This window comes from Esox lucius, chromosome 11, assembly GCF_011004845.1.
Source record: "Esox lucius isolate fEsoLuc1 chromosome 11, fEsoLuc1.pri, whole genome shotgun sequence".
NCBI classification, from domain to species: Eukaryota; Metazoa; Chordata; class Actinopteri; order Esociformes; family Esocidae; genus Esox; species Esox lucius.
The window spans coordinates 18,965,637-19,080,671 of record NC_047579.1 but is presented as its reverse complement, the minus strand read 5'-3'; the positions used below and the strand labels follow the sequence as shown (position 1 = coordinate 19,080,671).

The window sequence follows — 115,035 nt, the reverse complement described above, 5'->3', positions numbered from 1 at the left end:
CTTCAGATTCTGAGGTCCACGCTTGTGGACTATTTTCAGCTCATCACACAGGTTTTCTATGGGGTTTAGGTCAGGGGACTGGGAGGCCATGGCAAAACCTTGACCCTGTGGTCAACAAACAATTTTTGTGTTGATTCTGAGGTGTGTTTGGATCATGGTCCTGCTGGAAGATTCAACTATGGTGCAATACTTCCTTGTAGAGGCAGTCAGGTTTTGATTAAATATCTGCTAGTACTTGGAGTCCATGTTAGGTATCCTAACAAGTTGTTCCAAAGTTGTGCCTTTGGAAGAAAGACAGCCCCAAAACATCAAAGATCCACCACCATACTTCAGGATGGACTGTAGCGGTTCTAGCCTGTTTGGCTCCCTGTTTGGAAAAACCTCAGTTTTTTAAAAAACATTTTCACCCTGTTACTATCAAAAAATACACAAAAAGTACATTTTACAAAGCCTAGATGGCTCCTCATCTTGGCCAGTGCCAGTTGGTGCTCCAAAATCTATCAGAAGTGCCCCTGAATTCACATTGAAATACAGTTTATGAGTCTGACAACCTAAATACATTTGTCGCACACTTAAATATAAATGTCATTATGCACAATTTATGACATTTTCAGAATAGGAACCAAATGAACCATACAGCCTCCTTGGCTAATTCTAGGCATAAGACTCAATATATCACAAAATATACAAAATATCTGCATAACATCTTCTAAGTTAGCCTACAGAATTGGACATTCCCCTTACTGAACTCAGGACCTAGTCAATACTATCACAGAAAACCTTTGTGATGTCACCTCGATGAAAGTTACCCAAGTTGTGCTAGTTAGGTTGTAATCGTTATGCAGTAGGCTATCATGATGAAAATGTGTGATATTAAATCCAATATATAAGCTAGTTGGACGAAAAACTGAATATAGTCGCCCTGTGTGTAATAACATAGCAAGCAACACAGGCTAACAAACATTTGGGTTATACTAGCCGATTTCATTACATGCATAATATTATACGCTTAAAGAGATGACATAGCTGCATACTGTTATCTTTTGCACATTTCTTCTCCTTTCCTTCTCCTAAACTGGTCACCTGATGGCTTAAATCTTTTCTTATCCATTTGTGTTAATTTGACACTCAAGCATCAATACATTACCCATCCACCAGCACGGTCAACCAAGAGTGAAGACTACACCAATTCACCTTGTTGGTGTGCAGACTGGTTTTTAAATATGTCTAACGATTTCGCACAAACTAGAAAAAATGCAACAATATGTTGGTGACACTATACACTAACCTAAAGGATTATTAGGAACACCAAACTAATACTGTGTTTGACCCCCTTTCGCCTTCAGAACTGCCTTCATTCTACGTGGCATTGATTCAACAAGGTGCTGAAAGCATTCTTTAGAAATTTTGGCCCATATTGATAGGAGAGCATCTTGCAGTTGATGGAGATAAGTGGGATGCACATCCAGGGTACGAAGCTCCCGTTCCACCACATCCCAAAGATGCTCTATTGGGTTGAGATCTGGTGACTATGGGGGCCATTTCAGTACAGTGAACTCATTGTCATGTTCAAGAAACCAATTTGAAATGATTCGAGCTTTGTGACATGGTGCATTATCCTGCTGGATAATTGTCAGAAACAATGCTCAGGTAGTCCGTGGCATTTAAACGTTGCCCAGTTGGCACTAAGGGGCCTAAAGTGTTCCAAGAAAACATCCCCCACACCATAACACCACCACCACCAGCCTGCACAGTGGTAACAAGGCATGGATCCATGTTCTCATTCTGTTTACGCCAAATTCTGACTCTACTATCTGAATGTCTCAACAGAAATCGAGACTCATCAGACCAGGCAACATTCTTCCAGTGTTCAACTGTCCAATTTTGGTGAGCTTGTGCAAATTGTAGCCTCTTTTTCCTATTTGTAGTGGAAATGAGTGGTACCCGGTGGGGTCTTCTGCTGTTGTAGCCCATCCGCCTCAAGGGCGGATGTTGTTGCTTCACAAAGGCTTTGCTGCATACCTAGGTTGTAACAAGTGGTTATTTCAGTCAAAGTTGCTCTTCTATCAGCTTTAATCAGTCGGCCCTGGATGTGTTTCCCTTTTCACACCATTCTTTGTAAACCCTAGAAATGGTTGTGCGTGAAAATCCCAGTAACTGAGCAGATTATGAAATACTCAGACCGGCCCGTCTGGCACCAACAACCATGCCACGCTCAAAATTGCTTAAATCACCTTTCTTTCCCATTCTGACATTCAGTTTGGAGTTAAGGAGATTGTCTTGACCAGGACCACACCCCTAAATGCATTGAAGCAACTGCCATGTGATTGGTTGATTAGATAATTGCATTAATGAGAAATTGAACAGGTGTTCCTAATAATCCTTTAGGTGAATGTATATTCACAGTATTATGAATTGATTATGAGTTGTAGTTTATTTGGTAGCATTTCATAGTGTGACTGATTTTACTAATTGCATTAGTACTGTACAATTTTATTTGATGGATTCCCCCATTCTCAAATTTAATTGACCCACAGTCCCACACAGTGACATGATATCATTTACATGGTGTGCAAACGAGCGACAGAAAACTGATCACAAAAATGTCACCATTACAACTTTTATTGTGCGGGTGCCTCATGCCACCCCAGCAAGATGCCGCCCTGGGTGGCTGCCCATGTTGCCCACAGCTAAAACCGTCGCTGAGTGTGGGTGGGTACTTTTCTCCATGGCTCTTTCTGTCTACACCAAACTCACCTTTGGTGTTTGTTTCCAAAAAGCTCTATATTGGACTCTGACATTGAACACAGTCCCATAGAAGGTTTCAGTAACGTTTGGCAGACTGTTGGCGCTTGAAGTCTATGAGTATTTGGCCTGTTTGTCACCTCATATTTACACCCCAGTGAAATAGGAAGTCAGGGATTACCACTTAAGTGTTCCACTTAAGTTGAAAATGCTAAATATGAATGGGAATATGGGAATACTCTGCCCTCATTCAGGGTGTTTGCGGTTGGTGGGTGTCCCTTTGGTTGATGATTGGTAATGTGGGTGGATTGATTTCCTGTCTGTTGGGCCCGATCCGGGCCCTCCCCTGTCCTTGTCCATCTGGTCATGCTTCTGACCTGGACTAGGTTTAAAAAGACACTGGACTCAGCCCACATGCATTTATTAATTATTACAATTTGTACTCTTAATATGTTCACCCAGCACAGCCAGAAAAGGACTGGCTCTGAGCCTGGTTCCTCTCTAGGTTTCTTCCAAAATTTCGGCCTTCTTAGGGGGTTTTTCCTAGCCACTGAAATTCAACACTACTGTTATTTGCTCCTTGGGGTTTAAGGCTGTGTGTTTTGTAAAAGCACTTTGTGACAAGTGCTGATGTAAAAAGGGCTTTATAAATACATTTGAATTTGATTAAATATACTTCAGTTACATTTAAGAATTTCTAGGGGTGCCAATAATTGTGGAACACATATTTGGGTGAAAAATAGGTTTATATCTTTTCCAAAATTTCACTTCAATTAAATGTTAGATTTTTGTGAATATTTTGAATGAAAGACAGAGAGGATAAAAAGCCAAAGCATTTTTTCCACACCCTGTTTCACTCATATATACCAGGGGTGCCAATATAAGTGAGAAAATCTGCATAATGTCTGCCAAGTTACAGCTCCACCGGCTTCCACTGCAAAGTGTCTGGACTTCCTCTCTCCATGGGGAAATGAAAATATATATCTGGCACCCTGGCTATCTGTGGCTGAGCTGTCTCAATACTCCACTTACTTTGGATAGTACTAGTACAGGCTATTACTTCTTCATTAAAACATGTTGCTTGTGATAATGTTAATACAGTATATTGATATCAAGTAATGTTACCTGGTAGCCAGTTAGAGAGTTGAAAATGTGAAATGGACAATTGTATTGTAATGGAAAGTTTATCAGAAAAAGGACACATTTGGAGCCACACATTGCAGCTAAAATCAAAAGATTTGATGAATATTTGGCTCCCATACATTTGATAATGTCTATATGAGCTGTGTTCAATATGATAGGTTTGATGTTACCTGGCAGTAAAACATTTTAGTGGCCATTGTGGTGATGGGGAAATCCTTTCTTTTTTAATGTAATTTCCTGTAATTCTCCAATCTTACTGTCTTAGTCAGAGGTGGGAAACTCTGTTTGTGGAAGTCCTAAACACTTGTTTATTAGTTTCTACCTGTTACCAGTTAATTACACTTAACTGGAGAAACCTACCACTTGTCTAAGCACTCCAGATCAACAATGACAGATAGGGTCTACAGTTCCGTCATCAGTGAGGTCCATCTAAATCTGCACAGACTTGTCCATCCTCACTGCCATCACCGTCTGATCATTATTGCTAAACGGTTTCTTTTCTTTGCTTTCCTTTTTTTTACCTGAAGCAGGCCCTAACAAACGACTGTGTCAAAACACATTATAATTAATTTGCAGATATATATGTGTAAAGATTAGGGTTTGTAATGAGGATATTATTCATTATTTTGATAAATATAAAAATTCACAAATGTGGTATTTGGGTACAGATTTTAAATATTAACCTCAGTTTTTGAAAAATGTACTGTATAGAAAAAATAGTTTGGAATGAAATCAGAAACTCTTGTTTCATTCCAGTAATAATGTCTTCTTTCAATGTAAATGTAAAATGTCTTATTAATGACATAATCAAAAAGTGTTATTCTATACATAATGACATACATAACAAGATACTTTTGGGTGTTTTTATTTTCATTGATAGATTTTTTTTTAATATTCATATTGTCTTTTTCATATTACTTCAGTCATTTCAAATGTCTGAGTCTAGACCAGTATAACATACGTGTTTTATAGGTCTATAAATTTTTTTTAATTCTGTGTCATGACCACATGTTAAGATCTTTCTAGCACACTGACAATCACATATAGCCACTACAAATATGGCCTCGGCTTCTATCCATTTACAGACAAGGTTTCCGCCTTATAGACCAATCATCATGTTCGTTGTGGAAACGTAATTTTACCGGGAAAACGGATATCCTGAACGCTTTCCCGCGGTGAAAGTTCAGAAATTAAACGTGCAAGTGGCGGGAGTTGTTGTCAAGTTGGTTAAAATTAAAGTGACCAAACAAAACAAAGGTAGATAAAACGTTTTATTGCCTAGCAATCTATATGTGTAACCTATTATCGACATGGAGATTATACTTAGTTAACTAACAACCCCAAATGTTTAATTGTATTGTTCATTGAAAGTGGCTTAGCTAGCTAAAGCGATAAAGCTATGGATATCTAGCTAACCTTTTTTACGTCAAATAAATTAAATACCGAAACAACGGATTGCCACCGTGAACAACTATTAATGTTGTTAATGTTAGGAGTTTCAACTTAATCGATTTTTGTACCATGCGTATTTGTTATTTAGTTTATCCTGCTAACCAACTCGTTTTGGATGGCAGATAGTTTTAGATAACAAACTACAGTTAGTTTCCAATGCAAGACATACAGTAGACCTGTCAGGAATTGATAATGCAATTACTTCACAATAATACCAAGTCTGTTAACTAACTTGAGTGCCTACAGCAGTCCTATGTTCTTTCAACTTTATAAATGGAGCATTTGCATGTAGTACAAATTAATCAACTGGAATATGCCTTTCATAAAACAGTTCATTCGTAGTCACAGTCGACATGAGATCACAATGAAACATTTGTTGAAACTAATATTGTTTACAACGCAAGTGAACAATCATGTTCCACTTTAATTCCTAGGAATAACCAACTCCAAATGTCTGCAGGCATGAATAGTTTGTTTTGGGTGAAAGTGTCTGGTTAATGGCATGTATTGGATATAATATCATTAACATACACAGATGTGAAACTATGAACCTATCAAAATCATACATGTTACCTACCATTCAACTGTGGCCACCCTTTTTGCTGACATGTAAGCTTTGGGTTTTAATATTATTCAACCGATGTTACATAATATGCTAGCAAGGCTGTTTGTCAGTTTGGATAAAAGAGTCGTTAATCACATTCATTCACATTATAATCATTCCATTTTGTTACCTGTAAGGTAGATGGAAGCCAAAAGACGGAATGGCCGCCCACCAATGGGTGGGGAATCCCAGGCAAAGCGGGGGAAAACCGGAGGGGATTGGGAAGACAGCCCGTCAGTCTTTGAGGAGGAACTTGCCCTGTTTGAAGAAGCAGATATGGAGGCAGAGGACCGGGAAGGAGAGGCAGGTCATGATGTCATCCCTGTAGGTGAGTGGCTGAGACCCACACACGCTGGAGAAGAGCTTTAGTGGCTGAGACCCACACACGCTGGTGAAGAGCTTTAGTGGCTGAGACCCACACACGCTGGTGAAGGGCTTTAGTGGCTGAGACCCACACACGCTCGTGAAGGGCTTTAGTGGCTGAGACCCACACACGCTGGTGAAGGGCTTTAGTGGCTGAGACCCACACACGCTGGTGAAGGGCTTTAGTGGCTGAGACCCACACACGCTGGTGAAGGGCTTTAGTGGCTGAGACCCACACACGCTGGAGAAGGGCTTTAGTGGCTGAGACCCACACACGCTGGAGAAGGGCTTTAGTGGCTGAGACCCACACACGCTCGTGAAGGGCTTTAGTGGCTGAGACCCACACACGCTCGTGAAGGGCTTTAGTGGCTGAGACCCACACACGCTGGTGAAGGGCTTTAGTGGCTGAGACCCACACACGCTGGAGAAGGGCTTTAGTGGCTGAGACCCACACACGCTCGTGAAGGGCTTTAGTGGCTGAGACCCACACACGCTGGTGAAGAGCTTTAGTGGCTGGGATCCTTTAGTGTGTTTTCACTTGTGGAGAACCGCTGCTCAGTGTAGCCAGTGTTTAGGCAGCTATATGCATTTTTCATAATACAAGATCTATTTTAGTCAGTCATTATAATGTCACTTGTCAGAATTCCATAACCCGCAGAATCACACTGACGGGTTTCCACACCAATGCTGATGCCTGCTCAAAATGCGCAACATTTTGGCCAGCCTGTTTACCAATCTGCCGTCAGGCAGAAGGTACAGGAGTATTCAGTCCAAAACTAACAGGCTACAGGACAGCTTCTTTCCACAGGTTGTAAGGCTGCTCAATACAGGGACCCCTCCTCCCTTCCATCCATAGTCCCATGCACACCTGTCACTTTATATCATATTCATCTGCCAATTATATCATGCACACCTGTCTCTTTTACATTGCACTACAGTTGTATAGTTATTATTATTGAGGTGTGTTTTTGTATAGTGTTATTATTGATTGTGTTATATTTATTTTTAAATTATAATTACTGTTACTTTTTAACTTTTAACTGCACTGTCAGGAGTAGGAAAACCAATAATTACATCTCCATAACTTGTTATAGCAAATAACAAATAAACCTTGGAACTTTGAGAATTTGAAATACTAATTTGAAAGGTAGACTACTGTCTATCAGTTGCTTATTGTAATTATATTATGTAAATTTTTTTCCAAAACTGTCTCCTGTTGGATAACAATTGGCAAGAGTTATTAGCTGACTGTTTTGCTACCCGCAGTGATTTAGTCCACTCTTACAGGTGTGAATCAAATGGGTGTTGCAGAAGTTAATTTATAAACTGCTGCACTATAATGTTTTTAATCCTTCCAACTTCATGAACAGAACATTTTTACGTGTTAATGGTATTTAAACGAAATTGTTTTCACAAGTCTAGATCTATTCTAAATTGTCTGTCTGTTGTTGGGAAACATGTTCATTCAGTACAAAGCGTTCATTACTAAGCAGTACTGCCGCTAACAGAAAGCACTTCTGTCTGTTATCTTTCTTCATGTGACCCTTAACCTTTGCCCTTGCTGCAGGTGATCTATTTTCAGCTGACCTCAATCCCCGATGGCGTCGGCCGCTTGCTGCCCCCCTGGAACCTGATCTGGACACACTCATCTTCCAGCAGATAGATCTTGACTACTACTTAGGTAAGCTCTGAAAGCCACCTGGCTTTCTGGTCAAAAGGTAGCTCCTCCACAGCCTGGGTACCAGTCTGTTCTGCTAGCATTTCTTTAATACTAAAATTCAATGCCACCAAGCACAAGGAGTAGAATGTGAGCTTAACACACTGGTGCCCGTTCGACACCCTTCTATAGCTGCAAGGCTCAAGGAAGTGGCCAAAGAAATGTTACCTCTCAACCATAGATACAGCCTTGAGCGCAAGGACTGGTGTTCCAAGACCCCACCATGATCATGAGATGCATATTCACGCCAGGATTCAATCCCATGCAGATTAAAGGCCTGTGTCTTTAATCCAGTGGGACTACGGAGCGTGGCAGCCATTTTGAATATGTCTGACTGTTTGTTCCACAGGGGCTGCTGTGGCCGGCATGCCCGGTCAGTCTCAGGGCAACGTCCCAATAATCCGCATGTTCGGCGTGACGGACAGCGGGAACAGCGTATGCTGTCACGTGCACGGCTTCGCCCCGTATTTCTATGTCCCGGCCCCAAATGGTGAGTACCAGCCTGGTCCCATCCGCATGTACAGCTTCAGATCCAGAAATATTATTGCGCACATTGTTTCCTCGTCCAGTATATCAGACCAAGCGTTGTATTGGAGGTTTTTCTGAGGGGTGAAGTTGCAGTGTCAGAAGCAGAGTGGAACTTGGTTTTATGCAGTATGTTGTTGGAACAGTCTTCTGTCTGAATATGGTCAGCATGGTGATTCATCTAGAGCTGGCGTGGTTTGTCCTACATATCACGGCTAAAGGCTCGCTATGCACGACCCATGGTGTAGTGCCTGCATAGGCCGTTATACCACAAGCTGCTGAGGTCCCTTGTTGTTATTATCAACGGGTTACCAATGTAATTACAACAGAAAAAAAAAAGGTCTTATATCCGATACGTTTAGCTGACCAGGACACAAGACTCAGGCGCAAAACCCAGAACTTTTCCCTTCTCTCTCTCTCTCTCAGGGTTCACCAGTGACCACTTGAGTGAGTTCAAGCGGGAGCTGAACTCTGTGGTGCTGAAGGACATGCGGTCCAACAAGGACAACATATCAGTCACGGTGCTGGCGGTGGACATCACCCGCAAAGAAAGTATGTCAAGTGTCTGGTTCTGTTGGGCCTCCTGAATGAATAATCTTAACGGTGCGTTCACATAACCCCTCGAGGCAAAGGGCAGTTTTAAATGGACCTTTAGGCGGCTAGTGAGGAAAATACTGTGGAAGTACCGTTCTGTCAGTCCTTGCAGTGGGTTGCCGTTTAGCCGGCCTATCGGGTAGTTGGTTACCTTCTCCCCATCGCTCCTCCAGGTATGTATGGTTACCATGGGAAACAGATTTCCGACTTCCTGCGTATCACCATGGCAATGCCTCGGCTAATCGCCCCGGCAAAGAGGCTCCTGGAATTGGGCTTCAGGTTTGGGACGTTCCCGATGCAGAACTACTCCACATATGAGGCCAACATCGACTTTGAGATCAGGTACGTGTCTGTCTGTCTCCTACGTACCTCGTCACCAGCCTTCCGAGCACCGGACACACAATTCAAAATGAGCCCTTAGAGTGGGACATTAACCATTCTGTTGGAATGTCAGGTCTTTGTCATCTTTTGAGATTGGCGACGCCAAGTGTGCCACCGAACAAGCCGCGTTTCATTTGAGCGAACAGTTTTTTGTTCCATCCAGTCTAGCCTGAGCTAACCACTTCACACGACCAGCTAATAGCCTACACCCCTTTCTCAGGTTTTAATGAGGCCTGTCCTGCCTTGGTACGTCACTGGTCGGTGTTAGTGAGACAGCTGAGCTGTATACTGTACTGTACTCACACGGCTGTACCATACCGGTCACAGCGTAGGGAATGGGGCTTGGCTATGCACAACTGGTGGACCAGTGGGCTGTGGGAGACAATTGGTCGGTAGACTAAGCTGATTGAGCCAATGCCAACCATTTTATTAGCCTAATGAAGGCCACTCTGTTAGCCACCAGACCTTTCTGTGGATCTGGGCTGAGGTGTACAGGAACAAGATTTTTTCTTTTAGATAAGGGGAACGGGTGTGACGCTGAATGACGGCCCTGTGTCCCGGGGCAGCCTATAGGTTAATGGTGGACAGGGATTTGGTGAGATGCTGAATGATGGCCCTGTGCCTCGGGGTGCCTGTATGTTCATGGTGGACAGTGATGTGGTGTGACGCTGAATGACGGCCCTGTGTCCTTGGTGCCTATAGGTTCATGGTGGTCAGTGATGTGGTGTGACGCTGAATGACGGCCCTGTGTCCTTGGTGCCTATAGGTTCATGGTGGTCAGTGATGTGATGCTAAATGACGGCCCTGTGTCCTTGGTGCCTATAGGTTCATGGTGGTCAGTGATGTGATGCTAAATGACGGCCCTGTGTCCTTGGTGCCTATAGGTTCATGGTGGTCAGTGATGTGATGCTAAATGACGGCCCTGTGTCCTTGGTGCCTATAGGTTCATGGTGGTCAGTGATGTGATGCTAAATGACGGCCCTGTGTCCTTGGTGCCTATAGGTTCATGGTGGTCAGTGATGTGATGATAAATGACGGCCCTGTGTCCTTGGTGCCTATAGGTTCATGGTGGTCAGTGATGTGATGATAAATGACGGCCCTGTGTCCTTGGTGCCTATAGGTTCATGGTGGTCAGTGATGTGATGATAAATGACGGCCCTGTGTCCTTGGTGCCTATAGGTTCATGGTGGTCAGTGATGTGATGATAAATGACGGCCCTGTGTCCTTGGTGCCTATAGGTTCATGGTGGTCAGTGATGTGATGCTGACGCTGAATGATTACCCTGTGTCCCGGGGTGTCTATAGATTAATGGTGGACAGTGATGTGGTGTGACGCTGAATGACGACCGTGTGTCCCGGGGTGTCTATAGATTAATGGTGGACAGTGATGTGGTGTGACGCTGAATGACGACCCTGTGTCCCGGGGTGCCTACAGGTTCATGGTGGACAGTGATGTGGTGTGACGCTGAATGACGGCCCTGTGTCCCGGGGTGCCTACAGGTTCATGGTGGACAGTGGTGTGGTGTGATGCTGAATGACGGCCCTGTGTCCTTGGTGCCTATAGGTTCATGGTGGTCAGTGATGTGATGATAAATGACGGCCCTGTGTCCTTGGTGCCTATAGGTTCATGGTGGTCAGTGATGTGATGATAAATGACGGCCCTGTGTCCTTGGTGCCTACAGGTTCATGGTGGACAGTGGTATGGTGTGATGCTGAATGACGGCCCTGTGTCCTTGGTGCCTATAGGTTCATGGTGGTCAGTGATGTGATGATAAATGACAGCCCTGTGTCCTTGGTGCCTATAGGTTCATGGTGGTCAGTGATGTGATGATAAATGACGGCCCTGTGTCCTTGGTGCCTATAGGTTCATGGTGGACAGTGGTGTGGTGGGCTGCTGCTGGATCGAGCTGCCCAAAGGGACGTACAGAGTGAGGGAGGAGAAGAGCCTCGGGGAGACAGACACCCGCTACCCTGGAAAGGTAATGATGATGAGAATTATTTTGGATAGAGTTTTCAATGAGCCACATCGCTTTACAACTTTAGCAAATAAAAAAAAAAAAAAGAGCCAAGATAGGTCAGCTTTCTTACAAAACAATGTGTGCAGCTAATATTATACAATTAAGCATAAAGTAATGACATGTATTGCCCAATGCTTAGGTATTAATGTCTTATTGCTTACATATGTAGCTTTATACCATCATATTAAACAAATGTAGCGTATGAAAGTTGGTTAAGCTGTAAGTGTGCCAACCTGTGTCCAAAATGTTGGAGGACAACGCCCCATCGAGGGTGGTAGTCTTCTGGCCAACCGGGCTAGAGCGTTACAACGTGAGCCTCAGAGGACTCAAAACAGGTGTTTAATATACTTTCCAATGTCCCTCCCACCCAGGTGTCTCTGTGTCAGTACGAGGTGGATGTGGGATGGACCCAGCTGATCAGTCACCCAGCGGAAGGAGAGTACCAGAGGATTGCTCCTCTCCGAGTTCTCAGCTTTGACATAGAATGTGCCGGAAGAAAAGGTCTGTGTTGACATCCGAATCGATGAATGTACCTCTGCCAATCAGAGCAGCTGTTCTGACGGCAGATTGCCCTCGGTCTATTGAAGTGTCGGCATTCTAACTTGTTTACACCACGACACGGTATTCAAGTAATGCTGTCTAACTGGCATCGGGAGACTCTAAAAGTTGTCCGATACGGGTGGGCCCTGCAGGGATATTCCCCGAGGCGGACAAAGACCCTGTGATCCAGATCGCCTCCATGGTTCAGCGTCAGGGTGAAAAGGAGCCCTTCATCCGCACCATTTTCACACTGCAGTCCTGTTCCAGCATCGTGGGGTCCCAGGTCCTGTGCTTCACTAAGGAGAATCAGCTACTACAGGTGAAGAACGCACACAAACGCACTCTACCCTACACAAGGTTTCTTCTTTTTGTCCCGTCAGGGCTGCCATGGTTCCTATATGGGTGGTTGACACAAGCCTGAAAAAAGCCTTTTTGTTGTTATACTGACTTAGATTTCCCAAAATATATGTGGTCTTTAAGATTTTGTATTGTAATCTGAATTTTACTAATGCAATGTGTTGTATTGGTGCCTAGAATTGTCATGGTCTGACGAAGGTTATTGTATATCAAATGAAAATGGGCTATACCTTTATTAAGAAAGGTATAGTATAATCATTGTTCTTTGTCATAACTTCTCTTGAGATCCAGCATTTCCTTGTGAAATTTCGTTACATTTTGTTATTTTTCTTAGTCATCACACTGTTTTCAATCGTTCAGTTGGGTTAATTCTGACTACTAGGAAAATGATGCTATTTTATCTGTTCCATTGAAGTTTATATGAGTTACAGTGAGGGGAAAGTCTTTGATCCCCTGCTGATTTGGACGTTTGCCCACTGACAAAGAAATGATCAGTCTATCATTTTAATGGTAGGTTTATTTGAACAGTGAGAGATGGAATAACAACAAAAAACCCAGGAAAACGCATGTTAAAATTTTTATAAATTGATTTGCATTTTAATGAGGGAAATAAGTATTTCATCCCCTCTCAATCAGAGATTTCTGGCTCCCAGGTGTCTTTTATACAGGTAACGAGCTGAGATTAGGGGCACACTCTTAACATTTTTGTTATAAGTCTGTACTTTATTGTGGAGAGTTGCATTCATTTTCTTTAATTTTATTCAAAACTAAATAAATAGTTAATTTATTTTCTGAACCACAAAAAGGCCATGTCACGCATTTTTGCTATATATGGCAGAAAATGTGAAAGCTGACACATACTGAACTCTGGGTGATTTAAAACCTTGCGGTGAAAAAGCTGTTGTATATAGCTTGTAAAATGTGGATTTTCAGTTTTCCGACATTATGCCGGTTTTAATTCCCCTTCAAGTCCTGGTTCCTTGCCACGATAGCAATCTGTGCAGTGGTACCACCACCGTTTTCGACCCGGTGTCTCACACCATTTCCGTTGCAGAGCTGGGCTGAGTTTCTGAGGACGGTGGATGCAGACATCGTCACGGGTTACAACATCCAGAACTTTGACCTTCCATACCTGTTGAACAGAGCAGCCACACTGAAGGTCAGTATTCAATCCAACCTGCTTTGTTGATGCAGTTTGTTCTATATTAACTTGTATGTGGGCCCGTGTCAGTCTAAAATCATAGATGCTGTTGTATAACATCTCACTAAAGTGTCGTGCTTTGACTGGGAGAAGTCATGCTTTTATAACCACATCCTGCAACATGCACGGATACACTCTGATACGATTAAAATACGTAATAGATACATACATTCAAAGTGCCGTCTTTAAAAACAAACGAATGCTTCAAGGTGGTCGACTGCAGAGCTTTTTGAAGATTATTCAACACTGAAGGTTAAAAAAATAAACTTGATTATCGCTACCTCTAGAAACCAAAGGTATCTGCAGAGTTGGATATTTCTACGACATTGAATGGAAAGTCATACATTCAAAGTAGTTGTTTTTGGAGAAAATATAATTCTATGAAAGGAGAGTGCTATGTATTGACCTACAAAATATTTTGATTAATATGGCTGTGTATGTCTGATTCCAGGTCAATATGTTCCCCTACCTGGGCCGAGTTCGGGGTATTAAGTCTGTTCTCAGGGATTCCAACTTCCAGAGCAAACAGATGGGCCGCAGAGAGAACAAAATTCTCAATATGGAGGGACGAGTTCAATTTGACCTGCTCCAGGTAACTGGCTGGCCACTGTGACCTCTGACCTGGTGTTTAGGATAATGTTTAATATTACAACCAAAAATGTAATATTTTTTTTGGGGAGCCTGTAAAATGTTACTGTTCCTTTTAAAAAAACGTCACATCATCTAACCTTAAAACTAACGCAGGACATGTAAAAAGTCAGTTTACAACACAGAAATGACACCTTAAATGAATGCTGTCCAGCTTAATGATTTGATTTTGGTAGAGGTTTTTAAATCTAGACCAACAGGCTTCTCTGCAGCGCTACTGACGGATCATGCTGAATATATCAGAATAGTGGGTTTGATTCCCGGGACGTCCTGCATATAAAATCTAGGCATGAGTGACTTAAAGTCAAATAAAAATCTGTTAAATTGAACATATTTCCTTTTTGTAAAAGTGGACCTGTCTCTGTGGGTACTGTAGGTGCTGCTGAGGGACTACAAACTGCGCTCATACACACTCAACGCCGTCAGCTTCCACTTCCTGCAGGAACAGAAGGAGGATGTACAGCATTCCATCATCACAGACCTGCAGGTATTTCTTCCTCTGCATCTCCCCCCCTTCCCCCAATAAATACCACTGGCCCTCTTAATTCAAAACAAAGGCCTTTGTTCCTGGGGCTGGCCATTGGAGGCCTTCACTTTTGACCCCCCCCCCCCCCCCCCCCCATCCCCATCCCACACACCTATAGTGACCAATGTGGTTCCCTCTCGTCTCTCTCTGTCTCCCAGAACGGCAATGAGCAGACCCGTAGGCGCCTGGCAGTGTACTGTCTGAAGGATGCCTACCTGCCGCTGCGTCTGCTCCAGAAGCTGATGTGCGTCATCAACTACATGGAGATGGCCCGTGTCACCGGCGTCCCCCTCACCTACCTGCTCTCCCGGGGCCAGCAGATCAAAGTGGTGTCTCAGCTTCTGCGACAGGTAGGATGGGGCGCGCGGGCGCTGATGGCGGGGTTAGGGAAATAGAACGGGAAGTAGCTTCTCCCCAGAACAGACATTCCAATGTGTGGGATGCAGGAAATGATGATGGTGTGTGTGTGTGTGTGTTAGGCAATGAAACAGGGACTGGTCATGCCAGTGGTGAAGATTGAGGGAGGGGAGGACTACACGGGAGCCACAGTCATTGAGCCTGAGAAAGGGTGAGTGGCTCACCGGTCTGGGTCTTTGGTGTGGGGGACTGTATGTATTTCTGGATCCATGACTGTTGTGTGTGAAACGGAAAGTGTGTGTGTGTGTGAGTTCTACACATAAATATAACCTCTACTTACCACGGAAGAGGAGGAAGTAAGGGTTCCTCAGAGAGCTAGAGGCCAGATTAGCATCTGTGCTGCGGCTTCGAGTGCCCGGTACGACCCACACAGAGCCTGGATACAGTCTGTGGTCACGGTGTATTGGCCGAATACCACAAACCCCCGATGCCGCCGCGTTACTTAGAAACTGTTTCCCAATGTAATCAGAAGAGTAAACATTTCTCTCATACCTTCGGTAACTGTCTGTTATAAACCGGGTGGTCTGACTGCTGTTTGGCTGAAAGCTGTGATATATCAGACTGTATCCCGCACGCCTTGGTATAGCTCATATGGTATTGGTTTATACAAGGAACAAGGCGTCCCGGGAGTTTTTGGCATCCTGCCAATGTACCATAGCTAAGCACTGTGTCCGGGCACTCTGTCAAGCGTCGGGGCTTAGAACAGCTCCTGGCTGTGGTATAATGGCCATATACCACATGTGCTGTATGTGCCTGATTGCTTACATATGTAAACCACTTGGTTTATAATTCACTTTGATTACTATGTGCTTAGGAACCCAAACGTTCTAATGTGGCCCTCTCTGCTGTATACAGATACTATAGCGTTCCCATTGCCACCCTGGACTTCCATATGTTCTAATGTGGCCCTCTCTGCTGTATACAGATACTATAGCGTTCCCATTGCCACCCTGGACTTCCATATGTTCTAATGTGGCCCTCTCTGCTGTATACAGATACTACAGCGTTCCCATTGCCACCCTGGACTTCCATATGTTCTAATGTGGCCCTCTCTGCTGTATACAGATACTACAGCGTTCCCATTGCCACCCTGGACTTCTCCTCCCTGTACCCCTCCATCATGATGGCCCACAATCTGTGCTACACCACTCTGCTACAGAAGGGCTCTGCAGTGAAGCTAGGGTAAGAGACCCTCGCTTGTTACTGTTGTTTCCCTAATGCACCACTCTTCAAACTTATTCCTGGAAAAATACCCTCCTGTAGGTTTGCAACCCTGTTGTAGCACACCTGATTTGAAGGATTCGCTGGTTGATGAGCTGAATAGGGTTGCAACGGTACACAGTATGTTATGGAACCGTTCGGGACGCCCCCTACGATCCAATACACACACGATCCGCGGAGTTACGATATGCCGGTCATTCTTCTATCATTTCCCAAACATACTTATTGCACTGCAGGCAGCGTGCATGTTGTAGATTCAGATCCACAGAACCAGACTCGTAGCTTGTGAACGGGTAAGGCAGGCTGCTGCTTTGGGCTCCAGGCCGTTAGGGGGCTCCTGAGGGCTGACAAACTTTACTCCACAACAGTGTCACAGAAATCACAGGGACCGCGACCCCCTCCCCCTTAAACAACAAATGGACAATCTCAGTAGGGAATCTCCATAAAGGTGTCCCACAGGGTATCTGCATGTGTCAGGAAGTTAAATGTTTGAAGAATTTTTATACCACTACGAATAAATTCAACTTAGCAACACCCCGTGCAAAAAATATGTAAGGACACCAATTCGAATGAAGTACCTGCTGTTGTTAGAGCAGCAAGCCTACTGTCGTCGGTGATGTGACCAAACCAAACTGAGAAATGCCGGGTGTTCGTTGGAGGCTTTTCGCAGCGTTTTTATGTTTCTCACGCTTCATATGGAATCCCACAGATTTTTCTTTCCCTTCAACAGATTTAAACCACAAAGCAAAGTTGCAGTTTTCCAACAACTTCTGATTGAATCTGCACTTTGCCATGGTACCTGCGGGATGTTGAACAGCCAATGACAACTATGTAGCTAAATGACCTAGTTTGGTACTAGCTAGCTATCTACCTCATGAACAACCATGTTGGGAGAAAAGCAGCCAAATAAAACATATTTTGCTTGATGGCATGTTACTGTGGATCTCTTAAGTAGACCAAGGTTGACGTCTTGTCTCATCCCGGCAGCCTGAGTCCAGAGGAATTCATCAAGACTCCCACAGGTGACCATTTCGTCAAGAGCTCAGTGAGGAAGGGACTTCTTCCTGATATCCTTGAGGACCTGCTCTCAGCCAGGAAGAGGTAAGCACTGACCTCCTAGGTCTCTCAATTTAATCTGAGGTAGATAGCACTGATTACTGACCTACTGTCAAAAAGGCTTTCTTTTTTATTTGGGAATGTTTTTCATTAAACATGGAACTTCTTTGTAATTATATTGAGTCATACGTTTACAATAAAATAGGGAAACCGGAGAAAATTAGAGTATCCTTTATACTGTCCGAATTCCCATAATACTGTTTGTCATACTTGTGGGTCCAGAACATTTGAAGGCTCTCTAATTTGAAAGTATTTACAATGGATTATTTAGTTTTTTCAGTGAACATGGATGTAGAATCTATTTTTATTTACTTCCTGAAAAGACAGCCCTCAATTCTAGTTGATGTCAACCCTGCTTCATGCAAATTATTACATTAATAAAACGATTGGTTAAAGAAATTAACATTTTGTTTACTGTTTGACATAGTGTGCTGTTAACCAGTAAATTGCTCTTGCAAGAAAGATGATCAAACTCATGTGTCATGGAATTACATCCTGAACCACGTTCTGTCCAAACACAGTCAGTGTAAATTCAAGTTGGTTTTGGGGGTGTAGTTTCTGACCCACATTCGGTATTTTCAGAGCCAAGGCGGAGCTGAAAAAGGAGACCGACCCTTTTAAGAAACAGGTCCTGGACGGCCGACAGCTCGCTCTCAAGATCAGCGCCAACTCTGTGTACGGCTTCACAGGGGCTCAGGTGGGCAAGTTGCCCTGCCTTGAGATCTCTCAGGTGAGCAGCTGGCCCAGTTTCCTCAGACACAGTGGTTTAAAGTGGAAACTGGGACTAGGTAGACGTTGTACATCTTAGGAATCCCAGTGTTTATAACCACTTTCTGTGGTTTCAGAGTGTCACTGGGTTTGGCAGGCAGATGATTGAGCAAACCAAACAGTTGGTGGAATCCAAATACACCCTTTCCAATGGCTACCCAGCCGATGCCAAGGTGAGATGAAAGCAAAGGGAAGATGTTACGCCATCCCGACTTTCTTTGGTGGCGTTTTTATTTCTGTCCACTTTCAGTTATTTTACGGTCAGCTCTCCTTGACTGTTAGAGCGTTTACGACTTGTCCGTGTGTCACAGGTCATCTACGGGGACACTGACTCTGTCATGGTCAAATTGGGCGTGGACACTGTGAGTAAGGCCATGGAGGTCGGGAGGGAGGCGGCAGAGTGGGTCTCCTCCCATTTCATCCCTCCAATCAAATTGGAGTTTGAGAAGGTACCGGTTCACTTTTAGTCCTGGGTAATGTTCAGTGGATAGGAAGGCTTTTGAAACTTTAGAAAGAAGGAGGTGCCACCTTTTCCCTAATCATTTACCATATCCTGACAAAAAATGCATTTCCATAACCAGAACTGCAGATTTTATTTCGGTTTCATATATTTTCTGTACGTTTTGCCCTAACTAACCTGACATAGGCAAGCAAGCTGGTTTCACCACTAATTTCCCCCCATTCTTTGGCATGTTTAGCCTCGACTAATGTAATGTGCTTCCTCTCTGTTTATGACATAACTTGCTCAACCACTACCTCTACATGCCCTATTGGGACGTATAAGGCCGCAATCCACTCATGGTCCAGTAAAAGACTGGTCAAACTCCCTCCGTCAGGTCTACTATCCCTATCTGCTGATCAACAAGAAACGCTACGCCGGGCTCTACTTCTCCTCCAGCGCCGAAACGCACGACAAGATGGACTGCAAGGGCATCGAGACTGTCCGCAGGGACAACTGCACGCTGGTGGCCAACCTGATCAACACCTGCCTGCAGACCATCCTCATAGACAGGTAGGTGGCGCTGTCCGCCCCCGCGCCTGACGGGAAACGCTCGGTTCGGGTGATTATCATTTTTTGTTCCCGGGTGTCGGACGTTTCCGGCGTGTTGGCGACCTGGTTATTTCACCCTTTTGCGTTCTCCCCAGGGACCCACAGGGGGCGGTGGCCCACGCCAAAGAGGTCATCTCTGACCTGCTGTGTAACCGCATCGACATCAGCCAGCTGGTCATCACCAAGGAGCTGACGCGCACAGCCCAGGAGTACGCTGGGAAACAGGCCCACGTGGAGCTGGCTGAGAGGTGAGTGAGTGAGGTGGGGTGGACGTTTGGGCTGGCCTGCCAACAGTTGATGACCTCTGACCCTTAATCCTGGCAGGATGAAGAAGAGAGACGCGGGTAGCGCCCCCCAGCTGGGAGACCGGGTTCCCTATGTCATCGTCAAAGCCACCAAGGGCGTAGCGGCGTACATGAAATCCGAGGTCTGAGACACGCCGCCTCGATACGCTTCTGCTGTTGCTGGTTTGCTTTCTCGTTCTGAAGCGTTGAGCGTTTCGTTTGTGTTTAGGATCCGATCTACGTGCTGGAGAACAACATTCCCATTGACACACAGTACTACCTGGAACAGCAGCTGTCCAAGCCACTGCTCAGGATCTTCGAGCCCATCCTGGGAGAGAGCAAGGCGGAGAGTGTCCTGCTGAGTGAGTGTACATGGCTGTCCCTCTTTATTGGCTTGAATGTTGCAATTTTTAAGTTTTGACATTTTACAGTGTAATAAGAAAAACATTCATACAATTATCATTACAATCATGTTTAAAATAAATAAAATTAGGAATGTAGTTATAGTGTGTGATTGTGTATTAATATGTGTATGTGTGTGTGGTTGTGTATGTTGTATTAGTATTATGTGTTTTGTGTGTGTAGGATTACTCACTGTTCTGCACAGATCTGGCTGAAATATTTGCTGAATTATTTTTCATTTAGTTTTGTCTTCCAAATCTTAAAGATTTCTCTCTTATGGAGGTGTATTTGTCACATTTCACATTTCTGTCTACCTCACCTGTCCTACAGTGACCACTGACAGCTGTCTCTCTCGCGCTCGCAGTCTCTGCTCGCTGTCTCTCTCGCGCTCGCTGTCTCTCTCGCGCTCGCTGTCTCTCTCGCGCTCGCTGTCTCTCTCGCGCTCGCTGTCTCTCTCGCGCTCGCTGTCTCTCTCGCGCTCGCTGTCTCTCTCGCGCTCGCTGTCTCTGCTCGCTGTCTCTCTCGCACTCGCTGTCTCTGCTCGCTGTCTCTCTCGCACTCGCTGTCTCTCTCGCGCTCGCTGTCTCTCTCGCGCTCGCTGTCCAACCTGTACTTGGATCGCTTCCCCTTCATTTGGGTATTACAGTTGTCAGAAGTTTGCATGTTTATTCTGCGGCACCAGACTCCGTCCCAGTGTTGTTTTAGTAATGAATAAGTCTGTTGAATGGAGCTGTTCGAAGTACTGGAGTCATTGTCATAACAAAGACTTAGACGTAAGCTGAGGATGACCAGGGAACTAATGATGTTTGTGTTCCAGAGGGCGATCACACGCGCTGTAAGACGGTGTTGACGTCCAGGGTGGGGGGGCTCATGGCTTTCGCCACCAAGAAGAGCACCTGTATCGGCTGCAGAGCAGTGCTGAAGAACGATGGTAGGTTTGTGTGGCAGGATACCGCGTGTGAGCGGGGATTTTGCTGCGTGTGCACGTGTTTTGGACAAGAACAAGAGGGCGGAAATGTTCCCAAGCTGTGGTTAAATCTGAGGGTGTCATTTGCCATGTTTGAAAATGTGTGTTTTGGGGTGTTGGGTTTAGGGAAAATGTTACAATTGGGTTTGTCTACGAATTAGAGTTACGGTAGAATTAGGTGAAGTTGAAGCATAAATATTATGTTACTGAGGTTAAGGTTAGGCTTAGGTTGGTGTTAGGATTTCTAAAAGTCAGAGTTCAGGCAAATCGACTTGGATGTTTCCCGATTTCTATATAAATGATATATAATAGCTGAGTAAATCCCTTCTTCCCCACAGCGGCTGTGTGTGACTACTGTAAGAAGAAGGAATCGGAACTGTACCAGAAGGAGGTAAAAACTCATAACCCCGATTTGTTTCTCTGGGTGCTGTGACATGGGCCATCTTACTGACAGATTCTCTCTGAATCCCAGATCTTCCATCTGAGTACGCTGGAGGAGCGTTTCTCCCGTCTGTGGACTCAATGCCAACGTTGTCAGGGCTCGCTACACGAGGATGTCCTCTGTACCAGGTGAATCGCTGTTTACAAAACGAGGAGGGGGAACCGTGTAGCACCAGTTCAAGTTCTGTAATAGTGTGCCTTTTGAAAAACCTTTTTAGAATCTACAAAGCCACCAAATAGCAGAATGTGGAACGACAAGCCACTCAAAGTTCAATGCTGTTTTTTAATTTTTTGTAATTTTTTTTATTGAAAACATATTTATTCTTTGTCTTGTCTTGTCTTGTGCAGTCGGGACTGTCCCATATTTTACATGAGGAAGAAGGTACAGAAAGACCTGGATGATCAGGAGAAGCTGGTGTCTCGCTTTGGATGGTGAGGCAGGAACGCTGGGAACCACATTACATATTCACACCGCTTCACTGCCCTCTACTGGGAATATGTACTGTCCTCTTCAGTGCTTGTAAAAATTATGAATGTTACACTGTTTTCTTGAAATATCCAAATAAATATCATCTTTTTGTAAAAATGTCTTGTTGTGGTCTTCAGTCTAGTCAAAGGCTGTTTTATATCTTGAAAACTACTAGTTCCACCATATTTTGGGATATTCGATGTGTTGGTTTTTGTCTGTGGCAAAGCAGAGCACACAGACAAACAATCTGAGGTCTCTGTACCTAAACTGTCAAACAACAAAATTCAGAATACTTACACGGTCCGATTGAACTGTTAAAATGTATTGTAATTCCATTTATGTTGTTAGGGTAGTTGTTTATTTACTTACTGGGCAGTCTCACTTTAGTTATGAGATCCACATTGCGAGTCATGCTAAAATTATTGTTCGGGCAAGTTCATAATTTCTTTGTGGAAAAATCAAGAAGTTTAGGGTTATTCAAAATATCTTTAATTTCAACCATTTTCTAGATTAAATGGTGTACTATTTACAGTGGGGAGAACAAGTATTTGATACGATTTTGCAGGTTTTCCTACTTACAAAGCATGTAGAGGTCTGTAAAAATCTGTCATTTTTATCAAAGGTACACTTCAACTGTGAGAGATGGAATCTAAAACAAAGATCCAGAAAATCACATTGTGATTTTTTTATAATTAATTTGCATTTTATTGAATGATATAAGTATTTGATCACCTACCAACCAGTAAGAATTCTGGCTCTCACAAACCTGTTAGTTTTTCTTTAAGAAGCCCTCCTGTTCTCCACTTATTACCTGTATTAACTGCACCTGTTTGAACTCGTTACCTGTATAAAAGACACCTGTCCACACACTCAATCAAACAGACTCCAGCCTCTCCACAATGGCCAAGACCAGAGAGCTGTGTAAGGACATCAGAGATAAAATTGTAGACCTGCACAAGGCTAGGATGGGCTACAGGACAATAGGCAAGCAGCTTGGTGAGAAGGCAACAACAATTGGTGCAATTATTAGAAATGGAAGAAGTTCAAGATGACGTCAGTCTCCCTCGGTCTGGGGCTCCATGCAAGATCTCACCTCGTGGGGCATCAATGATCATGAGGAAGGTGAGGGATCAGCCCAGAACTACACGGCCGGACCTGGTCAATGACCTGAAGAGAGCTGGGACCACAGTCTCAAAGAAAACCATTAGTAACACATTATGCTGTCATGGATTAAAATCCTGCAGCACAAGCAAGGTCCCCCTGCTCAAGCCAGCCCATGTGCAGGCCCGTCTGAAGTTTGCCAATGACTATCTGGATGATCCAGAGGAGGAATGGGAGAAGGGCATGTGGTCTGATGAGACAAAAATAGAGGTTTTTGGTCTAAACTCCACTCGCCGTGTTTGGAGGAAGAAGGATGAGTACAACCCCAAGAACACCATCCCAACCGTGAAGCATGGGGATGGAAACATTCTTTGGGGATGCTTTTCTGCAAAGGGGACAGGACGACTGCACCGTATTGAGGGGAGGATGGATGGGGCCATGTATCACGAGATCTTGGCCAACAACCTCCTTCCCTCAGTAAGAGCATTGAAGATGGGTCGTGGCTGGGTCTTCCAGCATGACAATGACCCGAAACACACAGCCAGGGCAACTAAGGAATGGCTCCGTAAGAAGCATCTCAAGGTCCTGGAGTGGCCTAGCCAGTCTCCAGACCTGAACCCAATAGAAAATCTTTGGATGGAGCTGAAAATCTGTAATTCCCAGCGACAGCCCAGAAACCTGAAGCATCTGGAGAAGGTCTATTGAGGAGTGGTCCAAAATCCCTGCTGCAGTGTGTGCAAACCTGGTCAAGAACTACAGGAAACGTATGATCTCTGTAATTGCAAACAAAGGTTTCTGTACCAAATATTATGTACTCCTTTTCTGATGTATCAAATACTTGTCATGCAATAAAATGCAAATGAGTTACTTAAAAATCATACAATGTGATTTTCTGGATTTTTGTTTTAGATTCCGTCACTCACAGTTGAAGAGTACCTATGATAAAAATTACAGACTTCTACATGCTTTGTAAGTGGGAAAATCGGTAGTGGATAAAATACTTGTTCTCCCCACTAGATACTTTTGGAAATGAGTTTATCTGTGATCATAGGATACAAGTGATAGAGATCCATAGGACAAAATAAAAACATGGTCTTAAACAGAATAGTGCCTTTTTCTTATTGTCATATCATCTTGAAGGTTGAGAAAATAATGTTCTGACTTAGGTCAAGGTAAGAACCCTTGTTGATTTCCAAATCTGCTTCTAATTGTAAATCTTACATGCAAAATATAATTACAATGTATTTGTTAAAGGGAGTTTGCATACAGAGATGGTGCACCTTATAAAGCTATTATTTGGTTTCATGTGTCCTAAAAGGATTGTCATGTATGGAGAATCACGTGCTTAAAATCAAGTTATAAAAAGGCGGTTAAGATTTATTAAATTATTCCAAATTTTTTTGGGGGGATTTTCAACAGTTTTCTTGAAAACATTTAATTGTTTGAAAAAGTGGAAGGTTGACCATATTTTTGGCCATGACAGTTAGATTTGAATTTGTTGATTTAAATGAAGGAATAATTTATTTTTATTGTACCTTTCCTTAGTATCTCAAAATGTAGATTTTTATATTAATTGATTGTGCAAAAGAGAATAAGGATGAGCTTTTAAATTGAGTTATTCTTTTTTGAAACTGATGTGTTGGTTGTCAACAAACATTAAAGTTAATTGTTTTTGTGTTTCTTAAATGTACACACTGGACACTCACATAGTACCCTGATTCACAACCAGGGGCAAGATGACAGCAAAAGACAAGTAGTTCTGTATACTGCAGTCATAGGATTACATTGCATGCCTTGTCAGAAATGCAATCAGACTCTGTATGAAAAAAAGAGAAGTCCCATCAGTGATTGAGTGACTGAGAAAGCTGTGACTGTTTCAACATGGTAAGTGTGCCTTCACTTTTTGTTCATGTAGTCATTGCCTTTCGCTGGTACAGAAAGTACAATTTCTTCAGTGGTAGTGGTCATATAGTATATATTTGATACAGGTTTGTCTAAGTTACAGTTTAATAAAAAAAAATAACTAGTATTTATTGAGAAGCTGTTGAAATTAGGTACTTCCTGAATTTCTATTGAATTAAACCCAAATCTAATAGATTTCTGGGCTTACAACTTAATTCTATTTACATATTTATTCTTAGAGAACATAACTAACAAATGCCTCATGAGAAAAAAAATGTAGAGGTAAAATCATAAATTGTTGTAAACTTCAAGGATATCATACATTTTTGTGAACTTCATTTAAACTTCCGGGATATCAATCTGTCCAGCTAGGAAGTGCAGTAGCCTTTTTCAATCAGACCTTTATTCCCAATTGCTACTAATGTTGTTTGAGCTGGATATAGCTTGACGCATGCAGTTGGTTGTAAAGATGAGTAGAAAGCAGTTGATTCAGTCGGTTGGCTGACCATTTATTGTTAACGATGAAGAATGTTAAATAGTCTTGAAGTAAATAAAATAAACAATTAAATTAAAGTTCATATGGTAGCAAACGGCTTGTCACGTCATGGCCCCATTGCGCACACCACCATACGGTCAAAAGACTGTCTGCCCTCTCAGCCACACCCCGATGCTGGGCTTCCTGTCTTTAAGGCCATTCCCCTTGGGCTCCACATTCAGCCTCCCAACCGTCCTTTAGGTGGCACTAGACAGACCTGTTGACATATATATATATAAGCACTCACACATTCATCCAGAACACACACGCATACACTATTATTCACAAGAAAGAAACATGAAATTATTCCAAAGCTCAATTTGGCTCCTACAGGAAGCAAAAGTGATTGTGAATCAATGTCACTTGTTATGGTGCAAATGAAGTTGACAACAGGTGCACTGGAGATGCAACAGCAAGATAACCCATGAAAAGGGAATGGCTTTACAGGAGATGGCCACAGACAACTGCTATCTCCTTATCCTTTCTGACTGATCTTTCTTTAGAGTCCTTGTCACTACTGGTAACTTGAGGCGGTCCCGGTAGCCCATTCAGGTTTCACATGTGGTCCAGCTCCTCCAGGATGGCACATCCATACGTGCCGTCACAAGAAGGTTTGCTTTGTTTCCCAGTACAGTCTGATGAGCATGGAAGAGATACCAGGAAACAGGCCGCCACACAAGGAGAGCTGGACAGGGCTGTAGAAGGGCATCAACCCAGTTGCAGGACCTCTATCTCCTTTGTCCAATGAGGAGCACTGCCAGAGCCCTACAAAATGAACTCCAGCGGGCTACTATTTCTGACCAAACTGTCAGAAACAGACTCCGTGAGGGTGGCATGAGGGATCAACATCCTCTAGTGGGACCTGTGCTCACAGCCCAGCACCATGCGGCCCAATTGGCAATCGTCAGAGAACTGGCAGGTTCCCCATTGGCGCCCCTTTCTTTTCACAGATGAGAGCAGGTTCACTCTGAGCACATGACAGACGTGAAAGAGTCTGGAGACACTGAGGTGAACGTTATGCTGCCTTCAACATCATCCAGCATGACCAGTTTGGCAGTGGGTCAGTGATGGTCTGGGGAGGCATATCCTTGGTGGGTCGCACAGACCTCCACTTGCTAGCCAACGGTACCCTGACTGCTTTTAGGTACTGGGATGAAATCCTCAGACCCATCGTCAGACCTTACGCTGGTGAAGTGGGTAATGGGTTCCTCCTGTTGCAGGCAGTTCCTGGATGACGAAGACATAGACATTGGCCCTCATGTTCCCCAGACCTGAATCCAATTCAGAACCTCTGGGATGTAATGTTTCAGTGCATCTGACACTGCCAATTAGCGCCGCAGACTGTCCAGGAGCTCACTGATGCCCTGATCCAGGTCTAGGAGGAGATCCCCCAGGATACCATCCGCCATCTCACCAGGAGCATGCCCAGACATTGTCAGGAGTGCATACAGGCATGTGGGGGGCAATACACACTGAATCACATTGAGTTGCCATGATGAAATTGATGGAAGTTTGAACAGCCTGTGATTTCAATGGTATACTTTGATTTTTGGTGTGTTTGAATCCAGCCCTCAATCGATTGATGATTTTTACTTCCATGGACTGTTGTTACGTCAATTTGTTCTCAATGAATTATACAATGTACAGTAAGGATTTTGATCTTTAATATATTTCCTTCATAGGGACCTGATGTGTGATTTAAGGGTTCCCTTAATTTTTTTAAGTAGTGTATAAGATCCCTGAAAACTTCCATACACGCAGATTATTTATTTTGATTATTAATCTTGTGCACCAATTTGTTTACATCCCTGTGGATGAGTATGTTTCCTTTGCCAATCCATACACTTGAATCTGATTAAACAGCATGATCATTGGACATTTGCACTTTGTGCTAGGGAAAATAAAAGGCCAGTCTACAGTTCAATGTGAAGTTTTCCTACACAAACCAATAGCACAGGTTTCTCAAGTTTAAGGGAGTGCAGTTGATGCTTTGTCTGCAGGAATTTCCATCAGAGCTGTTGCCAGCAAATTTGTGTTTCTCTATCATAATTTGCCTAAGTCCAACCGTCCTCACAAACGAAGACCAGGTGTAACCACGCCAGGCCAGGACCTCCACATCTAGCTACTTCACCTGTGGGATCATCTATTACCAGCCACCTGGACAGCTGATGAAACTGGGGGTTTCGGCAAAAAAATTCTGAAACAGAGAAATGTATCTGTGTGGTCGTCATCCTCAACAAGGGACTTGATCTGAACCCTTTTTAACTGACTTCAGTGGGCAAATGTTCCCCTTTGATGGCCACTGAGAAGCTGGAGAAGTGTGCCCTTCACTGAAAAGTCCCAGTTGTATATGTCCCGGTCAGATGGCCGACTCTGCATGGCATCGAGTGGCCAAGTAAGATGTCAATAATGTGAGCATTGCCCCATGTTTTGGCGGTGGGCTTATAATTGAGGCATAAATACTGCTGAACTTGTCTCCCTCGGCCTGCATACTCACCAGTATGTTAAGGATGCTCTGGATCGACGCATGACATTGTGTTCCCGTTCACTCCAATATCGAGCAACTTGGCACAGCCATTGAAGAGCGAGAATTGAAATGCTGTTGACATCAACCCTATCGAGCCCTTAGTGTAGTCTTCTCACACCTTCCTGTCAAAGTGGTATTTACATTTATCATGCAGCGTACAGGAAGTTCAGCCATCACAGTGTTGTTGTGTCATGTTTTCTCCTCATCTCTCTGACTTCCTTCTGTCTCTGCAGGGTGGTGGATCTATTCATGAAAAACGTGCCGGTCTTCCTTTGGGAATCATCCTGCTCATGATCACAGGTAAAGTAGCTAAGATTAAATATGATTTGTGTTTTATTTCTTTGTTTTCAACCTGAAATTAACAAGGTGAACTTCCCCAAGTCCCCAAAATATTGTCCACTTGGGACTGAGGCCAGGGACAACTAAACCAGTACTTCTTCATCTGTGGTTTCCCCCCAGTGCTGCTGAAAAACTAAGATCTTCAGTCAGTTTTACACTTCTCTTTTAGTTTGTCAACCGCAGTAAAGCCAGCAAATGCTGATGTAGGCTTTAGCAGATGCTGAACATTTACATTTAATTTAGTTAAACAAACAACCCTAGCCCTGTTAGCACCAAGTTCTGCCAATTAAGTTACACGGGACCCTATTGAAAATGTAAAAATACATTAATCAAATGATGTACATCCTGATGTGTGACATATGTTTCAGAATGTCTGTCCCAGGACAAGGGGAATGTGACTTACATCCCAAGAAAGTTCTGCTCCTTATTGGGATCTTCTGTAACCATGCGCTGCTCTTACACAATTCCCAAGGACCACAAACTCATCAATTCCTCCTGGTACAAATTGCCTGTTGTTGGGCCTCCTCTTGATCTAAGTTTGGACCCTGAGTATAAAGGCCGTGTGGAGTATGTTGGGGACAGTTACCATCTCTGCACGTTGAGAATCACAGACTTGAGAGAGAGCGATTCAGGCATCTACAGCTTCCACTTGAGAACTGATGTCACTCCTCAGATGTTGATGGAGGATTCAGGTGTCATATTAAACGTTACAGGTATGGCCATGTTATGAATTCTATTACTTGAATACCCTTACAGTTTTATTATCCACTCGTAACTGTCTACTTTTGTCAAATGTTAAACTCAACTGAGCTTTGTCAATTCACCTGATGCAAACCAAATGATCGACTTGTCGGTAGACCTCATACTTGCTGTTCTTTTCTAATCACCCTCTAACGATCAACAAACTGCTGCCGACACACTTTTATACCCACCCGTGATTTCCATTGGGGCTTGTTAAGAATTAGTGTGCATCAGAATCTCTGAAGAAGGACGAGGCTTCGGTCCGAATGAAAATTTAACACAAACATTTACGGACCAGAGCCGTTGAAAAAGAGAGTTGCGACACACTATGATCTCGCCGTCACGTGGTTTATGTAGCTCTCAATAGTTCCAAACAGAGCTGCGCTGTCAACCAGTTTGAATGAGTTTAAACGGGACAGACAGCAGCAGCTATATTTGCAGCAATTATAGGTAAATATTGACGCATAATGTACATTGATTATTATGTTTACGCTAACATTAAATGCATACAATATACTTTTTTGGGGGGGTGAGTGACGGAAACAGCATTAATACGTTTTTGTGTTTAATTTTGGAAGGAAATTGACTCCCATAACGTAGAATACATTTACAGCAACTACTATATTTGCAGCAATGTTCGGTAAATATTAACTTCATGAAATTAGATATAATTACTGAGTGAATTAACTATGTTCCTAAATACGACCCATAACTGTTAATGGGATTGATTTCAGTATGGCCAATGTACCCATTCATCCTTCCTTAATCATAGACTAAACCATGAATCAGAAAACACACACACAAAAAAAATGAATAATACATTTTATATGGTCACAGATCAACAGGTTCTTGCATACAGATGTGAAATCTTTACAAAGTTACAGTAATTTACATTCTATTGTCCTAACCTAGACTAGAACATCAGGGTGTGGGAGACAGAAGGTATCTTCCTGCTGTATAAGAGGCGGTTTCATTTGTATGTTAATGGTTGGGGTTTAATCCTGTCTCCCTCCAAGTTTCAGGGTAATAGTCTGAGTGTAAAACAAAAGGCGGACTTGACCTATTCTTCCCAGAGATAAGGTGTGAGAATTACAACAAAATGTATGGAGTTTTAAACTTTGATGGTTATTGAATTCAATCATATTTCCCTAACCTGGCTGCAGCATACAATTTAATAAAACAAAAACATAGAAATACATGGTTATTAAATCAGCATTATTTATACTTCATTTACCTCAACAGGCTTCGGTGGAAAGCGAGTCCCTATATCCGGAAAACATTTATCGCTTTCCACATGTTCTGAAATGTATCTGGTCTAGTTTGGTTTAACATTCTCAAATGCATTCTTGCAGTTAGCTACGTCGTTGCAGTACCTGGGTAGGAATCCTGGCATTTGGATTGTTCAGGGGTCCTGCATGTGACGCGGTTGGCACTGTCCGGGTTTGGCCGGGTTAGTGATCCTTATTGATGCGGTTGGCACTGTCCAGGTTTGGCCGGGTTAGTGATCCTTATTGATGCGGTTGGCACTGTCCGGGTTTGGCCGGGTTAGTGATCCTTATTGATGCGATTGGCACTGTCCGGGTTTGGCCGGGTTAGTGGTCCATTATTGATGCGGTTGACACTGTCCAGGTTTGGCCGGGTTAGTGGTCCATTATTGATGCGGTTGGCACTGTCCGGGTTTGGCCGGGTTAGTGGTCCATTATTGATGTGGTTGGCACTGTCTGGGTTTGGCCGGGTTAGTGGTCCATTATTGATGCGGTTGGCACTGTCCGGGTTTGGCCGGGTTAGTGGTCCATTATTGCTTGCTTTGCCTCGTCACGCTCTAGACTGTTAAGGACTCTGTGTAATGATGTGATGAAATCAACTCATTTAAAGGGACAGGATGGTATTAGACAGGTGATGAGAGTTTCTATGTTTTGGGCATATGTAGTGCTAGGCCTTCAAGCCAAATAGTTAGATCAGAAAATAATTTTTCATATGCTCTGAGTTCTTCAGGCAGCATGTCATAGTCTTCTCAGGAGTGTCTAAAGTATATTCTGTACTCTACCATTAAAGCTACATTGATGGAGTGCTGCAGAGATGGTTGTCCTTCTGCCAGGTTCTCATTGCCTCTGCAAAATAACTTTGAAGCTCTGTAAGAGTGGCTACTGGGCACTTGGTCACCTGCCTAACCAAGGCCTTTCTTGTCTGGATACTTTTTTGGCAGGACATCCAGCTATAGGAAGAGTATTGGTAGTCCAAAACGTCCTCCTTTCCCACAATAATGGAGCCCACTGGGATCTTGGAAACTTACATTTTAACATATTTTAAAACCTTCCCAGATCTGTCTTGACACAATACTATCCTACTGAGAGTACTTCAGACATGGATTGGTTTTTGCTCTGATATGCATTGTGAACTGTGAGTCATTATTGTCATTATTGGGTATTGTGTATACATTTATGGCAAAACATGCTGGCTTCTTTATTTGTCATTTATCTGTTGCGTGTATGTCTATCTAAAGAGAATGTATCTGTTGTGCCAATGTCATCTGTCTGGGGATAACTGACCTTGTTTGTACCCTAGAGGGCACTGTTGGGTAGGTCATTGATCACTGGTCACACAGGTTTAGCACAGGGAAAGAAGAGGGCAAACAGTGTACATTGTACCTCTGCAAATTTTACCCAGATGGAATCCTGTTAGGAAGGCAGTTTTTTTTTTGGACGTGTCATGAATGTCTCTGTCTAATGCAGTGGCCTTTTCATAGGTAATAACTACTACATCAATTATGTATTCAGTTTATAACCCAATACCCAAAGCCTATTTTATCAAATGTTATCAATATTGTTTTTTATCTTTTGTATTTGATGAAATTATTAGAAAGGAGTCCCTGTTTAAGGTAAGGACTCATCTGTAGTATTAATTCTGTCCCTTCAACCATATCTGATCAAAATCCACATGGTTAACTTTTGATTAACTGGATGCAGGACTTCATGTTGATTTGAACCCTGAGCGTGTTGTCAACGGCCAGTGGGCGGTCCTGCACTGCGGCTTGTGCATCTTGAGTAACAGCCCTACCTACATATGGTACAAGGACACAAAACCCTTGAATGACATAAAAACCAACAGCTACCTTGAACTAGACCCTGTGGGAATGGAGGATTCGGGCAACTACTCGTGTGCTGTCCGTGGTATCCAGGACTCAGCCGGTCCGCCGGTGAACCTTCAAGTGGAATGTAAGTAGACTGCTTAGAAATGTATGGACTTCAAGCCTGCCAGTTAGCATGGTCTAATAACATAAACAGTCCAGTGTCAAGTGAACATGAGCAGTGGGTCAGAATCTAGAGCTCACATGAACTCATCTTTGGCGTCTTTTCTCCAGGTGGCCCTAATAGCACCTCGGTGTCGGTCAGTCCTTCTAGTGAAATTGCTGAGGGAGTTTCAGTGACTCTGACCTGTTACAGTGATACCAACCCACCAGTGGACAAATACACCTGGTACAAGAAGAACGACAGCCAGACAGCATTCTCAGAAATAGGATCAGGGCAGAGGTACATCATCCTCAGTATCACCTCTGAGGACAGTGGGCAGTACTTCTGCAAGTTGGAGAATAAATACCAACCATGTGACTCTGCACCTGTGCATCTCCGTCTAGCAGGTAACAAGACCATTTTATTCGGGCACAAACAGACCATATCTGAAGGGGTGATTTTGCCCAGTGGGCCGGTCTAAAATACCAATGTTTGACTAATAACGACGGAAAATAATGTGTCTGTGTGTTAGAAATGACAGGGGTGATTGCTAGTCCCAGCAAGCACTAAGGACTTTAAACGTCTGTATAGGTGTTTAAAATGACTTAGTTGTTTTGTACGTTAATGAAACAAAAGGAAATGTCGTCCCTTAATACAGTATTCCTTTCCCCAGGAAAATCAGGGTTTCCCTGGGCTCCTGTTGTGGTTGTAGTGGCTTTGCTGGCTGTTGGAACTCTTCCAGTCATTATCTACTATACTGTAAATAAAAGGTGAGTCAATATAACATTAACATTTCACGCAAATGGACAGAAATAGGGCTGTGTGTTTCCCTTTTTTTCTTTAGTTACCACCCTGACCCTATTTGTTAATGACAGAGACATGGTTATTGAACACTTGCTATAATTTCAATTCCTTGACAAAAGTTATAAAATATTTAACTGAATACTTACTCATAACTCCTTATTTTGTAGTCTTACTAGCTCATGGGCTATTCATTTCAGATGTCCTCAAATACATTGTGGTGTCAGACTAAAATCCTAGACCAGTGGCCAAAAAGTCATGATGAACTTAAATTATTATTATTTATTTTTTTCAAATGATCAAACTGAAGCAGAGCATGCTGGGAACTTTTTGTTTTTAAACTTGTAAAAGTCAGTCTAACATAAACAAGTCATTAGAAACATTTCTCTGAGTTACACTTGAGTGTAACAGAAACATTTGAGTAAGAAGTACATTAGGATTTACAGTGTAGTGTCTAGACACTGGGTTCAGTCAAAGGTTGGTCTTACTGCAGGACAGTGACCCCAAACACACATCAAAAAGCGCTCAGAAATGGCCATGGTAAATGTACTGTAAATCGCTCTGAATAAAAACGTCATCTCAATTACTAAAATGAAACAACGTACAACCATATATTAAGTCTTGGTGTGAATAGTATTATCCAACCATTTATATTTCCATTCTAAATTAGTTAAAGCAAGACAAAATCATTCTGCAATTTGGACATGTCAATGATAATATGTGGAAACCAAAAAGTATTTTCAACATAAAGTGTAGCAACACTTCCCCTCATTTTTAATCTCTTGTACTTTTCCGTACCTCTTGGACTTTATTTGCAAGAGTATGAAGCGAATGAAGTGATTCTGATTCTCTCCAGCAGAAACACAAGGGTCTCGGGAGATGCAGATGTGTTTTCTTGCGGCAAACCACCACGCGTGGGGTCTCCTGATGACACCTACGCAACTCTAGACAGAAGCAACATGAGTCCCGAATATGACACACTGGCTGTAAGTCTCTCCCATGATAACTGCTTTGACTTAGGATTCTTTCTGACTGAACTGCATCCCAGTGTGTCCTTTGCCCTGGAGAGCGTACCTGTTCACCTCGTTTTTATGTGACATTTTGTTTTTTCTCCATTAATGCGACTTCTGCTAATATAGGGTTAGAACACCTACCCGTTTGAAAGTGTTCATTTTTAAACATATTCTTTTTAAAGGGAAAAAACAAACCCATGCCGCAGCGTCACATGATAACCGGACCATACCGTGGGACCATAAGCCCCGGGAAATGAGACCATCTTCATGCTGAAATCTTTTTTCATATATGTACAGTTTTGAGAATGATACAAATATACATTTTCACAAAGTCGGCTGCTTCAGTGTCTTTTGATATGTTTGTCAGATGTTACTATGGTATACTGAAGAATAATTACAAGCATTTCATAAGTGTCAAAGGTTTTCATTGACTATTACATTAAGTTTATGCAAAGAGTCAATATTTGCAGTGTTGACCCTTCTTTTTTAAGACCTCTGTAATCCGACCTGGCATGCTGTCAATTAACCTCTGGGCCACAACCTGACTGATGGCAGCCTATATTTGCATAATCAATGTGTAACCCTTACCTGCACCTGTCACATGAAGACTGGTGCTAAATATCAAATAGGAAAATGAGGGTTGACTTTAATTCTAGATTCGATGAGGAGACTGCTGAGCTTCACCTGCCTAATTGTTGATTTAGAACTGCGATATCTACTCCAAATAACACACCCAACAACAGACTGACAATTTTAAGGGAAGTATATTGAACCCAGTAAATCATAAATCCTTACCAACGCAGTATCTCAACAAGGTAAGTAAATTAAAGTGACTACCGCACTATAATACTTCAGTATTTCACAATCTGCTCAGTTACGGGGATTTTCACGCACAACCATTTCTAGGGTTTACAAAGAATGGTGTGAAAAGGGAAAAACATCCAGTATGCGGCAGTCCTGTGGGCGAAAATGCCTTGTTGATGCTAGAGGTCAGAGGAGAATGGGCCGACTGATTCAAGCTGATAGAAGAGCAACTTTGACTGAAATAACCACACGCTACAACCGAGGTATGCAGCAAAGCATTTGTGAAGCCACAACACGCACAACCTTGAGGCGGATGGGCTACAACAGCAGAAGACCCCACCGGGTACCACTCATTTCCACTACAAATAGGAAAAAGAGGCTAAAATTTGCACGAGCTCACCAAAATTGGACAGTTGAACACTGGAAGAATGGTGCCTGGTCTGATGAGTCTCGATTTCTGTTGAGACATTCAGATGGTAGAGTGAGGGAAAATATGAGTGCGCTCAAAGTCCTACCATCCTCTTCCACAGTGAATGTCCAAGGTGAGTATTGCAATGGTAAAGATATGGAGATGTGGACCTGAATATCTAACAGTCCTTTAGTGTGAAATTTAGAGATGTAGCCCAATCATATTAAAGTAGAAAGCAATGGTCCAAAGGCACTGTACAAAACCCATAAGGTAAAATGCTAATTCAGCTTTTGGCCAGCTATGTAAATGCTAACATTGATTGATCCTGCAAAATGTGTTCAGCTGGTTATAGGCTATTCCTATTTGTCTTCTAATGCATCTTAATATGAAAGTAATCAGATTACATTAATGAGTATGCGTAATCAAAAAGTTACATTACTGATTACAAAAGCGGGCAGGTAACTGGTAACTGTAAACGATTACATTTAAAAAGTAACCTACCCAACCCTGTTTATGCCATTGACTGGCCCTCATGTTCCCCAGACCTGAATCCAATTAAGAACCTTTGGGACGTTATGTATCGGCACATGTTACGCCTCCAAGTAGTGCCTCAGACTGTCCAGGAATTCATTGATGCCCTGATCCAGGTCTGGGAGGAGATCCCCCCCAGGACACCATCCACCGTCTCATCAGGAGTATGGCCAGATGTTTTGGGGAGTGCATACAGGCACGTGAGGGCCATACACACGACTGGGTCACAATATGAGGTGCCGTGATAAAATTCACACAAGTTGGAACAGCCTGTGATTTCAACAGTTTACTTAGATTTTCGGTGTGAGTTTGAATCTAGTCCTCAATCGGCTGGTAATTTTTGTTCTCATTTTGTTCTCAACACATCACACAATATACAGTAAAGATTTTGATTTAACATATTGTGTTAATCAAGACTCAATGTGCGATTTAGGTGTTCCCTTAATTTTTTTGAGCAGTGTATTTCCAAGGGGGACAAACAGTCAATGCCTGAACTGCAGGTGCATCTGTCACAAAAACTGCAACATTATTCAATGTGCCAAGATTAACTGTCTCAAAAATCATAACTGCATACGCCAAACATGGACAAATTACATCAGGCCCTCGGTGAATCTGTCTAACACCACTCCTTGTGGAGAGTCAGAGTCTGCTCTGCATGGTCGGCTAACAACCAAGGAACATGAGGCCATTTTACAGGACTAGGTTCCCCTATGATGCAAACGCTGTTCCCTCAGGATGACCAATATTCCAGGATGACCCAATATTATAAGATGATAATGCCCCCATTCACTCTGCTAAACCAATGCTAGAGCGGTTTTTTGAACACCTCAAAGACATCAATGGCCTTCCATATCTTTCCCAGTCACCAGACCTAAACATCATTAAAAATGTATAGGAATGTCCAGGTCACTGACTATGAAGTAGGTTTCCTCCTCCATCCCTCAGAACAGAAGGATTTATTTTCTTTAAGGACTTGTACGACAGCATTCCAAGAAGGATAGGAGCTTTTCTGAACGACCTTATTAGGTCTTTGATATGAATATAAGGTTAGGGTGTTTCGGTTACTTTGTCCACCCCAAAGATCAGACACACAAGCAAGAGTAGCCAAAAACCACTTTATTCATGAAACAATCTTCAAGTGACAAGACCAGGGGTGTGAGGGAGTGGTTTGTACAGTACACTGTATGCGGTCTGGTCTCTAAAAGTGCAATGTATTCCAGCAGTGCTGCTCAACTCCGGTCATGGGCCTTCCTACGGTTGCGCAGCGGTTTACGCTCACCCAGCACTAGCACGCCTGCTTTAACGCTCAACAAGCTCTTGAGCGGTTTCATCAAACGTCTTAATGCTGGGCTGAGACAAACAAGTGCAACAGCACGTACGGATGTGGTTAAATGCATAGAAATAGAATGACTACTGAACACAACAATCCCGTTTATTCACGCGAATGGATTTCGTCCTATCGTACAGACAAAATCCATGAAGTAATGGCCCTGGAGTTGAGTAACACTGAGAGCATTGGTTCTGCTGCACTGGCCTGGACAATCTAAAACTACAAGAAACACCTACGAGTTACTTTTAGTAACCACTGAATCAATCAATTCATCCATGAGGTTTATTTAGAGCATCTTGGCAAGACCAGGGACATGGTAGGTTCACTTCTTAGCCCACAGGTCATATAATACATTTGTTATTTGGGATGTGTCAAATGACCCATTTTGCATAATTTTAACCAAAAAAAACATGTCTGGGTCTGACACCTTTTCAGAATGTAAATGGCAGGTGTCTCCCAATTCCCTTTTAACTCAACAGTTAAAAGCTAGTGCTTTAACTAGCTAGTGGGACAACACATTCTAATGATGTAGTCTAGGGACCCCATGGTCCTACAATGGAAACTGTAGCTTTGAATTCTGTGTAACATTCCATTGGGCCATACAAACTCATTAAACTGCTTGACACACTGAGTGATTATTTTAATATTATATGCGTATGTATGAAGCTGGGCATCCGTTAAACAGTAAATAAACATGAATGGCCTCTGTAGTTTCCGAGCAAAGACATGTTTTGTATTGAACACTGTACATGATAGTAAAATCCCATTTCCCATCTCTGACATGATCTATTTGCTACCCTCAACATGTTGGGGGGAAAAAAAACAGTGCTGGCTTTAGCTTTGAAGATTGATTCTCACCCAATTACAAATAACTCATTTGCAACGGTTGATTTGGTACTGGGGGTTCTTTCCGCACTAGTTCTTAACCATTAAACTGGCATATCACTTAGTGTAAGGACTTTGACCATGCACTCTCAAGTTTATGCTAACCAGAATCTGTATCTAAATAATAAAACATAATGCTCATTAAAATGGCAATATGAGTCTTGGCAATAAGAATTTACATAGACTTTAGCATGTACACAAGTTTATAGTATAAATGGGACTGGTAGGAACCTGACCTGTAACTTAAATCAGGAGGGAGATAAAAGAACCCAAACCACATTTTCCCCAATTCTGAAAACATCCGATTATATGTGGCAACAGTAAATGACAAAAGGGAGCCTTCGACTCACGGTGATTAAATCGAGGAGACCGAGTGATTTGGTGTCCAATGACAACTGAAAAACCTTCACTCTCACAACAATGCAGGGGTGTTAGAAGACAGAAAGCCACATCTGTGTACAAATATCGAAGAGAAAATGACCTTGGATTGCATTAGTAACCTATAGTGACTTCTTCAATGCAAAATGTAGTTTAGCAACACTAAAATACCTTTTTCCATTTGGGGGAAGTAATAGGAAATATGTACCTACACAATCTGGGCCATTAATTAATGACAGAATTCTCTCCAAGTATCATTCACGACAAGGGTCAGTACATGACTGCTCGTTATTAAACCAACCTATACATCCCAAAGAGTATCCTACTCTCTTTAAACCCACTTTTTACAATACCACTTTAAAACGCTATAACTTCTAGTTTCTTGTTACACTTGTCAGAACACAACGTGGATCAACCAATGTCACAACACTAACAGATGCAGCCAATGCCAAGCAACAGGAAGTGATGCCTCCATTACTAAGGTGACGACACCAATGACAGGAAGTGAAACCTGAGTCATTATTCTGACTCCACTGTCACTATGAAATGTGACGTCTCCGGTGTCATAAAGGAAGTGCATGAGTGGGTTACTGGGATATGTGCGTGTGTGTGTGGTGCTATAGTATGGCGCAACGCCTCGGCGTGTTTTTCTTGCTCTTCTTGCTGCTGCGGTTGGTTTCCTTATACCTCCTGATTTCCCTGACTAAAGAGTAGAATGCCTCCTCCACTCCCTAAAAAACAGGAAGAAAGAAAGGGTTTCAATTGACATTGTAGCCATTCGGCAGAGGTTTTCATAAAGATTCACCACGCCTGGGTTACACACACTCTCAATATGGTTTTCACAAATTGCCATTTTCAGAGCGGATACTAATTAGTGGAGAGTGAATTGGGCTGTCTGTGTAAATGAAGTTTAGGTGTATTCTTCTTAAGGCAGCTAGATGAGACAACCACCTAATACAATGAAATAAAACTAAAACATTTCCTCAAAGTTTACAGTCAAATACAAAACCCATCTATTGGTAGACTCAAACAGGACAAACTACCCGAACAACCAGTCCTCCCATTTGTGCTCTGATTAATACTGGCGCATCTGTACAATAAAACCAGAGCCCGCATGGTGGAAAATGAGTAGTTCTGTCCATGAGCAAGACACACAACACATTCTCCGCTTGGTCGCTCTGGATGACAAGGTTCATTAATGACTGAAAAATAAAATGTACCAGTTGATGGTACTTTCCTCAAACCCCCCCCCCTCCCCCCAGAGGCGAAACACCCACCTGTCGGGTTTTGGCCGATGTCTCGACGAAGGGCACGCCGTAACCGCGGGCCAGCTCCTGGGCCTGTCTGCTCTCCACACTCCGGGTGCCCAGGTCACTCTTATTGCCCACCAGCACCATGGGCACACTGTCGCTGTCCTTCACCCTGTTGATCTGCTCCCTGAGGAGAAGTACAGAGAAACAAGAGGAAGAGAGTTATACAAACCAACACCAATGAAAAGAAGCCTTCTCATTCCACGTTTCGGGACAAAGCGCCATTCCTCCAGGTGACCGACCTCACGCCGTGAATCCACTACAGACATATGGCCGTTTCTTCAACAGGTCGCTAGTTTTTTTTGCACCTCCGCTTTTTGATGGTTAAATTATCCATATCTATTAAACATAGTTGCTGTTTCGCTAGACTACATATTAAAGAAAAATATATAGATTTCATGTGAAATTACGTGATATGAACTAACGTCTGTCGTCTGTCGCATTAAGACAAATGCTTTTGATCGCTAATGTAAAAGAACACGCCCAGGGTCGCTTCCAGTCTTACCGGGCCCACTAACCTGGGGGACAACGCTTCAACACAGGCCTTCAATCTCACCAGAGAGTGAACACACATTTCTACCGGCAAGGCCTCTGCCGCCCTGACCTGAAAACCGTCTCTGGGCGTGGTAAAAATTTTTTTAAAAACGGTCGCCGCCACCGACAGCCGGTTACCTGTACAGGTGGACGTCCTCGAAGGACTTGACGTTGTTGATGGCGAAGACACAGAGGAAGCCCTCTCCTGTCCTCATGTACTGGTCCCTCATGGCGCTGTACTCCTCCTGACCGGCAGTGTCCAGGATGTCCAGCAGACACGTCTCCCCGTCAATCACCACCTGCTTCCTGTACGAGTCCTGGTTGAAACACCGCAACGGTTAAGACCGCCGCCGGTCCAATATCGTGCAACTTTGCACAAGCGAGAAAGAGAGGGAAGGCTTATGGAGGGAATCATTTGGTTGTCCTAGCCGGGCGTTCGTCGCGAGGACGTCTCACGATGGCTGAATGGCTGAATGTCATGTATTATGAACATTTCAATTGGGGAAAGGCTCATATCATAATATGTGATGAGATTTATACTAGCCTAATCTAATTCAGTACGGACTATCCAGAATGGAACACAATACGGAGTGCAACCACAATGCCAAACCATTGTCAGAGGTCAACCGAACAACAATAACGTACCACAACACAGGCTGTTCAACCCCACCCCCACCCCCACCCCCACCCCCACCCCACCCCACAGTAGGCGAGAAAGAATGCACGTCCCGGTGAAATATGGTGTAACAACCTGGGCTGGTCTCAGACAATGGGGCTATCCTTAAAAAGACGGTCTACCTCACAAGACCACTTCAGCTAGTGCCTCCCAGAATCAGCCGACTGGCCCGTTTTAACATAGGGCTAAGTCCAGGGGACAGCCTTCTGGCCTCCCACAGATGTCTTCTACCGCTGAAGTCCCCAGGGTCAGGCCTGGTTGGGAGTGTGCGCTCCTTTGGTCTACCACCTCTCCTTCCTCTGGGACAGGGAGTCATTTTGCTTTTGGTTAAGCTAGTAAAGTTCAGCTATTTTTTTAAAGGCCAAAATCTTCTAGTTTTAACATTTTGATAACATCGCGGTTTTGCACCACCGTATCAACTAAAAAGGAACCTCTTCCCACCCAATAACACCTTATTTCAGAGAAGCTAGGCTCAGGGGCTTTCTCCATCTAATTGTTTTTATTTTGGTGAGGCCTATACATTGGCTTTACCCGTTTAGAAATGTCATTTTATTATGTTTAGTACTTGACTATTCCTTACAGGGATAGTTCCTGGATCTCTAAAACGTGTCATGTTATCTTGTCATGAAATGTGTGTGTTTCCTTTCAGCCTCATATCTACACTGGCCTATCTGATGACAATGCTGCAGTGTGCTAAGGCACTGTGAGAAAGAAGTTCATATCTTAAAACCTCTGAGCACTAAAACAGTTTATTTTGCATGGACAACAGATTTTCATATTTAGACCAAGTGCATGTGCAGCTCAAAATAAAATGAGTCATTTTAGTGGCATTGCTTATTACACAAGTGAAACGTTAGCTCCCTGGAACTAGACAGTTGACAACAGGATCTTGTGAAAAATTGGTGGAGACTACGCAACTACAGTTCAAATAATAAAAAGAATAGGCATCTGGTACCATCATCGTAACGCATTGTAATCAGAACTGAATAAACAAGGCCTGTGCCGAGTGCCAATTTCAAAATGACACCTATAAACTACCTCGAGCCAAGCTGGAATCCGACTGTAACATTCATGCTTAATATAGAAAGACCGAAGCTGAAAACACGAGTAACCAATACAACATTTCTGGTCACCCATTTTGTCTCCACGCTTGTGAATGGCACAGTCAAGGCTCAAACCTAGACTTAGGTGTATGTCTCAGTAGTGAGATGTAGAGCTTTAGACCGCCTCGCCTACTGGGAGCATGGTTAAATGTATGTATAGCCATGTTTCATACAGTGGGTTGCTAAGGTTGAACAAGACCATTTCAAGATTTACACACACATCAACAACTCACCTCAATGGTGGGGTCATATTCATCCACAAAGTGATTCTGGATGAGCTGGATTGTCAGCGCACTCTTCCCCACACCTCCTGCTCCGACAACAACAAGCTTATACTCAGTCATGCCTAGAGAGAGAAATATTTCAGTGTTTTTTTATTTATTGAATCCACAAACATTTAAAAGTTTAGGTCTTTGTTTATTATTTACTTTGGTTGATTCATTCTAGTTACTATATTTTAAGGAGTTACCTATAAAGATAAGTGTATTTTGTGTCTTATCCTTAGTTTTAGGCCAACGACATTGTTTTCACGTGTTCGGGGGAAATGTTCCTTAGGTAAATTCTGGATAATCTCTCTGTCGTTGTAAGGGAACCATTTTCATTAAAGAGAAACCCCAGAATCTTTTTCACTAAAGAGAAACATTATCAACATTCACCAGAGCATATTTCAGTTTTAAGCAGAGAAAGGTACTGGGATTTGAAATTGCCAACTAACTGTCAATATTAATTCGCGGTCATTACAAAACAAGTTCTGAAATAATCTGGATCTAAATTTGACCCAGATTGAATGAAAGCTAGCTAAGTAGTTAGCCAGCTAACATAGCGTAACTATAGACTGCGGTCAAATTAGCTTGTTAGATGGCACAAAACAGCGCTGCACTTCTACGATGATTACACAGGCCTATTATATGAGCAGAACACAATATCAAAAATCTTACCTTTTTGGTTAGATGCTTATTCGTTCCAAAATCAAAATGCAGCTTTGTAATGAGAAAATGAGATTAGTTGGCTACATAGCCTGAGACAATTTCCTGACTAAAGAAGGCACCTATGAAAAAAGACAGGGTTTGATAAGATTCAGTTAGTGTGCCAGTTGAGAAAACCTGCTCACAATGAACGAGAAATATAGGCTGAATGTAACCCAAATGAATTTAAAGGTAAGAATTACTAATAAGGGAGTAAATCTCTTTGGACTCCATTGTGGTTGAAAAAGGGAAGGACCTTCTCAGAAAATGCAATCAATCGTATTGATTTACCAGCCAACACAATTGTGGTAAAGTAGACAGACGTTAGACGTACCCAATCACAATGACTCTTGCTTCCTACTTCCGGTTAACATCTGCCTACAAATCATATTCCCACCAATCAGAAACCACCTAAAAGCCTCTTTAGGCGTGTGATCACCACGAATAGCTACCGATAGCCCCGCCCTAAAAGTCCCGCCTCTGTAAGAGGATTTACCTATCAAAAACATTTCTGTAGTGACGTAGTTTCTAAAGCGGACTGGAGTCTGATTGGCCAATGCATATCAGTTGGGGACCATAGTGGTATTTGAGTTTGGCCGCCAGATGGAACCACTGTACTTGGTGCACGTGAGCTACTGTCGGGATGGTAGGATGTCTGCATCACTCGTTATTGAGACACATTTAATTAGGTAAATATTGGTAGAAAAATAGCAAGATGTCGATTGGATTTCCTATGAGTCAACGCACTACATTAGTTGAGGCTGGAAACAGGATTTGGGGCTGTGCGGTCAGAAATTGAACACTTCATCCTGATGGATAAAACTGTGTTTGAGCCCAAGATCCACACAAACGTCCGTACGTACAAGGCTAGTGATGGGTCATTCATTTACGAACAGCTCTTTTTTTGAACGGTTCTTTTTGGGTGACGTTTGTTTGCGTTTCTTTCCAGTAAGGCAACATCACTTCAAAACAGTAATCATTAGGACAGGTGAAAATAATCTATGTGAACGTGCATTTCATGCTGTACTATACTTTCAAACTACTGTTTTGCCTTTACATGGGAGATTAGACTTTCATCATTGTTCTGGGGTTATTTTTAAATGAAGAGTCGTTCGGGAGCCAAATGAGCGGCTCACCAAAAAGACTCAGAATGCCAAACACTACAAGGGACTACCAGTCCTCTGCCCCTATGCTGTGGCCTGCCCCCCCCTTCTCTCTCTCATACTGAGTGCATCTGCTCTGCTCAGTAATCTTTGCCTGAAATCACAGAGATAATCTGGCATCCATCTGTCATGGAGAGAGAAGCGAGGAGTGGTGACAAAAGACAGAACCTCTCTGAATATGAATGTGAACATCAAGTAAAAACTAACAAATAAGTGATGTGATTACAGCAACACTTGGTGTGTTTATATACAACATTCAAGTGCTATATGGCAACTGTAATCAGTATTGCATTGTGTCGCTATTTCTGAATGGATTAAACCCCAATCACGGATAACTCATGAACAAGGATATAATAATGAGCGCATCAAGTTTATATATACACAATTTATTTTACACAATAATTTTTTCACATATACATCTTTTTTACATGTAATGTTTCTTTTCAGCCTTTTTGCATGTAAATATCAGTATTACATGTTGTACCCCCACAGGTAATCAAACATTTCATCAATGCGGAGAAGAACAATGGAACAAGAAACTAAGAAACCAAACTAAACCAACAAAAAACAAGGACAACACCAACTAACAAAACCAACAACATAACAGTATACTAAATGGTCCATGAGTGGTTGCTCAACTATCATATTCGTAAAAGTGTCTCTGTTGACACTGAGAGTATACAGTTCTCCCAAGCCTTGTTGATGTACACTGTCTGTATAGTCTTCTAAAAGGGTGGCATACTACACCCACCACTGAAGATGAGTTCACGTTGTTGAAGACCAGTATTAGACAAGCCATGCACGCTGTGGTGCGATGGCACATTATTAACACCGTCTGTCGACCATTCGTTAACAGGCAAACAAGTTTCAGAGTGAAGTTATCATTAATAAAGCAATATTTGCTTAAATGGTCATATATACCGGCAGATCCTAAATCATCATAACTTGTTGTCACACGTGTGTGTGTGATGTACTGTCTATGAGTATGCCTGTGTTTAATGGTTGTTGTTTGTTTGTGTGTGTGTGTGCGGGTGTGTATGTGTGTGATGTACTGTCAATGAGTGTGTCTGTGTTTAATGGTGGTTGTGTGTGTGTGTGATGTACTGTCTGAGTGTGTCTGTGTTTAATGGTGGTTGTTTGTGTGTGTGTGTGAGATGTACTGTCTATGAGTGTGTCTGTCTTTAATGGTGGTGTGTGTGTGTGTGTGTGTGTGTGTACGAGGTGTACTCATTGCACCCGTGGACTCATCATTAAGGTACGCTCACCACACACAATTTTTCAGCACATGAACCTGAGACACACACACCCACAAACAAATCCCTAACCTCTGACCTACAGCACCAACTCATACATCACTGACAATCAGGGATTAAAGAGAGAGATACAGAGAGAAAGACAGGTTAAAGCGGCATAAAGAAAGACACCTAGAAAAGAGCCGGATGTAGGAATGTTTAGATAGGATTATCATGTAGAGGTTACAGTCACTCACTGCTGTATCCATTCCACCCGTCTGTCTAGCTCTTCACTTCAAAAATTGAATCCAATCTAGCAAACCATTCATAACAGTACATATGCTTTTGCACATGCGCGCGCACACACACACACACACACACACACACTCTTCAGGACCAAAGACAGAGAAAGGTAAATATAAAGGAACAATGACCTACATACTGTTAATATCAGTCAACATTTTGAAGTTCATTCAGTGATTTTGGCAAAACGCCTAAAATACAGAGGATCATGTAACAACATTGGAGAGTGCCAACACAATTCTCAAGCATCACTGACCTCTGAGAGCATTCAGTTTAGTGACCAATGGCGTTTTCTCATTGTTATCAAGCACATTTTGTGGATGCTGGAAGATATAGGACTTCCTTGCACAGAATATACATAGTAGATAAAAAGCCATGGTCAAGTTGTAATCTTCCATATGTTCCATCCATGCTTAGAAGCTACAAGATCTGTTAAACATTATACCATTATTTTTTATTTCTGGATATCACAAAGCTGTCAGATTGTTCGTGGAGGCTTATTTCTTTAAATGTAAACTACATGCAAATGTCAATAAATTCTGAACTGAGCAACAGTGCCAAAATAACTTTCAGATTCCATGAAAGAATGCACACACACGCACACACACACACACACACACACACACAGAATGCTGAGCATTTTTGTAGTTAAAAAAACAACAACATTTACTTCCTGTCAGAATTTTACTCCTGACCTATCAAGGGCTCAGGAGCATTTGGGAATTCTGGGAAATCAGTTCAGGTTGTGGTACACTATATATAAACGTATTATCACACACTCACACACCACACATGCGCCCACGTGCACACACACACATTTTGTAACCCACATGTGCAAATGTACATACATACAAAAGCACGCCTATGCAAATCAGCTATACTTCTTTCTTGCCCTCCAATATATACTTCCCCAAAACGTCCATCCTTTCTCATTTCACACACTAATCTTTCTAGTTTCCCATCTCCTCTTTCTCTATTGGCCTGATTCGGACTTGAGAAAAATAAACCTAACATGGACTTAAGTCAATAATGCTTAGATTGTGTTTGTGGGGGACTTAAGTCTAAGTTAAGTCGACTTCCCTCCAGTCTGAATAGGGTTTTTATTTGAGCTCTCTCTCGGCCTCCATTCCAAAACGATACTGGTTGTATCCTGGAGGTTGAACATATTCTTCAGTCTTATCCCAGTCCTGGACCCAGCCTGTCCCCCCTCCAGCCCCTCCCCCTCCGTTGGGGCCTGCGGTTGGTTGGCTCAGGGCCCCGTAGTGCCCCCCTCCGCCAGTGCGGTACATCTCTTCTGTCTCATTGGCTAGTTCGTCCTCGTCGATGATGCCACACTTCTCATCACTTGTGTCCTCCTGGTCCGCCCACGGCTGCTTCTCCCCTGATGCAAAGATTCCTGGGAGAGATTCAGCAGAAGCATCTCAAGTCACACTCATACCTTGCCATAAGCTTGAAATGAAGCCGAATGGGACTACTTTCGCTTGTCAAATAAGGAATTACTTTTTTCAGAAGAGAAACATTTTGTTTTCAGTGTGTCACACTGAATATGACTGTGGTTGTGCAGGGGCGTACAGTCCATGGATTCAAACATAATTCATGTATTCATTTGATTTAGTCAGGGTTTTGGATTTCACATTAGGAGTCACGTGTGATTGATTCACTTTGGATGTTCATGCCATTTCGGGTAGAACCGGAGGGAAATACATACCATAAAAGATGACTCCACCATAATGCACCACTGAAGCTATGAGGAAGACACCTTGCCAATCTTGACGTGACTGTGAGAAAGACAAGAGGTTAAGATAGGAAATAATAGAAAATACAAAACCTTTATGGTCAGAATCCTTTTGGCAAATACAACAAACTATTCAAACAAGAAACCAGACAAGCCTAGTTCAGCCGGCCCGCAATAGAAAGTGTTGCTCTCTCAAGATTCAAACCCAGGTCGTCCACGTGAAAGGCTGTGTTGTTGAACACTATACCACAGAGCTGCATATTTGCCAGGTATCAGTCCAGCCTCTTGTGTCTATCCTGAACAAATCCTCTTTTGCCACTGGCGGTTTTAACAGTTATATTGCCATTCGTAAATGATATTGATATAGTTGAACTGACTAACGTTTCTTACTAAGTTTACCTCCACCACAACTAGTGTCTATGTATGGAATTTTGTCGGAAATTGCAGTTTTGACAGCATATTAGCCAGCAATAAGCTTTACCTGTATCAACTAACTTACTGGAATAGTCATAAGAATTGAGCAATTTCTAGTGAGTCTGCCAAAGCTATTTCAATTTATGGCATAAATTGTATTTTCTTCTTTCATGCCAAAACAACATATTTTTCCTTTCATTCGTGAATGACAATGATACAATAACTATCAATAAGGGTGACGATAACTAACTTTTTCATCAAGTGGTTTTGATGAGAGAATCGTAGAATCTACCAGAAATAATTAATAAATGTTGTTGCTCTCAATAGATTCGAACTCATGTCTTCCACATGAGAGGCACTGTCTTTAACCACTAAGCCATGGCATTACATGTTTCAGCAGTCGCTAGACTCCATTGAGGATTGTGTTAAACTAACTAACGTTTCTTATTAAGTTTACCTCCACCATAGCGTCTATGAACTGTATTGCTTTTGCCACTGGCCGTTTTAACAGCTTATTAGACAGTAATAGGCTTACTAGTATCTACTAACTTCCTAGGAATAATCAGAAGGATTGAGCATTTGCTAGCTAGCCTCAATTAAGGCTTACCATAACGTAACTACTGTATGTTGTAGCCACCAAATGTGTTTGTCTATCCTGATCCAAAACGCATGCACGGATGCTTCTTTCAAAAATCCAGCAGAAACAGTCGCAATATAACTGTAAACTGTTTTATTTCAGGCTTACGATAATGTAGTTACTGGAGGTTTTAGCCGGCAAGGTTTTCGCCTATACGGAACAATTCATAATGCATACTTGGCTTCGCCTGAGAGGAGATACGAACTAGGGAGGTTTGCAGGTCTGCTCCTCTAACCACTACGCTATTTAACAAGGTATAGCCAGCCAGCCACTCACTCAGTAAGAGACATTCGCACTTCTTGGCCGGCTCCACTTACGTGGTCAGGCAAAAACTTTGAATCGTTTAAAATCAGAGCAAGGTTAGACCCAATGCCAAGCCAATTCCTGCCTCAACAGGAAGATCAAATTAAGCTTCAGCAAATGTAATGTCATTTTGATTAAACAGTGTATTTGTACCTTGTGTTTGGTCATTGCGCCCACTATAAGTGGGCACACCATGCCCGACAGAGTGCCCACTCCATTGGAAATACCCATCAGAATGCTGGCATAGCGAGGAGCTATATCCAAATGATTTACGTTGAAACCTGAATAAAGGAGAGGGAGGAAGAGGACAGGAGAAATGCAGAGAAATATGTTGGTTTGGCACCCATGAACAAATCTCCCGCAATGTAACAGTCTGTTGTGAGAGAAAACATGGCATCTGAACAGGAAATGATGAGTAGGTCAAAATGTTGGGCATTTTACTTCCATTTACCCAGCAAGTAGTGAAGCTGAGCATTATCTCTTTGATCTACTTTTACTGAAGAATCCCCAACTAGTAGTAACTGGGCACGTTAAGAGTATCAAAGCCACAATTTATCAAGGGGAAACTGTGAGTGACTGAATGCTTTACAAATATGTAATGGTGTTTTGATCCTCTCAAACAGCCACTAATTGGTTGTTGTCTTTCTCCAAAGTGACTAGACAAATCAAAGTCGTAGAGGGCACCCATTCCTTGAAGTCAATAAGTATTCCCCACTACCAGTTTGACAGTCGGGATGGCTGTTTGTTAGCTAAACATACAAGAGAATAGAACATCAGGTAGAACATCCTTTGAGGAAAACAATGATGTGACTTAGTAACAAATCTCAGTTAATAACAGCAATTCTCACAGCTCTGTTGAAATGAAGTCTGACAGTGGGAGGAACAGTTTAAAAGGTTCTTACCTGAGATGGCAAACCCGCTGAAACCCACAGCTAGGACTAAAAAAGAAATGGCCATAACCTTGGTGTGAGAGTATCCCACCACAAGCAATAAAGTGGCCTCCATTCCGAACCCTGAAAAACATCAAATAAACCACAGTTTAAGGTGCTGACAGATACTATCATTGACCATTTCCCCTTCTATGACAATGGGAATACAGTAGCCATTAAAATTAACGTTCTGGGTTCAATACCCGCGGGTACTTGATACTGTAGCCTAATGTTTCCACTTGCTGCACTGTAAAGTCATTTCAAATGAAATAATCTACAATGGAATATACTGAATATTAGATTACATCCCATTGCTTTTTTTTTTTCTTCATTTACTACAAAACCAATCGGAGCATGGTCTTCGTTCCTTTTGCAGGATCGGAGAGTTCACTGACACGCATGGGGACGTTGAGCCGAGCCCGACGGTACACGGAGCGTTACCTGTCTCCTGTACTGTTCGGTGAGGCTGCCCTCGTTAGCCGGGGGCCAAGTGAGGCGTAAACATCGTGCTTGTGTTAGCGCAGTCCCAGCTGCAGCAGCGTCAACAGGGAGAAGAGTATCGCCCCACGATCACGGAGCAGCGGAACGGGACACTTCTGTCCTACAACAGGCTCTCTCATGCTCTCTCGTTCTCTTTGAACCACTTAACACACACATGCTGCCCTCATAAACAAGCTCGCGCAGCCGACACACTTTACGACGCACACACAAAACTCGCCTAGAAACAAACGCACCTAAATACTCCAAACGCTGGGCCACGCGCGCTTTCACTATTGCCTGGGATACAAGCCTATTGGATAAGGGGAGAACCGGGAGCAGTGACACGTTTTACTATTCAGTGTATTTCTCAGAGCCGGTATACAGTACATATCTACCAATAGTATTTTCAATATGAGGATGAAGGCCGAGGTATTGAGCTGGGAACACTTTTTGTGACCCTTTTTGTCCTGATATTTAATACTGATGTGAAGTTATAAGCCATCAAACACAGTCCTGTTTGTTGGAACTAGACCCACAGTGCAGAAGGTTATCACAACCTCAGCGGGTTGGCTGTCACAGTGTTTGTCAGCCAATTAGTTTTTCTGAAATAATAGAAAAAGTTTACAAATGCATTCTTGTTTTAAGGGTGGAGCTCATTAGGAAATTATCCAGTGTTTAGAATAATATGAAATATAAAATATATGCAGAATACACTGATCAGCCATAACATTATGACCACATGCCTAATATGCTGTTGGTCCCCTGAATGTGTGCTGTGGTATCTGGCACCAAGACATTAGCAGCAGATCTTTCAAGTCCCGGAAGTTGTGAGGTGGATTTGCCATGGATCAGACTTGTTGGTCCAGCAGATCCCACAGATGTTCAATCAGATTGAGATCGGGGGAATCTGGAGGCCAGGGCAACACCTTGAACTCTTCATCATGTTCCTCAAACCATTCCTGGACAATGTGTGCAGTGTGGCAGGGTGCATTATCCTGCTGAAAGTTTGTGTACGTTGGTGTACCTGGTCTGCAACGATGTTTAGGTAGGTGGCACATGTCAAATTGACGTCCACATGAATGCCTGGACCCAGGGTTTCCCAGCAGAACATGGCCCAGAGCATCACACTCCCTCCAGCTGCTTGTCATCTTCCCACCGTGCATCCTGGTGCCATCACTTCCCTATCACTTCCCCAAACTGGCCTTTGTCAAAGTCGCTGAGGTATTTACTTCTGCCCATTTCTCCTGCATCCAACACATTGTCTATGGGGAATAATTATTTATCTAATCTACCCAGACCTTGACATGTGCCCTTCTTATGAGATGATCAACATTATTCACTTCACCTGTGAGTGGTCATAATGTTTTGGCTCATCAGAGTACATTGCCATGAAAATAATCAAATACTGCATGTCTCCAGAATTGCACCAATACATTGTTAAGACGGGGATGGAAATCAAATCTTGACAAATCCCAAAAACGTCTAAACCATTCCAAATCCCCTCTCCATGACAGTTGGCTTCAGCTAACATCTCACAAATAGTCTTGAATTAAAACTGACCCTTTCCGTTTTTCAATAAATGTAAATGTAACAATTTGTATAGATATAGATACTTTATAGACATAGATACATCCTCAAAATATACATTCAAAGAAATTCACAGAATGTTCCTCTCACCCCCATGTTTTTTAAATTCTGACTTGAACTTATGACATTTAAAATTTTATTAATTTAGCAGACATTCTTATCCAGAGCCCACAATGACACGTTGTATCTTAAAATTATAACACAGTGCCCTCAGAATGTGACAACCAATCCCTGTAACAATCCCTGTGACAACCAACACCTGTGACAACCAATCCCTGTAACAATCCCTGTGATAACCAACACCTGTGACAACCAATCCCTGTAACAATCCCTGTGACAACCAACACCTGTGACAACCAATCCCTGTAACAATCCCTGTGATAACCAACACCTGTGACAACCAATCCCTGTAACAATCCCTGTGATAACCAACACCTGTGACAACCAATCCCTGTAACAATCCCTGTGACAACCAACACCTGTGACAACCAATCCCTGTAACAATCCCTGTGACAACCAACACCTGTGACAACCAATCCCTGTAACAATCCCTGTGACAACCAACACCTGTGACAACCAATCCCTGTAACAATCCCTGTGATAACCAACACCTGTGACAACCAATCCCTGTAACAATCCCTGTGATAACCAACACCTGTGACAACCAATCCCTGTAACAATCCCTGTGATAACCAACACCTGTGACAACCAATCCCTGTAACAATCCCTGTGACAACCAACACCTGTGACAACCAATCCCTGTCATCCATTCTTTGATGAACAACTACATACTTGTCAAGTTACTTTGTGGGCTGTATTTATACCCTTACTCAAGTAATTTGAAGGAAGTAATTAACTTTTTACTCTGTTACATTTGACCAAATAACTTCAGTTACATTAATTATGCTCTGCCTTTGGAACAATTTCATACCACTTACATTTCTCCACATTTTATTGTGTTATCATTTATTAATTATTAAATATATTTTTGCCCAGTCAGTCCACACATAAACCCCATATTGACAAAGCAAAAAAAATAAATTGAATTTATTTTTTAAATGAAAAGCTGAAATATCTAATTTACATACAGACGGGTGACATTTCATTAGGAAAAACCTGAATAAATGAGTGGAGGAACATAGAGAACACAGATGCTTCCATACAATTCAGCAAATTATGAACAAGATTTTGGAAAGATGGAAAACATCTAAGTGAATTTGAAAGAGGGTTCATTACTGGGCCTCTTCCAGGATGACACTGCCCCCATCCACAGGGCACAAGGGGTCACGTAATAGTTCAATGAGCAGGAAAACTATCACATGCGTCACAGTGACCAGATCTCAACCCAATTCAACACCAATGGGAGATTTTGGAGCGATGTCCACTAAGAGTACTCTCCACTACTACCATCAAACCACAAAATTAGGGAGTATCTTTAGGAGGAATAGTGTTTCATCCATCCAGTAGAGTTCCAGTGCCAAGATGCAGTGTAGCTGCTCTGGCATCTCAATTTAACTGATTGGACATGATTTAGAAAGGTAACTCTCAAGACAGAGATATAATTGAGGCCTAGATCTGGGAAAGGTTATAAAAAAAAATCTAAAGCATTAAAAGGATAACAGTTGTCTCAGTCTTTGAAATGGAATACAGTGAGGGAAAAAAGAATTTGATCCCCTGCTGATTCTTTACGTTTGCCCACTGACAAAGAAATTATCAGTCTATACTTTTAATGGTAGGTTTATTTGAACAGTGAGAGACAGAATAACGACAAAAAAATCCAGAAAAATACATCTAAAAAATGTTAACTAATTATTTGCATTTTAGTGAGTGAAATAAGAATTCGACCCATCTGCAAAACATGACTTAGTACTTGGTGGCAAAACCCTTGTTGGCAATCACAGAGGTCAGACGTTTCGTGTAGTTGGCCACCAGGTTTGCACACATCTCAGGAGGGATTATGTCCCACTCCTCTTTGCAGATCTTCACCAAATCATTAAGGTTTACAGGCTTACATTTGGCAACTCGAACATTCACCTCCCTCCACATATTTTCTATGGGATTAAGGTCTGGAGACTGGCTAGGCCACTCCAGGACCTTAATGTGCTTCTTCTTGAGCCACTCCTTAGTTGCCATGGCCGTGTGTTTTGGGTCATTGTTATCCTGGAATACCCATCCACGACCCATTGTCAATGCCCTGGCTGAGGGAAGGAGGTTCTCACCAAAGATTTGACGGTACATGGCCCCGTCCATCGTCCCTTTGATGCGATGAAGTTGTTCAACAGTTGTCCAAAGCATAATGTTTCCACCTCCATGTTTGACGGTGGGGATGGTGTTCTTGGGGTCATAGGCAACATTCCTCCTCCTACAAACACGGAAAGTTGAGTTGATGGCAAAGAGCTCGATTTTGGTCTCATCTGACCACAAGCTTACACCCAGTTCTCCTCTGAATCATTCAGATGTTCATTGGCACACGTCAGACGGGCCTGTACTGTGCTTTCTTGAGCAGGGGAACCTTGTGGGTGCTGCAGGATTTCAGTCCTTCACGGCTTAGAGTGTTACCAATAGTTTTTTTGGTGACTATGGTCCCAGCTGCATTTAGATCATTGACAAGATCCTCCTGTGTAGTTCTGGGCTGATTCCTCACCGTTTTCATGATCATTGCAATTCCACAAGGAGAGATCATGCATGGAGCCCCAGACCGAGGGAGATTAACAGTTCTTTTGTGTTTCTTCCATTTGCGAATAATCGCACCAACTGTTGTCACCTTCTCACCAAGCCTATTCCAGCCTTGTGTAGGTCTACAATCTTGTCCCAGACATCCTTGGACAGCTCTTTGGTCTTGGCCATGGTGGAGAGTTTGGAATCTGATTGATTGATTGCTTCTGTGGACTGGTGTCTTTTATACAGGTAACAAACTGAGATTAGGAGCACTCCTTTGAAGAGTGTGTTACCTGTATAAAACGTTCATGGGAGACAGAAATCTTTCTGATTGAGAGGGGATCAAATATGTATTTCAGTCATTAAAATGCAAATCAATTTATAACATTTTTGACATGTTTTTCTAGATTTTTGTTGTTGTTTTTCTGTCTCTCACAATTCAAATAAACCTACCATTCAAATTATATACTGATCATTTCTTTGTCAGTGAGCAAACATACAAAAGCAGCAGAGGATCAAATACTGTTTTCCCTCACTGTAAGTTTGGAACCACCAATATACTTCCTAGAGCTGGCCGTGACCAACCGCTATGACAACCAACTCCTGTGACCACCAACCACTGTGACAACCAACCACTGTGAGAAATAGCTTTTGTGACAACCAACCCTTTTTACAACTAGCTCCTGTGGCAATCAACCACTGTGACAACCAGCTCATGTAACAATCAACCACTGTGACAACCAGCTCATGTAACAATCAACCACTGTGACAACCAGCTCATGTAACAATCAACCACTGTGACAACCAGCTCATGTAACAATCAACCACTGTGACAACCAGCTCATGTAACAATCAACCACTGTGACAACCAGCTCATGTAATAATCAACCACTGTGACAACCAGTTCATGTAACAATCAACCACTGTGGCAACCAGCTCATGTAACAATCAACCACTGTGACAACCAGCTCATGTAACAATCAACCACTGTGGCAACCAGCTCATGTAACAACCAAGCACTGTGACAACCAGCTCCTGTGACCACCAGCCACTAAGACAACAAACCACTGTGACAACTAACATCTATGACAACCAACTACTGAACTAACAAACAAATGTGACAAACAACTACTACGACACGTAGCTTCTGTGAAAACAAATCCCTGTGATGACCCTAGCCTCCTTTACACTATAATCAGATAATGATGAATTCTGTGACTTTGTGTTTGAAAATTCCCCTAGGTACAGTTCAAGTCTCAACTTCCTCGGGCATAATCCTAACCTAAACCATTTCAAACCAACCCAAGCCCGGCAGCCAAATGCCACCCTCCACTCCCCCACCCGCCCATCCGGAGTTGCCTCTCACCTCCACAGTTCATGAGCTTCCTGACGTTGGTGGTGGTCATGATATTGTGTGTTCTAAGGTAATCGGCCAGCTGGCCCCCGATGGGCACGACAATGGTCATCACCAGATGTGGCAAGGCCGACACCATCCCCACCTGACAGGAAAGGCAAAAGGAAAGACAGGAAGTAAGAGAGAGAGGTTCTTTCTCCTCACAAAAATAAACCATTCTAACTGTAGTGGGCTACATGGAATTGCTTGCTGGCTGAACTGAACCCGTTGGCCGGCAGTTGTTTTTCTTAAGGCTATGAGATATAGGGGTTGGTTTCGAATATAAAACAGTCTCACCTTGCTGATCTCGAAGCCAAACACTTCCTCAAAGTAGGCTGGCTGGCTGATGAGAAGCAGGTAGAAAGTCCAGCTCCTGCAGAAGTTGGCCACAATGATGGCGTACACTGGCATGGATGTGAAAAATGCTCTCCATGGGGTTTTGAATTTCTGCAACAGGGAGAAATGCGAGATGGATGTGCTAAAAATCCGCACACAGCAAAAATAGTGGCAGGTGACATTTTAGAGGGTTATGGAAAATATCCAAATGGAAAGTATATATTTGACTTTTACAGTCCCCACGAAGATATTTCCAACATCAGGTTTAGGTTAATAGTCAAATTTACAGGGCAGATGTTAGGAGTTAGGGTTAAGGGTTAGGCAAAATAAGTTTTCGATTGGGATAATCCCCATACAGAGAGAGATTCAAATGTTTGCACACGTGTTTCTGTGTGCGCAAGAAACAAGGAGAAATCAAATCAGCTGAGTGTGTGATTATGATGGTTGACAGGCAGTGATGCTAATCTGGAAAAAACTGGTTTGCAACTTTTATTCTTACCTGTAGAGGATTGGCAAAGCCTGCTGACTCTCCGATTGCTTCCTCAATGTACTTCCTCTCCTCAGGAGTGATGGTGGGGTGGGCTGCCGGGCTCTCATAGGACACCAAGATCCAGAACAGATACCATGCTATCCCGAAACTACCTGGGAGAGGGCGGGAGAGAGAGGTCAATACATCAAATGGACACATTTCATGAACCCCTTATTACACCACATTCTACTGTCTTGCTGCTGATGCTCGTCTGTGGGAAACGAGCAGCTTGATATAAGTTACGACCAAGCACAGGTAAGCTTCCTTGGGTTACATTTCAGCCTAACTGCCATGCATTGCAATGAGACAGTGGAATTGAGCCTAATAGTGACTTTTATATTGAGACTGAGAATTGAGCCTAATAGTGACTTTTATATTGAGACTGAGAATTGAGCCTAATAGTGACTTACACTGTATATTGAGACTGAGAATTGAGCCTAATAGTGACTTACACTGTATATTGAGACTGAGAATTGAGCCTAATAGTGACTTACACTGTATATTGAGACTGAGAATTGAGCCTAATAGTGACTTACACTGTATATTGAGACTGAGAATTGAGCCTAATAGTGACTTACACTGTATATTGAGACTGAGAATTGAGCCTAATAGTGACTTACACTGTATATTGAGACTGAGAATTGAGCCTAATAGTGACATATATTGAGACTGAGAATTGAGCCTAATAGTGACTTATATATTGAGACTGAGAATTGCCATGGAGTTGAACAGTGACTGACTGATGTTTTACTAACCATAGACGTAGAAGACGGAAGGCCACCCAATGTACTGAACCAACACTCCAGCCAGAGGCATGGCCACCACGGCCCCAGCATAGGAACCTGTGACAGAAAGAGAAAAACCCTGAATATTGGTATGCTGTTGTTGTTGTTTATATTGTTGTTTCATATATACAAGTACATGAGCGCAAAGTTAACAAATGCAATTGTTTTGAGAGTCATTTTGCATTGGTCAGTTTATATTTTGATATGGAGTTGTGTGACCTACGTAGCTGTCCTAAAAAAATATGGGAAATTATTTGATATGAAAATGAAAGTGCCTTTAGTGTTGTTGTGCGTAAAAAAGCAGATTTCCATAACAAAGTATTGTATAATTATTTACTGCTTTGCTTGTATCCAAGACATGGGGAACATTATTATTTTTTTATTTCGTTTTAATTGTTTGGAAAACCTTTTTCTACCCTCAGTGTCCATTTTCCCACAGCATCATTCTTACTCTTACCATTGTAGATCAGCATATGGGTGTTTATATTGAACACATTTTTATCATTTTTTTATCATTTTTTTAGCTCCAACAGGTAATCTTTAAGTCATTTATTAATAAGTGCACCTGATGAGGGTGATTTTCCCCTGACTATTCAGCTTAGTTTTTGAGCCTTACATACAAATGCCACTGACGATTCCGGAAAGAGTTGGCTATATATAAGTCTCTCTGTATCTCAGCTGGAAATCTCCCCTTTTGATTGATGTACACCATACATTTCGGCCACAAACGGTTGGATATTTAAAGACATCTCAGTGAGCTGTCTCGGTAGGGCACCCCACCTAAAGTCAGACAGTTCAGACAGCAACACCTCAACCCCCGCAATAACAATGGGTAGAAGTAAAACGTCAGCCAGCTCATAAGGGATTCATAGACTGGGGAAAGTGGGGAGGGACACAGGTTTCCTGGTTATTATTTTGTTATTTGTTATTCCTTACTAATCTTATTCTATGTTTTCGTGTTTTTTCTTTCTTTGGTTTTTGTAAATGATAAAAATTACCTCCTTGCATTTATGTTTGTAAATTGTTCTGTGCTACGACAATGTATGTTTCATAAAAAACATTTGAAATTAAATGTTTGATAGCTCATGTAACATTCGATTAGAGAATGCAAGATTAGCTAAAAGCTAACTGACTTGCATAGCCAGCAAGAGTGGGAGAAACCATCCGTTGCTCATGTGAAAACGCATCATGGGAAAACGCATAGCTTTTAAGGGCTTATTGATGACAAAATCTTTCTGTTTGATCCCACATACAGGATAGTGTTTTTAAAGGGTTATCCTAGCTAACACCCCAGCTCATCGACAGAATGCATGTGTGGTAAAGTTTGGTTTAAAAGCACATCTGAGCCACTCTCTTGATAGTTATTTTGACTAAATGACAAATGACTAACTCTGTGATGATGAAATGGGTGGTTAAAGAGGTTAAGGAGAGTTAAAGGATGTTGTAATCTTTGTTTTAGTGTCTTACCGCAGAATGCTGTTGTGGCCAGTCGACTTCTCTCGAGAGGCGGAGCCCATTTTGCCCAGATCCCATGGCAGGCTGGATAAGATACGCCCTACAGGGACACACAATTGAGATACATTTCTAACACAATATCCTAAACCATGCATTCTCACAGTCACACACTCAGGCAGAGCACAGGCACTAGCACACGCACGCACACTCGCACGCATACACACACACACACACACACACACACACAGAGACATAGTACCTCGACGAGACCTTGGCATATCCTGACTAGTATGACACAGCTGTAGTGTGTACGGGCGGCAGATGGAATCAGCATATTGAGCGTAGATGTGGCCACTATAGCAAATCCAAACACTCTGAAATATAAAAAGACAGAAACAGTCAGAGGAACACACAACAAGTCTCCATTATCGACATTAACCAGGAGAGACCTGGATTCACAGTTAGAGTTCATTCAGGCAGTGATCTTTGCTTACTATAAAGATCCAGAGGATTTTTTAAATCATTGTCCTGATTCTCAATTCACTTCCTGTGTTGACTAATTTGAAAATGGAATTGATCCTGAAAGAAACATTATTAGACATGACTACCATCAATATGGTTCCCTGTTGTGTTATTGGTGAGATTTTCTCAAGCTTTGTCACAACATAAGATGTCTTAAAGAGAATTTGGAAAGCACTCATACCCCTCCACTTTCTGCACATTTTGTTGTTATTATAAAATGAAATTGTTTTTCCCCCTCATCAATCTACACACAATACCCCATAATAGCCAATTGTTTTGTAAAGTATTCAGACCTCCTCTTTCACTCTATTGTTGAAGCACCTTTAGCAGCGATTACGGCCTTCAATGTTCTTGGGTATGGCGCTACAAGGTAAGCACACCGGTATTTGACAAGTTTCTCCTGTTCTCCTTTGCAGATCCTCTAAAACTATATCAGTTTGATGGGGAATGTAACTGCACATTTATTTTCAGATCTTTCCAGAGCTGTTCCACGGGGTTCAAGTACAGGATCAGGCTGTGCCACTCAAGGACCTTCACAGACTTGTTCTGAAGCACCCCCTGTGTTGTCTTCGCTGTGTGCTTAGGGTTATTGTTGTGTTGGAAGGTCAACCCTCACTCTATTCTTAGGTCCCAAGTAGGTTTTCATCAAAGAACTAAACTTTGCTCCGTTCAACTTTCCCTGATTAGTCTCCTAGGCCCTGACGTTGAAAAACATCCCCAGAGCGTCATGCTGCCACCACCATGCTTCATAATAGGGAGGATATTGGTCAGGTGATGAGTGGCGCTTGGATTCCTCCAGACGTGACACATGGCATTCAGGTTTTATCAGACCAGAGAATCTTGTTTCCCATGGTCCAAGAATCCTTTCGATGCCTGCTGACAAACTCAAATTGGGCTGTCGTGACTTTTACTGAAGAATGGCTTCTGTCTTTGTAAAAGCACTTTGTGACAACGGCTGATGTAAAAAGGGCTTTATAATACATTTGATTGATTGATTGATTGACTGATTGTCAGGCCACTCTAACATAAAGGCCTGATTGGTAAAGAGCTGCAGAAATGTTTGTCCTTTTGGAAGTTTCTCACACGCAGGAACTCTGAAACTCTGTCAGAGTGACCATCAGGTTTTTGGTCTTCTCCCTGATCGCTCAGCTCTAGAAAGTGTGTTGATGGTACCTTCAATTTTGCAGATATTTTTTGTTACCTAATTCCTTCGATCCCATGGCTTTGTTTTTGCTCTGACAACAGTGGCACCTTAAATTGACAGGTGTGCCTTTCTAAATCATGTCCAATCACGGGTGGAGTCCAATCATCTCAAAGATGATCAATGGAAGCAGGATGCATGGGAGCTCCATTTTGAGTGTCACAGCAAAGGGTCTGAATACTTATGTAAACGTAATGCTTCTGTTTTTTATTTTGTAATAAATTATGAGTCATTATGGGGTATATTGTGTAGATTAATGAGGAAACAAACCAATTAACTCCATTTCAGAACTCAAAAATGAATTCAGGACTGTTTTCATGCAGGACCCATCCGCAGCTGTAGTTTAGAAGCCAAGTCATACTTTCCTGTTCATGAGTTTGTTCATAGGTTTACTCAGCAATAACACAACAATCTTCTTACAGGTAATGTTCGGAAAGAAGTGTTAAATATTATATTATAAACATAATTTAGTGTTAAATATTCTATAACATTAGCAAAATAATGACTAATAGTACAAATGTACCATCTGACAACACAGGGGAACGTTATTAGGATAAAATAAGGAACGCGTCCAATCACTAACACAGCACTAGTAATCTAAAGTGTGTCAAAACCTACTTGTTTGCTTTATATCGTTGACATATGAAACCTCCGGGAATCTGTGTGACGATGTATCCCCAGAAGAAGGAGCCGTGGATCATCCCAACTGTCTCTGGATCCCAGCTGAACTGTGCTGCCTAAGGGAAGGGGGAGAGGAGAGGAGAGGAGCCACAGAGCCTGGTTGACATCACCGGCCGAGTGGCACGGGGCTACTGTTCCATTTGACAAAGGTAATGCCAGTTTAGGCCTTCCTTTAGTGTTTTCTAGGAGCACTCACCACGAGGATCTCCTTGTTGCCCTTCCAGACAGTGTGGTCGTTGACCATGCTGACGATGGCCACGCCCAGGTTGCAGCGGATGCCGAAGGAGATGCAGAAGCCTAACCCTGACAGGATGGCGATGATGTAACGGCGCGGCATCCCGAAGCACGTACAGTCCACAACAGGCATCTCCTTCTCCTCCACGACCTCCGGGCGGCCCTCGGCCGACAGCTCGATGGTCTCGCCATTGGGCTGACGTTTTTCTAGGATTCTGGTGAAGAGCAGAGAGAGAGAGATGAGGGTTGTGGTCCTACGGCCCGGTTTGCCCAGAGCTTGGCACTTGCATTGCAAGGATTTAATTTTTTTAAATTCCTTGGTAAAAAGTGGCTGCTAAATGACGTTATGCTGTTATTCTGATTTAATCTCACTTACGAGATTGGAGGGGACGAGGCACCACCAACGCCAAGGTCGTGGGTTCAATTCCCAACGGAAACACATAGACAGTCAGTGACCATCTGGTTCTTGGTCCTGACCAAGGCCCTTGGCCTCGACTGCTCAGCTCTAGGAAGCGTTTGGGTGGCTCCGAGCGTCTTCCATTTAAGTATGATGGAGCTTGCGAGTGTCATAGCAAAGGGTCTGAATACTCGCATAAATGTAAAATTTCTGTTTTTCATTTTTTAATAAATGGTTTGTCATTATAGGGTCTTGTGTGAGGATTTTAAAGGATGTTTTAAGCCCATATACATGTATTTATTGTACCAACAAGAATTGTTTTCCTCAGGACCAGAGGGTAGCATGTCCAAGTCCTGGGTGGGCCCTCCATACATGTAATCTATACAGCAGTTAGTGTCAACTACTCTTCCTGGGGTCATGAGATGGCGTACAAATGGTTTTACAGATGAAGCATTTCATACATAGTGACACTCACTCACCCACATATGCACAGACATATGTTAAGGTCATCTCTGAATCATCAGTTCTCCCTGTGATGGAGCAGCTGTCATTGCTCCCTAGGTGGTGAGTACCCGCTATAGCAGAGTCCCTAAGTGTCCAGTCCATAGCAACTCCTTGTACCTGCTGCTTCCCTGGCACTGCCCACTGTCGCACACACACGGACACATACACTAACTGCCTGTCGAACCAACATGGTCATCATTAAGGCAGTCGTGCAGACACATGATTCACACATGATTCACACATGATTCACACATGATTCACACATGATTCACACATGATTCACACATGATTCACAAGGTTCACATTGTACCAGGTATATCTAGGATGCCAAAGACAAGGAAGATCAGAGTGTGCAAAGAGACGGTGAGGGATGGACACGTAATCTAAAGTTAATAACGATGGGACAGACGTATATAAACCAAAATAAAATAAGGAATTAGACAGAGAAGAGAAGTACAGACAGGAACATGGAGAAAGGAGGAGACAGAGGAGAACAGAGTAAAACGGAGGAGAGGAAAGAGGCAGAGGAGAGGGGAGCGGAGAGGGGAGCAGAGAGACAAGGAACAGAGGAAAGAGACCAATCAAAAAGAGGAGAGGAGAGAGGAGAGGGGAGCAGAGAGACATGTTTTAGTAATCTTAATTTCCCAGAAGTAAAATTATCTTGCAAAGGTTTGTTACCGTTAGTGTGACCCAGCAGTCCAGCAAGGAAATCAAGAGCCCAATTTTGCTGGTTCTCACTTTGCAAAAGGCTATTTTTGGTTTAGAGTTATGGGTAGAGTTGGGAGTTGAGGTTAGGCGTTAGGGGTTATGTTGAGGAGTAAGAGTTAGACTCTGGGGTTTGGCCGGTTAGGTTAGGGGTAAAGTTGGGGTTACCTTTGTCTTTAGGGAAAATATATATATAATTTTTATAGGTAAATGTCTGTTTTGGCTCACAATTATAGTAATTTGTGTGTTTGTGCATGCATGCATGGATGGCTGTGTTTTTTCGTGCCTGCATGTTAATGTGAGTAAGAGAGGCTTCCTGGATGTTTTCAGGAGTGTGTGTGTGTGTGTGTGTGTGTGTACACCACCGGGTCACACAGGAGCTCACAGGTTGTCTAGTTTCCATTGGCTGATCCAGTTACTCATTGAGGTGGAGAATTGTGTTGAGAGAAACAGACGGAATCACTGTTAGGAGTCTTTGGGTTCCAAAGAGGTGATTCATTGTGAATCCATCTGGTCTGAATAAAATAGAATGTGTAAATAATAAGAGCCCTCTTTTGTTTGAATAAAGGAATTCAGAGATTCCTTGCGATGATTCCTAACTTCCTCTTCTCTTACATAACTTCTCTCACTCTCTCGCAAATATGAATGCACATAATGCATGCACGCACATCAACAACTTCAGAGACTGATTAATTATTAATGGATTTTTGGGGGAAATTAATTATTGAGTTATCCTCATAATTTTCTTTTCCATATTTCAATCTATCCATCTCTCTATCTTTTTAATAAATAAGTTATTTGTTAGCACGATACAGTAGCTTTCCCGTTCACCAAAGCAAACATGTTGAAGCAACAATATTATTATAATATATATTATCTAAAAAAAAATATCTAAGCATTCTATTTCAATTCCATACGTTAATAAAGAAAAGAACAACATGTTTTAGTTGCTAATTCAGTGTTTCGAGAAGGGTGCCTATTTGTATTAATTAATGTATTAATTCTAGCACTGTACAGTCGGCAGTGTGCAGAGACACTATTCTATGAGCAAGGCCTGCCTGTGGCAGCCTCTCTTGTTAGCCAGGACATACTGATGCTGTTCATAGTCAAGGTTTCTCCTCATTTGGGGTCAGTCACAGTGTTCAGGTATTCTACCATTGCATTACCTCTATTTAGGGCAAGATAGCGATCTAATTCCCTTTGTTTTCTTAGTACTTCCCCTAGCAAGAGAATCATGAAAAGTGACCATCACCTCTGTTCTACATTAAAATTGACAAAAAATGTCTGATGTACTTCACGACCACATGCAGCATGTTTCTATAGTGACCTGGTGTACAGTATGTGGACAGATAAAGATATTTGTTAGGAACCTACAAGGGATTAAATGTTGTCCTCTAACTCTTCCTTTCTCCCTCCATCTCTTTCTTCCTCCATCTCTTTCTCCCTCCATCTCTTTCTCTCGGTCTCTATCTCTCTGTGTCTGCTCTTCCGGTGTACTCCCCCTCCCCCGTACTCGCTCTCTCCATCTCTCGTGCCCTGTTCGAGTGATCCCAATCTCTACTCCCGCTCGCTCTTAATCTGCCACTACATTCAGATTAGGATTACAAAAATATATTTACTTCCGGAAATGAATATGGAGGGATAAACGACTTCACCACATAACGCCCTTTCACGCTACGCTAGACTAGAGGGTCATCCTTTAGCTTTCATCCTTCTACCCATCATCCTCTCATCTTCCCTCTCATCCATTTCTCAGAGAAGGCTTCCTTTATTCTACACAACTAAACTTAGCTGTATGCTATGTTGTTTAGCATACTTAAATTCCTACACACAGTGGTGATTTTTTTTATTCTCATTGAAGGTAGTACTGCTTTACTACACTATAATTAGTGATCATAAATTATGTTCTATTTATTTCTCAAAACGAGGGATCAATTTTGACTGTTGTAACGGCTGTCATTTAGCACCATTCTGTTGCACATTTTGATGGAGGTATCTGAGAATGAGATGACGGTTCTCTGAACCCTTAGGCGAGCCGGTTTCTCTCCCCTTTGGTATATTAGCATGTCTGATCATGTCTGAGCAGTGGAATCCATCCAATACCTCTCTCCCATGAACAAAAATCAAAATGGAGGGAATGAAACGGTGACTAAATACCTGAGAGCTAACCACTTCATCACAGCTTCGTGGTGGGGATGTTACAGGAGAGACCTCAATTACCATCAGCCAATGTAACAGAACAGATGCCAACCGGCCCTGGCACATATGCTACCTGCTAACGAGGCTTGCCCACAGCGTTAATTAACATTAATTACATTTATCTTCACTCCAATGGCTGCTCTTTCCCCCATGGTGTGGTCTGATCCAGGGCTTCCACAACACTGTTGGACTGTCCACAACTACACTATTGTATCTGCTTACAATGCTGTGCACCTCTTCATCCCAGGAACTCTATAAAGGTGGACAAAATCTTTCATTTTCATTCTTGAAATGACCTTGATACGTTTACACAGTACAGTAATACTCTTTTGCACTGTTACTGGGTGCGAGCTAGTCATGGATCTGGTATGAGAGAGCAAACACTATTGTCATCACCGTCATCATTGCCATCATTATCACCATCAGCATCACCACCATCATCACCGTCCCCATCATTCCCACCACCATCATCACCGTCCCCATCATTCCCACCACCATCATCACAACCACCATCAGCATCACCCCCGTCCCCATCATTCCCACCACCATCATTCCCACCACCATCATCACCACCACCATCATCACCACCATCATCACCACCACCATCATCACCATCATCATCACCACCACCATCATCACCACCATCATCACCACCATCATCACCACCACCATCATCACCATCATCATCACCACCACCATCATCACCACCACCATCATCACCACCGTCCCTTTCATCATCATCATCACTGCCACCATCATCACCACCACCATTATCACCACCATCATCACGTCACCATCATCATCACTATCACCGTCTCCATTCTTTATCCTTTTGTGAAGCTCAAATAGCTGTGTTTCCAAGTCAAATGATTCATATCTTGCTAGGATAGTCAGGACTTGATGTGATTTGTCTAAGTTGGCAGCTAACAGTTAGAAAATGAGAGGGGAGGCAGGAGTCACAAGGCCCTAGGCATTATATTAATGATGGCAAGAAAAACTCAGCAGATATTTTCACACTTCGGCTTTGCATTTCTCTGCTAGTTCATTGCACTTCAGACACATTATTCCTCCTGTATCTGAAGATGAAGAGACCTAATTAATGGTCACTGCTCTCTCTTTAACATTAATTTTGTTAAAGTTAGGTTAAATTTAAAGGTTCTCTAACACGAAATGATTGACAGAGGTTTCTTGGGATGTCACTGTATAGCCCAACAATGGCGTCGGTTTGTATTGTATATTGGGGGTCAGGGTCAACGGATCCCAGGATTCACCTGCCTGTAATATTGGGGGGTCATGACCCCCTGTCCTCCCCTAATTCTACACTCCTGCAGCCCTGTGATATGTGAAACATTTTAACTAGCGACCAAGGGGTGTCTGGCAGAGATATACAGTGTGGGTTTGAATCTAGCCTAGTGCTCTTTTAGGAAAAAACACTTTTCTTTCCTATAAAATGGTAATTATCCTGGGAAGGTGTTCCGGTCCCGTCCCACCGGGAAGAGACCCCGGGGAAGACCTAGGACACGCTGGAGGGACTATGTCTCCCGGCTGGCCTGGGAACGCCTCGGTGTCCCCCCGGAAGAGCTAGAGGAAGTGTCTGGGGAGAGGGAAGTCTGGGCATCCCTGCTTAGACTGCTGCCCCCGCGACCCGGCCCCGAATAAGCGGAAGAAGATGGATGGATGGATGGATATATATATACAGTGGGGAGAACAAGTATTTGATACACTGCCGATTTTGCAGGTTTTCCTACTTAGAAAGCATGTAGAGGTCTGTAATTTTTATCATAGGTAAACTTCAACTGTGAGAGACGGAATCTAAAACTAAAATCCAGTAAATCACATTGTAATTTGCATTTTATTGCATGACAGTATTTGATCATCTACCAACCAGTAAGAATTCCGGTTCTCACAGACCTGTTAGTTTTTCTTTAAGAAGCCCTCCTGTTCTCCACTCGTTACCTGTATAAAAGACACCTGTCCACACACAAAATTAAACAGACCCCAACCTCTCCACAATGGCCAAGACCAGAGAGTTGTTTAAGGACATCTGGATGATCCAGAGGAGGAATGGGAGAAGGTCATGTGGTCTGATGAGAAAAAAATAAAGCTTTTTGGTCTAAACTCCACTCGCTGTGTTTGGAGGAAGAAGAAGGATGAGTACAACCCCACGAACACCATCCCAACTGTGAAGCATGGAGGTGGAAACATCATTTTTGGGGATGCTTTTCTGCAAAGGGGACAGGACGACTGCACCATATTGAGGGGAGGATGGATGGGGCCATGTATCGCAGGATCTTGGCCAACAACCTCCTTCCCTCAGTAAGAGCATTGAAGATGGGTCGTGGCTGGGTCTTCCAGCATGACAACGACCCGAAACACACAGCCAGGGCAACTAGCCAGTCTCCAGACCTGAACCCAATAGAAAATCTTTGGAGGGAGCTGAAAGTCTGTATTGCCCAGCGACAGCCCCGAAACCTGAAGGATCTGGAGAAGGTCTATATGGAGGAGTGGGCCCAAATCCCTGCTGCAGTGTGTGCAAACCTGGTCAAAAACTACAGGAAACGTATGATCTCTGTAATTGCAAACAAAGGATTCTGTACCAAATATTAAGTTCTGCTTTTCTGATGTATCAAATACTTGTGTCATGCAATAAAATGCAAATGTGATTTTCTGGATTTTTGTTTTAGATTCCATCTCTCACAGTTGAAGAGTACCTATGATAAAAATTACAGACTTCTACATGCTTTGTAAGTGGGAAAACCTGCAAAATCGGTAGTGTATCAAATGTGTTCTCCCCACTGTATATATAGGAAGGAATGATGGCTATTGCTGGGAAGATATTCCTGAGATATGCAAAGACAAGACAGCCTGCGTCTCTACAGCAGTCCTGATTTAAATATATCATTTGTTTAGTTGCCATACTGGGATGGGTGCAACGTTTGAACACATTGATTTTATTATGTCCGAGAGGCCTCATTAACCACAAGTCTATGTTTTTCCAGGTGATTCAGTGTTTTCTTCAACACGCCTACTTCACACCTCCCATCTTTACCAAATACAACACAATGACAGACAAGGATACAATTATCATGAAATTAAGGGGACACCAAGAAAGAATAGTCCATTTTCTATTTCTGCTCCATTCAAAGGTCAAATAGCAGCCTTGGTTTATTCAACAGGTACTTTTTGGCCTTGACTGTGTCTTCGACGTGAAGCACAGCACTACCCATAATTCAATGTGTCACATTGTGTAATTTTTTTCAAGCAGCAGTAGGTTCAGTGAATCAAATGTGGCCTTAAACTGACACTATGTTCTTATTGACTTGCAGATAAGATAAGACATCCAAGCAAATATCTAAATGTACAGCAAGACCTACCTCTTTTATGGAATTAAGGAATCCTTGCATACAGTGATATTGGTAATTAAGAGTAGGAGACGATAGACCATTTACCTCAAAGAAATAATACAGTTGGTTATAATCCATCTATCATCCACCTGCTTCCACCCATCCATCCACCCACCCATCCCTCCACCCACCCACCTGCCTCCACCCACCCACCCATCCACCCATCCATCCACCCACCCACCCACACACCCATCCATCCACCCACCGACCCACCCATCCAACCACCCATCCATCCACCCATCCACCCATCCAACCACCGACCCACCCATCCATCCATCCACCCATCCAACCATCCATCCACCCATCCACCCATCCATCCACCCATCCACCCATCCAACCACCCATCCACCCATCTACCCATCCATCCACCCATCCATCCACCCATCCACCCATCCATCCATCCATCCATCCATCCACCCATCCAACCACCCATCCATCCATCCACACACCCACCCATCCACACACCCATCCAACCACCTCCCTCCCTCCCTCCCACCAACCCTCCACCCATCCATCCATCCACCTCCCTCCACCCACCAATCCATCCACCATCCAACCACCCATTCCTCCACCTACCTACCCATCCATCCACCTCCCTCCCTCCCTCCCTCCCTCCACCCACCTCCCACATAACCACCCACCCTTCCCTCCATCCACCATCCACACACACATCCATCCAGCTCCACCCACCCATCCATCCATCCATCCACATCCCTCCACTCATCCATCCATCCACCCACCCATCCATCCACCCACCCAACCATCCATCCACCTCCCTCCACCTGCCCATCCACCTCCCTCCACCTGCCCATCCACCCATCCCTCCACCCATCAATCCACCCATCCATCTGGCTTTCTTTTACAAGGTACATCATTTGTGAGCACACTGTTACACATTGTCTGCATGAAGAGTTCTGCAAGCAGAAACGGGTTATAACTTGGCACTGTGAACGTTATAACATAATCGGTTCCTCACTCCCCATTATACCAACTGGCATGGCCTGCACGTGTGATCAAATGAGCCAACGGCATAAGACTCTTTGTTACCTTTTATATTAAATTCACCAATTCACAGAGCGTTCCTGATAATCCCCTCATAAGAGGATGAGAGACAGAGAGAGAGAGAGAGAGAGAGAGGGAGAGAGAGAGAGAGAGAGAGAAAGAAAGAGGGAGAGAGAGAGAGAGAGAGAGAGGCAAATGTTACGTGATCCCAGACGCCCTAGTCGTTATTTGAACAAACAGGATGACATTTCCCAGTTCCCTCCCGCCTCTTCCTCAATCAATCAATCATTCTAAAACCTCCACTAGTTTTAATGTCCAGTTTAACGCTATGACATACCACTGGAGGTTAGGCAGACTATCTTCAATGTCATTGTATTGAGTGGCCAGGAGATTGCAGAAGCACACTGCTACAAAACCGGTAAAAAATACAGCTGCCGGTTGATTTAAATCTGAAGAAATAATTAAACGGTTGCAGTGTTCAGCATTTTTGTTTGTTAATGTACTATGGAACTGAACGGAAGACATGAGACATTTCTTCAGTACAATGTCCCTTGTCTGTTATCTCCAATGGCATACTATTATCTAAGTAGTGCCCTACTTTTGACTGGGGTCCAATAAGCCTTGGTCAAAAGTAGGGCACTATACATAGAATATAGTGCAATTTGGAACAGTTTTCTGGTCAATGGTTATAAATCGTCCCTCCGTTCGACCAACTGGTTTTGCTGAAACCGCCGTGAGCATCCTGAGGTAACACCAAGGCGGACATTTTGAAAATGGAGTTCACAGACGCTATCTCATGAGATTCAAATCCTGATGCTCTAAAATGACTGCTGCTAGGATCGCCATTTGAATGAAGTTAACAATGATGGCTTTCTATATTCTCTCACTCTTTCTCTCTGACACCCTCCCTCCCTTTCTCTCTGTTGAACAGATTGGGTCTCCATGGGACCATGTTACCTAGGGAGACTCACTCCCCCCTCCTGTCACACTATCTCTGTTGTAGTGTCACACACACACACACACACAAACAAACACACACATCGGATGACCTTCAGACACACAATTCCCAACGCAACCCCACATGCATACAGTTGAAATGGACTGCTCTTGAAGGGGTGTGGGACAGGCACGACAATTCACATTGCATTGTGGGCGATGGATCACACGCAAACACAGCTGTATTGCATTCATGTGACATACAGTGAAAACATGGAACTTAAATTGAAATCACGATCAGTGCAAATTAAGAACCAGTGACGACAACTCATGGCTTTTAACCCACTATCTTTATCCTTAGTCATCTTTCCCTGTAAACATATAGTACAGGTCTTTAGCTGCTTTATTTTCTGGATGGATTTGGTGAAAGGTGCTTTTACAAATAAAACATTTTTGTTTACTGTATTGAAACTGATAAAGCAGCGCTTGTGTCGAAAGCGAACACATTCCTTCCCATACCTGTGGAAGCCTCTTGGTCGAAACCTGTCCCTGTTTGACATCAGCGAGGGGGTGTAGAGGGCTCAAAGTGCAGCTTCATATCTTAAGCATAAATTCTGTGAATTTGACAATGATAGCACAGTATGGCACTGTCAAAATGTCACCCGGCATGTCCTGCTCTACCACTGGCTGTACTAATTGGGTGGATTGAGCGGGGGTGGCTGGCAGGTGGGCGGACAAACTGAGGATGGGTAGCGATATCCAAACACCCCCCTCTGACAAAAGTAATAAGCCCAACCCCACCCTTTCATTTCCTGTTCTCCTCCTGTTACCCCACCACCCCCCCCACACACACACACAGTCCTTGGTAACCAATAGATTGCGTATTTGTCAAAACTGACAGTTAAACTGTTTTTAATTTAGGGATTAGGGACTAGTTTACTATTTAAATGACAAATAAGCGTTTCATCTGGTCCAACTGACCACTATCAGGGAGAGGAACCATCTAACATCAAGTGATAGTAGTGAACTAGTCCGTTAAGGCCTGTAGTTAGAGACAGGGTGGGGATTAGATTAGTCCTCTATGGCTCAGTTGTAAGCACCAATCGCTTGGGACTGGATTCAGATTCCAGGAAAGGCCACCTATACAAAGAGGTGTATGCAAACATAACCCTTTGGAAGAAATGGTATGTATAATCACATAATGGACATAATACTATACCAACACAACCTTTTTGAAGAGCTTATGGAATATGACAAAATGTTTTGCATTGTGTCACACCTGAATTTTAATTGAAAGCCAAAAAAATAAAAAAGATCTACACCGATCAGCCATAACATAATGACCACTGACAGCTGAAGTAAATACAATTTTATTTTACATCACGTGGATGGCCGGGTGCGTGTGCATCACTTACCTGGAGAACACATGGTACCAGGATGCACTATGGGAAGAAGGCAAGTGTGGAGGCAGTGTGATGCTTTGGGCAATGTTCTGCTGGGAAACCTTGGGTCCTGCCATTCATGTGGATGTTATGTACCACCTACCTAAACATTGTTGCAGACCATGAGCACCCTTTCATGGCAGCGGTATTCCCTGATGTCATTGGCCTCTTTCAGCAGGATAATGCGCCCACAATGCAAAAATGGTTCAGGAATGGTTTGAGGAACACAACAACAAGTTCAAGGTGTTGACTTGGCCTCCAAATTCCCCAGATCTCAATCCAATCAAGCATCTGTAGGATGTGCTGGACAAACAAGTCTGATCCATGGAGGCCCCACCTCGCAACTTACAGGACTTAAAGGATCTGCTGCTAACGTCTTGGTGCCAGATACCACAGCACACATTCAGAGGTCTAGTGGAGTCCATGACTTGACAGGTAAGGGCTGTTTTGGTGGCAAAAGGGGGACCTACAAAATTTGTATCTGTCCCGGTGAGAGCACAAGCAGTGCCATTGAAGGATCACACGATTCTATCCAGGTCATCATGAGCAACCATTATACTTGTGGATCAAAGATTCCAGTGAATTGCAACATGGCTGTTGAAACAATGCACTCCAGGTGGCAGTATACACTTTTCTTTTGTTTACCGACTAATATAACTCCAATCTCTGTAGGCATTTCTAAGCAATAGCTTGAAAGACTAATTTGCTGTGATGGCCACTACGCTGAGAGAGTTGAGCTGTGATGGCCAATAGGATGAGAGAGTTGAGCTATGATGGCCAATAGGCTGATAGAGCTGGGCTGTGATGGCCAATAGGCTGATAGAGCTGGGCTGTGATGGCAAATAGGTTGATAGAGCTGAGCTGTGATGGCCAATGGGATGAAAGAGTTGAGCTATGATGGCCAATAGGATGAGAGAGTTGAGCTGTGATGGCCAATAGGCTGATAGAGCTGAGCGGTGATGGCAAATAGGCTGAGAGTTGGGCTGTGATGGCCAATAGGTTAAGCATTCATTGCCGTAAAAACTGCACCTTGCTTATACTCTATAATTGCTTATAGAGTTGACCAAAAATGTACCTTGCTAACTCCTCAAACCTACGTCATAGCACAGGGCTTTGGGTTTGAACCTGGGCCCCTGAGCACATCAATAACAGGAAAGATGTATTGTTAGCTAATTGAAATGCAACAAATGAGCTGTGTAAGCAACTTGAACTAGACTGCTGATTCACAACGATAACATTAACCACAATCAACATTAACCAGTAACTTCTAAACCACAATAGCTCCAAATGGATTAGCCTCATACCTGGTCCAAATTCATCATTGGGTATCCAATGCTCGAGTAAAAATGCCAGAATGCCAATATTAACAGAACGAGACCCCTGGATCAAACACCTCCAGTTTCAGGAGATGCCCCCAATAACTGGTTCTGGATACCTCAGTTGGTAGAGTGTGGTGCTTGCAATGCCACCTTAGTGGGTTTGATTCCCAGCAACACCCATGTAGAAACAGTTATGCATGTTGAAGAAAAGGCTCCACAACATGGCATATCATACACATCTATGGGTGATAAGGGGAGGAATTCAGGGAAAGTCTGAACGTCATAAAGACAATCCCAGGTGTTGGTCCTATAGTATTTGCTTACCTAGTGGAGTTTAATATAGAAACCGGAGATGTATTCTGTTGGAGAAAAACTCTAAATAATAGATGAACTTGCTGCCTTCACAGAGGGATGGCTGTATGGCCCACCCAAAGAGCTCACATACACTTCATTTTGTTTGAATAATAAAACATTCACCTGACAATTAATTAAAAAAGGATGGATTAATTAATTGAGACTCTGCAGACTGTTAGTGATCAAGCTACTGCACTACCATGAAAACGGAGCCCTCGTAGCCTTGTTAAAACAAAACGAAATTGAACAAGCCCTAAAGTAAGCTGAATCAAATCACATAGGTTAGACTATTTCACTCTAACTCGCTTTGGAAACCAGCAGGCCATGCACGTGCCTAACGTGCAGCACGACAAGGAATACGATTTGACTCGTGTGTCCCTGCATTCTTAATCCAGTGCCCCGGATGACATGATGGAGAAGGGAGTTGGCTGGTCTCTGGACTGGGGTTGAAAGGAGGGGGCGAGAGGAAATTGGCCGGGGGTGGAGGAAGGGGGGGGTAGAGTTTGGGGATTTGCGTGGACTGACAGCTGGGCCGGCAAACAGGCTATTTCAAGACTGGGATTTATACGTTTGGTTGCTACCTCAAATCCTGAGCGAGAGAGAGTTTAAAACCATGCACGGTTATTGCGCGTCGCCCTTCTATTAATCTGTCTTTTGATCGCGACAGCCTACACAGCTACATAGCCTACAGCACAAACGGATCAATTGAAAACTTTTACTTTTAAAAAAAAAAAACGATTTAAAGTAACTAGTAGTTTATTAATCGCTTTTTAAAATAATATTCTATATTATATTTATTTCGGTACTTTTTTGTTCCCCCGGTGGTTCTTTTTTATACTTTTTTTTGTACGTTTCTGGCATATTGGCCTAAGGCCTATGAGGCTCGAATTATAATTGACAGCATGTATACACATTTTTCCAGCGGTTGAAAATCTTTGAAAGTCTAACGAAATAACCTACCCATGAAAAATAATCCACCGGATGAAAGTAATTTAAAAAAGCTCTTTTCATTTGACAGGATTACCTTGTTCGGTTTTCCTAAATTAATATCTAACATAGTACTCCACGCAACAACAAAAAATACATTCATCCTAATGTGGCGAAATGGTTTGTGTTTGATTGTTTTGCAAACGTGGATTAAAACGGTTTGTTATAATATTAACGACTGCATTTGTATTTTATTGTAAAGCTGTGCCTTTTCTAGGCCTATCTAAAAGGGTATCAATTTGTCCGAAATAGAAATTATGGGCATATAATATGCATTTGTGTTTGTTGAGGAATTCGTGTGCCAATTATGTTTTGCCAATGCATCGAACTGTTAAAATCGACCTTTTTGACCGTGAGAAAGTCCTTTGAACAAGTAGGGCTATAGTTTACCGTAGGCTTTTAGACACCTGTCTGAAGGTTTGTCAACCTGCCACTGGGGACCATTCCAGTAGCCTACCCGAGGTTAATTTGACGTGCTACAGTACGTTCTTTTACACCTGGAAAACCTCCTCAATCACCCAGTGTGCGCTAGCGCGAAAACAAGTAATGACTCCTCACCCAGCAACCCAGGCACTGCACGAACTCTACAGACTCCTGAGTAAAGCCTGAACGCAAATAACGAAATTGTGAATTGAAGTCAATTATTTTTTAAATTCCATAACTAAACATTTGAAATCACCTACATAGCTGATTGTTCAAATTTTTAAAAAACATTTTTAAAAAGGTACATTTCGATGACTGCACAATGATTAGAACATGAAAGGTAACACCTCGATAATTTTCAGCTTTTCTAGTTTAACGGTGATAACGTGTGGGCCTACTTCAGCTCTCGCTGCACACCAGATGTTTCCATTTGATGTGCACCTGAGCTCGCCACCCGACTCCAGGTGTGTCTCGTATAGGCTACAGCGCGCGAGATGGAGTTCCAATCATTAACGGTGCAGCTTGGCCTAATTTCTGTCACTTTTGTGCATTACAATATCTGCCAGAAAAGTTGTTTGAAAAGAGGTGGGGATGGAGAGTGAACGAGTAGGTAGCAGCGGATGATGTGTTACTGCAGCCTAAATGACAAAGTATTTTTAACCAACGATTAAGATAAAAACAATTTCTCGGAAGTGGCTTACCTGTGTATCTTTCCTAGATTCTTGGCCGCGACCGCCTTAAACCTGTCTGGTCGTATCTCCATCCTCGCTACTCCCCGATCCGGCCGGTGTGCTGTCCCGCGCGCACTCCAGCTCGAGCGTGCTGTCTCTCTCCTTCACACCCTCACACTAGCCCTCCCCCTTCTTGTCCTCCGATAAAAAACAAAAATCATATAGACGGTCTTTCTCAATGAAATAAGCTACCTTGCTTGCACTAAATGTACAGCATAGTGTATTGTTATTATTCCTTCAATTCGAAAAGTTACTTTTCTTTCACAGCCTGTCATAGCCTACGTTACCCCTCGAAATAGGATAGACGACCTCTCATCCATGAAATGTAGCTTGTAATTGTCTACACTTAGACCTGTCTGTGGAAATATTAACTCAAAGCTACAATGTTTTTAAGATGAAAAAAACAAACTCAAAATTACGTTTTCAGTACTTATTTTCAGAACTAAACTCCCCGTTGTCTTCATGTGATTTAAAGAGCACAATAAGCCTACACAAACTTTCCCGTCTTTCACATCTTTTGGACGCGCAGTAGCTCTTGACTAGTCTCTCTGCTCAGCGCATGATGGGTGCCATCTAGCGGCCGGACACTTTCACATTCAATTTAATTTTGTATTTAAGTAATTTTACAAACTTTCTTACCCAAAGCGACTTTGAGTACATGCTGTTAAAGTAATTCATTATAATTACCCAATCTACGTGTCTCTCAAGGCCATTATCAATTGATCATCTTATTTTTTAGGGTAAAATGTGAAAATGTTGCAAATGGTTCACAGTTCCCCGCAGTCACCTGTAGGGTCAGAGTAGTGGGTGATGCCATTAACAGCTCAACACTCAGTCGACTCCAGCTCAATGCTTTTACATGACCTGACTACTTTCTGACCTATTACAGGCTGTCTGGCAAGAACAAGGTTGATGTGTCTACCTCCAGGGTATTAAGTGTCTACCCCCAGAGTATTAGGTATCTACCACCAGAGTTTTAGCTGCCTACTTCCAGAGTATTAGCTGTCTACCTCCAGAGTATTTGCTGTCTACCCCAGAGTATTAGGTATCTACCACCAGAGTATTAGCTGCCTACTTCCAGAGTATTAGCTGTCTACCTCCAGAGTATTTGCTGTCTACCCCCAGAGTATTAGGTATCTACCACCAGAGTATTAGCTGCCTACTTCCAGAGTATTAGCTGTCTATCTCCAGAGTATTTGCTGTCTACCCAGGAGTATTAGGTATCTACCACCAGAGTATTAGCTGCCTACTTCCAGAGTATTAGCTGTCTACCTCCAGAGTATTTGCTGTCTACCCCAGAGTATTAGGTATCTACCACCAGAGTATTAGCTGCCTACTTCCAAAGAATTAGCTGTCTACCTCCAGAGTATGTCAGAGTACAAATGTCATTTATTTTCTGAAAAAAATTACATTTACAATTCTATAATTATTACATTCTTCCTAACTTTGTCTGTTCTATATAAAAAAACAACTGTGACACTATAACCTGTAATACAGTGTTTCCCAAATCCATGCCTTTAGAAGAATGAAAGTCACAGACACAGAATAGTTAACTAAAGTATTTTATTTGGCATATATGTAGTACACTCATATTACACATCAAACACAAACACGCCAACAGTTCTACACTGACACAAATTCAGACAAAAGCATATGTAGGTCGCAGTGTCATTGCAAGTCCATCCTTTCCATGGAAAATGGAAATTAATAGCATAAAAGACACAAACCGCTCACTATATACAATACAGTACTGTTCAAAAGTTTGGGGTCACTTAGAAATGTAATTGTTTTCGAAAGAAATGCTAATTTTTTCCCCATTAAAATACAGTGTAGAAATTGTTAATGTTGTAAAAAACTATGGTAGCTGGAAGCGGCTGTTTTTAATGGAATATCTACATAGGCGTATAGAGGCCCATTATCAGCAACCAACAGTTCTGTGTTCCAATGACACGTTGCGTTTGCTAATCCAAGTTTATCATTTTAAAAGGCTAATTGATCATTTGAAAAAGAGTTGCAATGAAAAAGCCATATCTCAGACTGGCCAATAAAAAGAAAGAAATTAAGATGGGCAAAAGAAACTGAACAGAGGAAAAACTCCGCCTAGAAGGCTAGCATCTTGGAAAATTGGCTTTTCTTTAAAAAACAAGGACATTTTTAAGCGACCCCAACCTTTTGAACAGTAGTGTACCTTGACATACATTGACCTGTTACTCTGTGCAAATGTCTCTGGAGGTTTTTTAACAAGACAAAAATAAACACAGCTGCCATGATATTCTAGATTCCGATGTGCCCTCGCACTCGGCAGGATTTTATTTAGTCATTTAGCAAGCCTACGTAGATTGACTTATAGCTGCAGTAAGGGTTAAGTGCCTTGCTCAAGGGCACAATATATTTTCACCTTGGGTACTCAAACCAGAAGCCTTTTGGTAACAGGTCTAATGCTCTTACCACTAGGCAATCTGCTGCCTTACATCCACCTCAGGTCATAAGCAGCCTATATTTATTCACTAAAATTGTATTTTGACCAGAATTTCTATTTTAAAAATGTCATCGTCTTTTACTTAAACCTGAGCAGAACATCACAACTGAACTGCTTCTCTAAATGCAATTTAAGTTGACCCAAAATTTGAGTGCTTTCTCCATCCATTTTAATCTAGAGTGTTTTTGACTGAGGAACTCTGATCATCAACACTAATGTTTATGGCCCCACGTGACAGCTCACCTTATAATAGGTCTTGCATTTGTATATACCATAGCAACAATTAACACAAAGATGTAATTACACACCTAGAATTTTCATGTTCGCATACCCTTTCTCGTAAATATATTGTGGAAAGGACTGTGTACATTTGTTAAAGCAGTTATTTCCTTATGATATCTATACACTAAAGGTAATTTCAGACAGATGAAAAATCTATTAATTTCTTACATATTTGACATGCTAGCTAGCTGGTCCTGCTGTTAGTCTACACGGTCAGGCTCAAACATGAGAACTCTGTGGCCCTGTTTTGACAGTGGTGGCTTCTATCTGTTGTGCAGATTCCACTGCAGCTACAAGCCTCGCCTTTACAGGTAACTGGCAAAAAAGGAAAATCCAGTTTTCTTTATTTTCTATATATTGTGTAAAAGTCCTGCAGAAATCCATGTTTTTATCTATTTACATGAATAGGCAGGGTCAGGTGGCGATCTAACCAAGGCAGGATCAGTTAGCCATGCAAGCCGATTTGGGTAAACTAAATCCTGAGAATTACAGAACCAGCTGATAGTCTTGGTCCAGGGTGCATCGATGACTTGGGCCTATGACATCCACAGTCCTCCTGGGTCGTTGTTTCCGCCTTGTAGCTACTTAAGTGCACACCTGGTTTCCCAAGGACAAATCAGTCTGTTGTTATAAGGCAAAGATTAAAGTCCTTTTAACTCTACCGAGCCAAACCAACTTGAGTCCTGAACTGGCCCAGTTCCTCATTCACCAAATATGTGGCTTGGAACTGTGTTGGAAAGGATAAGTGGAGTTGGACATTTTAGAGCCAGCACAGTACCATTCAGATCAGAACAATCATTTTAAGGTACTCCACTTTTCGGAAGTGAAACCCTGAGCACGATGTCCCGGTATCTAGATTAGAGGAAGTAAAGTTGCAGCCCTTTTAGAAAGAAGGTATCCAATCCAGTTCCAAGCAAACCTTTCTTACGAAATGGAGATTCAATATGCCCAGAAGTTATTATTAGACACCTAGCACATTGGAACTGTTGCCCGACCTGCCTCCTTGTGTGCCATCTGACAGACTGACATTCAAGCCGGGTCAGTGGCAACAACCACAATCTGGAGGGAAAACAACGTGACTGTTAAAGCAGCAATCAGCAGTTGTAGCAATAACAAAGGGTTCTCCTGGCTACAGTTTCTGTAAAAAGCTGAGGGATGGGGCTGGAGAAATATAACCACTCAAATATTTATAGACCGAGCTATAGGTGCAAGGGCCGACCATCCATAATATGTACATTATAGTTTCAACCATTGTTTGAGGCTGTAGACTATGGTGTTTGTTTACAGATTTGTTGACATGAAATCAACAAGGAAAAGAAGCAGACATTTAGGGTACAACAGTTAAACTAAGCTCATACTGCATTTATACTGTTATATTCAATAGTCAATTAGTAAATAAAAATTCCATTAGAGGTTCAGGAATTGATGTATTAACTCCACATTGCCCCTTTAAGTTTCCTGGTATTACATACTTTGGTATTACACCAAGCTAGGAGTACACCCCTGCCCAGTAGCACCATTTAGGGTTACTTGAAGAGCAAAGTGTGTTATGGGGCGCAGTACCACTGTGTGAAGTTTCGATTGTTGCCCCTAATTGCTCTCCTTAGGAACTGACTTTAGCATCCTTTTACTTCAGAAAAGCAGCATATCAGATTATATCAACATGGATAGGTGAAGTAGTTCTGTGCATTAAAACCTTAAATTGTCTTTTAGGAGTATTGTTACGCAACATGTATGAGTTGGAGAACAGGTACACTTTCTTAATAATTAGCCACTGACTTGCATTAGTGTCTTTTGAGAGGCTTTAAAGTTACACTACGAATACAATCTTTTACCCATGGGAATTTGAAACGGTCATCACAGTTCAACGATGAGGACCATGGGTCCGTTTCTACAACACTTAAAACGCAAGGCACCTGTTGCGATACACAGCATCACAATGATAGGCCCCTCATAATAGGTCACTATTGTGCATTATACACAGAACGCTGTTGTGGTAATGTTTCTTTGGCAATGTGGATGAACGTTCATATGGACAATGAACAATCTTTTCACGATCATTATTAATTAAAAGTGCTGGTTGTAAGAGGAGTGCAATCTCTCTCTAAAGCAAGACGGGCCTTGTCACTCTCCCTCACATCGCATCCTCTTCCTCCTCCTCTTCCAAGTCTTCCTGTTGGGGGAGGGGCCTGTAATGGTCCACACCCAGTGGCAGGAAGCTGGCCCTGGGTCGGCGGCCGACCTCCTCCTCCTCCTCCGACTGGGCTCGCCGAGTGCTGGCGTCCAGGTTGGAGTCCACGCTGTTGTTGTACTTCCTGTAACTGTCTCGTCGCATCTCCTGGCAACTGAGCTCGACCCCGGGATCCATGTCGGGTCCCGTTCCGCGGTTCTTCAGCCAGGAGTGGAGGAAGCCGACAGGAACGGGGAGGGTGGCAGCCAGGATTAACGTGGCCAATAGGACCAGGGCCCAGCCAGGATACTCCAGTGTGGTCTCAGAGGCCTGGAGAAACAGGAAGACATACTTCATGAGTTAATGCAACAGAGACAGGGGGAGCAGTAGAAGGAGGTGAGAGTAAAAGGAGGTGAGGGTAGTCAAGCAATTGAGACACCATCTTACCGTGGTGTGATTCCAAGCGGTGTAGGTTGGTCGCTTGAAGGCCATTCTCAGGAGACTGGCCAGCAGCAGCCCCACCATGGCGAACAGACACAAGTACTTCCACAGGTACTTATAAATCACCGGGGGGCGCCATTTCAGCATGATCTCGATGTCATCCAAGAAGCTAGGAAGGAAAGGAGACGCTAAATGTGTCATCATCACAGATCCTGAATCTGAAGTTAGAGAATTAGAACATAACAAGAACCAACTATTAACACAACATGTCATTTTTCAGGAAGGAGCTAGTTATTCAACTTTGGAAGGATTTTTTAAGGATGGCCTTCAGTGGGCAAAAATATAGCATCAACCCCATCCAAAACATATGACCCTGAAATTATGTAGGATGACTCTACTTAAACAGAAGTTCGGGGGGAGGTTAGGCAGGGGTTAGTCTTCTTAGTTGTTTTCTAAAACTGTAAATAAATTGCCTTCCAGACTCAATTAAAGTAGCTACTAGCTAGTTTCCGCTCCCTGACAGTCTCACCTGTCTCTGAACATCTCCCTGGGGCTTCTGCTTCCTTGCAAAGTCAAACTCATCTGAAATACGAGGGCATATTCAATTTTATCTGTTAATATCAGTATAGCTAGCCAGCTAATTAACAGCCAGTTCTACTGTAAATAGACTGTTCTGGCTCGGTTCACGCAGTGTCCGGAAGAGAATGTAGCTATTCCTGGAATCTACCTTACTCACACTGGAAAACCTCCTACTAATTTTATTTGTTTTAGGTCTGTATCAAAATGTATTCTCCATGAAATGAAAAAAGTAATAAAAAAGATGATATAAAGTTTGAAAAGGTGTTGCTTACTCAATAATTAGTTATCTAGCTATGTTGTTAGCATGCCACCTAGCAGTTACCATCTGGTTAACTAGCTAACGGATATTCAAACATAGCTACATTAAAAGGCTCTGCTCCAAATAAATTAAGGTAGCATGTAATCATACCAGTATAACACCAAGTCAATGAAACTTCAGGGATATCAATCTGTCCAGTTAGGAAGCATAAGTGTTTGTGATTCAATGTCACCTGTTTTTGGTGCAAATGAAAGTGACAACAGGTACACTGGAGAGGCAACAGCAAGACAACCCCAAAAAATTGTTTTGCAGTTGGTGGCCACATACAATCTCTCCTTAGCCTTCCTGACTGATTCTTCTCTAGTTTTGCGTTTTGCTAGTGTCCTTTTCACTACTGGTAGCATGAGGCAGTACCTGCAGCCCATTCAGGTTGCACAGGTAGTCCTGCTCCTCCATGATGGCACATCCATACATGCCATGACAAGACGGTTTGACGTGCAGAACCCTGCAGCTCGACTGGCATTTGCCAGAGAACACCAGAATTGGCAGGTCCACCATTGGCACCCCTTTCTCTTCACAGATGAGAGCAGGTTCACACTGAACACGTGACAGACGTGAAAGAGTCTGGAGACACCATGGTGAACGTTATGACCGGTTTGGCAGTGGGTCAGTGATGGTCTGGGGAGGCATATACTTGGAGGGTCACACAGACCGCCACGTGCTAGACAACGGTACCCTGACTGCTGTTAGGTACCAGGGTGAAATCCCCAGACCCATCATCAGACCTTACGCTGGTGCAGTGGGCCCTGGGTTCCTCCTGGTGCAGGACAATGCCTGGCCTCTTGTGGCCAGAGTATCTAGGCAGTTCCTGGATGACATAGGCATTGATACCATTGACTGGCCCTCACGTTCCCCAGACCAGAATCCAATTCAGAACATCTGGGACGTTATGTACCGGTGAATCTGATGCTGCCAAGTCACACCACAGACTGTCCAGGAACTCACTGACGCCCTGATCCAGGTCTGGGAGGAGATCCCCCAGGACAACATCTGCTGTCTCATCGGGAGCATGCCCAGACGTTGTCGGGAGTCCATACAAAAACATGGGGGCCATACCCACTACTGAGTCACATTATGAGGTGCCGTGATGAAATTCATGCAAGTTGGAGCAGCCAGTGATTTCAATTGTTTACTTAGATTTTCGGTGGGAGTTTGAATCCAGCCATTTTGGTTTCCATTGTCCGTTGTTACATCAGTTTGTTCACAACAAATTACACAATGTACAGTAAAGATTGATCTCCAATATATTTTGTTCATCAAGACCCAATGTGTGATTTCATTGTTCCCTTAATTCTTTTGAGCAGTGTACTATCAGATTTTTGTTGTGGTTTTACTCATGTTAGGTCTATAGCAGCAAGAATACCCCATTAAATGACATGTTAATGCGGAAAGATATTAACTGGATGAGTGAATTATTAGTTAGGTACAATAGTTGGAAAAAGTGATGCTTGCACAATTAAATTGCGTCTTGGTAAAACAAATAATAATAATCTTTGGCGCTGTGTCACGTTTTAGCAGTTGCGAAGCACCCCTCTAATTACACTGAAAAGGAAACACTGAAATTACATGCATCTTTATTGAACACAACCTCTGCAGCAAACTATTTGCAGAGTTTAACAGATAAAAAAGTGGCATATGCAAAAGTGTGGGCACTTCCAGTTGATCCACTAATGTTATTTTTTGTGAGGTCTCAGAACTTAATTAGGCCTTAATCCAAGTTCGGTGATGACAATTCAATCCCATCTTAATAAGTCCTCTGACTCTTAGAACCTCTCCTCTAGGCAGCTGACTAAGGATCAGAAAATACAAATAATTAACTTGAACAAAGCAGGAGCAAACGTTGACAATCCTTATCCAAGAAGAGAAGTACGCTACATTGGGATGGGGAAACCTGCATGGACGTCTTACCGATCAGCTCCGTACACCCAGGCAACAGCGAATGTTTCAAACACCACCACGATGATCAGGGGCAGGGTGGCAGAGTAGTCGTCGAACATCGTCACAAAGTAGTTCCCCGAGCGCTGGGTAAACAGAAGGCCGATGACGAAGCCCAGAGCGCAGCTGCACACTAAACAGTGGTGACGAAGAGCATAGCTTATCAGTGACCCACGTCGGCTGGTGTTACCAAGGAAGTAATCTAACAAATGCAAATATTTGAGTCCGTGTGAATGTATTGCATGGTCATACGTGGGCACAAGTGCCCTCCTCTACGTTCTTTTCGTGTGTTCATCTGTGTGTGTGTCTGTGTCCATGCGTCTGTCTGTGTCCATGCGTCTGTCTGTGTCCATGCGTCTGTCTGTGTCTGTGTGTGTTCATGTGTCTGTGTGTGTTCATGTGTCTGTCCGTGTGTCTCTCTGCATGTCCATCTACCTGTCTGTGTGTTTCTGTCTGTGTCTGTGTGTCCATGCGTGTGTCTGTGTCCATTCGTCTGTCTGTGTCCATGCGTCTGTCTGTGTCCATGCGTCTGTCTGTGTCCATGCTTCTGTCTGTGTCTGTGTGTGTGTGTGTGTGGGTGTGTCTGTCTGTCTGTCTTTGTGTCTGTCTGTGTCCATCCATCTGTCTGTGTGTGTGTGTGTGTGTGTGATTGTGTGTATTACCAGTCAGCACGGTCCTGTGGCGTCCCAGCAGGCTGAAGTTGTCCATGAGGGGTGTGAGGATTCCCTGCATGGTTCCAAACATGGTGCTCATTCCCAGGTTCAGCAACATGAGGAAGAAGAGCGTGGACCAGAAGGGGCTGGCGGGGAACAGGGCCATGGCCTCTGTGAAGGCGATGAAGGCCAGGCCCGTGCCTTCCACTCCCTGGGGTCAGAGGGGAGTTAATAGCAGAAGTCATGAAGGATCGATAGGGGGCAGGTGAATGTAGATCAATAGAAATAACCACTACAAAGAACAGCTCTTTTCAACCTTAATGAAAGTAAGGAAACCCACGAATCCTATTCTTAGCCGTCACCTTGCTCATCTCTTTGTCCAAGTCGCAGTCGGTGATGTTTGGTGCCACCTGGGAGCCGTAGTGACGAAACCACTCCCTGTATTCAGGTATGGTGACCGAGGCCGGGTCGGACATATTGAACCAGGGCCACCAGTGATTGGCGCTTCCATGTGAGGCCATGTCATTTAAAAGGCCAAGGTTTCTGAAAGTGGGGAAATAAGAGACAGTACCATTTAAATTGCAGTTAATTTATGAAAGGCAACTAAAACTTTCCACCCACAGTTTTAATATGAGTAAACTAGTGCTCTATAAACAAATAATAATTAAAAAAAAAATGTATGGGAACATCAGTAAAATGCTATTAACTATTGTTGACAGACAATCTGATTGTTTGACATGGTGGAGGTCTTTGTGTGTCAGTAAAATATGGTTTTAATCAGGTCCACATATTGATGGAATAACCACCATTTAGCTGTAAACTTGGAGCATGCCTGGGAAAGCATGAACTGTATGACCTGGGAAAGCATGCAGTTTGTTAGACTACGGATTCATTAAGTTATGATGACCTTCATGTGGTACCGAAGGATGAGCTTGATGCTCCTCTCCATTAACTATTGAGGATTTTGTCTCTGTAGCATAGCCTAACCATACTGTATTTATGAGCTGTATGCTACAACGCAGGCACCAAGACCGAAACTAGCACATCTGTAATTGTCACCAAACTGTCTGTAGAGTTTAAAACAATAAAAACACATCTGTCTTTAGATTTATTTCATTTTTATTACAACCTTTAGGTAGTTGTAATAAAACTACTATTACTTTTCAAAGTACACTCTCTACTTACTGTGTGACGCAGTTCAGGGCGATGGTCTTGGCCCGGAAGCCCAGCACGACGAAGACGACAAGGGTGGCGAGCACGGACGTCATGAAGTTGATGCAGGAGACCATGAGCGCGTCGCGGTGGCAGTTGTTGTGGTAGGGGTTGTATGAGGAGTAGGCGATCACCGAGCCGTAGCCCAGGCCGAGGGCAAAGAACACCTGCGTGGCCGCCTGCCGCCACACCTGGACCTCTCCCCAGATCTCTATCTGAGAGCGGACAGACAGACGCAGCAGCGGCGGGAGCACAGGCTCAAATGAGATTCAATTCAGGACGTAAGGCTTTGCAGTCCTCTATGTGCTTAAAGGGACAATGCTCGGTTACCACTGTCAACAAGAACAACGCTGTATCCTCGCCACTCGTTCAGGGAAAGAGGGATGGGGCTTTAGAAATACAACTCAAATCGATAGACGAGTGTGCGAGGACTGGCTATGAGTGATTGAAAGTAAAGATGTAATCACTTTGTAGTTATGAATGGTGCATTTACTTTTAATATTTTAAAATTGGCTGGCATGGGCGGACAACCCCTGAGGGTGTCAAATGCATAGCCGGTCCCTACCCGACATGGCATGGGTTGATACAAGGCCCATACGGAGCACCCATTTCAATCTCTTAGGCACAACTGGCCATGCTACACCCAGGTATTGAACACAGGGGGTAGTGGCGCCAAGAGCACTACCATGTAATGGCGCTGACCTCTGCACCTCTTGGGTGGTCACACATCAGACCTTTACATGTTATATCGCTTATCAACCAATGCCTATTTTTTCTTAATTTAACAGTGCAAAAATATGTAATTATGTATCAGGTGCCGACTGCCTCTGTGCTTACTTTCGGGTAGAACATGTAGGCGATTCCCTCTAAAGCTCCATCCAGCATCAATCCTCGGATGAGGAAAATGAAGAGCACCACGTACGGGAAGACTGAAGAGAAGTACATCACCTGCGGAGAAGACAGTCCCAATCGTTAACCATAAGCTATTTATTGTAGAATACCGTTGATGGATTGTAGGCTTGTCAATTGGAACCAGTTATTAGCCCAGCACGCTAGGCTATCTGCCTCCACGGCCCAAGGTACTGCATAACAACCTACAACTACAACCAGGACGGCCCAATTACAGGTATGATTTCACTGCTCAGGAACCAGAAGTAAAGACATAAACATTGCAATGGCCGGTGTGAATGAATCCCAGCCCAGGTCTACCAAAACATTACAGATCAAATCTGTTGCAAATCCCCCCCCCCCCCCCCGCTATCACGCTGGTCTAGGGCCGATCCTTAGGGTTGTGACGGATGTTGACCCATCATGGGGCGCTGGTTATACAGTCATGGCCCAAAGTGTTGGCACCCCTGAAATTATTCCAGAAAATCAAGTATTTCTCAAAGAAAAGTATTGCATTAACACATGTTTTGCTATACACATGTTTATTCCCTTTCTGTGTATTGGAACAAAAAAATAAATAGCTAATTGGACATAATTGCACACAAAACCCCCAAAATGGGCTGGAGACAATTCTTGGCACCCTTTCAAAATTGTGGATAAATAAGATTGTTTCAAGTATGTGATGCTCCTTTAAACTCACCTGGGGCAAGTAACAGGTGTGGGCAATATAAAACTCACACCTGAAAGCAGATAAAAAGGAAAGAAGTTGACTTAGAAGAGAACTGTCTGAGGACTTCAGAACCAAAATTGTGGAAAAACATCAACAATCTCAAGGACGTGGACGGAAGAAAAAAATTGAGGAAAGGTTGCAACGCAGGAGAGTCCGGATGGTGGATAAGCAGCCCCAAACAAGTTCCAAAGAAATTCAAGCTGTCCTGCAGGCTCAGGGTGCATCAGTGTCAGCCCGAACTATCCGTCGACATTTGAATGAAATGAAATGCTGTGGCAGGAGACCCAGGAGGACCCCACTGCTGACACAGAGACATAAAAAAGAAAGACTACAGTTTGCCAAAATGTTCTTGAGTAAGCCAAAATCCTTTTGGGAAAACCCCTTGTGGACATATGAGACCAAGATAGAGCTTTTTGGTAAAGCACATCATTCTGCTGTTTACCGAAAACAGAATGAGGCCTACAAAGAAAGGAACACAGTACCTACAGTCAAATATGGTGGAGGTTCAAAGATGCTATGGGGTTATTTTGCTGCCTCTGGCACTGGGTGCCTTGACTGTGTGCAAGGCATCATGAAATCTGAGGATTACCAAAGGATTTTGGGCCGCAATGTAGGACCCAGTTTCAAAAAGCTGGGTTTGCGTCCGAGATCGTGGGTCTTCTAGCAGGACAATGACCCCAAACATACTTCAAAAAGCACACAGAAATGGATGGCAACAAAGCGCTGGAGAGTTCTGAAGTGGCCAGCAATGAGTCCAGATCTAAATCCCATTGAACTGTGGAGAGATCTTAAAATTGCTGTTGGGAAAAGGCGCCCATCCAATATGAGAGACCTGGAGCAGTTTGCAAAGGAAGAGTGGTCCAGAATTCCAGGTGGGAGGTGTAAGAAGCTTATTGATGGTTATAGGAAGTGATTGATTTCAGTAATATTTCCAAAGGGTGTACAACCAAATATTAAGTTAAGGGTGCCAATAATTTCATCCAGCCCATTTTTGGAGTTTTGTGTGCAATTATGTGCAATTTGCTTTTTTTCCTTCTTTTCTTTTGTTTTGTTCCAATACACACAAGGGGAATAAACATGTGTATAGCAAAACGTGTTAATGCAATAATTCTCTGTGAGTAATTTCAGGGGTGCCAACACTTTTGGCCATGACTGGAACAATGGAACACAATGGAACCTCCTCACCTTGGCAGAGGACTTGATGCCTTTGATCATCGCTAGACAGACGATGGTCCAGGCAGCCAGCAGACAGCCAGTCATGATGGGGTTAAACTCGCCAGATTCATCGATGGAGTCTGTGATGTCCAGAGCCTTTCGGAACCAGAAGTACGAGGTGGGCGAGCTATCCGAACATTCCTTTACTGACAGATACAGATAGAGATAGAGATTCAGATAGAGATAGAGAGATAGAGAGTGTCAAAAGCGAGAGACAGATGGAAGAGAGGCATACGAGAAGTTAATATGCACAAACCCTGCTGTTCCACAAACCAATCCATTGATTTGTTTTGACTTAAAACTAGAAAATGACATGCCCAAGTTCAGAACACAGCTGGTGAATACCTGTAGTATAAAACACAGACTTACATAAGCACACAGCTGGTGAATACCTGTAGTATAAAACACAGACATACACACAGACAAATGTAAGCACACAGGTGGTGAATACCTGTAGTATTGGGGGTCATGTTGATGGGACAATGTTCCCAGGGCAGAGGGGACTGGAAGGAGTTCCCCAAGTAGAAGAGACTCCATGCGATGATAACATTGTAGTACAAAGCCACGAAGAAACACACCTGAGCAGAGGGAGACATCCACGGTATGACATAGCTAATGTGACATTAACAGTCGGAACCAGCTCTCAGACTTTCAATACAAGCTGTCAGGGCTCCATTCAACGGATGACCTGGCAGGTCTGGGAAACTGAGACTAAAGTCTCCAGATTAAGCTTCATGCCTCAGCAGCTCTCCTGCTTCAGGCACACAGATGAGCTTCCCGTAAAGTGCTTCCCGACAGTTTGTTCAGACATTCTTCTGTTGCACAAACCCCTCTCATCTCTGGCAACAGCTCTGGTTTACACTCCTTCAGTCATCAATGTTGTGAGACAAAAATGAACATTTTACTGATCAGTTAGTTGGCCGTTCATTGTCCCCAGCGCAACGTGCACCTGTGTAAGGATCATGCTGCTAAATCAGCTTCTTGTTATACCGCACTGTGGAAGGATTACACGGGCATTTGTGCATATTGAACCCATCAGCTAAATTTTCATATAGCTCATGAAACATTGGACCGATTCGGTGTACATAAAGACATTTCTACATACTACATATGGGCTTATAACATAAGCTAATCCATATGTCATTTGGGAGTTGGAGACAACCCTGATCTGACTGGAGACAACCCTGATCTGACTGGAGACAACCCTGATCTGACTGGAGACAACCCTGATCTGACTGGAGACAACCCTGATCTGACTGGAGACAACCCTGATCTGACTGGAGACAACCCTGATCTGACTGGAGACAACCCTGATCTGACTGGAGACAACCCTGAGGCGGACTGCTTACCATGCAGCTGGAGAAGCCTACGCCAACCAGCTTGGGAGAGATGTGCTTCCACACGCCGATGCTTCCCTGACGGATGCACTGGCCTGCTGCCAGCTCCATGAAGAACAGGGGGACCCCGACCAGCAACAACAGCACCACATAGAGAACCATGAACGCTCCTGACAACAGAGACAACAGAGTTTGTAATGTGTAATTCGAATGGGTAAAATGTAATTAAGCTAGAAATTCTAAAACATTTTGAAGTGATTGTATGGAATAAGGGCGGGGGTTTAAAGAGCAGCTGCATATTGGCCAATGCCAGCTTTGTTGTCAGCAGTGGCCAACAGACTGTTATTGCGTATGGAACACCATTTACAAAATAAAACGTTTATTTTCCTAATGATTTGGTTTCAGGTAACTATATTCTTCTGTAGTTATTAAAACAGTCCTAATTTTCTGTATACAGCTGTAAGAACATCGGTGGTGGAACAAATATCTACACCACATACACATTTGTCAATCAGCATAATCTATTTTTATTGTAAAACAAAGCTCTATCAAGCGGATAAAATAACTATGTTTCGTAGCCCTCACCCTGACCTGCTCTTCCTGAGTGAGAGAGCAGTGTGTTTCAAGACAAAGAGTACAACACTACAAGCGATTCATGATGTTAGACATGTCGGTGGCAGTCTGTCCATCGCAACATAACTATAAACTGCTTCACTTGTGGCTTAGTAAATGTAGCTATTACAGCTTGTAGCCAGTGAAGTTTTTGTTTATCCTCAACTAATCCCAATTTGTTTTGTCCCTGGCCGGATTCGATCCCCGGTCTCCTCTAAGGCAGACTGTGTCTATAAACACTTAGCTATTTAACAATGGTTAGTCAGTCAGAGACATTTCCTTTTCTCTGCAGGCTCAGCAAAAAAGGGGGAGTGGATGGGGCGTGGGCAGGCACACCAGATAGGAACCAGAGGAATGTGTAGCAACACAGATAGGGTGATGTAGGTCCCTCTGGCCCCTTGTCACTTGTTTATTCTGTACATTCTGTACAGCAGTGTTTCTAAATCCCGGCCCTGGAGACACAAACCACTGACTTGTTTAACCCTCGTTTTGTCCTTCATAGTGTGTTCTCTGTTTCTTTTAAATTGGATTGAAAAAGAACAGCACTTACACATCCCTCTAGGCCCGCGGGACAACACTGTACTCCCGTAATCCCATCTAATCCCATGTTAAACAAATAGCTAAACAAATATAATATACATTTCCAAAAGAGAACATCTGTTTGTAGCGGTCACGTTTTTATGAAGTTAACCGGGAATCCTCAGACAAAGAGTTAATGTATACCGCCTAATGTGTAAAATGATACCATGCACTGAATCTACAGGTATGGCTACATGAAGAGCAGTGAAGTTGGTGGGGGTGAGACCTGTTGAAGTCGATGCCTGTGTATGTAGCCAGACTAAATGTGCATTCACACATCCATCGGGGATAAGACTGTTTTTTAGGGTTACTGTGTAAATATAAACGTATTTACACAGTAAATACGTTTTAGCCTACCTCTCCATTCCCTGTCTCTCTCCCCGTTTCTCACCCTAACCCACCCCCCGCGGGATGAGGCTCACCTCCCCCGTTCTGGTGGCACAGGTAGGGGAACCTCCACACGTTCCCCAGGCCCACGCTGAAGCCCACCTGGGCCAGAACATACTGCAGCTTGCTGTCCCACGCCGGGCGGTCGTTCGCCGCCTCGCCGGAGGTCCCGGGATCGCCCAAGTCCAGGAGCTCGGTTACCGAGCGGCTCTCTCCGATCCCGGTGTCGGCCTCGTCGCTAGGCAACGGAGGCTTCTCCATCTGGCGAAGGAACGAGAGGAAAAGGTTGTTCTTTGGTGCGAACACAACAGCTGTCCCAATTGGCATCCTGGGTCTTAAAAGTGCACGCCTTCAGACCCATAAGGATGGCTAAATGACTGACTAAAGACTGACTATAGACTGACTATAGACTGCCTGAAGACTAACTAAAAGAAGTGCAACATGTAGGGAACAAAATTGCTATTTTGGACACACAAATGGATCATCCCTAATAAATATCAGATTAATGAAGTGGTTGCCGATGCAACTTCCTAGTCCTGGAGAGTGTTAGCTTTTGTTTCAACCTAGCACAAACATAGTACATAACGTTCTTTTTATCTAGTCCTTACTCTTTGTGTGTGTTAGTGTTGGAACAAAAGAATACACACCCAGAAGCTCACCAGGACTGAAGTTTGAGAACTTTACAATACTGCCTTTTATCTATAATGGAATCCCACCCGGAGATCACCACTGTACTGTCTTACAATGTCAAGACATTTTGGGTTGTTTTCACATGCCTCTTCACATGCCTGCTAGATGTCTCACGTTTCGGTCATGACCTGACCTGCGAGACCATCAAACATGCTAGTTTGGAGGGATAATAGAAGACTTTCTCCGTTTACAGAAGATGTCTGAAACCTTACCTTTTTAAACAGTATCTAAAATAACTCCTCTCTGCATGAGCTCTATACATTTCTGCACCATCTATGTTTACTGTTGCTATGCTTCAGCTCCTAAACTTTCATGAAAAATACATAGCACATTTGGAATTCTGTTCTCCGTTAAAAATTAACACAGAAAATAAATGAACATGTGGCCCCAGAGAACTTGGTAAAGTAACTTATGCCTGGGTAGCAGCTAAAATATACAGATTTTTTGTTTTGTATTTGTAATTCATTTAGAAAAGTGTAGTTTTATGTTAGACTTTTTATTTTAATCAGTGGCAAAAACACATGATAAAATACATTTTCATTTCATGTTGTAACACAAGCTGTGGAAATGTCTGTGAAAAATTATCTTGTGGACAGATTTGTAATATAGGTTATTTGTGATATGTAGACTGGTGTAGTTAAATTGCAAAGTATATGCTCAAATGTAGTCATGCCTCCCAGTTGAAACAAAATTGCAATCACTAGGGGACATTTTTTGACTAAAATGTATTGGCCGTGTGTAGCAGGTTTTTGGGCTACTTCAAAAATGAACCATGGCTGCCAAATGTAACTTTTTAATAAAATTAGGGACAGCTGTTTGTTGCCGCTAAGTAAATGGTGGCCTGTGCTGGGAGGGAGAGACAGCTAATATGTCCTGCATACGTTATTGCGTAACATTTACGCCGAAACTTAACCTAGCCCTAAACCTAACTCATAATGACAAAACCTGAAAGTAACCACAATTCTAACACAATGCCAAATAAATGTTTCCCTTAAAGTTGTAAACCTTTAGTTGTGATTTCTTTTTTTATTGAGGCCAACCTCAATATTCTGCTGCGGCCAGAATCTACAAGCTAAAACCGCCCAGGAACAGACAGACAAAGTATTTTCCTGTAGACTGTGGTCTACCTGTGCCTGAATGGGCTGCAGGTACCGCCTCATACTACCAGTAGGGACAAGGACACTAGAAAAATGCAAAACTAGAGAAAAATCTGTCAGGAAGAATAAGGAGAGATTGTCTATGGCCACCACCTGCAAAACTATTCCCTTTTAGGGGGTAGTCTTGCTGTCGCCTCTCCAGTGACCCTGTTGTCACTTTAATTTGCACCAAAACAGGTGACATTGCTTCACAATCGCTTACGCTTCCTAACTGGACAGATTGATATCACTGAAGCAGTACCGTGCACAGACCTTCCAAGGGGCACGCGCTGAAACTGAAAATGTGGGCAAAGTGTAGGAGTGAGTGACACGCGTTATAAAACGGTCAATGCATTCCCGTCCGAGGAAGTGACGTGTGTAAGCAAAATGGATGTTCGGTGTTCGACGCATGTCACAGAGGTGAACGGGCACATGTCGATTGAAAGGGGCACTAGGTAGCAAAGGGGCATGTGCTCTGCACAGGTTGAACCTTACCTGTGCACCTGCATGCCCAGAAGTGTAATTGACTTGGTGTTGTACTGTGATGATTGCGCGTTCCCTTATTTTCTTTTTTGCAGTGTATTATAGGAGACGACTGATCGACCGACCACTGATGCTCTGCACCTTCCAATCCTCTTTTCTATTCACCCATTGAAACACAGTAAAAACATTTCAACAGCAGACAGGTCGACTTATCTGTCTTCCAAGGCTCTGGGTACTACTGATAAGACCAGCCAACAGCTGAACAGAACCTCCTAGTCTCCTCACTGGGGAAAACACACTCACACCTAAACCTCAATCTAACTCCACTGACCACTCAACCCAGCTGAAGACAGTGGAAAAGTACAAACTGCCTACAAATGTGGAAAAGTATGAGGCTTCAGCCAGATTGAGCAGGTGGTTTATTACATTAGTCAATCTGTATCTGTATCATGATAGGATGGGGGAAACACACACACACACACACACACACACACACAAACTGCCTAACGTTTTTTATATAAACATACACTGAGGTGAAAGATTCAAATAGGAACATATCTTTTCCTTTCCTATTTATATACATAATTCATCTCTAACTTCCATCATCTGCACACTTTTTCCAAATACTGTGGGCCGGTTGTCCAAGTGAAATTATAATAACTCAAATTAAGAATAAAGTATCTGCTGAAATGAACACTGAAACACACACCCAACCACATGTGCAACTAAGCACACACTAGTCAGACAGACACAGATGGGAAAGGCTGTCTTGACATAAAGGTGTGTGTGTGTTTTGGGGGAGGGGTCAGATCTCCTCTGACAGGCATGAGGCTTTCATTGGTTAGCTGCAAGGGGAGGGGCGTGTTGTAATGGATCCAGACAGGCACTGGCAGGAGTGACCACCAGTCATTACATCCACTTTAGGAATATAGAGGCTATTTTAAGAGGTGATTGAGTGTACCAAGCGTTACAGCTTAACAGATGACTAACAGTAACCAGCATCATTATTGCTGATTGCTTGACAATACCCGAGGCAAATTCAACTTATTTCAATGCACAGTTTTGAACTTAAAGCGGCATTCATATTTTATGCAAACGATTGCATTCAGTTTCAGTTACTTGGTCTTGGAATTCTTTCAGGACCAGGTAGAGATGACAAGATCTTGTTTACCTGGAGTTGAAAAGTTTGGTCGAGTCACATGCTCATGAGGAATGTCACTGCCACCACAACCTGTTACTGTAATTCGGAGATAAGCGTGTTCCTGTTTTTTATGTCTGACGTTGTGTGAAACACTGCTCCCATGATCTGCTGGGGTTTTTGGTTTATTTCAGGCGTGTAGATTTTACTGTGGGTTTAAAGGTTCTGGCTGTTTTTGCCAGGCTATCACCACCCCCCACTCTTCACTCCTCGTGTTTCTAGTGTCAAATCTGCCCCCAAACAGGGAATGGAAAGAGCAGGCATGAACAAGGTAGACTTTAGTACTCAATGTCAAATTCAACCAGCTTTCTATTTTTACTCCCACATACCCAATAACCCCTTTCCACCCATCTATTTCTCTCTCTCTCCCCACATTTCTCTCTAAATTTCACTCACCTCTCCTTCTACATTTTCACTCCTAAACCTCAAAGCCCCATATTGGTTTAGTGTCCAGAGTAGTTATGGGCTCCAGGCCAGTGAAACACACTGGGGCCAAATATACGAACATAAGCAAACATTTTAATGAAGGACAATTTACCTGCTCCCAAAAGGTCATCTCATAGTCCAGGCCGATGTTAAAAGCTGCCGCTGAGATCGCTTTCTTACTTACAAATCCTGCCTCAGCCAATTACAAACATTGACATAAGATGCTTGGACTTCAGCAAACATTCTCTCACCGACGAGTCATTAACAGATCAGTATATACCACTTGATTGTATGCAGGAATAAATGCTTGTAAATAGAACCTATTTGAACCTAAATAAGACATGGATGACAAGCCTCGTTCCATCTTTATTTATCCCACTTCTTACACAGGTTTGTTAGGTTTATGACAGACGTCTAGGTGGGCTCAAAAAGAAGGACTTCTTCCAGTCATCAGGTTTTGCACTATAAGCCACCTGGCAGAAATTCCAACTGGTTAACAAAACCATAAACCTCTACAACCGAAATATGTAAATTACATTTACATTACATTTCTCCAGGTCATTGCTTTAAATTATGATTTTTTTTAACTAACATGTCTGGATAAAAATTTTTTTTTTGTAATAAATAAAAAATATTTTCAAAATTGTTTCCCGAGTGTTCTGTAAATTCTACAAACTCCAATCCACTTTCCAGCTACTCTGGTTACATTAATGCAGCTTCATTCTGAATACCGACTATTTGAACTCCATTCGTTTCAATTCAAAAGGATTTTCAATTGAATCTTGAACCAATTGAACCAATCTTACATATTGGTTCAAAGTAGCCTAGGGAGTGTTGTTTGGAATAACATACATGTAGAGTGAATAAATAGAAGAGCGGATTATGTAAAACCTAGTGTTGTTTGGAATAACATACATGTAGAGTGAATACATAGAAGAGCGGATTATGTAAAACCTAGTGTTGTTTGGAATAACATACATGTAGAGTGAATAGAAGACGGATTATCTAAAACCTAGTGTTGTTTGGAATAACACATGTAGAGTTAATACATAGAAGAGCGGATTATGTAAAATTGTTGAACAGCCAACTTGTGTGTTTGTTCTAGATCTGCTCCCTGCTGAACATACAAAGAGTAGCAACTGCAGACATTCCATTTATGAAATGCCATTGGTTGGTTTGTGAATGATGGATTTGTCCACAGAAGTAAACAATCTCAGTCTTCTATCATAAGGCTAAGTTTCAAGCATCTTCTATCATAAGGCTAAGTTTCAAGCATTTTCTATCATAAGGCTAAGTTTCAAGCATCTTCTATCATAAGGATAAGTTTCAAGCAACTTCTATCATGAGGCTAAATTTCAAACATCATCTATCATAAGGCTAAGTTTCAAGCATCTATTAGCTAAAGACTACCTTTCAAGAATCTTTTAGCATAGGGCTAACTTTGGCTGAACATTATGTAGATGTGGGCAGCTAAAATGTTGCAACAGTTCACATAAACTTTCACTAATGCCTACAAGTATGGCCCCATGACTCCCAGGGAGCCCCACACACCCAAAGTGATAAAGTAAACAAATACACACTCAACACATGATATCTAAAAACAAACTGTGAGGATACAACACTCAGTCTTTGGATTGGGTCACAATCAACACAACGCCAGTCAACAACTACGTGGATGTGTTTGTGAGATAAATACGAAAACATGAATATAAATTCATGTTTGGTTTTATAATTCTCTTAGTTATACAACACTGGGGCTGCTTCACAAAGGGCACTGTGTTCCTACATTAGATTAAGACCAGAGGCCTATGTGTAGTGTAAATACCCAGGGATACAAATCAAATCTTATTTGTTCACTCACGTGGAGCGATGACAAACCGTACGGGCCCTTGAAATTAAAGTACATGAAAAAAATACAGATTGAAAATGTTAACCGGGATGCTTTCATACAGAGGCTGAAATTACATCCCATCATATTTAACGATAGGTATACAAATGCTGGGTCGGCCCACTGGTCCATTATTGTTAGATAGATGAAATGACTGTATGAGAGTTTAATGTCAGGACAGGCTTCGTTTTGATTACTTGGGGTACATTTCCCTATATACATGACAGTACACAATGTTCAGGTACCAGTTTTGACTCGACAGTACCGCTTTTACACTCCGTGGCCAAAAATTGCAGATCACCAACCAATGAAAAGCATTATGGGCCTGTCTCAATTTGGATACTACCCATACAGTATAGTATGTCAGATTAAGAACAGTATGTCCAAAACCATAGTGTGGTGGAAATTGTATGCCAAACGTTCCCAAATGGTCTACTATTTCCAGGGGATTTTCATAGTATGCAACTGGGCACAGTTTTTGGGGTAATATAGACACCGACACCTTGCACAGTTATCATCACCGTCACAGTACGTACTTTTAATATGTAGGAAAAGCATGAGAATTTAGCCATTGTCTCTCAAGAAAGCAATTGAATAGCCTACCCAGATTTGACCAGTTTTACAAGTGGCTAAGTTTGACCAGTTTTACTAATAGAATACTAGCCTCTTTTAAATTGCTGCTTTAAACTAGGCTGCATTCCAACATTTTAAGATGTTTTTATGAAGAGATTTATAGATTGTTTTGGAATGATACTATTTCTGATCTAAAAATAAAAACTATGTATAAATTGCAGAGGAGGGTGGTTTCTGTATACAGCCCAGGGGCAGTGGGTTGCCATCCCCTGGGATTGGGAAGAATGTGGGCCCAAGCTTGTCACTGATCAGCGGGGAAGACTGGAAACTCACTGACAATGTAGATATGCTTACAGGAAGTGAGAGGTACTTATAAGGCTGAGGAATTTGCCAATAAACTTCATAGAGAAAACAACAGAAAGGCCTTCACACACGACAATAATAAAGACTACATAGAGAAAACAATAGAAAGGACTTCAAACACGACAATGATAAAGATGCAAAACGTCTAGTACAGCTACAATAAACACAAATACAGACATCTAACAGATGTAAACCTAGTTTAGCAACCAGTGTCCAGCCACTCGTCCAAACAGTGTCCAGCCACTCGTCCAACCAGTGTCCAGCCACTCGTCCAACCAGTGTCCAGCCACTCGTCCAACCAGTGTCCAGCCACTCGTCCAACCAGTGTCCAGCCACTCGTCCAAACAGTGTCCAGCCACTCGTCCAAACAGTGTCCAGCCACTCGTCCAACCAGTGTCCAGCCACTTGACCAACCAGTGTCCAGCCACTTGACCAACCAGTGTCCAGCCACTTGACCAACCAGTGTCCAGCCACTTGACCAACCAGTGTCCAGCCACTTCTACTTTTTATTTCAGAACGGTAAATCAGCACTTGTTACAGGCCATTCTTCCCATGAATCTTCTCCCATATTATGTTCCAAAAGCTACTGAACATGATGATTTACCATCAACCCAAAATTAAATCAATTGTCAGATTTGCGCCATTCACAGTTTGCAGGGATCTACCACTTCCTCTCATCTCGCACCTTTTCCCTGGTGGTCAAGGCATGCCTGGCACCAAAGTGGGTATAGGCATAGGATATTGATGCATTTGGATAAATGGCTGGTGGTACAGATGGTGTTGCATCCATTCAAATGCTTTCCCACATTCAGTCTGACTGCATCAACTCACTTTGTTTCTGGGTCTGGCGTTAGAAGTGTTGTGAATTAATGGGTCACGCAAAGTGTTTGTGTATGGTTATTAATTGCATCTATGTTAGCAACGGTTCCCCTCAGGCGTCTACTGATGAGCTCTTTCCTGATCTGGATGTTATTGATGTACCTGAACGCATCTCACCACATACAGTTACCCCAAGCTTCCACCTCGTGCCTGAGGGCTGTAGCGTCGTAAAAAGAGAGTGGCTGTCAATGGCCCAAGAAAGCTGAAGTTTGGACGTGTCCCAAGAAAATGGACAGCTTTGGCACCCACAGCTGTTGGATTGGAACCTATGTGCTTGGCCTCTGTGGTCCAATCAGACAGTTTGGAATGTCATGGCTCCTATTTAGTGTATGAGTGCGACCTCTAGGCTTTTAATACAAACAAGTTGAGCTCGTTCGAGGTTCGGTTCAGCTCCTGAAACGGTTAGTGCATCTGACCAGTAAACCAAAGGATGCTAGATTGAATTCCCAAGATGGCAAGGTGTAAATAAGTCCATCATTGGGTCTTGGCATGAAACAGTTAATCCAAATTGCTCCCATAATTCGGAGTCTGGGCAACAGTGTGTGTACGAAATGACTTATAAGGTCAGTCGTTTCTAGGCCTAGTCCACACTTGGGGCTTGGACCCTTTGAACCACTGTCATTTGTGAATGTTCATATCCTCCATTGGTGTTTTATCTCCAAGCCGTGTTGTCAGTGCACTGGGACCTAGAGATGGCATTTTTGGGGCCATTTTTCTTATTTTTATATTAAGTTTGGGTTAAAGGCGTTTTCTAAGCAGCTTCTCTCTCAGTGAATTGTGGAGACATCCCAGCATATGACCATAATGATCAGGGGTTGCATGGAATCCTATGAAGGTGTGCATGCTACGTCTTGGCCATACATGACTCATTATGTCATGGATGGCCTTCCTCAGCAGGACCCCTGTACCCAGAGGCGTTTCTAGGAATAGGCAACCTAGGCTGTCACCTGCAATAAAAAATATAAAATAAATAATATATTTATATACAGGTGCTGGTCATGAAATTTGAATATCATCAAAAAGTTGATCTATACTCACCTAAAGGATTATTAGGAACACCTGTTAAATTTCACATTAAAGCAATTATCTAATCAACCAAACACATGGCAGTTGCTTCAATGCATTTAGGGGTGTGGTCCTGGTCAAGACAATCTCCTGAACTCCAAACTGAATGTCAGAATGGGAAAGAAAGGTGATTTAAGCAATTTTGAGTGTGGCATGGTTGCTGGTGCCAGTCGGGCCGGTCTGAGTATTTCACAATCTGCTCAGTTACAGGGATTTTCACGCACAACCATTTCTAGGGTTTACAAAGAATGGTGTGAAAAGGGAAAAACATCCAGTATGCGGCAGTCCTGTGGGCGAAAATGCCTTGTTGATGCTAGCGGTCAGAGGAGAATGGGCCGACTGATTCAAGCTGATAGAAGAGCAATTTTGACTGAAATAACCACTTGTTACAACCGAGGTATGCAGCAAAGCATTTGTGAAGCCACAACATGCACAACCTTGAGGCGGATGGGCTACAACAGCAGAAGACCCCACCGGGTATCACTCATCTCCACTACAAATAGGAAAAAGAGGCTACAATTTGCACGAGCTCACCAAAATTGGACAGTTGAAGACTGGAAGAATGTTGCCTGGTCTGAGGAGTCTCGATTTCTGTTGAGACATTCAGATGGTAGAGTCAGAATTTGGCGTAAACAGAATGAGAACATGGATCCATCATGCCTTGTTACCACTCTGCAGGCTGGTGGTGGTGGTGTAATGGTGTGGGGGATGTTTTCTTGGCACACTTTAGGCACCTTAGTGCCAATTGGGCATCGTTTAAATGCCACAGCCTACCTGAGCATTGTTTCTGACCATGTCCATCCCTTTATGACCACCATGTACCCATCCTCTGATGGCTACTTCCAGCAAGATAATGCACCATGTCACAAAGCTTGAATCATTTCAAATTGGTTTCTTGAACATGACAATGAGTTCACTGTACTGAAATGGCCCCCACAGTCACCAGATCTCAACCCAATAGAGCATCTTTGGGATGTGGTGGAACGGGAGCTTCGTGTCCTGGGAGCTTCGTGTCCTGGGAGCTTCGTGCCCATCCCACAAATCTCCATCAACTGCAAGATGCTGTCCTATCAATATGGGCCAACATTTCTAAAGAAATGTCGAATCAATGCCACGTAGAATTAAGGCAGTTCTGAAGGCGAAAGGGGGTCAAACACAGTATTAGTATGGTGTTCCTAATAATCCTTTAGGTGAGTGTATTCCAGTAATTCCATTCAAAAAGTGAAACTTGTATAATGTATACATTCATTCCACACAGACTGATATATTTCAAGTGTTTATTTCTTTCAATTTTGATGATTATATCTGACAACTAATGAAAACCCCAAAATCAGTATCTCAGAAAATTTGAATATTGTGAAAAGGTTCAATAATGAAGACACCTGGTGCCACACTATAATCAGCGAATTAACCCAAAACACCTGCAAAGGCTTTTAAATGGTCTCGCAGTCTAGTTCTGTAGGCAACACAATCATGGGGAAGACTGCTGACTTGACAGCTTTCCAAAAGACGACCATTGACACCTTGCACAAGGAGGGCAAGACACAAAAGGTCATTGCTAAAGAGGCTGGCTGTTCACAGAGCTCTGTGTCCAAGCAGATTAATAGAGAGGCAAAGGGAAGGAAAAGAAAAGATGCGGTAGAAAAAAAGTGTACAAGCAATAGGGATAACCGCACCCTGGAGAGGATTGTGAAACAAAACCCATTCAAAAATGTGGAGGAGATTCACAAAGAGTGGACTGCAGCTGGAGTCAGTGCTTCAAGAACCACCACGCACAGACGTATGCAAGACATGGGTTTCAGCTGTCGCATTCCTTGTGTCAAGCCACTCTTGAACAAGACACAGCGACAGAAGCGTCTCGTCTGGGCTAAAGACAAAAAGGGCTGGACTGCTGCTGAGTTATGTTCTCTGATGAAAGTAAATTTTGCATTTCCTTTGTGAAGAGGAAGATGCGATACGCCAGACCCAAAAATGCAGAAGAGCTGAAGGCCACTATCAGAGCAACCTGGGCTCTCATAACACCTGAGCAGTGCCACAGACTGATCAACTCCATGCCACGCCGCATTGCTGCATTAATTCAGGCAAAAGGAGCCCCAACTAAGTATTGAGTGCTGTACATGCTCATACTTTTCATGTTCATACTTATCAGTTGGCCAACATTTCTAAAAATCCTTTTTTGTATTGGTCTTAAGTAATATTCACATTTTATGAGATACTGAATTTGGGATTTTCACTAGTTGCCAGTTATAATCATCACAATTAAAAGAAATAAACATTTGAAATATATCAGTCTGTGTGTAATGAATGAATAAAATATAGAAGTTTCACTTTTTGAATGGAATTACTGAAATAATGATATTCTAATTTTATGACCAGCACCTGTATAGGGGGGAAATTAATCCATATGTAGTTTTAGTTATTATAAAAATAAAACAAATTATACATTAAGTCAAGACTTATTTACAGTGGGGAGAACAAGTATTTGATACACTGCCGATTTTGCAGGTTTTTCCACTTACAAAGCATGTAGAAGTCTGTAATTTTTATCATTGGTACTATTCAACTGAGAGAGACGGAATCTAAAACAAAAATCCAGAAAATCACATTGTATGATTTTTTTAATAATTAATTTGCATTTAATTGCATGACATAAGTATTTGATACATCAGAAAAGCAGAACTTAATATTTGGTACAGAAACCTTTGTTTGCAATTACAGAGATCATATGTTTCCTGTAGTTCTTGACCAGGTTTGCACACACTGCAGCAGGGATTTTGGACCACTCCTCTATACAGACCTTCTCCAGATCCTTCAGGTTTTAGGGCTGTCGCTGGGCAATACGGACTTTCACCTCCCTCTAAAGATTTTCTATTGGGTTCACGTCTGGAGACTGGCTAGGCCACTCCAGGACCTTGAGATGCTTCTTACGGAGCCACTCCCTAGTTGCCCTGGCTGTGTGTTTCGGGTCGTTGTCATGCTGGAAGACCCAGCCACGACCCATCTTCAATGCTCTTACTGAGGGAAGGAGGTTGTTGGCCAAGATCTCGCAATACATGGCCCCATCTATCCTCCCCTCAATACGGTGCAGTCGTCCTGTCCCCTTTCCAGAAAAGCATCCCCAAAGAATGATGTTTCCACCTCCATGCTTCACGGTTGGGATGGTGTTCTTGGGGTTGTACTTCTTCCTCCAAACACAGGGAGTGGAGTTTAGACCAAAAAGCTCTATTTTTGTCTCATCAGACCACATGACCTTCACCCATTCCTCCTCTGGATCATCCAGATGGTCATTGGCAAACTTCAGACAGGCCTGGACATGTGCTGGCTTGAGCAGGGGGACCTTGCGTGCGCTGCAGGATATTAATCCATGACGGCGTAGTGTGTTACTAATGGTTTTCGTTGAGACTGTGGTCCCAGCTCTCTTCAGGTCATTGACCAGGTCCTGCTGTGTAGTTCTGGGCTGATCCCTCACCTTCCTCATGATCATTGATGTCCCACGAGGTGAGATCTTGCATGGAGCCCCAGACCGAGGGAGATTGACCGTCATCTTGAACTTCTTCCATTTTCTAATAATTGCACCAACAGTTGTTGCTTTCTCACCAAGCTGCTTGCCTATTGTCCTGTAGCCCATCCCAGCCTTGTGCAGGTCTACAATTTTATCCCTGATGTCCTTACACAGCTCTCTGGTCTTGGCCATTGTGGAGAGGTTGGTGTCTGTTTGATTGAGTGTGTGGACAGGTGTCTTTTATACAGGTAACGAGTTCAAAAGGTGCAGTTAATACAGGTAATGAGTGGAGAAAAGGAGGGCTTCTTAAAGAAAAACTAACAGGTCTGTGAGAGCTGGAATTCTTACTGGTTGGTAGGTGATCAAATACTTATGTCATGCAATGATTCTGTCTCTCACAGATGAAGTGTACCTATGATAAAAATTACAAACCTCTACATGCTTTGTAAGTAGGAAAACCTGCAAAATCAGCAGTGTATCAAATACTTGTTCTCCCCACTGTATTTGTTATGAGTGAGATGAGATGGTGAGGCAGGGCAGGGCCAGGTGTGGATGGGGGGTGAGTAAGTGAGGCAGGGCAGGGCCAGGTGTGGATGGGGGGTGAGTAAGTGAGGCAGGGCGGGGCCAGGTGTGGATGGGGGGTGAGTAAGTGAGGCAGGGCGGGGCCAGGTGTGGATGGGGGGTGAGTAAGTGAGGCAGGGCAGGGCCAGGTGTGGATGGGGGGTGAGTAAGTGCGCCAGTTGACGTTTATAAGATCTGTTGAAATTTTCTGACTGCTGTTCTCATATGAAAAGATCAAAGCCATTGGGGTCACATTATAGAAAGAAAAGGAAAAAGTATAGTGGTACGTTTTTATGGACATTATTTAAAGCATCGGTCTCTGGTTTAAGCTATTTGAAATGTAGCGCACTAAGCTAAGTTAGAACTACAAAGAGTAGCAGTACATACATAGCATTAGTTTAGGCAGTGGGTAAAGGGTGGAAGTGGAACTCTAAACGCCAGTTCAGATCATAATTCGGGCTGGTTTTAGAATTTGGCAGAAGTGAACTGGTTAGTTGCAGAGTGTTTGAAGCCCCTGGGGACCTACCAAATTGCCAAGTCAAGTGCGCTAGTGGCTTTAGAATGTCTGGGATTCTTTCACAAGTTGCATCTAATCACTGATCTGAACTGGCTGCAGATGTATCTTTGTTGTTCTGAACATTATTTTTTTTGCAATCAAATATGACAGATGCTCAAGATATCCTATGACATTATCATTCATAGTTTTGCAGCAAGGAAATCGAGCCATGTCCAGTTTTAAGACAGAAACAGCCCTTCATCTGCTATAATAGCATACGGAGTACGATTTTGACAAGGCATTTGACATGGACGCACATACAGGAAGAGACCATAATGTGGCCCCCGCATCCTGAGGAGCTGGAGGAGCAGGGTCACACCAGACCACACACAGATAACCAAGGATTGGCTCAAGTCACCAGGTGGCACAGTCCAATATCTTTGCGGTCATCACAGAGTCTTGTAAGGAGCTGCATCCCCGATTTAAGAAGTAAAATCTCACTACTCTCTGTGCCTACTATATGGCTACAATGAAAACAATCGAGCCAATCGGCAAAGTTGAACTACAATCGTTGCATTGCCTTGACATTAGTGTCACATCAAAGTGACATTCTACCTGCTATACCAGAAAACCCTTAAAAATCTACTTTTTTCCCCTTCATATTTGTATGAACAAGACCAAAAGAACGCACAAGTGTCGGACATTGAGAATTGGAACCTAGGCATTTTGCGAAGCCACAGGATGTGGTGTACTGTAGCAGATGTCATTTATTTCACAAGAGGAATTCCTTAACTGTTGACAGCTGATGGCAACGCTGAACACTTGTTGGCTGTTAGTGTAGCCATCAGGTAAAGGGATCTCGTGACTGGCAAGGAGGTGGGCAGTCTCCAGAGACAAACTGATAACTAAGAGTATAAAGCTGGCGTATTTTGGGCAGTGCAGAAATATGATGTCATATTCCAGTGTACCCTTAATGTTTTGTTTTCATTATATAAAACCACATCCCTGCCCCTTATTTGCTATAGTGCTCAATCAATGACATTCACGTGCTTGCTTTCAACATATTGTGAAGTTTATTATGGTTTTGTTGCTTGTAAACAGTAATGAAACATACTGAATGATATGATAGGGTAAGGCAGTAAATCATCACGTTGTCTCTGTTTCTTTTTAGCCTGAGCCTCAATGAACTATATTCCTAAATGGGTTTGTGCATTCACTCTTCAAGTGACCTTTGAAAGTGCATTGTTTTGACAGAGCTCTGATCTTTTTCAGATTAGCTGCTAATTGTTTTTCTAGATACAGCCCTACACTGTCACTACATAGTCCAAGCAAATAACTTAACACCCCAAAATGGAAAACAACATCCCTACAGTACCAGTCAAATGTTTGGACACACCAACTCATTCATGGTGGTACTATGTAGGTGGTGCGTCGTCCCTTGCTTTTATATCCGGGGGATGTGAGGGCCCATGCTCCAGGAAAACCACAAAAACAATCGGCATGCAGGTTGGTGCACCAGTCTCGAGTGAGACTGAAACAATGTGTGCAGATGGGAATCCACTGCATTTGTCTGAGTGCCACGACATGAAAGTCAGTCAAGTGAAGTTGCAAAAACCATCAAGCGCCATGAAGAAACTGGATTTCATGAAGAAACTGGATTTCTAGAAGACTGCCACAGGAAACTAAGACCAGAGTTACCTCTGCTGCAGAGGATGTGTTCATTAGAGTTACCAGCCTCAGAAATTGACAATAAACTGCACTTCATATTGCAGCCCAAATAAATGCTTCACAGAATTCAAATAAGAGACATCTCAACATCAATTGTTCAGAGGAAACTGCATAAATCAGGCCTTCATGGTCGAATTGATGCAGAGAAACCACTACTGAAGGACACCACTAAGAAGAGACCTGCTTGGGCCAAGAAACATGACAAAGTACATTAGACTAGTGGAAATCTGGTTACATTATTCCAAATATGAGATTTGTATTTTTGTGATGAGGAGTGGGTGATCGGATGATTTCGGATGTGTGGTTCCCTTCGTGAAGCATGGAAGAGGAGGTGTGATGGTGAGGAGGTGCTTTGCTGGTGACACTGTCACTGATTTATTTAGAGTTCAAGGCACACTCAACCAGCATGGCTACCACAGCATTCTGCAACAGATCCGCCATCCCATCTGGTCTGTGCCTAATGGGACTTCTAGGCTGTGTAAAGGCCATTTGAACAAGGAGAGTGCTGCATCAGATTAGCTGGCCTCAACAATCACCCGCCCTCAACGCAATTGACATGGTTTGGGATGAGTTGGACCGTAGAGAGAAGAAAAAGCAGCCAAAAAGTATTATGTGAGAACTTTTTCAATACTGTTGGAAAAGTATTCCAGGTGACAACCTCATGAAGCTGGTTGAGAGAAACATGTACAGAGCTTTCATCTAGGCAAAGTGTGGCTCCTTTGAATGTTCTACAATATGAAATGTGTTCGATTCCATTTTTAGCCTTGATTCCATAGATCTGATGTCTTCACTCTTATTCTACAATGTGGAAAATTATTTAAAAAATAAAGAAACTACATTAAAAGACTAGGTATGTCCAAAGTTTTGGCTGGGACTATTAATTCACATTATTAAAAATGAAACGGCCTTCAACTATTAGTTATATGTCATGTTATCGCTATTATAGGCCTACACACCACATGCAAAGATATTAGCGTGTTTACATAGTACAATAATACTATTAACAAACCACGAACTGAAATAAAACAGAATTTGTCACATTCTTGAAACCGGCAATTTAATGGTACATAAAAACAAACACTAAAAAACTATTCACACGTCATCGATTTCAGTGATGCAAAAATCTTAAAAGAAAAAATTATAAGTAGCCAATTTGCCGAACATAAGGTGATTTTGTGAACGTGTAGACAAGGAACGCATGTTAGGAATTAATAACGAGAAAGCAAAGATTGCAACAAATAAGTTAAAACAACTAAATTTCTTCCGAGCGCATGCAGAGTGCAACAACATACAAAGGAATACAAAGAAGTGTTCAATGTTATTATTGTTATTTGAGAACAAACAGTGGCGTCCTCTACCTCGCGCGCAGTACTTGGGGTAGTCCTTGACTTCGTGCTCTCGTTTCTTCTCTCCCGTTACTCCAGGAATCACCTTTAAGGAGAGGTCTTCTTTGAACAAAATATATATTTCAGATTGAGATACATATGATGGGTTCTACAACAAGAACTATCTGGGCACTGGTTTGTTTTTCAGGACTAAATACTTTACAGTCGCCACGTTGGAGCGTTGTGAGGATCATACCAAGAAATCCATAGACCGACTCCCTTCGTATTTCGATTGGCTCTGGTCACCCTTTACATTCTATCCTCCCCCATCTGCACGTCTATAATATTATATAGCAAGCATGGCTTGCTTGACAGCAGTTCTGTAATTAGCCGCTTGTTCAAAGGGTTTTAAAAAGTTCAACGAATTATATTTTATATGCTAAGTAAGATCCCACTTCGAGTCAAAACTTTTGGAACTGTACAGACAACCGTATAATTGTAGGACATTAAACAATAATTGTAGGTTAACTTTTAAAAAAACAGCCATTTTATTTCTCTCTAACAAATGTCTTACCTTTCAGTTGACAGTGTTATTAAACCTTTGTGACATAGGGTCTTAATCTTCTATCTGTATATTTTTAGACCACGCCTACTTCCAAGATCCCTCGTGCGCGGTTCCATTAAACTAGCAACATTAAGGTCACATCACACGGCTAATTGAAAAACAAAATAAAAGTCGCCTAAATAACTTAAGCCCTTTTTCAAAAACCGAATAGGATACAGCTATAATTCCTTTTCCCTTTTTTTAAATGATCAAAATTGGCTCCAATATATGAGGGTTATTTGGAAAGCACATGCAGGGTACTTTTTACCATTATTTGATAGTCATTGCAGACAAAACATTTTTTTTATGTAGATCTCTCACAGCTATTGACTGAAATAGCAAAATACTTTTACCCCACTATCGGGACAAAAAGGGCCATATGGGGTAAAATCCCCCCTGGGGGTTATTTTACCCCAGTTAAGATTAATTCCATATTTAGGTGTCAAATCATTCTATCAATGTTATCTTTACCAGTGAAAGGAATTCACTCTTTGTATTTTAGTGAGTTAAGAAACCGTGATATTGCACATTCTATAAAGATGGGCATTGCCCTGTGAGATCAGTGCCCCCTCATATTTGTTTCCCCTTAAACACTGCAAATGGTGTATGAATTAGATATGCTCCTCACTGATAAAACATCCCCTCTCAGTCATGTCATCCTGGAGCTGGGATTGGTAGCTGTTAAATTGAATACTAATATATATTTATATTAGGCTACATCTTGAACTATTTTGTGATGTAAAAAATTAGACAAAGATAAATCATGTCAGAACTTTTTCCACTTTTAATGTGACCTATAATGTGAACAATTCAATTGAAAAACAAACTGAAATCTTCAAGAGGGAAAATGAAAACCTTACAATAACCTGGTTGCATAAGTGTGCACATATTTCATAATCGTTTTTGTGGAATTGCTTGCTCAGCTGAGATGATTCAACAATTCTATTCTCTACAACATTCTCTACATTTCTGTATGAACAAGAATAGTGGCAACGAAGGAATTTGTGGAATTTTTTTTTCATTTGGTGGCTTAGTAGAGAATTACAGGGGGGGCACATTTAACCCAGGGACCTGTTTAACATCAGACCACCCTACTGAAGCTCCATTTTCATCCATTTAAAATTCTAACCCAAAACAGATAAGTTTTGAACAAATGTGTGTCTACATCTAATTCTGTGTTTCATGCCCAAAATTCATACAAACCACCTCTACACCTGTACTTTAATACCTATGCTTCAATACCACTTTACACACCTACATGGGATTAAAGTGCTCATTTGTACCTGATCTCAATACTATACAAGCTGAAACCTGAACATTTAACACGTATTTCAGAGCAACCATTGATTCTTAGTTACATCACTCCTATAAAACCAAGTCTACACTGTAAACCAAGTCTACACAATAAAAACCAAACAAACATACAACAACACATTCATTCTAAATATGTTATATGTAGAACACAAATTTAGTTTTGGAGTTTAGTAAGTTTTATTTTTATATGAACAAGATACACAAGTTGTGGACCCTTCAACAAAATGCTTACTTGTCAGTTTCCTCATGACAGTGCAAAAACACTACCATATAGGGAAATAATGTATAATTATAAAGTATAATTATATTTGCATGAGTAAGGTTACACCTTGGACATTTTGCTAAATACACGTTACAGTTTGGAACAATTTATCTTTTGTGAATGCACCCTTTGTAGACTTGCCATTGCCAGTTAAATGTAAATCAAAGCATAATATATACATACAATATACAGCTCTGGAAAAAAATTAAGAGACCACTGAAAAATTATCAGTTTCTCTGGTTTTACTACTCATAGGTATGTTTGAGTAAAATGAACAATTGTTTTCAACTCTTTTGTTATGCTGAATAGGTACTTTTCTTTATTCAAATTAACTTTGAGGTGCTACTTTTCCTTTTCCATCCAGCTGGTCCTATAGCAAGAGGATAGAGATGACCACAGCAGTGGTTTTTATACTTTTTATTGTTAAATTAGATTTGGTTCATGTAATCTCCTAATCAGTAACTCATTAAGTAAAATGAGGTGTGCCTGTGTAGGAATTTAACAGACACTGGAATGGAATGGCTGATTTAAGAAGAATTAGGAGTGGGCTCTAAATTTTTTCCAGAGCTGTATATATTGCTAAGTTTACATGCAATAACACACCACCCTGGGAATACATCAGCTCAAGAGCTACAGGGGATCTTGGGTTTTTGGGTAACACTGAAATGTTTACTTTGATTAAAATGTACAAAGTGGAATGGGTGGGTGCGTTCTGATATGACTATCTGAAGTGTGTCTTGTAGACTGTGTGGAGCTCTAGGATTGAAAGATGGCGTGTGGAGTGGATGTATGCATGAAGGCCCGTAAAGATTGTGAGAATAGTCATTCACAGTTGCATGTTTATTCCATGCTCAACACCATGACATAAAAATATTTTTTTTAGTCTTGAACATGCTACCATGTGCTAGAGGATAGGTGTTAAATGTCCCACGTGACACTTGCCGTTTTCACAGACATGTCCAGGCATTTCACACTGGTTCTCAAATGTCTTCAGTTGCTCAAGAAAAGGATCATCTTTGTGTGTCCCTCGCCCCTGCCGCCTGACTATCTGCAATGCAATGCAGCCTGATAACTTAAACCAAATTCACGGCACACTCAGGGAGTCCTCACCGCTCATCAGTTGACAACCTGGGTGCCAAGCCACTAAACATTTGACATATTCAATTGTTTTCATTCGGAATAATAATAATCGGTAACGCCACCACTCACACTTCCGAATGTGCTTTGCCAGTTTGGGGGGTTGGTAGTGCACCTGGCCATGAAGGAGCGATGGCATGTCCTGCCAAACCCTGCAATATTGTAATAATTAAAACTACATTACACTGCTTCAGTTTGTTTAGGAAGAGTGGTTGCTCAAGGTCAGATGTGATGGAATAGTAAAGAATAACTTTAAGACTGTAAATAGTGATAGATTATTAATGTATTTATTTATTTGGAGAACGAAGTGATAGCATTTAGTGAACATTTTTATTTTTGTTCAGGTTTACAATAATCAACAATTGGCTTGACCAACCGTGGCATCTTGTACTATATGGAAGAAACTGCACTGACACATACATTGTACTTGGGTAATCATATTTAGGCTATATTGTCTATAAAAACCTATATCACTTTAAATTACAAAGAGTGTATTCATTAAAACATGGTCTTCAAAAAGAGTGATGCAGACTTAATTAACATTGGTTTAGTAATCACATCTCCAATTAAATCATAACTAAATTGTTTACATAGTCGCAGATGGCACGCATGACCGCATTTTTGGTGGAATTTACATCTACATCTTAAAATTGTATATTTTTCCACAAGCCTACAAAATTTAACTCAAATTCTTACAATTAGCAGCAGTTTAAGGCCGATTGGTTTAGTTATGCAACGTTCCCTTCATTTGAAAACTATGGCTGTTGATGATGTTCTTATCTTACTAAATCCTTCTGATCATAATGATGATTTAGTCATTCCTGCTAAAAGGGAGCCATGTGTGTCAACGTCTAACCGTTGTTCACAGCTTAACGCTGATGCCTATGTAGATCTTAAAACCAATATATTTGTAGTTTGTTTGCCAGTTTTCACTATTATACTGCAAGACAATTTTACGGTTTTCTTCATTCCCACAATCGGTCTGAAAAAGTGCGTAAGCAAAACAGCGATATGAACGGTCCTGTTGTTGTTTTTTTAAATGAGGCTTTTATTCGAGACGGTCAAATTATATTCAAGGGGATGTTGGATTGGACCTTGGCTTCAACTCATTGGGCTTTGGTTGGACAAAATGTTCAAGCTGGATGTGCATATATATATATATACATATATTTGCAGGCACAGACTATTGGATGTTTTGTAGGTACAGTTGGTGTGATGATGAGATTGTGTTTCTCAGGATCAATCAGACACTGTTTATCAATTCTGATTAAGCTAATGCTGGCTATATATCTGCTTGTGCTAATTCATTTGATTCTAATAAAGCTTTATTAAAATGATTTGCTGGGTGAGGAGTTCATGTTAGGAAAGTAGAAATATACAGAACGCAACAATATTGTAGCATATTTGGCAGAAACATTATTTTGTTAAGAGTTATTTTTTAACAATAATAATAGTATAACACATTTATCTTTATTGGATTTGTTGAGATGGAAATAATTTAATGTGACCATGCTGATTATATGAAAAACAATGTAACTCAGAGTGAGTATTGTGAAAATTGCATGTGTCCCATTTTAACATTTAAAAGGTCTCCCATATATTCACTACTCACCATAGATAAAATGCCAAATGAGTGCATTGTGTGGCCTTCATTGATATAGTTTAAATAGATCAGATAGATCTACTAAATCCCTTCCTGTAACTGATTAAGCAAGCACACTAAAAGCAAATGAAAAAACAAAGTGCAAAGCAAGATTAAAAACATATTCAATGTTTCAAATTAAGAAGGCCTAACAAAGGTGCAAGGAAACATTTGAAATATATATATCCATAATATGAATTCAGGCATCAAACCGCACATTGTAAAATAGGCTGGATTCAAGATCTACCCATTGTTGTACCCAATGTTGTACCCATTGTTGTATCCTCACCAAAGTGCAAAACAGTAGTTTTTTTTTTTTTACATATACTGTGACCTTTATTTTGAAGGTGTTTAGGCTTATTGTTGCTTAATATGATCATTTCACAGAGCTGGGTTGTTTATACTAGTGTAAAGACAGCAATAACTTTTAACAGGATTTTTTTTTTGGCTAGGCTTTAGTAGATTTTGCTGTATTCCTCTCATTGAATCAATCTTCTCATACAACGGCTTCACATGCAGGCTCTTTGAATGCTGCAATGAATATTATCTAACCAGTTTTAATTGATTGTACTAACCAAGCTGGCCCTCATTATCTTCATCCACAAGGGGGAGCTCTAGGTTTTCACTTGTTTAACTTATCCTGAACACACAGTTGCATAACTACACTGATCAGCCATAACATTATGACCACATGCCTAATATTGTGTAGGTCCCCCTTTTGCCGCCAAAACATTCCTGACCCATCAAAGCATTGACTCCACTGGAGCTCTGAATGTGTGCTGTGGTATCTGGCACCAAGACATTAGCAGCAGATCCTTTAAGTCCTGTAAGTTGCGAGGTGGGGCCTCCATGGATCAGATTTGTTTGTCCAGCACAACCCACAGATTTTCAATTGGATTGAGAACTGGGGAATTTTGAGGCCTGTCAACACCTTGAACTCGTTGTTGTGTTCCTCAAAGCATTCCTGAAACATTTTTGGTTTGTGGCAGGGCACACTACCCTGCTGAAAGAGGCCAAAGCCATCAAGGAATACCAATACCATCAGAATGCCTCCCCCGGCTTGCCTCCTTCCCATAGTGCATCCTGGTACCATGTGTTCTCCAGGTAAGCAACGCACACGCACCCGGCCATCCACGTGATGTAAAAGGAAACATGATTCATCAGACCAGGCCACCTTCTTCCATCGCTCCGTGATCCAGTTCTCATGTGCCCACTGTAGGAATGTTGGACAGGGGTCAGCATGGGCACCCTGGCTGGTCTTCAGCTACGCAGCCCCAAACGCAACAAACGGCGGTGCACTGTGTTATGACACCTTTCTATCAGTACCAGCATTTACTTTTTCAGCAATTTGAGCTACAGTAGCTCATCTGTTGGATCGGACCAGGCTTCGCTCCCCTCATGCATCAATCAGAATCAGAATCAGCTTCATTCACCAGGTATGTGTACATTTGACTCAGAATTATACAGGCTCACGATGTGCTTACTCATACAAAACTTAAAATTGAGTCACATATTCCAATATACAGTACACATAAATACACATAATAAACCAAAACAACAACATAGTAAGACTGATGAGACAATAGTGCAATGAGCAGGGTATAAAGGTGTGAGGTATTTTGTGCAGGTATTATGATTTACATAATGAAGGTTGATGAGATCTATATATCTATCTATATATCTATATAGATATATATATCTATATAGATATATATATATCTATATAGATATATATATATCTATATATATATATATATAGTGTAATGGAGCAGAGTGCAAATGATGCTGGAATGAATAAATAAGTAATTTTTGTGCAGGTGTAATGTACATGAGATAGGTGTATATGATAAATACAGTATATATACAGTATAAACAGCACTGAATTACAGGATGACAAAAATA

General features: G+C 42.5%; 5 protein-coding genes across 10 annotated transcripts; 2 read left to right on the top strand and 3 right to left on the bottom strand.

Annotated features, from left to right (window-relative positions):
* The first annotated feature begins 5,012 nt into the window (after positions 1 to 5,012).
* On the top strand, positions 5,013 to 22,060 carry pold1 (polymerase (DNA directed), delta 1, catalytic subunit). Of its 2 annotated transcripts, none has more exons than XM_010902190.4 (27): positions 5,013 to 5,145; positions 6,086 to 6,272; positions 7,875 to 7,988; positions 8,374 to 8,514; positions 8,976 to 9,101; positions 9,317 to 9,485; positions 11,388 to 11,502; positions 11,913 to 12,042; positions 12,234 to 12,400; positions 13,493 to 13,597; positions 14,091 to 14,231; positions 14,664 to 14,774; positions 14,972 to 15,163; positions 15,293 to 15,381; positions 16,296 to 16,412; positions 17,439 to 17,552; positions 18,150 to 18,297; positions 18,413 to 18,508; positions 18,647 to 18,784; positions 19,172 to 19,347; positions 19,482 to 19,634; positions 19,711 to 19,813; positions 19,900 to 20,032; positions 20,890 to 21,003; positions 21,378 to 21,430; positions 21,512 to 21,609; positions 21,829 to 22,060. In XM_010902190.4, exons 2-27 carry the CDS (start codon positions 6,086 to 6,088, stop codon positions 21,914 to 21,916), a joined length of 3,318 nt encoding a protein of 1,105 aa, XP_010900492.2. In that variant the 5' UTR covers positions 5,013 to 5,145; the 3' UTR covers positions 21,917 to 22,060. The 2 variants fall into 2 exon arrangements, with proteins under 2 accessions (XP_010900492.2, XP_010900491.2); XM_010902189.4 differs by having other exon boundaries at positions 6,082 to 6,272.
* A 2,850-nt stretch (positions 22,061 to 24,910) lies between these two features.
* Positions 24,911 to 34,442, top strand: LOC105029054 (sialoadhesin). Its single transcript, XM_010902188.4, has 8 exons — positions 24,911 to 24,934; positions 28,248 to 28,314; positions 28,722 to 29,066; positions 32,061 to 32,309; positions 32,456 to 32,731; positions 32,998 to 33,094; positions 33,985 to 34,111; positions 34,321 to 34,442. Exons 1-8 carry the CDS (start codon positions 24,932 to 24,934, stop codon positions 34,393 to 34,395), a joined length of 1,239 nt encoding a protein of 412 aa, XP_010900490.1. The 5' UTR covers positions 24,911 to 24,931; the 3' UTR covers positions 34,396 to 34,442.
* Positions 34,443 to 36,983: 2,541 nt separating this feature from the next.
* Positions 36,984 to 43,334, bottom strand: zgc:55558 (uncharacterized protein LOC393228 homolog). 4 transcript variants are annotated; one of them, XM_010902185.3, is made up of 6 exons: positions 43,037 to 43,334; positions 42,568 to 42,727; positions 42,332 to 42,444; positions 40,458 to 40,636; positions 39,753 to 39,912; positions 36,984 to 39,206 (listed from the first exon to the last, which is right to left on the bottom strand). In XM_010902185.3, exons 3-6 carry the CDS (start codon positions 42,440 to 42,442, stop codon positions 39,093 to 39,095), a joined length of 564 nt encoding a protein of 187 aa, XP_010900487.1. In that variant the 5' UTR covers positions 42,443 to 42,444; positions 42,568 to 42,727; positions 43,037 to 43,334; the 3' UTR covers positions 36,984 to 39,092. The 4 variants fall into 4 exon arrangements, with proteins under 4 accessions (XP_010900487.1, XP_010900489.1, XP_010900488.1 ...); XM_010902187.3 differs by having other exon boundaries at positions 42,568 to 42,673; XM_010902186.3 differs by lacking the exon at positions 42,568 to 42,727 and having other exon boundaries at positions 43,037 to 43,146; positions 43,267 to 43,314.
* A 2,080-nt stretch (positions 43,335 to 45,414) lies between these two features.
* slc17a7a (solute carrier family 17 member 7a) lies at positions 45,415 to 76,521 on the bottom strand. Its single transcript, XM_010902183.4, has 13 exons — positions 76,014 to 76,521; positions 61,603 to 61,855; positions 61,344 to 61,462; positions 59,262 to 59,376; positions 59,015 to 59,102; positions 57,518 to 57,604; positions 56,733 to 56,875; positions 56,195 to 56,344; positions 55,871 to 56,003; positions 49,753 to 49,863; positions 49,004 to 49,131; positions 47,470 to 47,539; positions 45,415 to 47,157 (listed from the first exon to the last, which is right to left on the bottom strand). Exons 1-13 carry the CDS (start codon positions 76,073 to 76,075, stop codon positions 46,862 to 46,864), a joined length of 1,755 nt encoding a protein of 584 aa, XP_010900485.1. The 5' UTR covers positions 76,076 to 76,521; the 3' UTR covers positions 45,415 to 46,861.
* A 1,523-nt stretch (positions 76,522 to 78,044) lies between these two features.
* Positions 78,045 to 108,816, bottom strand: slc6a16a (solute carrier family 6 member 16a). 2 transcript variants are annotated; one of them, XM_010902182.3, is made up of 13 exons: positions 108,749 to 108,816; positions 108,208 to 108,297; positions 91,897 to 92,122; positions 90,296 to 90,453; positions 89,398 to 89,524; positions 88,917 to 89,092; positions 86,951 to 87,061; positions 86,087 to 86,328; positions 85,264 to 85,444; positions 84,911 to 85,112; positions 84,222 to 84,381; positions 81,422 to 81,584; positions 78,045 to 81,304 (listed from the first exon to the last, which is right to left on the bottom strand). In XM_010902182.3, exons 3-13 carry the CDS (start codon positions 92,120 to 92,122, stop codon positions 80,939 to 80,941), a joined length of 2,112 nt encoding a protein of 703 aa, XP_010900484.2. In that variant the 5' UTR covers positions 108,208 to 108,297; positions 108,749 to 108,816; the 3' UTR covers positions 78,045 to 80,938. The 2 variants fall into 2 exon arrangements, with proteins under 2 accessions (XP_010900484.2, XP_019906407.2); XM_020050848.2 differs by lacking the exons at positions 108,208 to 108,297; positions 108,749 to 108,816 and having other exon boundaries at positions 91,964 to 92,022.
* Between the last annotated feature and the right edge of the window lie 6,219 nt (positions 108,817 to 115,035).

Coding starts and splice junctions, on each gene's coding strand:
- pold1 (XM_010902190.4), top strand. CDS start 6,086: ATGGAAGCCAAAAGACGGAATGGCCGCCCACCAATGGGTGGGGAATCC. Junction 14,232..14,663: donor TTCAATTTGACCTGCTCCAG/GTAACTGGCTGG, acceptor TGGGTACTGTAG/GTGCTGCTGAGGGACTACAA. Junction 20,033..20,889: donor GGCGGAGAGTGTCCTGCTGA/GTGAGTGTACAT, acceptor TTTGTGTTCCAG/AGGGCGATCACACGCGCTGT.
- LOC105029054 (XM_010902188.4), top strand. Junction 32,310..32,455: donor GGTGAACCTTCAAGTGGAAT/GTAAGTAGACTG, acceptor TCTTTTCTCCAG/GTGGCCCTAATAGCACCTCG. Junction 33,095..33,984: donor TACTATACTGTAAATAAAAG/GTGAGTCAATAT, acceptor TCTCTCCAGCAG/AAACACAAGGGTCTCGGGAG.
- zgc:55558 (XM_010902185.3), bottom strand. CDS start 42,442: ATGACTGAGTATAAGCTTGTTGTTGTCGGAGCAGGAGGTGTGGGGAAG. Junction 40,637..42,331: donor AATATGACCCCACCATTGAG/GTGAGTTGTTGA, acceptor TGTTTCAACCAG/GACTCGTACAGGAAGCAGGT. Junction 39,207..39,752: donor CATCGGCCAAAACCCGACAG/GTGGGTGTTTCG, acceptor CCTGTTTTTTAG/GGAGTGGAGGAGGCATTCTA.
- slc17a7a (XM_010902183.4), bottom strand. CDS start 76,075: ATGGAGATACGACCAGACAGGTTTAAGGCGGTCGCGGCCAAGAATCTA. Junction 61,463..61,602: donor GCAACAAGGAGATCCTCGTG/GTGAGTGCTCCT, acceptor CCCTTCCCTTAG/GCAGCACAGTTCAGCTGGGA. Junction 49,864..55,870: donor GAAGCTCATGAACTGTGGAG/GTGAGAGGCAAC, acceptor GATGTTTTTCAG/GGTTCGGAATGGAGGCCACT.
- slc6a16a (XM_010902182.3), bottom strand. CDS start 92,122: ATGGAGAAGCCTCCGTTGCCTAGCGACGAGGCCGACACCGGGATCGGA. Junction 89,093..89,397: donor CATGACCCCCAATACTACAG/GTATTCACCACC, acceptor TGTATCTGTCAG/TAAAGGAATGTTCGGATAGC. Junction 87,062..88,916: donor GCATCAAGTCCTCTGCCAAG/GTGAGGAGGTTC, acceptor TCTTCTCCGCAG/GTGATGTACTTCTCTTCAGT.